The sequence below is a fragment of the Balaenoptera musculus genome, chromosome 3 (genome assembly GCF_009873245.2).
Source record: "Balaenoptera musculus isolate JJ_BM4_2016_0621 chromosome 3, mBalMus1.pri.v3, whole genome shotgun sequence".
Taxonomy (NCBI): domain Eukaryota; kingdom Metazoa; phylum Chordata; class Mammalia; order Artiodactyla; family Balaenopteridae; genus Balaenoptera; species Balaenoptera musculus.
Genome location: NC_045787.1, coordinates 49,878,856 through 49,998,243, shown reverse-complemented (window position 1 = coordinate 49,998,243; position 119,388 = coordinate 49,878,856). Strand labels below are relative to the sequence as shown.

General features: G+C 39.5%; 1 protein-coding gene across 2 annotated transcripts; it reads right to left on the bottom strand.

Annotated features, from left to right (window-relative positions):
- Window positions 1–1,297: 1,297 nt before the first annotated feature.
- Window positions 1,298–119,001, bottom strand: LOC118893298 (regulator of G protein signaling 7 binding protein). 2 transcript variants are annotated; one of them, XM_036848675.1, is made up of 6 exons: window positions 118,145–119,001; window positions 117,065–117,231; window positions 42,691–42,821; window positions 22,933–23,080; window positions 20,878–20,948; window positions 1,298–2,318 (listed from the first exon to the last, which is right to left on the bottom strand). In XM_036848675.1, exons 1-6 carry the CDS (start codon window positions 118,307–118,309, stop codon window positions 2,227–2,229), a joined length of 774 nt encoding a protein of 257 aa, XP_036704570.1. In that variant the 5' UTR covers window positions 118,310–119,001; the 3' UTR covers window positions 1,298–2,226. The 2 variants fall into 2 exon arrangements, with proteins under 2 accessions (XP_036704570.1, XP_036704571.1); XM_036848676.1 differs by lacking the exon at window positions 1,298–2,318 and having other exon boundaries at window positions 20,874–20,946; window positions 118,145–118,919.
- Between the last annotated feature and the right edge of the window lie 387 nt (window positions 119,002–119,388).

The window sequence follows — 119,388 nt, the reverse complement described above, 5'->3', positions numbered from 1 at the left end:
TGAGCACAAATTAACCAAGCAGACGTGATTTAGGTCACGCATTTAGAAGAAGGTGCTGAACACCAAGGCTGGGCTTATCTGTTAATAACTCTGCATGTACTTTTTTTAGTAGGAACTAGATTGAAGCTAAGGGTTCAGTATAGTGGAAGGTGGGAGAGGGCAGAGATGGGAGCTGAGAGCGTGCCAGATTGGGCTCCTTCATAATTTCTAAAACAATGGACCTGAAGTGAATTAAACTTCACGGGATGAAAATGAACGGCATTCAGGAAGATATTAAACTTGAATCAAACCTGATTTATGAAAATCAGGGTTTGAGGACCAGGTAAATTTGGGAGTGGTTACCTGCTTTGCAAAGGAGCAGTCACCGTAGGAGTTTTTAAATAGCATATTCCCACACTGTACTACAAGTATTTGATTTAGAAAATTGTGATTTTTCTCGTATAACTTTCAAGGGTACGTCTTGATATGAAGCTAGTCATACCTATAGCCATGCATCAATTGCCAACTCACTGGAATACATCTCTGGACTCCAAGAATAAGGCCAACGACCAGCTGGTGTGATCTAAATAGAGGTATGCATTGCCTTTTGAGATCTCTTCCAACTCTTTAATCCTTTCACTTTCAATCAAAACAACTAGAAGACAATTTCAAGGATAATTTCCACAACATCAGATATTAGGTTGAACTATAGGAAGCTGCCATTTTTTAGGTCAAAAACAGTCAAATATCAGCAATTTCATATAATTCAACCTAATATGATAATTATTCCAGTAGTTTGTCTGTACCTCTCTTGCCCTTCACTAAAGCTAAAAGCTTGAGTATATTTACTTTTCAGGTCAAAATACTGGTGGACTTATAAATGCCTGTGCACATAAATACTGAGAAATTATAGGGTTGTGATTAAAGATGCATCTTGGATAAACCATGTATATAGCTCATCCTTTTATTGTGCTGGTCTCTGGTGCCTCTTGTCTGACTTGAGGAATTTCAGACTATGGAAAACAAGAAAAGAAGTCCAAAGGCTTGATCTTTCAACCCATGGGAAATTCTGTCTGGGACATGGGCCAAAGGAAGAACAAGGGAAAATATAACAAAATCTGTATCATGTTACAAGTTTAGTGGAGGAAGAGCACAGCAGAGCTGTGAGCAGAAAAACAAAGCGTGTGGCTTCCTCCTTTCTAAAATAGAGTATTGCTTAATGTGTCCTGCTTTTAAGATTCCAAGCATAAGACAAGACACCAAGTACACGTTGGAAAAGTCCTATCTGCATAGTCATCTAAAATGAGACAAGCTTAGCTTAACTAAAAACATTTTATTAACAATGTAAAATGTTAAGTATTTTTACGATCTGAGCTAATTCCAGCATGCCCTATAAGATTTAACACTATGCTGATGTGCAGACATCATGCTTCAGATTTCAATTAGAACAAAATATGATAATACTCAATTTTACATTTGAGGGTAATTGTATATGTTACTACACCATTTCCTAACTGGATTACTTCATTCTCCAAGAAGCTGAAAAAGACACCATTGGATCGAAAGGAAATTAGTTGCCCATATGCATTGTAGGCAGTTATTAGGATTATTGTGTATTTACAAAATTTAAATACTTTTCATATATGGTTTTTGTTGCATTATAAATTAAGATATTTTTACGTTGAAGCTCTTAGGTTCTGACAGAGTGGAAGACTAAACGTAAATGAGTGCAGAGAAAGCAATAGGTTGAGGTGGTGTACGTTTGATTATAATATTATTCCTAATATTGGTTGGATTTTGAACAGTTTTGCAGTTTTAAATAGATTTCTATATTTAAAGACTCTCATATGTGATCATTTGTTGACATGAGATCAGCAAGAGCTATAGATATACTATTATACACGAAATAATTTTTCTCTGTGTAATACTTAAAAAACCTTTAAATAATTTAAAAATCATAATTCTTGCATCTGTCATGGTGTGGTTTGGAGCAGACATGCACAATGTCAGCTTTAAAAATCCTTTTAAAAACAGCCTGCTTTTCGAATCTGTCTTTTTTTTTTCTTCTTGACAGCAGCTGCTTTCAAATGTAAAATCATTTCAAAGGGCAGCGGGAGGTGGATAAAAGTAATAAGGAAGCATAGAAAACATAGTCAAAAACCAATAACTGTGGTTCAGCTGTCTGGAGGTCCTCGGGTTCAGTGATATTTTCAGGTCTTCCTAGTGGTGGTTTCCAGGAGGAATCACCTAGCTTGAGACGAGACAGCACAGCCCAAAGAACCTTCTCTTCCGTCTTCTAACCAGGGGGTAGGGAGTTAGATTTAGAAGGCTGCTGTCATCTGTGATGGGATAGAATGTACATATGAGTGAGGTACAGACAAAACAACGTGTTTTTTATGAATTGGCCTTAAAAATCCACCATCCTTCGAATCCAACTTTCTCAGCCTCGGCACCATTGACATTTTGGACCAGATCATTCTTTACTGTTGGGGGCTGTCCTGAGCATTGCAGGATGTTTAGCAGCGTCCCTGGCCTCTACTCACTAGATGCCAGTAGCACTCCCCTACCAGTTGTGACAACCGAAAATGTCCCCAGATATGGCCAAATGTTCCTGGGGTGGCGGTGAGGGTGAAGCAAAGAGCCCACAGTTGAGAACCACTGCTTAGAGTTAAATCTAAACTGCTTAGAGGCAGTTTTTCACTTGGGAGATGTATACTTCTTTGAAAAAGCCCATGCTTTGGAGTAAAGCTGGCTTCTTTCCTACACTTTACCACTTACTAGTCCTGTGACTTTGAAAGTGTCACTTAAGCTCGTTAGGCTTCATTTTCCCCATATGTAAAATAAGGCTCAGTAATACATACCCTAGGTGAGAATTAAATGAAATAATCTATTAAAAACATTTAGCTTGGGTGGGGACATTGGTGCCTAGCATGGAGGAAACGCTCAGTAAATATAGCTATTATTAACTATTTTCCTTTACATAGGACCTTGTCTTACCTCCATTCACCTACTTTATGCCTCGGGAAGAAGCTTCAACTATTTCTTATTGAGTCTTTCCCTAGCACTTTCTATAGATATCTGCACACAAGGGCATTCAGAGAAGATTGTCAGCTGTTGAATTCACAAGTGGTGGTTTGAAAATTTTAATATGATGACAAGTAGAGAAAGAAATAAACCAGTAAACCAAATACAGTTTAATGAGCTGGGTTTTTGGGAAATAGTGCAGTTCGACAGAGACTGTGGGTAGAAACAGCCTGTTGGAGCGGAACTGGCCAATGTGGGTTGCAGAGGCTGGAGAAGGACCACAGGGAAATAATCTGGAAATTGCTAGCTGGGGCAGCGCTAAGATATGGTCAGAATGGAACTAGGGGCAACAAAATGGCTGGTTGGCTGGTAACTCTTATATACCTAAGCTTTGCCGGGATTAGTTGCACTGCCCTCCCAGAGCAGAGCTAAAATGTTCCCTCCTTTCCCCATCCTAACGTTGAAGATGCAGGACCTTGAAAAAGAGCCCAGAATCAGGAGTTAGATGAAGTGATTGATATAGTGAAGAATTGTGCCCCACTTCAATAAAACTGGCTTGTAGATGAGGGTTGGTTTTCTTGATTACTGAGAGCCTAGACGCTCAGGAAACTATCAGGAACAAATGAGTCCTGGCTTTCTGGTCCTCTTACATAAATTGTCATCCAAGTGCCCTGGCTTTCCCTCCCCATCCCCCAAGGCTCCCATGTGTCATATTTATTTGTAAATTAGCATCACCCACTGAGTTGACAGTGTTCCTTGGAATGCTGCACTATGTTACACACGTAGATGAAACTAGAGTAGCAAGTCAGAGCCAGGGAAGAAAACAGGTGCCCCAGCTGGGCACATCAGATTAATCAAACACAGCCTCCCCCCGCAGGCTCCCCAGATTAAAATCCTCTCTTAATACTCACACTCTGCTGATGTGGAGAAAAACAGGACTCTGTCTTTTTCACAGTGAAAAATAATTCACTATAATCTGGATGTCAACATTTTGAGGCAAAAAAATAGGACATCTCTCTTTTACAGTTAAACTTGCCCCAAATAGTTAAGATGCTGAAAGCAATGTCAAATCCTATATATAAGCCTGATTTCTCAGAAGAATAACTGAGATGAATCATAATATATTTGGAGCAGATAGAAATGATAACCATACTCTCTCATCATTTTTAGGACTCTTACTTCTTTAACCACCAAATGACCAGTGAACTTAACCTAATTGGATATGGCCAAGATACAGCAGACCCTGAAGGGTAAAGAATTTTATTTTTTGGTATCTCTTTGAATACTGACTACACTTCCCAAAACTCAGGTTCAACTGGAATTAATGCTTCCTTGGAACAGAATCACCAAAACTATGAAGATACTAATAGGAAAGAAAAATCTTATTTCTATTTCTATGAGACTTGGAGATCTATTTCCTGAATTCCCATTTATTTCCTGAATTCCGTATATGCTTGCCTTTCTTCAGTCATTTAAGAGACTTGGGAGTGACCTCACTGGTATTTATATATTATACAATAAAATGCAATTCTGATGTGTATTGTTCCCACTACATGAGGAAATGTCTACATACGTTGGTATGTTGTATTTACAAAGAAAGTGTGCACGTGTGTGCTGTGGTGGTATATTTGCTCTCATTCTCTCTTTTTTAGATATTAAAAGCACACAGGTATTATGAGATTTGTATCAAGACTGACCCTTGTATCTGTGCATTCATTACAGTGAATCAAAAAACCTTTGTGCTATTGAAATTCTCCTCATTCAGTCTTCTTTTCATATATATATAAAACATTCACTTGTGAGTGCTATATACACACATGCACACACACATACGTATATAGCATTCATAAGTGAATAGGAAGTGTTAGGATTGAGGAGAAAGTGTTCAGATGTTAAGCGAAGGACAGACTGCCTATTAAGGACGACTGCTGGTTTGGGGCACCTTAGTTGAGCATTGGTGACACCTTTGCCTAGCCTGGAGCTTGTCTGATCATCACCTAGGGCTGAGGTGACACAAAAGCTCAAAAATTCTTGGCAGAAATTCAGAGCAGCTTTCTACACTCTAGGAGGCTGACACCTGCAATAAATGCTGAAATTCACTGAGCAGTAAGTCTGCCTGGAATGGCTTGAAGTCAATTCAAAGCTAAGGAAAGATGTCTTCCCACATACTGAAATCCTGCCTCTGAAGTGAGGGGCTGTCAACAGAATGTGAGCAAAATGGGATGTTTCCCCACTCATTCTAAACTTTCTGCGCTAATCCATCTGAACTTGCTGGGAAATCTTTGATTTTTATTGGAAATGTTTGAGACTTTTATGGTATCTTTTCTCCAAAGTGCATACCCTCAGAGAACTGTAACTTAGGAGAGTTTTAAATGTGAAAATAAAAAGTGAGAAAGGGAAGAGGAGGCAGGAAATCATAGCAGAAAGTGAAAGAAAAGGAGAGTAGGGTATTCAGCCATCAGTAAATTCAAACCCCAGTCATTTAATGTTTAATTCTTGGATGTTCAATGTTTAATCCCTACTAAACCCAGGGATGCTGGAGTCCCCCAAGGTACAGTAATACCATTTCTCTATTGCTCAAATTTCTTTTGCCAATAAAAGATTTTTTACATAAATGATACGTTAAGAAACAGAAGGACATGAACATGAGAAGTTTTCAAATAATAAACTGAGTGTTTGAGTTTAAAGCTATGTTCTCTAAGTCAAGAGGAGTGTTTATAATGGAACTGCAGTTGCACATTTCTAATCTGTTAAAAAAGGAGAACTTCAGCTAATCCCAGGGTTCCCAAGCATAAAATGCATCAGCTTCATCTGAGGGCTTATTAAAGCACAGATTGCTGGCCCTACCTCCAGAGTTTCTGAATCAGTAGGTCTGGGGTGGGCCAGGCAATCTGCATTTCTTACAAGTTCCTGGACCTGATGATACGGCTGGTCCTGAGACCACACTTTGAGAACCACTGAATTAATCAAAGCTCTGTGAAGTGTAGGGCTCTATGTCAGGTGCTGCGGGTAATACGAGATGGGTCCAAAGAGAAAGGTGAACCTTGGCCTCAGGGATCTTTGAGTAACTAGGAGGCTTCATTAGAAATGCCATTACAGAGATACAAATACAATGCTTTGAGAATTCCCAGAGGGGGAAATTACTCCCATCTGTAAAGAAGACATTTGTGGAAAATTCCTGGGGCCTCGGTGTTCATGCTGGGCTACAAGGTATGGGGAGAACTTGGACATTTGGTGAAGTAGGGGGACAGGCGTTCGGGATGGAGAAAGCAGTGTCAAAGGAGGAGGTCAGGGCAGGTCAAAGACAGGGAGGTCAAAGACAGCCTGAGTTTGGGTCCAAGTAAATGGTCCAGTCTGGCTGGAATGAAAGGCATATGAAGGAGGGGATGGTCTAAAATAGAACTACTTAGAATTCCCTAAATAAGACCATTCCTTCCCTTGCCTCCCTGCCTTTACACACACCATCTCTTTTTTCAGAAAAGTCTTTTCAGACTGCTCCGTGCTCCTACCTTCCTTCATGCTTCCAAACAATTGCTATAGCCCTTGGTACATTGTCTGCTTCCAACCCTGTTTAGCCACCATTCTATGAGCAACTCTTTATGAAAGACTTAATAAATTTACCCTTTCTGCCCAGCTCTTCAGCTCCCACTTACTCCTCAACCCTCCTTAATTAGGCTTCCGGGCCCCCAATTCCAAGTAAGCTACTTTGGCCAACCTCACCAGTGACTCCCTTGTTGCTAAATCCTATGGACACTTTCAGTTCTTATCTAGCTGAACTACCCCACACTATCAGCCATTCCTTCCGTGCAACTTTCTTATTATACTATGTTGAGTTTCTTCTCAGTTTTTTTTGTAAACTGCTCTTCTTTCCCCTCAAACCTTACATTTTGGTATTTCAGGGCTCTTCTCTATGTACTCTCCATGGGTGGTCTCAACCATTTTTAGGGCTTCGATTACCACTACGCTGCTGATGTTTACATCTGTATTTCCTGTCCTTCTAGCTCGCATGTCTCACCTCAGCATAAGACATGCACATCCATCACAACCACTGAGCATTGCTCTTGGAGTCCCCCCACATCCAGAACTTCAACTGTTCTGTCCTCTACCTCTACTGGTACCGCTCTGTTCTAATTTAGTGATTGACACCATCATCCACTCTGCTTTCCAAGTCTGAACCCAGGTTTCATCCTTGATTCTGCCTTGGCCTTATGTACATCAGCCAACTGGTCATATCCTCTTCTCCAAACCCCGGTCTTTAGGTCAGATTGTAAGCATTTCTCACCTGTCTTATTGTACTTGCCTACTATCTGAATCCCTCCAGTGACCTCAGGATAAAGTCCAAACCTCTTAACGTGAATTAGAGGGGCCTCCCCCAACCTCTCTAGTCTTTCTCTCTCTTTTCTTTTTACATATACTGCAATTTTATTTCAATCGCACAAACGAAGTTAGCATGTAGGAAATTTAAATGAACAGTACGGTAAAAATAGCAGAGAACCAAAAACTCTAATAAGGAAGTACACCTAAAGCATGAGAATTCAACATTCATTAGTGTTTCATCTTCAGTTTTGATTGACACTTGATGCTTGCAAAATTTTGAAACAAACTTTGAGATCATGATGACTATTCTGAAGAGATTTCAGCACCAGCACTAAGATTTGTACATTCAGTTGGTTTGCAATTGACTTGTTAGCCATTTACATAGTGTATAGTACAGATTTGTCACAGGTCAGATCACAGTGTTGAAGGAAAGAAGTACCTTCCCGTAATTAGAAAGGATCCCCTAAACTGCACTCAGCTTAAGACATCCGATGTACAAGAGCATGAAAACCATCATAATATTGTGCCTCCAAGGAACATAATTTTGATAAGGAAAATAACCTAAGCTTCTGTTTCCCATTTTAATTACTGAAATCTCTAACAATGACAAAACTGTCACATAGGACAGTAAATGTATACAGTAATTCAATCAAACTTCTTGGAAAGAAAACATTTAGGAATCTGGGATAATGCAGAACGACAGGAAATAAAACATGATTCAACACTGGTTCTTTTTGTCATTTTACACAGACATCATGTTAATATTAGACCAAGGCACAAAACATTTAGTGCATAAACCAGTTTCTTTTTTAAGATCTAGCATTTTTACTACAGTCTTTTATCTTACTTTGGACCGCTTGTACCCAGTACTCTATCCTACTATAGACTGTTTAACTTAATCAACAAAATCAAAAGTGATTTCTGAGCAGATTTATGGGGGACATAAACATTTGTATCATCAAAGTGTTTGCATAACCAAAAGTACAATAATAAAGATGAAAATGCCACCTATTTCTTTTAAAAAGTAGTACTTCATAAGCTCGCTGCATCTTTAATGTCTTCACTATTGGATGACAATGAATAGTTGATAGAAAAAAAGAACTGTATACTTGAATTATGAGAGCTCATCCATCACAGATCTAAAAATGAAGTTTCTACAGAAACAGGAACTATTTTAACAAGGGAAAAAAACTCCCTCATTCAAACCTCTTTGAAGTGGTAATGGCTGCAAACTTGCAGCACTTAGAAAACTATGCTATCAACAAGTTCTGTCTTTAAGAACTTAGATTAAGAAATCTAGATAACAGATGAAAGTGGATTATTTCTTCAAAATTTTAGTAAAACTACTGATAATCAAAAGTTTCAAAGCAAATATGGCACATAATAACTCAAGCATAAATCAAGATGGAGAGCCTGGAGAATTTTGATTTCCTAAAATTTCAAAAAATTCTATCATTGCAACATACAGGATTTCTCCCCTATTTTAATCTTAGAAGTTTCAAAGAAAAGGGAGTGGATAACATACACACACATGAGTGCCCACACAAACACGCACGCACGCACGCACACACGGTGATAAGTAGAGTATCTAGTTCCTTCTTCCCACCACCTAAATCTCACTTTATTTATTAAAAGAAAATTATGCAGGACCCCCCTCACTGTTTTCCCTTTATCTAATGATTTCTGTGACCTTAATTGCTGCCATCACTGTTACTTTTCTAGTATTTCAACATAAGATTCAAAAGCAGCTTTGTAGTCAGGAATGTGTACCTGAACACCTGTATAACTGCAGGGCGCCAAGGTAATAACTGCCAAATTCAGGGATGGAACTTTTGAGTTCCACAGTAAGATATAATTCATGTGAAGCTCAGAATCATGTTTCAGACCATTGAACTTACTCAAGTTAAAATACAAATAGCTGAAGACATGATGTAAAAGATTAAGTACTTGATGCTGTTAACATATTTACCAACTAAAGTCACAAAATATTCCATATTATTATTCATGCAGATAACTGAGAACGAAGATAGTGCAGAAATTAACTTTAAATAAAAAATTATTCCTTCCCTTCCTTCCACTCCCCTATACTCTACAAAATGTTTTCGCTGGGACTAGGCCTTGAAAAGTCCACTACATATTAGTTTGACATGCATTACTGTCTGCAATTTAAAAAAGCTAATTTTGTGGTGGTTTTTATATTTTATAATTTATAATTACATTATAAAAATGTCCACATGCATAAATCTAAAAAAGGTTGAAAACCTACAGTGAATCTACAATATATTGTTTTACATTTGACCACTGGTTTGTGTTATGTAGGAGTCACAGATTTGGTAAAGCATTGTGACAATTTAGGAAGGCATCTAAATCTTTAAATTATGGACAAATTTTATGTTTGAATCTACAAAATTGCGTGAAGGCTAAACTCGAGAGACTTCCTATCATTCTAAAATTCCTCACTCTGAACAAATCATTTTTAGGACACTTTCTTATAAATATCACCCTTTGAAAGCACATACAATTCTGTTTGTTCCACATTTTATGATCTTAACCTACATAGGGCTGAACTCAATTATTCATGGAATATCAAATATGATAGGAAGACAAACCTGAGAGAAACATTTACAATACAATAGCATAACTTGCTAAATTCCTCATCACCATTCTCTGAAAAAAAACTTCTCAAGCCTTTCTCCTCTTTATTTTAGCAATGGATTGTGGAAAATGTGCGATTTTCTCTTGACATGAAAATATTTCAATGCATGGTGATCTTGCCTGATAGATTCAGTATTTTCTGCATAACTGATGCAGGAACTCCTATACGACTCTCTTCCATCCTGTTGTAAAGGTCAGAAAAAAGCAGCAAACTGGGAGGGAAACAGCTTATCACCAGGGTAGTAATGTCTGAAGGCTTTCAAAGTATGTTGTTTTTTCCCTGCTTTGTCTCCATTTTCTTCTTACAGCTCACAAAATGTAAGGGTTTTGTTGTTGTTACTACAGTTGTTCTTTGTAGGTTTTTTTCCCCTCTCTCCAGATTGAAGTCCTATCTCTCCTTAGTTTGATTCTCTATGCAGTATTTGACTTGCTCAGTTCCTGCCTGACTGCATCAATGAGCTCTGCTTTTAGCTTAGTTAATTCTTTTCTCATTTCATCTAAAACGTCCTGCTTCAGCCTGTCATAGTACAGTCCCTCCGCCTGGACGCCGTTGGCACTGGGCTGTGACGAGGGTGCAGATTTTGGTCTGTGTAATGAATCATAGGACGTGTTGTCAAAAACAATCTGATTTTTCCTTGGAGAATCCCATCTGGAAATAACAGGTGACTTGCTGCCATTCATTGTATTTGTTCTTTCCCAAGGTTTTCTTGTCGGTTCAGGTGTACTTGTTGAAGAGGCCTTAGAAGTTACAGGCTCTGAATCTTCATTTTTGTCCTCTTTTTGTTCTGTTTCTGTTGTTGATCCCTTTTCAGCAATTCTTCTCCTCCTGGCCAGCAGGGCACTCATTTCTTCCACTAAACCACTAACCCCTAACGGAAGGGATCCATTTCCACGACCCGTATCTGTTTTAGATGAGGCCGAATTCACACCAGTGGTGTTCCCTCCGCTTGGGAAGGAGGCATCCTCCATCCGTGACACTCTCCTAAGTTTTGCTCCAGCAACCGCAGCTGTAGGTCCAGTTAAAGGGCGATTGTCTTCAGACATGGATCCCGAAAAATATCCAGATGCCGGGAGGGGAGGAGCAGGAGGTGGGGGGGGGGAGGGGGTACCTGATTAGGAAGAGGTGGTGGAGGAGGCGGAGGCGGGGGCCCTGAGGACGGAAGCAGAGGGGGAGGAGGGGATCCTGGGGGAGGAGGAAGCGCGGCTGATGCCTGGGCAGGACCTAGTGGGAGTGGAGGAGGGGGTGGAGGTGCAGGTGGTCCCAAGACAATGCCCTGTTGGGTTGGAGTCTCGGCCGGCTGAGAGGCTGCCTGCGAGCCTGGCTTAGAAGCAGAGGAGTCTCCCAGCACAGGGTTTAGAGGAGTCTCCACAGAGGCAGGGGCAGCGGCATTTGCCATTCTTCGCTCTCGCTCCCATTCCAGCTGCGCCCTTTCTAGCTGCCCTTGCCGCTCTCTTTCTGGCCTTTCCCGGTCCAGTCTCTCCAGCCTCTCCCGCTCCAGACGATCCTGACGTTCCCTTTCTTGTGTCTCTCTCTCCAGCTGCTCCTGTTCTAGTCGCTCCCTCTCCAGCCTTTCCCTTTCTAACCTCTACCTCTCCAATCTCTCCCTTTCCATCCTTTCTCTCTCCAGCCTTTCCCGCTCCAGCTCCTTTTGTCATTGCTGTTCTTGTAGTTGCCTTCTTTGAATTTCCAATTCTTCTTGTGATGGGCCATTCTGAACTTCAGCAGGTAGTTGTGAATTTTGTCTAGGCAATGTTGGCCTTGTTTCCTGTGAATGCAACACTTCTAAGACGTGCGTCATGGCACTTGCGAAGACATTGGCATCATCTTTGCTGCCAAAGTTGAGACCATACACCTGTCTAGCATCCCACCATTGGTGGAAGATCTGTGTAGCTTGATTGTACTTCAACCCTTTAGGAATGGCACAATATATCACGACCTGCTGGTCCTGAATCTTCCCGCCCACCACTCTGAATGTGTTGTTGCCTGTATGATGATATAGATGAACTCTGATGAACCCCGTTGAACCACCAGCTGGCACCCACTTTTTATTGGCATCATCATAAACCATCACAGCAGCTCTTGCCTGACAGATACTCTGTTCACTTATTATTTTAAATGTATCCTGCCACTCCCTTCTGGTCTGCAGAGTTTCTGCTGAAAAATCAGCTGATAACCTTATGGGAATTCCCTTGTATGTTATTTGTCGCTTTTCTCTTGCTGCTTTTAATATTTTCTCTTTACCTTTAATTTTTGTCGTTTTGATTGCAATGTGTCGTGGTATATTCCTCTGCGGGTTTATCCTGTATGGAACTCTCCATGCTTCGTGGACTTGGATGATTGTTTCCTTTCCCAGGTTAGGGAAGTTTCCAGCTATTATCTCTTCAAATATGTTCTCAGGCCCTTTCTCTCTCTCTTCTCCTTCTGGGACCCCTATAATGCGAGTGTTAGTGTGCTTAATGTTGTTCCAGAGGTCTCTTACACTGTCCTCATTTCCTTTCATTCTTTTTTCTTTTTTCTGCTCCACAGTAGTGATTTCCCCTACTCTGTCTTCCAGCTCACTGATCCATTCTGCTTCATTTACTCTACTATTGATTCCTTCCAGTGTGTTTTTCATTTCAGTTATTGTATTGTTCAACTCTGTTTGGTTGTTCTTTATATTTTCTAACTCTTTGTTAAAAAATCCTTCTAACTTATCCATTTGTCTCCCGAGTTCTTGGATCACCTTTACAATCGTTACTCTGAACTCTTTCTTGGGTAGATTGCCTGTCTCCACATCACTTAATTCTTCTGGAGTTTTATCTTGTTCCTTCATCTGAAACACATTCCTCTGCCACCTCATTTTGGGTTAATTACGTTTCTCAACTTTGGAGAAGTAGCCTTCTGTAGGAGACGTCCTATGGGTCCCAGCAGTGCACTCACCCAAGGGCCAGGGGCCAGTGGTCCCAGGGTAGTGTCTGGCCTGTGTTTGCAGACTGCAGTCTACTGGATCGTAGTTTTCTTCCTTCTGATTTCTGCCCCCTGGTGGGTGAGGCTGGTCTAGAAGCTTGTGTAGGCTTCCTGGCAGGAAGGGCTGATGCCTGCCCACTGGTGGGTGGAGCTGGGTCCTGGCCCTCTGGTGGGCAGGCTGTGTGATCAAGAAGTCTTTAGGCAACCTGTCTGCTTATGCATGGGGCTGTGGGGCTGTACTCCCACCCGTTAGTTGTTTGGCCTGAGGCATCCGGCACTGAAGCCTACAGGCTGTTGGGTGGGGCCAGGTCTTGGTGCTAAAGACCCAAGCAAGATGTCTGCCTCAAGGAGAGTTCATGCCGATGAATAATCCCCAATATATCTGCCACCAGCTTTTATGGCCCCAGCATGAACCACAGCCACCCCCACCCCCCCCCTGCCTCCCCAGGAGACCCTCCAGGACCAGCAGGTAGGTCTGGCCCAGGCTTCTATGAGGTTACTGCTTTTGCCCTTGGTCCTGGTGCACGTGAGATTTTGTGCAATCCCTTTAAGAGTTAAGTCTCTCTGGGCTTCCCTGGTGGCGCAGTGGTTGAGAATCTGCCTGCCAATGCAGGAGACACGGGTTCGAGCCCTGGTCTGGGAAGATCCCACATGCCGCGGAGCAACTGAGCCCGTGAGCCACAACTACTGAGTCTGCGCGTCTGGAGCCTGTGCTCAGCAACAGGAGAGGCCGCGACAGTGAGAGGCCCGTGCACCGCGATGAAGAATGGCCCCCACTCGTCGCAACTAGAGAAAGCCCTTGCACAGAAACGAAGACCCAACACAGCCATAAATAAATATAAATAAATAAATAAATTTATAAAAAAAAAAAAAAGAGTTAAGTCTCTGTTTCCCCCAGTCCTGTGGAGCTCCTGCAAATAAGCCCCACTGGCCTTCAAATCCAAATGCTCTGGGGGGCAACTCTTCCCAGTGCCAGACCCCCAGGCTGGGAAGCCTGATGTGGGCCTCAGAACTCTCACTCCTGTGGGAGAGCCTCTGCAAGGTCACCCAAGGTGGGGTGCGGTGGGTAGGAGGTTAAGGATTTGATTATATTTCAAGTGCACCCCTCCTACTGTCTCGTTGTGCTTTCTTCTTTATGCCTTTAGATGTAGAAGATCTTTTTCTGTAGGTTCCAGTCTTTTCTATCAATGGTTGCTCAGATGTTAGTTGTGATTTTGGTGTGTTCACGAGAGGAGGTAAGCTCAAGGTCCTTCCCCTCTGCCATCTTGAAAGACTCCCTCTAGTCGCTCTCTTAAGCCTCTTTTCTTTTTTTAAATTTATTTATTTTATTTTTGGCTGCATTGGGTCTTCGTTGCTGTGCGCAGGCTTTCTCTAGTTGCGGTGATTGGGGGCTACTCCTTGTTGTGGTGCGCGGGCTTCTCATTGCAGTGGCTTCTGTTGTTGCAGAGCACAGGTTATAAGTGTGTGGACTTCAGTAGTTGTGGCACATGGGCTCAGTAGTTGTGGCTTGTGGGCTCTAGAGCGCAGGCTCAGTAGTTGTGGCTCACGGGCCTAGTTGCTCCGCGGCATGTGAGATCTTCCCAGACCAGGGCTCGAACCCGTGTCCCATGCATTGGCAGGCAGATTCTTAACCACTGTGCCACCAGGGAAGCCCTTAAGCCTCTTTTCTAACCACTTTCCCAAATAATGAAGTGCTTGTAGTTCATCAAAATGCCCTATCTGTCATCTCCTCAGACACCTTCACACATTCAGAATCTTCTGCCTAGACTGTCTTCTTTACATCTTTTTCTTTAGCTAATTTCAATTTATCCTAAAAAATCTCAGCTCATATACTTTCCAAAAAGAAATTCTCCTTCCCCATTTACAACTAAAATATGACTAGGTGAGAATCCAATATGCCCTTGTAGCAACCTGTATCTAACTAATAGTTGCATTTTAAGCGCTATTTTTTTTTTGTCTTTCCAATAGTGTGTGTGTGTGTGTGTGTGTGTGTGTATCTGTGTGTGTGTTATCTCTGTGTGTGTGTGTTAGTTGTTTCCAGAGTTCATATGTCATACCCTGAAGGCTCCATCACAATCTGTGCAAGGGGAGGCTTATGTCATTTGAAATTCCCAGGTGATTCTCATCCCATTCTGTCCTGTTGAGATGGAGAGCCTCTAGGGAGAGTCATCCCCAGCACCTGACACAGAATCTGGCGTATTGTAAGTGACTATCACATGTTGGATGATGGTGGGGACAAGGAATGATGAGGTGAGAAGTCTGTTTTTCCTTCAATGGACAATGTGTAGACACATCAAATTTGTGAGTAGTGGCTCAACATAATTAGAGTAATGTATTTAGAAACTGACGTGTTATCAGTGATGAGTGGATTAGATTGGAGGAGAGGGGTGGGGGGATAGCATATGTCACGCTGAATCCTGGGCAAAATGTTGTAGAGATTGCAAAGGATCTGGGGTAACCAGTAAAACTGCCTAGAGTGGAATTCCCTGGTGGCGCAGTGGTTAAGAATCTGCCTGCCAATGCAGGGGACATGGGTTCGATCCCTGGTCTGGGAAGATCCCACATGCCGTGGAGCAACTAAGCCCATGCACCACAACTACTGAGCCTGTGCTCTAGAGCCCGCAAGCCACAGCTACTGAGCCTGAGTGCTGCAACTACTGAAGCCCGTGAGCCTAGAGCCCATGCTCCGCAACAAGAGAAGCCACCACAATGGGAAGCCCACACACTGCAACGAAGAGTAGCCCCCGCTCGTCACAACTAGAGAAAGCCCACGCGCAGCAATGAAGATGCAACGGAGCCAAAAATAAATAAATTAATTAAAAAACAAAACAAAAAACTGCCCAGAATGACATTCAGACACCAACTTGAGGCACAGAAAGTCTTTATACGAGGTGCTGGGCAAGGACCTAAAAAGTCATCTCCAGGCTAGCAGGTGGCATAACTGCTCAGTGTTCTTCAGCTGGATGCCAGAGAACTCTTCTGCCTGCTATGGCTAGGTTGGTTCTAGTTATGCACGTCCAGACTGGAGTGGATCAGGGGTGTAGAGAATGGGGGAACTGTTCCTAGACCCAGTTTAGTCTGGAGTAGGACTGTCTGTGGGAGGGGGCCCGTTCTAGAACAGCTGCAATTCCTGACTGATCCACTTCAGACAGACTCTAATGCCTGGTACCACCAACCGAATTCTAGGCAAGAGTAAATGTATTGACACACTGCACAGCATTCATGAAGTCAGAATTTTGGAAAAGGTGAAACTGTCTTTCAGGCTTAAATTATTTCTGCAGTGTTTTGTCTGATTACAGCCTGCATTTAGAAGGTGCTTGTCCTTCACTTTCCCATCTCCTTTTAGCCTTTGTCAGTAACTTTGCAGGGTCTACACAGGTGGTTCCATTTGTAATCCATTTGACACAGCAAGACTCTCATAATTAATGAAGCTCTCTACAGCACTGCCAGTGACCTGGAATGTAGGACAGGAGAGGTGCTGAAGCAGAGGAAAGGACAGCGGGCTGAGAGCCAGGAGACCTGGATGTTGCCGGGAGGCTGCCAGGAGCTGGAGCCTAGCAAGGGAGTTTTCTTCTGTGCACCTCTGTCTCCAGCCTTAAACTGGAAGCACGGAAGCAAAGGTCCCGTCTCAAATAGAGGCATAATCACTAACCATTACAATTCCTGCTCTTGGCCACCTTCCTTTATTTGTCACTGAAAATCAATTTAAAGCATATTGTTTTTGAGTCAAGTTTTGATTCTGGTGGGAAGGCGGGAAGATAGGATTCAACCTTGAAATGCTAAAATCAACATGGAAGAGTTTTTGAGTTGAGGGACAGGATGGAGTCTGGAGAACAGGGGATTCAGAACATTTCCAGGGTGGGTTCCCCACCCGCACCCCATACGTGCCCGGCAGGATTTCCACATGGTCAGGGCTTGAGTAGGAAAAAGGGGGACCAGGAGCAGTATCTTTTCCCTTTTTCTCTCTGCTTCAAACTCACGTGTAAATGGAATGAAAAGAGAAAGGAAAGAAGCAGCCAGGAGGAAAACAGATGGCTCTCTATAATGCTTTTCATCCAGTTAGAATTATGTTTTGACAATAAGGTCCTACAGAAAAAAACTGGAACACGTTTTCCCACATTTCACCCCACACCATTTTCTGCATAGATTAGACCTGTATAATAAATAAATCACCTGAAATGAATTCCAGGAAGGTCATGGGGCAGCCTCTATGCTCTATCTTGGTATACGCAGAGAGAGGGATCTGACTGATCTGCTTATTAAAATAGTGCCGCATGCATCTGCTAAAAAATGTTCCCATGGTGACTCCAACAGACCTGCCTTCCTTCAGGCCTTCTCAGACACCCCAGTGGAGACTCGCATTCCCCTTCCCCACCGCTCCGCTCCCAGTGACGTCATGCTGTGAGTACCCATTAAACATGCCCAGAACAGAGATGTATCTTCACGTGCTAAGGGTTCCCATTTCTCCCCCAAATGAAGAAATCTTAATTTCCCACAAGACTTCACCTGAATTTTAAAAATTATTTTAAAATCATACAGCATTACTCCCTCCTGAAGAAGTCCTTCTATCTCCTAGCTTTTTCCTTTTCATGGCCCAAATGGATTTAGGAGTCAAGTCCTGGGCATCACTTGTTTCGATTTTTCCCTTTTCACTTGTGTTTTTACTCATAGTATCAGTCATTCATTACTATTATTATATTTTTAAAATGTATTTAAAATTCTAATTATTTTTTCCATTTATAAAAGTAATACAAAGTTATACAAAATATTTCTACTATAATTCTGGATTTTTTTGGCCACACCACTTGACATGTGGGATCTTAGTTCCCTGACCAGGGATCGAACCCACAACCCCTGCAGTGGAAGTGCAGAGTCTTAACCACAGGACTGCCAGGGTAGTCCCAGTATTTCTATTATACTTTTTATGATTATAAAAAATGTCCTAAGTAAAGAAAATAAAATTTCTATTTTTCCAATAATGCCTGATTCAAAAACTGTTTGATGAACTTTCACTAAATATAGAGGGAATGTTTCAGATATTTAATTTAAAATATACGCTATGGCATCCATGAAACTCAGCCTGTGGGGCCCTGGGTTATCCTCCTAAGCAACTGGATGTGAAGTAAAAGAAGAGGCCCACGTGCTGTTGGTGGGGGGGACTTTCCCTACATAATAAGAAGGTGAGGATAGCTTCAGGCATGAGCCCCAAATCCAAAGTCTCAGGGATCAATATTCTGGAGAGCTGGCTCAGGATCAACCTTTCATGGACGCTACACATAGTCTGCTTCAGAGTGAAATGTAGCAGGTATTGTTCAATTTGATGATGATTTGGAGTTTTCCTGAACTAGGTTGGTGGGCCAGCTGGTAAATATCAATAATAACAATAATAACAACAATAATAATAATGCAACTGTTGAGCACTTGCTCTCTGTAAGGTTGGTAGTAGGCATTGACAAGTCTTTAATCATTTAATCCTTACAACAATCCTCTGAAGTAGGTGGTCTAATTTCTTTTTCAGGGATAAGGAAATGTACATTTCCAGAAGTTAAACTACTGGTTCCAGGAAAATGGCAGAGCAAGCATCAGAACCCAAGGCTAGCCTTAACCATGCTTATTTCTAGCAGCAAACTTGCATGTTGTGTCCAGAGGGCTCTCATCACTACAACACTCTGTAGTAAAACACTGTTTTCTTAAAACCCTACAAAGCCTCCCAAACACTGTACCCATGACTCAAGCCAGGAACCCTTGGTCAGCAGGCCCTTCAGGGGGTGCTTGCGGTTACCTGATGCACCATATTGCCGGTCTCTTCTTTTCTTTTCTTTTCTTTTTTTTCTTACTTTTCTTATTATTCAATTTTATTTTATTTTTTACTTGAATTTTATTTCTTTTATACAGCAGGTTCTTATTAGTTATCCACTTTATACCTATTAGTGTATATATGTCAATCGCCCGCCTCTTGTTTTCTGTTACCTGCCTCTGTCCCTTGCAGCTCAGGTCACACTACACTGTCTGGGGTTCTCACCTCCACCTCTCCACCTTCTGCCACGCTGCTCCTTGAGCCAAGCGGAGCTCCTGCTCTGCTGCCAAATCCTCTCCCTCCTCACCCAGAGGCAAGCAGCACCCTGCCCTCCCTCCTGCCTGGGCTTTGCTTGGTGGAAACGAGGTGTATCTTTCTTACTTCTAAAAACCCTTTCTCCACCCTCTATGGACCACTCTCTGAAGCTGATGCTTCCCTTAAGGTTGCTCTGGCCATATGTGCTTAGTGAAAGTGATTATTATTAGTCCATTGTACATATCTTCAGACTCTGGGGCTGCAAAGTTGGTTGCAGGTTGAACAAACATTTAATGTTTATGCTGGGTGTTATTCTACTACGTTCTGAGCATTTCTCTAGGTACTGAAGAGAAAACAGTTAACAAAAGCATACAGAGGCCCTTCCCTCACAGAACTTACATTCTAGTGAATATCCCCTTTCCCTTTCTGTGTTTCTGCTTCCTTTCCTGGTGTATACTCCCATAGGATAGTTCCAGAGACAGGCTACCTGGGATCACATCCCAGCCTTTCTACTTACAGTTTGTGTGACCTTGGCCAAGTTAGTTAACCTCTCTGTGACTCAGTTTCCTGTAAATTGGGAAACATGAATAGCATTTCCCTCAAAGCTGTTATTAGACTTAAATAAGTTAATGTAGATAATACATCTAAAGTATTTAGGATAGTGGCTGTGATATTGTAATTTATATATATTTGGTCTTTGACCTCATTCTTGGCACAGAGCTACCAAAACTCTGGGAACTTCCTTAGAGAGCAATAAAGATCTTTTGTTATGTTAATGATGTGACTTTTGGAAAACACCTGAGGATGGGGGCTGGTTGCTAGGGGAACCAACTACGTGATTGGAGGGTTAGAAATTTCAATCCCACCCCCTGACTTCCAGGGAGGGGAGAGGGGCTGGAGGTTGAATCAATTGCCAATGGCCAGTGATTTAATCAGTCATGCCTGTGTAAGAAGCCACTATAAAAACTCAGAAGGACAGGGTTTGGAGAGCTTCTGAGACTGGAGAGGGTGGTGCTCCTGGAGAGGGCATGGAATTTCCGCGCCCTTTCCCCATGCCTTGCCCTATGCATCTCTTCTATCTGGCTGTTCCTGAGTTATATCCTGTAATAGTAAACCGGTGGTCTGGTAAGTAAAATGTTTCTCTGAGTTCTGTGAGCTGCTCTAGTGAACTAACTGAACCTAAGAAGGAGTTCATTGGACCCTCTGATCTATAGCTGGATGTCAGAAGCTCAGGTGACAACCTGGACTTGGGATTGGTGTCTAAAGTTGGGGGTGAGGGTGGGCAGTCTTTTACGACTACTGAACCCTTAACTCGTGGAATCCGACGCTGTCCCCAGTTAGTGTCAGAATTCAGTTGAACTGCAGGACACTCAGCTGGTGTCCGATAATTGCTTGGTGGTATGGAAAAACCCCCATACATTGGAATTGGACGCAAAATCACAGTGGCAATATATGTTAATTACTATTATTACTTTGTTTAGGTAACACACAACACGTAGATGGCAGGGATCTTCCTTTGGAAGTGTTCTTATTCTCTTCCACTTGGCTGTAAACTTCTTAAAGGCAAGGGCCAAGTCGTCAGTCCTTTTGTGTTTGCCACACATGGTGTAGTGCTTTTCACAGAGTATACAATGAATAAATGCTCTTGACTGATAGGGCCCATGGAGGTGTGTGCTGTGGCATCAGAGAGTTTCTCAGCTCCCCCTCAGAGCAAAACTGCATTCACCTGATACACTATTCTCATTCTCTTGTCTTCTCGAGGAAAGACAACTGTAGGCTCAATGCCTTCTATTGCTTGTGTAAAAAAAAAAAAAAAAAACTTGCTTTAATTTCTGAAGAAACAAGACCCAAGGTTATCATGTTAAAAACATCCTCTGCCTCAAAGAGAAATGACAAGACTCACCTTGATTTTTCAATGGTAAAGGCATAGTTTCCCTGAGTTTGCTTAAAAGGTTTTTCATTTCTCGCATGTCTCTGTAAAATTGATAAAAAGAAAAAATATCAGCTGTAAATTTTTGAAATGTAATCTCAAACCGTCTGTTCTGTGAGACAACTGAAGGACAAAGTCTGTGCCTAATTGTACCAGCTCGAGCTTCCAGTAGGCAAATATTTCATTTATTTTGCTTTTATAAGAAAAAAGAAAATCTGAGTTGGGTTGGCTCTGGAAAGAATAAGAACTACTCTGACAAACGTGTCCGCAGGGCATTCTGCTATAGGAGCCCTCATATCTGCCTTCAGTTGGACCTGGCTGAGATCAGAGAAGAGCCTCTGGTAATGAGGACAGTACTTCACGTTTCCAAGGGCTCGTGAAGGGCACGCAACTAGAACAACAGGGGAACCCTGGGCAAAGCTGAGGCTGGGTGATGATTTTCTTATCTGGTCCGAGGGCTGTCCTGCCTGTGTGGGTTCACTCCCTGTCGTCTCTCATTATCGTGATTGGAATTCAGAGTAACACAGCTGTTAAGCATTCCCAAGGGTCAACACATTAAATTGACTTGGAATGTTTTTAATGTGCAGCCCAGTTTGAGACCCACAGATTTCTTAGGGCAAAGTGATAGGGAGAAACAAGGAAGCCCCTTCCCAGACCAGGTCTACTGTGCCTACTTCTCCCAGTCACTCCCACCTCCTTTGCAGAATCTGAACTTTCAGGCTGAACTGAAATACCTCCAACGCTGAGGGCTAGACTCTCCTATTATTATTATCAGCCATAGCTTGCTCTCTGACAAGCTTACAAGGATTGGATAGAGATTCTGTGCAAGGTTTCTGAAAAGGAAAATGGCTTTGCTGAAGGATTACACACTGACCATGGCACTCTGGCAGATATTTCTTCCTGGGAATAGAGCAAAGCATTTTCTACTTTATAAATTAAGAGAAATCACTCATCATTTGTCTATAGCTCTATCAAACTGTGCCAAACAGCTTTATTGTTTGAATTGTTGGATTTCCAAGCATAGACAAAATCCCAGTTTTATTAATAGCACGTAATTACCACATGCTTCAATTTTCTATAAACACAGAAATTTGGTAATTAGCTTTAGAATTATATTACAATCTGAAAGTAGAACTACAATGGCTCTAAATGTCACTGTGTGATACATTTCTAAAAATAAAAAAATAGTGTTCATTATCTTGTCAATGACTCAACCCCACACACACAGAGCCCTTGATGGAATTGCCTAGTATTCATTCAGCTGCTTCGTGCTGGCTCTGGGGACATCAGTAGCAAAGGACAAGATATCAGTGTGAAGGCCAATAAACAAGGGGCTTGTCCCTCTGCCTCACAGAATGGAATTTTTAGCATCTAGATGCATTTATGATTATATTATTGTTATTGCTTCCTTTTCCCAAATGAAATAGAATCACTGTAGAATCTCTTCTTCCCAAGAAAGAAACTCCCTCTCTAGCCGTGAGCTACTGCTTGTTAAGACAAATGCATTAACTCACTTTGACCACTAAGGGGCCATCATCTACATCCTGTGAGAGTAAGAGAAGACAGCTCTTCGGAAAGCTGTCTGTGAACTGGACAGAGCCCTCAGCCCCTGACTGGCAACTGAATAGGCCATTCCATACACCTGAAATCTGAGAATCTACTGGAGGCATCTTTGCACAATTTTGAATTCTTCTCCCTTAAACAAATGGAAATTTTGGGACCCAGCCTGGTGAGTGAGCTGTGATGGGTATATAGATCCACCATTCTCCCTTCCCAAGGAAGCACTCCATTTTCATCTCCATGGAGATGCAAGGCTGATGGAGTGGGCTAAGCAGAGGCCTGGGAGCCCACATGTCCTGGAGGTTCTGCTGTCATTCTGCAGATGGATTTGGACCCCTCACCGTCTCTCATCTCAGTTTCCTGAGAGCTCTGTTTCTGAATCTGAAAGAGAAAATCTCGACTCTCTCTAGCCACTGAGTATTAACTAGAGGAGGATTGGCAGTCTATTTAGGGTAACTTCCCACTTACCTTTCAGTGTTCTCAATGTCTGTGGAAACCTGCCAGGAATGTTGCTGAATATCTACAGGGGATGATGAGGAGTCCTCTAGAGCAGGTGTTTCAGCACACTCGTCAATTTTGCAATCCAAACTCTTGGTTCCCCCTCCAGGCTCCTTTCCTAAGGGGGTTGGTGTTGGTAAAGAGAAGGGGATAAGAAATCATAAATGCAAATTCTATACCCAAGATATCATTGCAAACGTTGGCTATGCTTTGAGTCAAATGCTCCATTAACCCTAGAAACTTCTTTGAATACTACAATAATGTGTGTGTGTGTGTATGTGTGTGTGTGTGTGTGTATAGCATATTTTCACAACATTCTGGGAAAGGTATCTGAGGTCAATGCAACCTGAAGGTCAAGATTAAAGTAAGCGCCCTGCCTTTGATGGAGTATTTGTGCTTTGTAACCCATTCTTCATGAGTTAGATCGGATTAGCTACGGAGAAGAGATTCAGCCTGTGAAATTGTGCTGCTTTTTTGGTCCTCAGATGCAGGGGCAGGTAAAAGGGCCAGGAGCAGGTGACACCCAGCAGGAGGAATAGGAACCCCGCTGTTCCCTCTGATTCTGACACTAGCCCTCTGGGCCTGTGAGAAGCAGCAGAGATTATGGACCTGCCTTCCATTTCCTTGGCTCTCCAACCTCCTTCAGCGTATCATTCTATGAGGAGAGAGCCCAGTCTCAAGATCCAGCCTCACTCTGCTGAGACCACAAAGTGCAGTCAACTAAAGCACCATGTACTGGGTAGCCGTCCACAGTAGTGAACTGCCAATGCACTAAGACTTGTATTTACCGGGACTGATCTCAAGGGAATAAATCAATACTTTCTGGAAACAAATCTCCGAATTGGTTAGGCCATAAATTCATGTGAAATTAAGTGGGAGTTATAGTCTGTGGCCCTGATATCCTCTGTTAATGTCTTTTATTCTGCCTTGAACTTCTGGGTATCTGCAAGGGTGTATCTTGCTATCATGGGAATGGCATACGAGGCCCAAGAACTGGGTTTTAATTTTTTATTTGTGTGTGTGTGTGTTTTTCTGCTGTGCCGCATGGCTTGCGGGATCTCAGTTCCCTGACCAGGGATCGAACCTGGGACCCCAACAGTGAGAGCGCCGAGTTCTAACCACTGGACTGCCAGGGAATTCTCAAGAACTGGGTTTTATTTTTATTTTTTTAATATACCTTTATTGTAGTATAATTGCTTTACAATGTTGTGTTAGTTTCTGCTGTACAACAAAGTGAATCAGCTATATGTATACATATATCCCCATATCCCCTCCCTCTTGAGCCTCCCTCCCACCCTCCCTATCCCACCCTTCTAGGTCATCACAAAGCATCGAGCTGATCTCCCTGTGCTATGCAGCAGCTTCCCACTAGCCATTTTACATTTGGTAGCATATATATGTAAATGCTACTCTCTTACTTCATCCCAGCTTCCCCTCCCCACTCTGTGTCCTCAAGTCTGTTTTCTACGTCTGCATCTTTATTCCTGCCCTGCCACTAGGTTCATCAGTACTGTTGTTTTAGATTCCATATATGTGCATTAGCATATGGTATTTATTTTTCTCTTTCTGACTTCACTCTGTATGACAGACTCTAGGTCCATCCACCTCATTACAAATAACTCAATTTCGAAGAACTGGGTTTTAAACCTGGCTTTTTCAGTTGTTCATTAACTCACTCATAATATTTCCTGAGTGTCAGCTAAGTATCGGGTACTGGGTTTGGTACTAGAGAGACAGAGGTGAAAGAAAGGATAGTCTTTGTCTCATGGAGCTTAAAGTGCTAGAGATAGACAATTTAAAAAATATACAAATAATTATAAAGCTGTTGTATAATATTATGTAGTCTGGTATAAATGGTAGCTATATTGTTGTTTTCACTCTTTCAACCAGTTTTATTTGTATTATGTAGTTACATCTCCAGACTGGTTGTTAAGAAATCGTTACAGCCGGTATCATTGAATATTCATGAGATAGCAGCTCCACGTGGTTACCTCATAGCTCAATTTCCCTAATCATGATATGATTGTTTTTGTATGTTTAAAAAAATAAAAAATAAAACAAAAACACTTATGAAAAGGGAGGCTGTTTATGGTAAAATCTAATGGGAAGCTTTTCCCTTGGATTCCTGATCTGAAGGCGACTAGCAAAAATCTCATCCCTGTCATTTGTAACCCATGTAGTAGCAACACAAGGAGAAAGAGACAAGCAATTAACTGGTAATTAACTGTACAGCATTCATCAGCCTGTAGTAGAGATGGACCTCTGAATATTCAGCCAAAGCACAAACACAAGTTTACTGATGAAAACTTTTGATCCTTTTGTGTATACTTTATGCACATTGATCCTGGGTGATGGAATTGCTTTTCCAATTTTATGGTATTGCTGTTGGGTAGAAATTAATTAAGTACATAGCATATTACCATTAAGTACATAGCATATTACCATTTCCCAGTTGGAGGGCATTGACCTCTTAAAAGCACTTGCATTGAATCTCCTGGTAGAGTGCACACATGCAGTCCATTTGGCATCTACCTCTGAGCAGTCAGCCTTGGGATGTGAGTCTGAGCAGGAGCGGCTAGGACTTGAGAGAGAGACAAAAGGGTGGTGTCCCCCCAAACAGCCCTCTGCTTTTCAAAGCTCTAAAGGAGAGGGCCACCTGAAAGCACACATGGCTCCTGTTCTGCTCTTTTGGGTTTGAAATGCCATGGAGATTGGAGTATGGTTTGGACAGCAAATGGTGGATGAAGAAGATTCACACAAAGAAATTCTCTGCTTTATGGGCTCTGCTTGGCTTGGGGCCACTGTAGCCCCTACCCTGTGGTCAGGACCTTAGAGCCCAAAACTTTCATTCATGGGAACAGGGAGGACTCAAGGTAGTAGCGTGATGTTCCTTCTTGGAGTCCTCTATCTCCTTCATATGTATGCCTCTTATACACGAGCACATACGTAAAGTCCAATCCACAACCACTTTGTGTACACTTACTGCCTGTACTAATTCTACTTACATAAGACAAAAACATTCTAAAAAAAAAGTAACATAACTATTCATGTATTCCTGAAACATGCCTATGAGCTTGCAATGCCAAGTACACCCTCCTTTCCCTCATTTTCAGAGACTAGATATAACTCTGCTAATGCGGATGCACAAGAATGAAAAATTTGGATGCTGGACTTGCAGTTTGGTGCTTTCTGTTAGCTTACAAAATCTCTGCAGAATTTTGATTATATTATATCTTCTCTGGCTGGCACATCTTGAAAGACAGGAGATTGATAGGAATTGTAGGGGTTTTCAATTCCAGAACATACGTGGGGAGATCATAGTTGCTCTCATTTACTGATAGCACTGACTTTACGCTGAGCATCCTTTGCCACTACAGTCCCTGTTTATTGCCTTCATAGAACACTTATCACTAATAGAAAATTATCTTATGTATTTGCTAACTGGTTTATTATTTGCTCACCCCAACCCCACTCTCATCTCCCATCTCCCCATCTCCAAACTGGATATGTAAAGTCTGTAAGGCTAGGAACCTTATCTGTTTTCTTCAGTTCTGTAAGTCCAGTACCGAGGACGACGGCTTACACATCAGATGATTTCAACAGATATATGGCATCAAAAAAAGTAATTATAGTATATATGTTATGCAACTTTCTTTGCCACATTATTATGGTTAGAGATACTTTCATGTTAATGCATTCTGATTTATTTTATGCTTTTAAATGGATGCACAGTATCCCCTAGTAAGGCACTTACATTGTAATTCTTCCCTTTCTCCAGAGTATGCCAGTATTTGTATGGGACAGATCCTTTAAAGTAGAAAACTTGGAAAAAGTATATGTATTCACATTTTGTACTTTAATATATATTGCCAAATTGGCCTCTGAAAAGGCTATGCTAATTTACATTTGCCTTCCACCAACTGTAAATGAGAGAGTCTATTTCCCTACACCTTTGCCAGAACTTCATATTATCAATATTTAATTTTTGCTTATTTGATGAGGGAAAATAGAATCTCTCATTGAAGTTTATTTTCACCTCTTTTATTACTACTGAGATTAAATTTATTTTTCATAAGTGAATTGGCTACCTGATTTCTTCTTTTCATTTTCTATTCATATCATTTGTCCATTTAAAAAATAGGGCTGTCTTCAGGACCAGATGGCTTCACAGTCGAATTCTAGCAAACATTTAGAGAAGAGCTAACACCTATCCTTCTCAAACTCTTCTAAATTATAGCAGAGGGAGGAACACTCCCAAACTCATTCTACGAGGCCACCATCACCCTGATACCAAAACCAGACAAAGATGTCACAAAGAAAGAAAACTACAGGCCAATATCACTGATGAACATAAATGCAAAAATCCTGAACAAAATACTAGCAAACAGAATCCAACAGCACATTAAAAGGATCATACACCATGATCAAGTGGGGTTTATCCCAGGAATGCAAGGATTCTTCAATATACGCAAATCAATCAATGTGATAAACCATATTAACAAATTGAAGGAGAAAAACCATATGATCATCTCAATTGATACAGAGAAAGCTGTCGACAAAATTCAACACCCATTTATGATAAAAACCCTGCAGAAAGTAGGCATAGAGGGAACTTTCCTCAACATAATAAAGGCCATATATGACAAACCCACAGCCAATGTTGTCCTCAATGGTGAAAAACTGAAACCATTTCCACTAAGATCAGGAACAAGACAAGGTTGCCCACTCTCACTGCTATTATTCAACAGTTTTGGGAGTTTTAGCCACAGCAATCAGAGAAGAAAAAGAAATAAAATGAATCCAAATTGGAAAAGAAGAAGTAAAGCTGTCACTGTTTGCAGATGACATGATACTATACATAGAGAATCCTAAAGATGCTACCAGAAAACTACTAGAGCTAATCAATGAATTTGGTAAAGTAGCAGGATACAAAATTAATGCACAGAAATCTCTTGCATTCCTATACACTAATGATGAAAAATCTGAAAGTAAAATTAAGAAAACACTCCCATTTACCACTGCAACAAAAAGAATAAAATATTTAGGAATAAACCTACCTAAGGAGACAAAAGACCTGTATGCAGAAAATTACAAGACACTGATGAAAGAAATGAAAGATGATACAAACAGATGGAGAGATACACCATGTTCTTGGATTGGAAGAATCAACATTGTGAAAATGACTCTACTACCCAAAGCAATCTACACATTCAATGTAATCCCTATCAAACTACCACTGGCATTTTTCACAGAACTAGAACAAAAAATTTCACAATTTGTATGGAAACGCAAAAGACGCCGAATAGCCAAAGCAATCTTGAGAAAGAAAAATGTAGCTGGAGGAATCAGGCTCCTGGACTTCAGACTATATTACAAAGCTACAGTAATCAAGACATTATGGTACTGGCACAAAAACAGAAATATAGATCATTGGAACAGGATAGAAAGCCCAGAGATAAACCCACACACATATGGTCACCTTATCTTTGATAAAGGAGGCAAGAATATACAGTGGAGAAAAGACAGCCTCTTCAATAAGTGGTGCTGGGAAAACTGGACACGTGCATGTAAAAGTATGAAATTAGAACACTCCCTGACACCATACACAAAAATAAACTCAAAATGGATTAAATACCTCAATGTAAGGCCAGACACTATCAAACTCTTAGAGGAAAACATAGGCAGAACACTCTATGACATAAATCACAGCAGGATCCTTTTTGACCCACCTCCTAGAGAAATGGAAATAAAAACAAAAATAAACAAATGGGACCTAATGAAACTTAAAAGCTTTTGCACAGCAAAGGAAACCATAAACAAGACCAAAAGACAACCCTCAGAATGGGAGAAAATATTTGCAAATGAAGCAACAGACAAAGGATTAATCTCCAAAATTTACAAGCAGCTCATGCAGATCAATATCAAAAAAACAAACAACCCAATCCAAAACTGGGCAGAAGACCTAAATAGACATTTCTCCAAAGAAGATATACAGATGGCCAACAAACACATGAAAGAATGCTCAACATCATTAATCATTAGAGAAATGCAAACTAAAACTACAATGAGATATCACCTCACACCAGTCAGAATGGCCATCATCAAAAAATCTACAAACAATAAATGCTGGAGAGGGTGCGGAGAAAAGGGAACCCTCTGGCACTGTTGGTGGGAATGTAAATTGATACAACCACTATGGAGAACAGTATGGAGGTTCCTTAAAAAACTAAAAATAGAACTACCATACGGTCCAGCAATCCCACTACTGGGCATATACCCTGAGAAAACCATAATTCAAAAAGAGTCATGTACCAAAATGTTCATTGCAGCTCTATTTACAATAGCCAGGACATGGAAGCAACCTAAGTGTCCATCAACAGATGAATGGATAAAGAAGATGTGACACATATATACAATGGAATATTACTCAGCCATAAAAAGAAACGAAATTGAGTTGTTTGTAGTGAGGTGGATGGACCTAGAGTCTGTCATACAGACTGAAGTAACTCAGAAAGAGAAAAACAAATACCGTATGCTAACACATATATATGGAATCTAAGGAAAAAAAAAAAAAAAAGGTCATGAAAACCTAGGGGCAAGACAGGAATAAAGACACAGACCTACTAGAGAATGGACTTGAGGATATGGGGGTGGGGGGAAGGGTAAGCTGTGACAAAGTGAGAGAGTGGCATGGACATATATACACTACCAAATGTAAAATAGATAGCTAGTGGGAAGCAGCCACATAGCACAGGGAGATCAGCTCGGTGCTTTGTGACCACCTAGAGGGGTGGGATAGGGAGGGTGGGAGGGAGGGAGACACAAGAGGGAAGAGATATGGGAACATATGTATATGTATAACTGATTCACTTTGTTATAAAGCAGAAAGTAACACACCATTGTAAAGCAGTTATATGCCAATAAAGATGTTAAAAAAATAAAAATAGGGCTGTCTTGTTGATTTGTAAGAATTCTCTCTATGTAATAGTTACTGATCATTTCCACTGCAGGTGAAACTATAAATTACTACCATCTGAGATTTGGAACTTTATTGAAGGATGACTCATTGATTACTTTTTCAGTACTGTCTAGGTTTAATGGATTATTAAAAGATTTTACTCTTCTTGAGTTAAATTTGATAACTCATTTGTCCTAGAAAATTATTCACTAAATACATTTTTAATAATATGGTTTTCTATTGTAACAGTTTCATATCTCTAATGCTGTGTATTTATGGCTTACAGTTTCTTTGTACACCACTGTTTCTTGGATTCCATATCTTCCTGTTTCTTGGATTCATTTTAATTTTGCTGGAACATATCTTTGGCTAATTATTTCAGAGGAGATCTCTGAATACAAAATTTCTTAGTCTTTATATTACTGAAAATACTTTTTCTTCTCTATCTCTCTCTTGCTGCACGCACACTTAAATTCTAATTGGCTGGATATAAAAATCTATGTTCTAACTAAGTTTCTCTCACAACTTGGATATTGTTCCCTTTCTTCTATCTATATCCAAGGATGCTATGTATGTAGCCTGTTTATGGCCCTCTGAAAATTTTTTATCTTTAAACATTTGAGTTATGAAATGGTTCCTAAATATGTCTAGCTATGGGTTCTTTATATATTACTCCTTTTTTTTGCATTTGATTGGCATTTGCAATCTACTTTCACCAATTTTTTATTTTGAAAATTTTCAAACCTATAGTAAACTTGCAAGAATAATACAATGAATATCCAAATATTCTAGTTTAACCAATTGTTAATATTCAGCCATATTTTTCTTTTATCTCTCTTGGTCTCTGTGGGTGTGTGTGTATTATATATATATAGGTTTCATATATATGGATTATGTGTATAACGTGTATATGTATAAATGTATAATATATATAATTTTTTGTTGAACCATTTAAGAGTTGCAGACATTAATGTTACTTTATCCCCAATACAACATATAACTCCTAAAGAACAAGAATGTTTTCCTACATAGCCTTAAAACAATTAGCACATGAAAAACTTTATTTAATTTTGATTTAAATGATTCAATTCAATTTGATACAATGTTATTGTTTAATATATATATATTCTATATTGAAATTTCCCCATTTGTTCCAGTAATGTCCTTTATAGCTTTTTTTTTTTACATTGAAGGATCCAAATAAGGATTATGTACCACATTTAATTGTCATGTTTCTTTATTCTCTTTTAATCTAGAATAGCATCCTTGTCTTTTTTCATTTTTCATGACATTGATATTTTTGAATAAAGAGACCAGGCCAGTTGTTTTAAAGAATGTCTTTAAATTTGGATTTGTCTGATTGTTTCCACAAGTCTAGGTTCAGAGTAAACATTTTTTGCAAGAATATTATAGAAGTGATATTGTGTCCTTTTTAGTGCATTGCATTAGAAAGCATACGTGTTTGTCCCATTATTAATGATGTTAGTTAAGTATTGACTACTTGGTTAAGGTGATTTCTTCCAGCTTTTACCATGGTAGAGGACTCTTTTTCCCTTTGTAATTATTAAGTAATCTATGGAGTGATTTATTAAGATGTTATAGCCTTTTCAATATAAATATTTCTTTAGGTTTGCAAAAAGTTTTTCTATTTTTCTTAATTATCTATTTCTCTCTGTTTTCTCTGCTCTTTCAGAATCCTATTTCATGTTAGAGTCTCTGGATCTTAATTAGCCCTATATTCTATATTCACTGTGGGGGGCTGAGTTCTGGGAGAATACCTAGACTTGACCTTTCAGGTCCCTATTTTAGGCTCTCAGTATTTCCATTATAATAATTGTTAAGAACTGTGAAGGGTCTGAGATTTTCCTCTACCTGTGAATTAACCTGCCACAATCTCATGGATCCTGGAAAGAGACACGAGACTCCTGGGTTAGAGACAAAGAAAATTTAGTACTCACAAAATAGTAGTAGAGTATCAGCATTTGTGTTAATTTCTTGAGTTTCAATTCCCACAGGGAGACACAAGAAGAGCCAGATCATTATACCTCCACACATACACACAGGAGACAGGAACCCTGAGATTAAGGATCCGAAGTCTTCTATAAGCATGTCTGCCCTTTGCGCCAGAGGGAAACATTTTCATTATACTGAATCGTAAGCATGCCTTGCTCTGGAGGGGAGGCACTGTCTCTATTTTTCAAGAACATTTACTAAATAAACATCCTTGAAAAGATAGTGTAAAAGAAAGGGCAGTCAATGCCTCACTTTGCAAGAAAAACTCTGTTCCCTGAAATGCAAGAGCCTGAAGGAGAATTGTCTCCCAACACTAATTAAGCCATCTATTAAAATTTTATTTGATGGGGCTTCCCTGGTGGCGCAGTGGTTGAGAATCTGCCTGACAATGCAGGGGACATGGGTTTGATCCCTGGTCCGGGAAGATCCCACATGCCACGGAGCAACTAAGCCCGTGTGACACAACTACTGAGCCTGTGCTCTAGAGCCTGCGAGCCATAACTACTGAGCCTGCGTGCCACAACTACTGAAGCCCTCACGCCTAGAGCCTGTGCTCCTCAACAAGAGAAGCCATCACAATGAGAAGCCCACACACCGCAATGAAGAGTAGCCCCCGCTCGCCGCAACTAGAGAAAGCCCGCACACAGCAACAAAGACCCAACGCAGCCAAAAATAAATGAATAAAAAAAAAAATTTTATTTGATGGATAACACTTTCATTTCCAACAAATCTGGTTGCTTCCTTTCTGTTACAGTTACTGCTTTTGAGGTATGACAGACCTAAAATAAATCTATTGATTACGTTTATATTTTAAATTCTTCATCTGTTTCTACTTTAAAATTTGTTCATCAAGTATTAGTTGTTTGCATGTTGCCATTTGGTACCTCCCTTTCAGGGTGTTGATTTTTCTTAAAAATCTGCTCATCCCTGGATGTCTGTTCAGCTTTGTCTTTGAGGATCTCTCTTTGCCCATCATTCTGATGAGTATCCTCCTTCTGGTGATTGGAAAAGGGGCAGGATGTGTGGCTGGACAATGTGTGTCTAAAGCTTGTCTTCTGGGTGTTTCTCATCTCCACTGATAAGTTTACCTGGGCACACAGCCTATTTTTTGGGTCCCGTGTTTGCTTTGAGTTTCCTGTTTACAACTCCTACTCCAAAGAGATATGTGGAACAATTTAGCCTGGGAAAAAACACTGGAGTCATGTGCTCACTTTCTTGTTCCTCTGCAGCAGTCCTTATGGAGGATTCGAGTTACTTCACCTTCTGTTCTGCTTTGCTGCCTGGTCCTGACACTCACAGCAGGTGTCCTCCTGGGGTAAGCAATGATGGTCTTGGTTACTCAGTGTGGGGCAGCCCAGCTTTTCCTGAATGCAATTTCAAACATTCATTTCCCTGACAGCAGTTCCAGAAATCCTTCCTGTGATTTGCATTTGTTGACTCCTACTTTGAAGTATCTCTGGAATTGATTTTATTTTTGTAGTATTTTTCTCCTGCATGAATTTCTTTTGTTTCTTCTTGAGTTTCTTACTGGCTGTGGCTTCATTTCTTCATTTATATCCACCAATCCAATCCCTGTTGCTTTCTAGCTTTGAGAAATTCCTCAATTTCTGGTTTGTTGAAATCATACTTCCTTGTTTTTCAGGACCATGGGAGACTGTTTTGTGTCTGCCGACCTCTTTTTTTTTTCCCTCTTACAATTAGTAGGGCCCATTTGACAGAGTTATGGCAAATGGATTCTGAGTAAGAGTGGTGTATGCCTCTTCCAGATTGGCTTCTAAAAATCTTCCCATGGGAACGCCCATGCTTTCTTTTCTCCCCAGACAATTGGATGGATGTGGGGAATGGAAAGAATAAAAGGGCCCACCCCCCCCCCCCACCCCCAGCTCTGGCATTGGACTATGACAGTGGTGAATAATGAACTCTCATTGTTCTCATCCATTGAGATTTGATGATGTTTCATGCAGCTGTTACCCTACCCTGATAAATACAAGAACGAATATGGATTTATTGTTTTCATTATATCTTTTGCTGTTATTTCGATGGATTTTTAGTAGGAGGGGAAATATACATATGAGTTCAGTCCAACACCTCTGGACAAGCTTCTTTTTCTCCAATTATACTCCCTCTCATTTGACAACAGATGCAGAATGAAAGCAAAGTCCTTTGCTTATTCAGTAATTATGAATTGAAACTTTATCTGCTCCAGGCACTGTACTAAATGCCAGAGATACAATGGTGAACACACTCAAGGTGATCAACTCTGGAGAGGACAACAGACAACAAATCAGGTGTCTACCCCTCAATGTAACACGTGCCTGGGGGACACATTGCATGGGCATAGGCCCCGCCTTGGAGAGCCAGGAAAAGCTTTCTGCAGGAAAGTCCCATCTAAGTTACAAACCAAAGAAAGCATAGGGTAGACCAAGTGAAAGGGATGGTTGTGGAGTGGGGCAGGGTGAACAATATGTTTCAGGCAGAGGGAGCAGCTGTAAAGAACTCCCAAGTTCAAGTTCCTCAAAGTAGTTCAAGATGCCGTGTGTGTGGCCGGCAGGGTATGGGGGGCAGATGAGATGGGGTTGCTGGTGAGAGATGAGGCTGGAGAGGCTAGCAGGGCCGGTCTATACATGTTCTTCTGAGCCACATTAAAAAGTTGGCAGGGGAGCGCCTCACAAACCTGGATGTTGGCCTATCTGAGCTCTGCATCCCCAGCTTCTCCCCTTTGACCAGTTATCCTTAGAAGGAGCACCTGTTTCTAACATCAGGTGGGCTCTCTGCTCTGCTCTCAGGAAAGGGTCAAGCTGCTTCTAGATGGTAACTTCAAGTCAAAGTTTTACTTTGCCCAAGAGTGACTATGCATTTAAAATCATTTTTTATTATGAAGTGAAAAACTCTGTCCCCTGAAACATCAGTTTCAGGCCTCAGTGAACAAGTATTTTCTCGGGGAGGGGATGGAGGGGGAGGGGAGAAGGAGAGTCTTTAGAGCGCCTTAAAATCTCACTAAGCTGGCTTCACCACTGTTGAGAACCAGGATGTCAAAAAGTTGGCCACTTTCCTCAGGGCCTTGCAAAGCTTTTGGCCTTCAGCTCCTTTGGGATTTCCATGTATTTTTAGCCTGTTTATGGATAATATAATAGGCATGTTTGAGGAAAAGTTAAGGGAAACCACACATGAAGCACATACCAGTTTGGAAGGCTGGTTATTCTTATATTTGTGAGAAACGGTCAGTTGTTTAGGAGGAACAAAAACACATCTGACTGTGGGGCAGCCTCAAGAGTCCCACAGATCTCTTTCACCTCAGAATTCCTAGGCATTGGCCTCAGAAGACTGGGGTCGTTTATTTAGAGTGGAGGCCCCTTTATCACACTCTACTCTGGAGACCTCTTTCCTCCTCTTGATCTCATTTCTCCCATCCTCTTTCTTTTCTATTCATATTTTCCTCTCTCCATTTCCCCTATCTCCTCTCCACTCCTTGCTTGCCTGCCTGTCTTCAGCCTATAGTGACAGGAGGAAGCATTGCCATAGTGTCTCCTTGCAGGCCCTGAGTTTGGACTCCGATGTCCAGCAGAGTCAATTTTATCCATTTGTGTAAATTTCCCTAGGAATCAAAACAAAACAAACTAATCTTCTCTGAGCTAATATTCTGTCACTGCACTATCATTTCCTTGATGGCAGGGGCAAATTTCCTATGTCCTTTGTGCTCCTGACACATTATCTGCTATGATACTATACACAGGGAAGGCTCTCGGGACAGTTTTCATACTGACTGTGAACAACTAAATGAACACAGTTTACATGAGATGCGTGGAAGCTTGTCCACATGGTTACTCTCACTCTCATGCATTTTCATAACGGGTAAGAGATTTATAACTCCATCCAGTGTGAAAAGGACTGGGGAAATGTAAGCTGTTTGTTAAGTAATCCACTTTTACTCTTGCATTTCCAAAAAGCATGTAATTTAAATAGAAATAAGTTATATTAGTTCAGTTAGTTGTTTGCCTGTATTAAAAAATAGTTTCAAAGGCTTTTCTACATTGTGGTAAGAAGATATTCATAGTGCCATAAAACACGTAGTGGAAAATAATACTTATACCATAAACAGAAATACATTCTTGTCCATACACTGGGAAATAAACATTTTCTGACACAGAGCTATTTCCCTCCCCTGCCCTGTGTCCTTCTCTGTGCTCCTTATGACACTGTGGTCCTATCATTGACCCCAGAGTAGTAGTCATCTTGGTGGTTCCATTAGCTGAGTGAGGAAGCAGAATCACAGGGCACAGGAGAAGAGCAGACAATGGAAACACATTTGAGAGAGGTCCCTATGAGGCTTTCACTGATCCATTTCCAACCCCTAAGGTAGAGCAGAACAATGTGCAGAAGGTATTGACTGTATAGTTAATTAATTTCAACTTTCCTTTAATGGGTATCATGGCTAAATCATGCTCCCTTTGGATCACAGCAAAATATCTTATAAATCATTAAATGATCTATGGAATTAACTTTCCCTCTCATCTTAAAAGTAACTCTCTGAACTTATTTTGGTAAGAAATTAAATATACAATAAAATTTAGCCATTAAACATGGTATTTTGGAATATGTGCACCAATAGTGTCAGATGTGTGGATAAAATTCAGCCCATGGTGCTAGTATCTTTCATTTCCCGATTTGATATGTTCTCTTGCCTTTCTCCAGTGTAGCTTAGTGGGAAATGGTCTGGTGTAGTGGAACAATCATGAACTTTGCAGTAGGATTAATGTGCTCTGTGACCTTGGACAACAAGTTACCTCTTTGAGCTTGAGCTTCTCCATCAGTAAAATGGGAAAAACGATACTTGAGGATGAAATAAGATGACAGGTATAAAGCACCTGGCAAGTAGAAAGTATACAATAAGTGGAAGCTATTATCATTGCTGTTATCCTAGTCCTCAGCTGACATCTACTTTGACAAAAGTTGATGAATATTGTGTCCTGTTCACTGTTTGGTATTGATGTATGAGGACACGGAGACAGAGTAATAGATGGTGTTAGATTGCCCTTAGATTCCAGAAGTTGGTTATATTTATGTTCTTCAGATAGTACAAGCTTGTTCTGGTCTTGGGTCCTTTGCATTAGATATGAATGTTTATGAAGTTGTGTCCTTCTTGTCATTAAATCTCAGATTAAGTTTTACCTCCTTGGAGAGCTTTGACCATCCCTTCTAAAGTAGCCACCCAGTCATGGTCACTTTCTATTACATTACCTATTCTAATTATTGACATTGTAATTTTAGTGTTTGGGATTTTTAGAAAAATTTCCCCTTATTTCTCTGCACGAGACTATATACTCCATAAGAACAGGGATCTCCTCAGCCCTGATCGTTTCAGTCTCCCAGTACCTTACATAGGTGCTCAACAAATATTTGTTCAAAGAACAAATGCATGTTTCCACTCATAATTTGAATCATAATCTATTTTAAGATTTATTCTGCTTCATTTCTTCTAACCTAATGTTCTATTTTAGTATCAATTGCCTCATTACATTGGAAAATAAGGGTTTACTTGTGGTTTTATTCTATTTCTGTCTTTGTGTTGCTTGTTTCTTTTATTGGTGTGGGTCATTTTTTTTACATTTCTTAATAGGAGGCTGGAATACCCTGGAGTCTTTACTGCTCATATTCTGTTCTTTGTCTTAAGTTTATCCTGTATTTTGCTGGATGGATGGCAGTTCATTAATTTCTTATGAGAGCATCTTGAGCTCTCAACTCCCACTAGATTTTGACATTTCTCTCTTCTTTCCCCCCCCTTTTTTTTTAAAATTTATTTATTTACTTATTTATTTTTGGCTGTGTTGGGTCTTCGTTTCTGTGCGAGGGCTTCCTCTAGTTGCGGCAAGTGGGGGCCGCTCTTCATCGCGGTGCGCGGGCCTCTCACCATCGCGGCCTCTCTTTTTGCGGGGCACAGGCTCCAGACGCGCAGGCTCAGTAGTTGTGGCTCACGGGCCCAGTTGCTCCACGGCATGTGGGATCTTCCCAGACCAGGGCTCGAACCCGTGTCCCCTGCATTGGCAGGAGGATTCTCAACCACTGCACGACCAGGGAAGCCCTTCTTTCCCCTTTTGTGACTACATTTCCTCCGCATTTTTTCTCTCTTTATATATCCTGGTGGCACATTGCAGGGGAAGAACCCATCTTATCTTAGGGGGAGGAAGGGAGAATGGTATACCTCAAAGGACCTGGGGACAATCTGGCTGTAAATGATGGCAGAAGAGTGGAGCAGAGTCAGAGAAGACCCTTGAGAAAGCAAGGAGAGATGAGACTAAAGATGAAGGAGCAAGTTCACATGTGAAGGGGGGCTGCACTGGAGTGCTCTCTCTTCTCTGCTCCTTTCAGAATGGTAAGATTGTCAAAACTGACTGACTGTGGGGAGAATGGGAGAGAGGAAAGCTGTGGCCAAAACGGCAGGATCATCCAATTCTCTTAGAAATCTGGCTTCACTTTCTGCCAACAGAGTGAATGAAACCTGCGGTCGCATTTTATCCGGTGTCAGGAAACAGGCATTAATGGTCAATATGATACATGGATTCAGTTGTGGGGAAAGACTTCCTACCTAATTAACTGTGAAGAAGTGAGAGAAACTATTTTTCACTATAAACATAGAAATTAGACTTTGTCAAGTAATGGCCCAATCTAAAACTTAAAGTGTTAAAATATGAGATTACACAATGCCTGAAATTATTCCCATCTGTCATCTTCTCCACAGTTTTTCAGAACCACACTCTGCATGGTATATTCCAATAGCCTTTATTAAATGTGGATTTTTACCTCATATTACCATAATTTACTTTAATTTTGTTGGCCATGAAATAAGACGATCATCTTAGTACTGTTTGTCTTCATTTTTTTGGGCAATAGCATGATCTTATAAAGTGTAAAAGATTTCCAAGTAGATTGTACCAATCAGACTTATGAGACAGCAAAAATTCAGAAACATGGTGCATGCAAAAAGCATGAAGGTCCACTGAAGATGTTGTTAAGGACAAAGGATACTTATAATTTGCTTAATTGGGAGAGAAGGACAATCTTCATTATTAAATTCAAGCTTTCTGCAGAAAATGAGATTTAAAATGATTTGAGGTTTATTTTTCCCAGAAACAAACCATACTCCTCACCCCTGCGGTAACTTTGTGTGACCTTTTTCTTCAAAGAGTAAACACATGACTACTCAATACAATAGTAAAACTAAATGTGATATTCAATACTTTCTGGACTTAAGGTGGCAGTCAGGGCGGTAATTAGAAATAAAAATAAATTCAGGGGCTTCCCAGGTGGCATAGTGGTTAAGAATCTGCCTGCCAATGCAGGGGACACAGGTTCAAGCCCTGGTTTGGGAAGATCCCACATGCCACGGAGCAAGTAAGCCCATGTGCCACAACTACTGAGCCTGCGCTCTAGAGCCTGCATGCCACAACTACTGAAGCCCGTGTGCCTAGAGCCCGTGCTCCGCAACAAGAGAAGCCACTGCAATGAGAAGCCCATGCATTGTAACGAAGAGTAGTGCCCGCTCACTGCATCTAGAGAAAGCCCACATGCAGCAACGAAGACCCAATGCTGCCAAAAATAAATAAATTAAATAAATAAATTAAAAAAATAAAAGTACAGATAATTGAGAAACAATTTGGCTTCAGAATCTAATCACAACAAAAAATTGACAAGAGACTCTCATATAGAGCCCAAATAATGGCTCAATTACAATTCCTTTTTTTCCTTGATAGAAGACAAAGAGTAAAGAAGAATTGGCCAAGCTGTAATAAGAAATTAGGAGGGAGAAAAAATTAGCTAACCTAAAAGTTATCAAAATACCAATTTTTACCATAGCATTAAAAGAAACATACCAGAAAGAGATTCTAAACAGAAAGATTTCGAGTGTTATAGACTAGAATGGGAATCACCATTCCCCTAAAACTCTGAGGACTATACTCATCCCTCAGTATCTGTATGTGTGTGTGGGGGAATGGGGGGTTGGTTCTAGGACTTGCCATGGACATCAAAATCCATGGATGTTCAAGTACCATAGTTGGCCCTCTGTATCCGTGGTTCCATATCTGTAGATTCAAACAGCAATAGATTGTAAGCATAGTATGTGATCTGTGGTTGGTTGAATCCATGAGGGCCAACTCTATTTGATTTCTTGAAGGGACTGAGTGAGCTCATCTAGACAGGACCCCTCCTAGCCCAAGGCCACACTAGAGATACCACTGTTTGGATAAAGAGTATATTATCTGGCATCTTAATTCTTGGTAGACAGACTTCTGTCTAGTGGTGATAAAGAATAAAGCATACAACAAAGTTGAAAGTATGTACTTAGGTGAGTAAGAATAGCCAGGTAAGGGCTTGAAAGTTTCCATTTTTATACATATGATGGGGTGATTTCCTTTTGTTTCAAAGGTAGCAAAACAGTTATCCATCTTCACTGTGTTTCAGAATCACCTGGAGTGCCCTCAGATTCTGATTCAGTGGGTCCTGGACAGGATTCATGAGTCTCCATGTTTATCCAGCACCCTGGATAATTTTGAAGCACATTTTCTAAGGATTTACACTTTAAGTAGTAATGATTTTAGAAGAATCAAATAGAAATCCAACTGGAGACTTAATCCTACAATGGGGAGAAATCAAAGATTCCATCAGGTATATTCTTTTTAGAGTCATACTTAGAGGGTTAGATGCTAGAGCAGGGAGCAGGGGTTTATTATTTTTAAAGGAAGAGGCAGGGAAGGATAGGGATCAGAGATGGACAATGAAGATAGGAGGCAGTGCAGACCACATGAGCTGATCAGTTAAGAGATGATGTGTTTTTTATTTGTGTGGTCAAGACCAAATACAATAAGGAAGAACCTGGATGAGGGAATACCTTTTACTTTTAAGCAGAGAGCTAGCAGAGAAGAGTCTTCCTTTCAAAACTCATTTGTGAGAAGACAGAAAGTAGGAGTGGATGGCAGGGAGACCAGGTGAAAAACCAAGGAGTTAGAGTGAGACAGGGAGTGGGGGTCATATGGTGTTATGGACAATCATCAAGGGAGATTTCAGGGGCAACACAGGCATGAAATACTGCAAGCACAGCCAATGCAGACCTGGGGAAAAAAATGACCCATACCCAATCTAGTCAACCATGATTAGAAAGAATGCAAATACTACTCTGTGTGTGTGTTCATGTGTGAATGCACGTGTGTGTGGGGGGGGGTGATGGTGGCGCTGTATGAGAACAGAGAGGACAAACAAAGACATTGGGCCAATGACAACTGTTTGGGTCATCAGTGTGTCTGAGTATTCAATTTTCTGATCAGGACTCCTGAGTGTCAAGGGGATAATCTCTCCAAACATGAAGTAAAGGTGGAAACCCGTGAAAATTCAGCCTTTAGAAGGAAAAAGAAAAAGATAATATTCATGTATCGAGAAAATAATCTCTCTTTGGAGCAGCGTAGCATAGTCTTATTTTTAGTTCTGCCTTGTGCATACACATGTGTGTATGCAAGTTTTGATTTTTACAGGTACTTTATCATGTCATCTAATTCCTCTCAAATTGCATGCTCATTTGATTTCATATCTCTTCTTCAGCTGCTTCTTCACCTGAAAGGTCTTTCTTTTTCCTTCCCTATCTGAACCCTATCCTCACAACCTAGCTCAAGTCCCATCCTTTCTAAAAGATTTTCCCTGATTATTACAGTTTACTGACCTTTTCTATCTCTGAATTTAAATCATAGACAAAGATTACCTTCTGTGCATCCCTCTATTTCTTGATCTCAAGCACAAAATGTTTGCATTCAGGAGGCTCCCAAAAATTATTGTTCAATGAATTAGCAAAGAAAATATAGATTGAATCCTGCAGTGACAGAAACTTCTGGCTTCCTCCCCAGCATCCATTCCATTCCACACTGTCCCTTTATGCAATAGCCACTGGTTGGGTGGGGTTGGCTCCTCTCCTAGCTCCAGGAATGGGCCTTGATTGCCTAAACCAATCAGTTTAATTCCATCCCCTTGGCTACCGTGATTGGTTCAAGTGTAGACATGTGGTCTGACCTGGTCCAGTTAGAACAAAGCTCAGGACATTTGCTAGTCTATAATGGGAGAAATTCTCTCTGTATGCATATGTGATGACTGAAACTGTTGGAATCAGTTTGCAAGTGTGGGGGAAGGGCAGCTTGAGGGTAAAGTCAACCCCCCACCTCCCCAAGAAGGCAGAACATCACTCAGAATGGGAATCAGAAGTCTGATCAAGCCATGCTGAAGCCACTGCTGCCTCTAGAGGTTTCATTCATTTAAGCCAATATAGTCTCTTTATAGTTTAAACCAGGGAATGAGATTTTGTTTGTTGAGTTCCCCCTATTTTTAAATCTTTGGGACACAACTTGTAATTTGTCGTCTTGCAACCAAATACATTTAGGGAAATAGCAGCAATCTTGGATAGCATTTACTACCCTAGTTAAGATCATTATATATTTTTGCTGCCCATGCTGATTCTAGCCAAAGTCATGTTCACATGTGGTAAAATAATAAATTTGAGAATTGTTTCTACCACAATTTCTATTCAAGATGATCAATGTTCTTATGTACTTTGATAGTACTGATATAGACTTCTTTTATTCATTTATATCAAACATTTCCTGAACATTTATATCCATTCCAATTGTGTGTAGATAGACAAATGGTACACATAGGCCTTTGCAAAAGATGAGGTTTTGTTTAACATTTCTCAGTGTTTATGGCAACATATTAAACGAAGATACCTTTTCGATGAAATTGAAGAGACCCCAGCAGACACATGGATTTTAGCATCTCTGTTGTGTACATTTCTAAGCAGCATTGCAGCTGGATGTAGAGCCGACAGATTTCTGGATGGATCTCACCATCTTCTGGGCTGCAACAGAATGAAAGAGAAAAGCTGTGGACAGTCTCAAGATTTCACTCATCAGCCATTTGTCTCAGCTCTGAGAGGAGAAAATGCCCACTAAAGATTTCTAAAGCCTTGGGTCTAAAATATAGGACTTCTTGCTTTCAAACCAATAACCAAGGTCACAGTTCTTACACAAGTGTCTTTCTGAATAACAGCTCGTAATATTTTTCCCCTTCAGCAGCAGATTTCTGCTAGGAGCTTAAAATCATAAATGTTTTAAGTAATTGAAAATATCAGACATTTTCAATTTAACTGTTGGAACAAACTTCCAAAATATATTTAAACCATAAGACTATCCTAACTTGCAAGAAGAGATTAAAAACTCCTATTTTTAGAGAAACTAACGAAGAGCTATTCAGTTACCAGTTAGAAGATAGCTCTTTAATATTAAGGCCCTAGCATAATATGGTTAGAGAGCCAAGATACAAATTATTTTTATCAGTCTTTTGTCTCAGTCTAAAGGACATCCTTTATTGTTTGCTATGGTTAATTTATCAAAGGCTAAGTGTTTTTAGTGAAAAAATGAAAAATTTATGAAAAAAGAAAAGTAATAAAATTCTAATAATTTTGCTTAACAATCTAAGCCTAAATAAATACTGAATTTATGCTCTAAAATTTATTATAAAGTACTTGAGCCTTTCTCTATTAACTGTGGTTAAGCAAACAAATGTGAATATGATAAAACATGGAGTGATCACTTTTTAAGAGGAGAGAAATTAGTTGTTGATAGAACACTTTATTTTAGATGCAGGTAAAATAGCATGTATTGAATAAAGCGAACTAAATAAAAGGGATACAGTTTAGAGATAGATTAGAAATGGAAGAAGTCTAAAAGGGAACTCTGTCTAATGTCCTAATGTGTTATCTTTATTTTTATCTCCATTCATTTAAAATGCAATGAAATCTGACTAAACAATGCAGCATTTGGATTTGATTCCTTTGTAAAGTGGTCAGTGGCAAAATGTCAGGGGCTATTATCAGAAAAAAAATGGTGGCTTCATTTTTATTTAAGTTCTGGAATCACACTATAAAGAATTTGTATTTACATAGCACTTTACAATGATAATAAGTTGACATTTTGAATACTTATTTAGTAGATGAGCCAGGATTATTCAACTATATGGCTTATATAACACAGGAAAATGCAGAATTCTTTGCCTGAGTATGAGTGATGCCTGCAAAGTTATTCTATGTCTTTCCTGTGTCAGAACAAAGGAACTCAAAAGAATTTATATGCAAAATTTGGCTTTATCTGAAAAATAAGAGCCTACATTACTTTCTCATTTGTGTCTCATGGGTCCAGCCCTAGGCCAACGCTGGAATCAAGTATATCTTTGGCGAAAGTCCCAGATTTTCTTGCAGAGCTTCTTCCCCCAGGTGCTTTCCACCTTCAAGCTCTCCTCCTGCTCCCTGGAGTTCTCCCCATCGCTCTGCCACACACACACAACGCCTCATTATTTCACATCATCTTCAGCCTTTCAAAATGTCTCTGCGTCTGTCCCCTCCCCTCTCCTCATGGTCCTGCTAGACTCTGAAGGAATAATGGGCATCAGTGGTTCATATAATAAAAAGTGATCCTGGTATATTACCTGCTAATACATTGATTTTGATAGAAAAATCTGAAGGTAATGTCTTATCCCAAAGACAGGCTAGCGGGAAAATATTTTAAAGCAGGCAGGTCTTTTCTGTGCTGCTTCATCATCTCTATCATAGCTGCTTATTTTCACCTACGTATAACATTGGCCCTAGTGGCTCATATGCAGATTAAAAAAAAACTATAAAGAGTCTGTGGTATGTATTGTACATTTGATGAATGGGACAATTAGCCAGTATAGTATCGTTCCAAACCATGGAGTATTCTTATTTTCAGAAGTACAAAATATGTGTTTTGTGGCTTAGTTCCAAAAATATGCAAACTTCATATATATATGACATTTTATGTAATTTAAACAAATGATTACTGTATTAACAAATCTTTAGAGCCAATATATTATTTTACAGCTGGACTGTGAGAGACAAAGCAATGTATTAAGTGCTTTTGAAAAAAGGCATGTCAGAACAGAGATTAAAATGCCTAACTCCTATCATTTCCTTGGGTGCCAGCTTCTTAATGCCTCTGTAACCAACAGAGATTCTCTAAACTGTGGAACCATTTTGCCCTTCTTACATGTTATGGGAGGAAACTGAATGGATGCCGCCAAATCAGCCTAACAAAAATTAATTGATGCTAAAGTTGCGTTATAAATTTTCTGGTTAAAAAATTCTTACATATGCTCATATATTATCCTTTAACATCTTGGAAAATTGAAGTATAGAGAAAGAAAGAAACTAGTCAAAGATGAGTGGACAAGTTATCTTTTGTGTTAGTGTTTCCCAAGGCCTTGACTAGGCTATATTAGCCTCAGGTCTTGTACAATTTATTTCTCCCACTTTAAGAGCTCTAAGCTGTATTACTGCTACTGATTACTAAAAGTTCATTCAAAGAAAAATTGCTGAATGGGTTATAATATGTCTAATATGATCAGTGGGCTGAAATACATTTTTGAGAAGAATTAAGAGGTTATTTTTGTAACAAGTGAGCAAGAGTCAGAGCCTGGAGAATGGAGGAAAAGTCAAGAAAACAGCAACGTGGAAGCTTGAAACTTCCTAGGGATAAGTTATAAGGCCTAGGGGAGATTTCACATTGAAACAAAATTAGGCCTACATACTTACTCCAGGAACTGAAGCAACTTAACTTAGAGGTAACTTTACCATGTGTGACTGATGCTTAGTCTAAAATGATTTACTCTTATTAATCCAGTTGAGGTCTATGAGAGTCACCCTGAGGTGATGCTCATTTAATTCAGTGAAAGAAATTTCATAAGTTAGTGACTTAGGTGTGATTATTTATTTATTTTTCTGTTAAGCAGAAGTCAGGAGCTAACCTGATCATTTTGATTAATTTGCAAGCCGAAGTATTAATAGAAAAACACCCTAAAAATTAACTTCGACAATATTTCAGTGATTTAGAGCTCAAGTTGAATCCAAAAACTTTTAAAAGTTATGAATGCCAAGTTATGAATCTTTCAATCAACTCTTTAAGGATGAGAAACAGGATTTAATGTCTTAATATTAGGACTTAAGAGACCTGCATTGGTGTAGTAATAGGGGGACATGAACACAGACATTGCCTAAGTCACTCCTTGATAATGGAAATGCTCTCTAATGTGAATATTCTTATTTTGTAATTCAAAAGTAATATGATGAACACCCACCAGAATGACTAAAATTAAAAAGACTGACAATGCCAAATGATGATGATATGGAACTACATCTCGTACATTGTTGGTAGGAGTTAAAATGGTACAACGCCTTTGAAAAAAGTTCTGGAAGTTTCTTATAAAACTAAACATATACCTCCCTATGACCTGGCAATTCCACTTCCAGGTATTTACCTAAGAGAAATGAAAATCTATTCATAAAAAGATCTTTTTAAGAGTGTTCATAGTAGTTTTATTTAGAATAACTAAAAACTAGAAATAGCCTGGGTGTCTGTCAAGAGGAAAGTGGATAAAGAAACTAGAATATCATACATCAACTATACTTCAGTTAAAAAGAAAAGAAACTAGAATATTCCTACAATAGGATAGTACTCAATAATTAAAAGGAGTAAACTTCTTATACACAAAACAATACTGATAAATCTCAAACACATAATCTTGAGTGAGAAGATCCTTATACAAAAGAGTAAATACTGTATGACTCCATTTATATGAAGTTCTAGAACAGATAAAACTAATCCATGGTGATAAGTATTAGAACAGTGGTGGAGAGAGTATTGACTGGGAAGGGGCATGAGAGGGAACTTTCTAGTGTGAGGGTAGTATTCCATATCTAGATAAAAGTTTGAGTTACCTGGGTGTACACATTTGGCAAAACTTATTGAATGATACACTTGAGATTTGTGCATTGGATTATATGCAAATTTCATTTTTTATAAAAGAACCATAGGCAGTGATATTTCATAAAGGAAAGTACAGATGAGTTCAAAGTTTGTCCCAAAGCTTTTGCAACATGTACCTGGAAAGTATTACTTAAGTGTAAAGAAAGAAAGAGAAAATTGTAGTCAGAGAGATTTTCAGTATATTACAAAACACTTATTCCTTAATTTTGTATTAAGATGTTTTAAAGCATGTTTCACACGGAAGTTGTTGTTAAGATGACTTTAAATTAAGTTATAAGCACTTTTCTTTTAAATATTGTATTTTCTCTCCTTTATCCTTTTCAACCCTTTCAACTGAGGCATAATAAATAAATGAAATTAAAAAAAAAGAACCATAAGCAAATATTGAACTCCACTTAAAGCTAAACATGCTGAACTGTTTAGGTGTAAAGTTTCCTGATGTCTGCAACTTCAGAAAAATAATACAGATTGCGGAGGGATAGAGGGATGAACATACAGCTAGATATGTGGTAAAGCAAGTATAACTTGGCATAAATTGAACAAAACAACTGGGAAGCTTTATGACTAGTAAGGTCAAGTTCAGGGGTTAGCCTACTGGGGATTTTGGTTATGAAATGCCTTGGCCCTGCATCTGTCCGCTCTTTTGCCAAGCTTGCCAGACTTGGTGTTTTGTGCAGCTGCTAATAGCTTCTTAAAAACCAGCAAAATGTTTTTTATTTTGAAAGTCTGTCCCTAATGCAGTGGTTTATATATTTAGATGAAGGCAGAAAGACATAATAAAAGGAAAATGGGTTCCGGAGTCAGAAAACTTAGCTCTAAATATAGACTTTGCTGTGTAGAATTGTGATTGTAGGAAAACCACTTTAAGTTCTCCAAGACTCAGTTTCCTCAGCTGTGAAATAGGCATAACAACTATTCAAGACCAAAGTATCTGAAGGTTGGTGCAAGAATCAAATGAGATCATGTATGGGAAAACAAGTAAAAACTGTGAAGGATTGTTAGAAGTTGGCTGCAATCCATCTAAATACATCAAAGTTGTGTATAATCTTATACACAAGCCTTATGGTTGTGTATAATCTTTAGTATTAAAACTTCTCTGCCATTCTAAAATATTATTTGTTTACAGCTACCATATATGGAGCTGAAGGAGACTTTGGTTAAATAAACATACCCTTAGGCTGAGAAAGAAAGGTGTGACCCCATTGACAACCACTCAGCATTTCACAGACTTTGGTGATGACAGATAAACACTTGGGAGTTGTCAGCTAGCAGAGATGGAAACCAGAACTCCTGTTGCAGCAAATATATCCAAGTCGTTCTTCTCAGAACCACCTCTGTTGTTGGCTGTTAAGCCAAATGGCAAGGAAAGACTCAGGGAACCAAATGGGATGAGGGAAAGGGATGATATTCTTTCCTTTATTTTTCAGAGCAAATAGCTAGGGAGGAAAGGGATTAACTGACCTACCCTAGGATGGTGATCTCCGGGATATCTCTTCAAATACCCCCAGTGGTTTCCTCTCAGATAGATTCCACTTATACCAGGATATATCCTAATTCTGTGCCAAATTCAGTGAAGGCTTCAGAGCCCAGCCTTCATATGCTTTCATGAAGGAGATTTCTCAAGGAGGCTCCATGAGTTTACATAATCAGTGAATAGTCAGAGGGCAGAGAGGGCACAAGTGTGTGTGTCTGTGTGTGCATGTGCACGTGTGAGACCCAGTTATTAGTTTAGGTTTCAAATTCTTAAATGTAATTACAGGGTCTATGCAAGTTCATAAACACAGAACAGATGGCAGGTACCTACTAAATGACTATACTCTTTCATACCAAAATAAGCCCTGCAATAGAAAGAGGAGCCCAGTTAAGCAGAAGAACAGAAACAAGATATTTTTCAAGGTATCTTTATATAATAATAGTTGACTCTCTCTTTTGTCTCCAATTTTCTCATAATCTTCCTTTTAGTGAATTTTTATGAAACTTGTGTTTTAAGTGGCAATCTCCTATATTTTCTTGATAGAGAGTCATAGCAAGTTTGGTTCCCCCAGGAGCCTTTGAAGAAGTAATGGCAGTAATCCCCTCACTTCACCGCATGTCAGTTTCATGGGAGCATATGGCTTGGTGACTTTCCTGGCCACTGAACACGAGTCTGGATCAAACTCTGCCCTGGTGCTCTTCAGGTTCAGTCAGAAATGAAACTTGACTTTTAACAGCAGAGTAAAACCTGTAGTGCAACAGAATTATCTTTTGGTAGCTACTTTGCATACCTTTTGCAAAGCAACAGGCCTCAGAGGGGCTGCACCTTTTATGATTTAGGGCTGTATTCTGGTCTTCATCTCCCTGTTGTTTTGGTTTGCCCTCTGGCAGGACCTTTGACATTTCCCCATGACCCAGTTGAGAGGTTGATAAATAATGGGTAGCATTACCAAGCACCTTGTTCATTTTTTTTTCCTATTTAAAGAGTAAAACCTATATTTAAACATATTCAAACACTTTCAAAAAATCAATAGCCATCAGTTTCCTGACATTGTGATACTTACAATGAAATAAGACTAAAAATATTACTATTGAATTGTAAATCATCTTTTATTCATCTTAAATGTTACTGTTTAAGGCATTACTGAGGAGAGCTGGGAGTAGGTGGTGACCTTTGTGATGCCTTTTTGGGCATATCCCAGGGCATCTGAGGTTGAAGGAGTTAATGGGCTGAACATCATAACTTTTTTTTCTTGATACCTGAAACTCATGCTTATTGATCAGGAGAAAACTAACATTTACAAGGCACTATTCCTTCCATTTCCAGAATAAAATATCTTATTCTGTCTTGGCTTCTTCTCCCACCCTTCCATTCTTTTTGGCTTGAGAGTCTTTTGGCCTTTCCATTTTTCCCTCTGATTTTCTCAATGTTTTTCTCTTTATGGTCTCTGGTTGGGACTTATGTGGGGTCTGCAAACAGCTCTTTAAGCCTTGACTCTCCAGGTCTTGTGATTCTTACAGCTAGCAGACGGAAGCCTGTGGCTGGTGGAATCTGAGTCTTAGATTCTTGAATCTTTGCTGAGATGACAATCAGCACCATGGGTTACATGGCGACAACCAGCCCTATCCCACTGTAGCTAGGATCAGTTTATTTTTAAATATATATGTATATACATACTTACATTTATATTTAAATTAAAGAAGTATATATATGTTTCCACATTTTAATTAGAAAATATCTTTTGCATCAAAAATCAAGATTTTCAACCTCTAATGCTTATTGTTTTCACCTGGTAGCAATGATCTTCAAAGATCAGTTATCATTCAGTGATCATGTGTTACACTGGAAAGAACTCAGCTCATTAATTTTCACTATATTAAAAGTCTGGGTCATTAATTGCAGCAACTGGTTAATTCCTGCTTTTATCCACTGGAATTTTAAGGTTCAACATATTAAACTGTTGGTTTATCTAAATGGCATTTAGCTCCTCGTTCTTAATTATGTCATTAAGCTAGGCGATGCTGTATTTTTCTTTAGCTAAAGCTACAGGCTTCATCAATATTGCCAGAACAATGACATGACTTTAAAACAACCTGAGGTAACTGGGCTGACCAAATTTAACTCATTCAATTAATCCAAAAGAGAATTTTTGATTAAAAGAAAAAGAAATTTCCTCATCTCATTTAACTGGACAGCACAAAATGTTGATCAATACTTTAATATCTAATGATGACAATTCAGTATAGTTACATATACTAATATGTATAGTTATAGAGTAACTAATTGTCAAATCCATTGTGGTTGTGGCTTCCTCTTATATGTGAGAGACTGTTTATCTAGAGTGATGGCCTGAGGGGTGACAAAACGTCATGAGAGTCCAAAATATAGCTCACACAGGCCTGAAATTCTTTCTTTTTTTTTTTTTTAGCCTCAAAAAACGATTAAACCAGGAAGGCTCTTTGGGGAGCGTTTAGGAAAAGGGTAGAAAGATGACATCTGTTTATCATATAAATAACAATGGCAAATACATATAGCTCCTCCTATGTGCCAGAGCTTCAGTGCTGCCAGTTTAGCTCTCTGGCTCATTTTTCAGTTTACATGAAGGATTTTGAGAAGACTTAGAACTTTTTTAGCATTTTGAGTCTACTTTTCCAACTTCAGACTCCTACCCAATGCTAGAAGTTCTTCAAACATTATACCTAATGGGATTCTCTCGTGTTATTCTGTCTTTCTATTGGCATGCAATGATAATTTGTATTTTTTGTGTAACTCTCAAAAGATGACACTTCATGCCAATATGTTAATGTGCGTTTCTAAGACAGATGTAACAGCTATTTTCTACAAAAAGGCAAAAGCTTTATGCAAACAGAAGAGACCAGTATCTATACACATGGAAAATATCATATACTACCATGAGTTTTTTTCACTGGACTATAAATTCCTTAAGGCCAGAAAGTTTATCTTATTTATCTCCATAACCTCCAACCCTTAACAGATTGTCTGGTACATAGTACGTTCTCAATTAAACAGTTCCCCAAGGCAGCCTTAAAAAGTAGCGCCTACATGATATGAAGAAGCTGAAGGCTGGAATTACAGTGCTTGGTTCTGCCATCACCAGGTCCATTTCACAATTAGAGATTGGTTTCTTAAGAATTTCCTTTCTTGCAGCCTTATTTTTTCTTTAAGCTGTTTTATAAAAATAATTCATATTAACAGACATTTTATGTAGATAAGTAAAAAAAAAAAGGAAAGGATGACTTATACTAATACCAGAGGTATCCATTTTTAATGTTTTGGTATATTTCCTTCCAGATTAATATCCCCAAGAGCATGAAGTTTTATTCATTACTTCTGTTCCCCAAGCACCTAGCAGAGTGCCTGGCTCACTGAAGGTTCTCAATCCATGTTTGTTTAAATGAATCAAACTGAACGCTCAAGGCTGACCATGTATGAATCCAAGTGTTACATGTAGTGTTCTCAACGGGGCAAGGCTAATACATTCAGAGTGGTCAAGTCAGTGAAGGAAGCAACGGTAATCTGACTGCCTGAGGGGGAGAGTCCATTTTACAGCAGTAGCTCACGTTTTCTCAAAGAAAGAAAAAATATTAACATAAAGGCCACCTTCCAACCTCCATATAAAGCATAAGTGGTCCTGCATCAAACAGTTCTGGGTTTAGATCTTGATTTCATTACTTATAACTGTGTGATCTCAGGCAACTTTCTGAACCTCTCAGTGCCTCAAAAACTGAATTAGGATAGTAATACCTGATTCATAGCATTATTGAAGAGATTTAAGTGAAATAATAGATGGGAATTATATGGTCATAACAAATACAAATGAATGGGGGAAGTATTCCAGGGAGGCAATTCTGCATGTAATGCCTAGACACCTTTATGACTTTGTTACAGGCTTTTTTCCTATTTAATTATTAATTCAAATAATGTTTATTGATTTCCTGCTATTAACAAAGGGAGAATCTGGAAAAAAAAAAAGGAAAGCGTTACTTTTTCTGGAGTCCTTTTTTAAGAGTTCTGGAAACTCCCATTATTATCCTATGGTGTTTTTATTTGATGATAACATATTGTAAAGTCTCCCCTAAGACATTAATTTTTCTGAACAGTGACAGAAAACTTGCAGTCTTTTGTTTCTTCTTTGATGTGGTATCATTTTACTGCCATCGGGTTTTCACCTTAATGGCTCCATCATGGAGATCTGCATATAATTTTTTTTTTCTCTCTTAATGGTAAAGTATAATGTGCCATTAGGTGAAACAGAATGAAAGGACTCTGCACCCCTGACAATAGTTAGCTCAAGAACAGAAATAGCTCTTCCAAGCAGACAGACATATGGGCAGGAGAGAGTGATTAACAAATCTTTAGGTCAGTCTCTCCAATAGAGGCATTACTTCTGATTTTCAAAATAGTATGAGTTATGTAAGATCATTAGCCTTTAGCTAGGAAAAAAACAAAAAGGGTCGTGGGCTTCACTGTCACAGGACTTGAGGGTGGGAACTCGCTTTATTATTTCTTGGCATTTGATTCAGCATTAGCAAAGTGCAATAAAAAGGAACATTTCATGGGAGTTTACTAGGTGCCAGATACCATGCCAAGCACTTATATCTCATTTAATTCTCCCAGTGAATCTGAGAAGTAGTTACTGTCCTTATCCTTAATTTACCGATTGAAGGAAATGAAGTTTAAGGGAGGTTAAAAAACTTGCTCAAGGTCAAACAAATTGTAAACAGAGTGATAAGACTCAAACCTAAATTTATGCTTTTAAGTAGTCTGTAATATTACCAGAACTGAGTGCTCAGGAACCGAACTGTATTTATATCTTTGTCACTCATCTCATGCATAGTTATTGAGAGCATACCTTATGCAAAATATTGTGCTAGGAATGAAATAATTTTTTTTCTACTTTTTCTTTGTTGAGGCCCTTAATTATTGTAGCTTAAGTTGGCCCTACTCCTAGTTCTTCAATTTTTCCATTTATAATAAGTGCACAGTGATATTTTCTGCCTGGCTCAGGGAAATGCATAACACTAAGGGAGCATAAGTGTATAACACAGGATGCACGCCAGGCTAGTGCAAGCTGGTGTATGTGGGGGGAGCGGGGAAGACTGCCAATGAGGACAGTGTGTCCCCTAAGCCCCCAGGGGTTCCTCCATCTAAGCAGAGCAATGAGAGTTGGGAAAGGGTGTGTTAAATATTGGGTATGGAGTTCTCTTTCTGGCTTTTTGTGCTCTTTTCTGATGCACAAACATGAATGGACTGAGTGGGGAGTGGGGAGGTGCCCTTGATGCTGTTCATGGGCCGTCACTATTCTCTCTTTTGCCTACTGAGAGGGAGAAGTCTCCAGCATGCAATGCAGAGGGCTCTTTTTACCACTTTATTATAAATGTGAGAGTTCTGTGCCCAAGAGGAGGAATAAACACTATAGATTATTTGCAAAGCATTTTAGAAGTGAGCAGTGAGATAAATATATTAATGCAAATATATGACATTGTTGGTGGCTAATGGCTCAGCCGACTTAGACCATAAGAGTTTTAAAATGTTATACCTAGACAAGTAGTCTTCACACTTTGTATATCATGCATCCCTATCCATAAAAAAATTAAGTGTACACTCCTACTATACATGTATTTGTTGATAAATCATACATATATAATGATATTAACATATTGGGCATATTAAAATGTAAAAAAAAAGAAATTAGAAAAAGAGACCAGGGCTTCCCTGGTGGCGCAGTGGTTGAGAATCTGCCTGCCAGTGCAGGGGACACGGGTTCGAGCCCTCGTCTGGGAAGATCCCACATGTCGTGGAGCATCTGGGCCCGTGAGCCGCAATTACTGAGCCTGCGCGTCTGGAGCCTGTGCTCCGCAACAAGAGAGGCCGTGATAGTGAGAGGCCCGCGCACCGCGATGAAGAGTGGCCCCCGCTTGCCACAACTAGAGAAAGCCCTCTCACAGAAACGAAGACCCAACACAGCCAAAAATAAATAAATTAATTAAAAAAACAAAAAAGAAAAAAAGAAAAAGAGACCATAAAATATAAAGTTATAATATTTTCTTTCAGATCATCTTGCACACACTTTGAAGCCCACAGGCTAAGATCAGAGGTTCTCAAACTTTAATGTGCATTAGAATCACTTGAAAGGCTTGTTAAACCATAGTATGCTGGGCTCCATCCCTAGAGTCTGGGCTGTGGCCTGATCACTTGATTTCTAATAAGTTCCCAGCTGATCTAGGAAACACACTTTGAGATGCAACAGGTTAGCCTAATACAAGCTTACCCCTTAGGGAAGGTATGCAGCATCCAATGGAAAGAAGCAATAATGATGGCCAGTAGAAAGGCTGATATTTAAAGCAGACAACCCTATGGAGAACCCCCAGATCATAACACACAGCCACAGAGCTGATTTCATTAAGCAAAAGCGTCTCTTAATGGAATCCAAGTATGTTCCAGGCACATAGAAAAATGTTTTCAGATAACATTCCAGATACACATTAAGGAAATTTTAGTAAGTAGATCCAAACCCACACCTTAGCTCAGACTTAAGCAGACGGAAGACCATGGGAGGTTCCAGGACTGCAGTGATACAGCGTCCCACATGGCAGGCACCCCTGAGAAGCCAAGCATGGCTTGGCAGATTCTCCTGAGAGGCCTCCTGGAGGGTGAGCATTCAAGTTGCAAATCCTATTTGGTTTGCTCTCCAGGTTTTCCTGGGCAAGGCTTTATCCTAATTTTAAAAACGCCTTGTTTTAAAACTTTTGCTTCATGTTGGCCTTCTTTCCTTTCTTGTCTTTGAACTCACATCGCAACACTCTTAATGCAAACTGACATCTTATTGCAAACCAAAGGAAATGCAGTAACACCGACTTTACAGATTAGTATATGAGTTAATGAAGAGCCCCCAAATGCTGAGATGGCTGGAAAGTGACGCTGTTCGGGCAAGGGCAGGGATGATAACCTCTACCTCCTGCTCTGAACACATCCCTTACAGGGGTGCTCATTTGGAAGCCAGGGGGAAAGGCAGGGAATGCACAAAAGTATGTTCCAGCTCACACTACTAATATTCCAGAGACTCATAACAGAAACCAAATGTGCCTACAGCTGATGAAAACTGCTTGAAGGTTGTGAGGCTGCAGCATGGACTGGGGCCTGTAGTCTCAGTGCAAAGTAAAGACAACTCCTCTCTGTCTTTGTAAAAGGTAAAAATCCTGCTTGTGTTCTCTGGACCTGCTGCAAAGAGCACTTGCACAAGGGTGGGAAACATCCTTCAGCGGAGTGTAACAGGGAAACTGGAAAAGTTGATCCAGGCAGGAAATGGAAGAATAATAGAAGCCTGGCTGACACGAAGACAGAGGGAAAGGACCAATGGGGACAATTCTGTGTGGGGACTTAACTACATTTCATGGTGGAAGGTTATGCATGCTGGCTGCTAAAGCTGCAGTGAAACATGGAATATAGCCAATTCTTTCCCAGGGGTTTGGGTGGACAGGAATTAATTTCTATTGAATTTTTACACTACCATTTCTCTGTCTTGTTTTTATTTTTTATAAACAGTGCAGCTACTCTGTGTGAAGAATGTCATTCCTCTTCCAAGTTGATTACTTTGTCTAGTGTGTGCTTAAGTTACATTTCCCAACATGAATATGTGAAGTCTCTGAGTGATATACACACATTCATTTCCCTCGACTGTGAATTATGAAAGGCAATTTCTGTTGCAATTTAAACATGTCGTCTAATTAAAGATGCAAATCTGGGCTTCCCTGGTGGCGCAGTGGTTGAGAATCTGCCTGCCGGTGCAGGGGACACGGGTTCGAGCCCTGGTCTGGGAGGATCCCACATGCCGCGGAGCAACTAGGCCCGTGAGCCACAATTGCTGAGCCTGCGCGTCTGGAGCCTGTGCTCCGCAACAGGAGAGGCCGCGATAGTGAGAGGGCCGCGCACCGCGATGAAGAGTGGCCCCCGCTTGCCGCAACTGGAGGAAGCACTTGCACAGAGAGGAAGACCCAACATAGCCCAAATAAATAAATAAATAAATAATAATTAAAGGTGCTAATAATTAAAAAAAAAAAAAGAGACTTTAGCCCATATCAATTTCATTCAAAAATCTCCCACTAAATTAAAAAAAAAAAAAAGATGCAAATCTTGAAATGTTTATCTTTTTTCACCATTCTATCCTTGCTTTTACATACACACACACACACAGAGGCACACACAGATATTCTTATGTCAAGCATGCAGTGTTCTACCAGAAAGGAACAATGTCAAAAATAATAGCAAGGATAAAGAAAAATAATCACCCAGTCTACATGGAGCCAAGAGAAAGACTTAGAAAACAGAGTCAGAAGTTGTAAGGCAATTTTCCCAAGCATCAAGCAATATTATATTTGTTTGCTCTCTGAAAATGAGAAAATAGTATTATGACAAAGTTAAAATCATTTTTAGATGAAAAACAAATTATGCCCAAATCCCACATCTTAATGTATCTAAGTTAACTTTTGTGACAAATTTTCTAAACTTTGACTATCTGGGTATTTGCTTTTGCTCAGTTAGAATAATTGTAGGCCAATTTTGTATTTATTGTTTTTTTTAAACTTATCACCCTATCGTAAACATTTTCCCATTTTAAATAATTTCAACATGGTAATGAGGGTTAAAAAAACCAAATGTCTGTCCTCCAGAGCAGCATTGTTCAGCAGACCTTCCTGAAATGATGGAAATAGTCTTCTGCGCTGAGCAGTGTGGTAGCCACTCGCTTCATGTGGCTGCTGAGCCCCTGAAACAGGCTAATGTGACTGAGGAACTGAATTTTTAACTTTTAAAAAATTTTATTGATGTATAATTGATTTACAATGTTGTGTTAATTTCTGCTGTACAGCAAAGTGAGTCAGTTATACATATATATACATTCTTTTTCGTATTCTTTTCCATTATGGTTTATCACAGGATTTTGAATACAGTTCCCTGTGCTATACAGTAGGACCTTGTTGTTTATCCATCCTATATATAATAGTTTACAACTGCTATTCCCAAACTCCCAGTCCTTCCTGAATTTTTAATTTTATGTAAATCTAAATTTCAATGCCTCCAGCGTTATATAAGTATACCAGTTTCACTGCAGAACTACCAAACCTGGATGTAATTATTTTTTGACATTTTGCTAATTTACACTGTGTAAGATTCTCTATATTATTTTACCATGTGCTTTATCACCTATTAGCAGAGTTGAATCTTTTCCTTCATGTTTGCTTACTCCAATTGTGTGTTTATGCCCTTTGTCTATTTTAGGCTGAAGTCTTTGCTATAAATCCCATGCAATGTATTTCTTTATTTCTGGCAATAGTTCCTACTAATTTTATATGCTCCTTTTTTTTTCTAATTTGTATCCCCTAGAATTTCAGTACAATTTTTCCATTGTATTTTTTAAATAAACATTAAAATATTTCTGCATTTTTACTTACAGTTTCTTGTTCGAGGGTTTAAAACAATTTTAGTAAGATTAACAGGTTCGCCTGTATAAAAACTAAACTAGTATTAAAACAAGAGAAAGATGCAACCAGTGATTGCACTGAGTAAAATGGACAAAGATATTTGTATAATATATGAAGCTCATTCAGTTCATAAGAAAACAATCCACTGAGAGGCGTAGCAAGGTTTTTTGCTCTTTTTTTTGTGTGTGTGTGCCTATTAACTGCTACACATTTTATTCTATTGGCATCTGGTCTCAATTTTTGTTGTGGAGAAACCTGCTTTCAGTTTAATTGTAGTTCCTCTGTAGGTAATGTCTTTTCTTGCTGGTTGCTCTTAAGGTCTTCCTTTTTCCTTGGGTCCTGTTGTATCATTCCATTCTATTTTCTCTTTCTTATACTCTTATTAGAAATATGTTGGACTGTCTCATTCTAGTCTTCATGTCTTCTTAACCCTTCTTTAGTTCTTCTTTTGTGCCTTTATTATGATTTAAGACATGCATACTCTAAGTCATTATCAGGTAATGCTATTAACTAAAGTTCTTGGAGAGTTAAAATCCTACTGTTTATTTTGCATGTTATTCTTACCTTTTGCTGGGTTCTTTGTGTTTTACAATTTAAGCTTGTTCTCATTTTCAGCAGGACTTTATCTGTAGATTCCTGAGAAGTATTGCTTTTACACTACAATAGCAGAGTAAAGCCTGGTTATAATTTCTTAGAAGGCCAAGTCAAGTAAACATCGTGATTACTTGTGCTGGTGGTACATTATGCATGGACTACCTTTTCCACAGAATGAAGGAAGGAAGGGAGGAAGGGGAGGAAGGAAGGGAGGAAGGGGAGGAAGGAAGGAAGAAAGGAAGGTCTACAAATTCAAGTAATACTAGGTCATCTGTAAGATTAACTGGGAAACTCCAAAAAGAGAAGATAAAAAGGCTAAAAAACAAAAGCACCAGAGATTCATTAATGTAAGAACTAGCATTAAAGTGTTATGTTTGCAGGTTTGAATTTGACATTGATTCTTCCATGGAAGCCATCATTAGGAGAGGAAAAAAAGTGAATCCTGATCATTTATTTTTCTCTGAACAATATGAGACTTGAAACAAAAATACCCTGATTTAAGATTATCTGAGCATTTACCACTATACCATGACCATGTTACTTCAAAACAGAATCAAAAGCCTCCAGATAGATAAAACCATCAACAGACACCTTAGAAAGAAAAAAACAACATTTAAAAGTCCATAAAAATCTTCAATTTAAATTCAGACCCAGGTGTAAGAATTTGATGTAGACCACAAAGAAGAAATTCTGATTCCTGATTATGTTGAATCAGATCACATAATTGCTTCATGTGTAGAAGAAATTAAAAATGAAGATGTGTTAGGCATATTAGGCCAGTTATATTTTAAAACTTTTGTTTTACAAAAGCAAAGAAAAATTCTGCATTGTTGAGAAATTAGTGCAAAGGCAAAAAAAAAAAAAAAAAAAAAAAAAAAAAAAAAGGGTGGGGGAGTAGAAAAGAAAAGAAAAAGAAAAAGGAAAAAACCCTGGAACGCAGTAATATACATTCTACTTGAAAGGCCAAATAATCAAAAAAATGTCAGAAGTAGCTAATATAGGCTGAAAACTGAATGAATTTTGGAAGGCTATTTAGAAAATATTGCTTAGGAAAAATAATCAGAATTGATAGAAGAAAAAGGAGTTAAAAATAAAAAAAGATAATTTTCCTAATATGTATATTTTAAAATATCATTTGGGGAACTGTTATTCAGGGGATATACTTTTTACATTAGATCACATTATCAACATTTTGTGATCATCAAAAGCATAGTTTATTGAGTGTGGAGGTAATTTGCTTTAAGATATACCTTAAAAATAAGGAAAATGAATTCTGTAGATAAGAGATGAAGAGATGCATTGATTTTTCAAAAATATTTGACAAAGGTGCATATCCAGATTCTGATTAAGGAGAAAAGGTCAAGTTTGTAAGATATCAGACATGGAGATGGTATGCTAACCTGATACTGTTTGGGTACACTGGTAAACTTAATATGAGGATGTCAGGTTAACAAATACATTTTAAAAAGAAACTATTTGTGAACCAGATGATACTTAATTGGAAGACTTGAAAAATTGGCCTAAAATTTAAAAAGTGAAGGATTTTAGATTAACTACAAAGAATAGTGTGCTAATATGTAATGGACTAATTAATTCAATATTAACTGCTTAATATATAACGAAAGAAAAGAAAGATGCAATGTTTCACAAAAAATTGCAGCAAAACACACTGTATGATGCTGATTTAAAAAAGATCAGAAGCTGCATGGAAAAAAATCCCTTTGGTCTTATTAGCCAAGTGCTGATCTGAAATACTTTTTCTGAATACTTGATGTCTGAAAATGAATTGAAGCACACTCCTTTGTTCTGATATAGGCTGACTCCCATAAATATCCTTAAGACAAAGTATGTTTCTGTAGAGAGTAATCTTTGTCTATTTTAGTACTGTGTTGGCAAAAGGGGTCACATTCTAGAACGATGGTAACAAATAAATGGAAATCCCGATACAGATACAAGGTGGTAATGACTGGGGTTTCAACAAAATAAAATATCATTTCAGTGAGCATTTGGTTTGAGAAATTGCTGATATGATTTTATTCTGGTTTAATTGCTTTAGAAAATACTATTTTGATAGGTTTAGGCTGCTTCATGTTTAATATATTTAAAAGTGTGTTTGTTTTACAAAATGAGGAATGTTCTATTTATGGTCTGAATGTTTATGTACCCTCAAAATTCATATGTTGAAGCCCTGACCCACAAGGTTTTGGTATTTGGAGATGAGGTCTTTGGAAGATAATTTGGGTTAGATGAGGTCATGAGGGTGGTACCCTGGTCTGATGAGATTAGTGCCCTTATCAGTAGAGTCACTAGAGAGAGTTTGTTCTGTCTCTCTGCCATGTAAGGACACAGTGAGAAGGGAGCCATATGCAAGCCAGGAAGAGGGTTCTCACCAAAACCCAACCATGCCAGCACCCTGATCTTGGACTTCCAGCCTCCAGAACTGTGAGAAATAAATTTCTGTTGTTTCAGCAGTCTGCCTATGGTAGTTGTTGGGTGGCAGCCTGAGCAGGCTAAGACATTCTACTAAAAAGGGAGGGCTATATTCTTCAAAAATGGAAATGTCATAAAAGACCCAAAATAGTTTATAGAAATATCCCAGATTAATGGAAGCTAAAGAGACATGGCAACTAAATGCAATACCTGACCTAGAGTGGAGCTTGCACTGGAAAAGGAGAAAATGCTGTAAAAGACAGTATTAAGTCAACTGACAAAAATGGACTATGGATGGTAGATTAGATGATTCTTGTTTCACTGTACATTTATGAAGTTGGTAACTATACTGTGGTTATGTGTAGTAGCCCTATTCTTAGGAAATATACACTGAAATATTTACGCATAAAGGGCCATGATGTGTGCAACTTACCCTCAAATGGTTCAGAAAATAATCATATATATAATGACATGTACATATATAATGATAAAGCAAATAGGGTAAAATATTTACGAGTGAATAAAATATTTACAATGGGTATGCAGGTATTCTTTGCACTATATTTTTGCAACTTTTTTTATAAGTCTGAAATTATTTCTAAACAACAAAAATTATCTCATTTTGAAATTCAGGCAGAAAGGAATATTTAGGTTCTTTTCAAGGTGATGTTCAGTAAACGGTATAGTCATACTGGTTTCATGAGTCAGTCCCTGAAAATAACAAACCAGTCACAATCGGCTTTGTTAGCAAGATGCATTTCTTAGATAACTGCTTAAAAAAACAACTCCTGAGGATCCGCGGAAAAGTCAGGAGTCCTGATCCCCCACTCCCCACCCCTCTCCTCTGACACAAGGAAAGAAGGCAGTTTATCCCTATGACCTTCTCTTTGTTTAATTATAAAAGTATGAGATCAGACTTATTTCAAATGCCTTCATAGGGTTTTGTGGAGATAATGTGTGAGAAAGTACTTCACACTTACTGATACATAGTTAGATCAGACAGAAATACAGCAGGAGCTACAATCAAGTAGGGTTTGAACACTTTTCTGTGTAGCAAAAGGAAGTAGAAAACACTTTTCTCAAAAGACTGGCAAAGCTACCCAATAGGTCACTCTTTTAAGGGTAACATTTTTTCCTTAATAAGAAATTAACACATACTCATCCTAGAATCTTAGATAATTAACTTTAAGGAAGACAAAAGAGTCACCCATGATTCCACACAGTAATTTACTGTATTTTTCATATGTTTTCCTTAGTGAATATATAAATATAAAATTCATAAGTTTAGAATGAATGGGATCATATCATAACTAGTATTTTGTAAGCTGCTTTAAGAATAATGTTACATTGTGAACACTTTTCCATGTTAATATACCCACAGAATTCCTTTTTAAGGAAAACATCCACAAATCTTTGAAAAAATACATGACTGTTTCCTTGGGATAAGTCACTACAATTGGAATTTCTGAATGAAAGGTGGGAATTGTTTTTACAGCTTTATTGAGGCATAATTGACCAAAATTATATATATTTAAGGTGTACAATGTGATGTTTTGATATATGTATACATTTATGAAATGGTTACCACAGTCAACCTAATTAATATATCCATCATCTCACATAGTTACCATTTGTGTGCCTGTGTGGTGGGAATATTTAAGATCTACTCTCTTAGCAAATTTCAAGGTCACAAATACAGTATTGTTAACTGTAGTCGTCATGCTGTACAATGGATTTTCAGAATTTATTCATCCTGCATAAATTAAACTCTGTAGCCATTAGCCAACATCTTCCCATTTCCCTCACTCCACGGCCGCTGGCAACTACCATCCTACTATCTCCTTTTATAAGTTCAATTTGTTTAGATTCCACATATAAGCGAGATCATGCAGTATTTGTCTTTCTGTGTCTGGCTGATTCTACTTAACGTAATGTCCTCTAGGTTCATCAGTGTTGTGGTAAATAGCAGAATTTCCTTCTTTTTTAATGCTGAATGATATTCCATTATATATATGTATATATGGCATATGTGTGATAAATAAAATTGTTTTAAAGATTATTTATTTTATTTATTTTTGGCTGCATCGGGTCTTAGCTGCAGCCCAAGGATCTTCATTGAGGCGTGCGGGATTTTTCGTTATGGCCTGCAGGTTCTTCGTTGCAGCGCTTGGGCTTCTCTCTAGTTGTGGTGTGCAGGTTTTCTCTTCTCTAGTTGTGGCGTGCAGGTTCCAGAGCGTGTGGGCTCTGTAGTTTGTGGCACGTAGGCTCTTTAGTTGAGGTGCACGAGCTTAGTAGTTGTGGGGTGCGGGCTTAGTTGCCCTGCAGCATGTGGGATCTTAGTTCCCTGACCAGGGATCAAACCTGAGTCCCCTGCATTGTAAGGCAGATTCTTTACCACTGGACCACCAGGGAAGTCCCTAAATAAATGTCATATGTCACATTTTCTTTATTTGTTCATCTATCCATGGACAATTAGGTTATTTCCATGTCATGGCTATTATAAATAATGCTGCAGTGAACATGGATGGCAAATATTTCTTTGAGATACTGGATCTCATTTCTCTTAGATATATATATACCCAGAAGTGGGATTGCTGGATCATATGGTAGTTCTTTGTTTAATTTTTCGAGGAACCTCCATACTGTTTTCCATAATTGCTGTACCAATTTACTTTCTCACTAATAGTGTTCAAGGGTTCCCTTTTTCCCCACCTTCATCAATAGTTGGTATATTTTGTCATTTAATAATAGTCATAGTAACAGATGTAAGGTGATATCTCATTGTGGTTTTGATTTGCATTTCCCTATGACAAGTAATGCTGAGATATTTCTCAAAAGGAGACATACAAATGGCCAACAGGCACTATATGAAAGGTAGGAATATTTTCAAGGCTTTTACGTTGCTAAATAGACATCCATCAAGATTAAACTAATTTATGTTCTCTACCAGCCACTTATGATAATATTTAGATTTCAGAATTTTTTCAATATTTGGCGATCTAATTTGCATTTCTTTGATTACCAAGAAACTTAGAAATGTTTCCACAAATTTTCTGATCATTTTATTTCTTCTTTCATGATTTGGGATTTCATGTCCTTTGCCTATTTTATTCACAAAGTGTTTATCTTTTTTACTGATTTGTAAAAGCCATAAAGGTAAGTTATAAACTTATTTCAAAAACATTTCTTGAAACTATTTTTCTTAGTATGTTTATCCTTTAATTGCTAAATAAACAAATAGCTACAGAAATTGATTCATAAAGAAATTAACTTTATAATTAATACAGAAAGCATTCTTAATACTATCTAATATGCTTCCAAATTTTATCAATGGTCCCTAAATAACTTAAAAAAAATTTTAAACCAGGAATCAATCAAGGCTCATCACACAAGGTTAAGTCTCTTTCATCTCCTTTTAATCTACAACAGTCCCTTGTCTTTTTTTTAAAATTTAATTTAATTTATTTTTTTATACAGCAGATTCTTATTAGTCAACAATTTTATACACATCAGCGTATACATGTCAATCCCAATCGTCCAATTCATCACACCACCACCCCCACCCCCCACCACTTTCCCCCCTTGGTGTCCATATGTTTATTCTCTACATCTATGTCTCTATTTCTGCCCTGCAAACCGGTTCATCTGTACCATTTTTCTAGGTTCCACATATATGCATTAATATACGATATTTGTTTTTCTCTTTCTGACTTACTTCACTCTGTATGACAGTCTCTAGATCCATACACGTCTCAACAAATCACCCAATATCGTTCCTTTTTATGGTTGAGTAATATTCCATTCTATATATGTACCACATCTTCTTTATCCATTTGTCTGTCGATGGGCATTTAGGTTGCTTCCATGACCTGGTTATTGTAAACGGTGCTGCAATGAATATTGAGGTGCATGTGTCTTTTTGAATTCTGGTTTTCTCAGGGTATATGCCCAGTAGTGGAATTGCTGGATCATATGGTAATTCTACTTTTAGTTTTTTAAGGAACCTCCATACTGTTCTCCATAGTGGCTGTATCAACTTACATTCCCACCAACAGTGCAAGAGGGTTCCCTTTTCTCCATACCCTCTCCAGCATTTGTTGTTTGTAGATTTTCTGATGATGCCCATTCTAACTGGTGTGAGGTGATACCTCATTGCAGTTTTGATTTGCATTTCTCTAATAATTAGTGATGTTGAGCAGCTTTTCATGTGCTTCTTGGCCATCTGTATGTCTTCTTTGGAGAAATGTATATTTAGGTCTTCTGCCCATTTTTGGATTGGGTTGTTTGTTTTTTAATATTGAGCTGCACGAGCTGTTTATATATTTTGGAGATTAATCCTTTGTCCGTTGATTCGTTTGCAAATAATTTCTCCCATTCTGAGGGTTGTCTTTTCATCTTGTTTATGGTTCCTTTGCTGTGCAAAAGCTTTGAAGTTTCATTAGGTCCCATTTGTTTAGTTTTGTTTTTATTTCCATTACTCTAGGAGATGGATCAAAAAAGATCTTGCTGTGATTGATGTCAAAGAGTGTTCTTCCTATGTTTTCCTCTAAGAGTTTTATAGTGTCTGGTCTTACATTTAGGTCTCGAATCCATTTTGAGTTTATCTTTTGTATGGTGTTAGGGAGTGTTCCAATTTCATTCTTTTACATGTAGCTGTCCAGTTTTCACAGCACCACTTATTGAAAACAGTGTCTTTTCTCCATTGTATATCCTTGCCTCCTTTGTCATAGATTAGTTGACCATAGGTGTGTGGGTTTATCTCTGGGCTTTCTATCTTGTTCCATTGATCTATGTTTCTGTTTTTGTGCCAGTACCATATTGTCTTAATTACTGTAGCTTTGTAGTATAGTCTGAAGTCAGGGAGTCTGATTCCTCCAGCTCCGTTTTCTTCCCTCAAGACTGCTTTGGCTATTCGGGGTCTTTTGTGTCTCCATACAAATTTTAAGATTTGTTGTTCTAGTTCCACAAAAAATACCATTGGTAATTTGATAGGGATTGCATTGAATCTGTAGATTGCTTTGGGTAGTATAGTCATTTTCACAATATTGATTCTTCCAATACAAGAACATGGTATATCTCTCCATCTGTTGGTATCATCTTTAACTTCTTTCATCAGTGTCTTATAGTTTTCTGCATACAGGTCTTTTGTCTCCCTAGGTAAGTTTATTCCTAGATATTTTACTCTTTTTGTTGCAGTGGTAAATCGGAGTGTTTCCTTAATTTCTCTTTCAGATTTTTCGTCATATAGTGTATAGGAATGCAAGAGATTTCTGTGCATTAATTTTGTATCCTGCAACTTTACCAAATTCATTGATTAGCTCTAGTAGTTTTCTGGTGGAATCTTTAGGATTCTCTATGTATAGTATCATGTCATCTGCAAACAGTGACAGTTTTATTTCTTCTTTTCCAATTTGTATTACTTTTATTTCTTTTTCTTCTCTGATTGCTGTGGCTAGGACTTCCAAAACTATGTTGAATAATAGTGGTGAGAGTGGACATCCTTGTCTTGTTCCTGATCTTAGAGGAAACGGTTTCAGTTTTTCACCATTGAGAATGATGTTTGCTGTGGGTTTGTCATATATGGCCTTTATTATGTTGAGGTGGGTTCCCTCTATGCCCACTTTCTGGAGACTCTTTATCATAAACGGGTGTTGAATTTTGTCAAAAGCTTTTTCTGCATCTATTGAGATGATCATATGGTTTTTCTTCTTCAATTTGTTAATATGGTGTATCACATTGATTGATTTGCATATATTGAAGAAGCCTTGCATCCCTGGGATAAGTCCCACGTGATCATGGTGTATGATCCTTATAATGTGTTGTTGGATTATGTTTGCTAGTATTTTGTTGAGGATGTTTGCATCTATATTCATCAGTGATATTGGTCTGTAATTTTCTTTTTTTGTAGTATCTTTGTCTGGTTTTGGTATCAGGGTGATGGTGGCCTCATAGAATGAGTTTGGGAGTGTTCCTTCCTCTGCAATATTTTGGAAGAGTTTGAGAAGGATAGGTGTTAGCTCTTCTTGAAATGTTTGACAGAATTCACCTGTGAAGCCATCTGGTCCTGGGCTTTTGTTTGTTGGAAGATTTTTAATCACAGTTTCAATTTCATTACTTGTGATTGGTCTGTTCATATTTTCTATTTCTTCCTGGTTCAGTCTTGGAAGGTTATACCTTTCTAAGAATTTGTCCACTTCTTCCAGGTTGTCCATTTTATTGGTATACAGTTGTTTGTAGTAAGTAGTCTCTTAGGATGCTTTGTGTTTCTGTGGTGTCTGTTGTAACTTCTCCTTTTTCATTTCTAATTTTATTGATTTGAGTCCTCTCCCTCTTTTTCTTGATGAGTCTGGCTAATGGTTTATCAATTTTGTTTATCTTCTCAAAGAACCAGCTTTTAGTTTTATTGATCTTTGCTATTGTTTTCTTTGTTTCTATTTCATTTATTTCTCCTCTGATCTTTATGATTTCTTTCCTTCTGCCAACTTTGGGTTTTGTTTGTTCTTCTTTCTCTAGGTCCTTTAGGTGTAGGGTTAGATTGTTTATTTGAGATTTTTCTTGTTACTTGAGGTAGGCTTGTATAGCTATAAACTTCCCTCTTAGAACTGCTTTTGCTGCATCCCATAGGTTTTGGATCGTCGTGTTTTCATTGTCACTTGTCTCTAGGTATTTTTTGATTTCTTCTTTGATTTCTTCATTGATCTCTTGGTTATTTAGTAACCTATTGTTTAGCCTCCGTGTGTTTGTGTATTTTACGTTTTTTCCATGTAATTGATTTGTAATCTTATAGCGTTGTGGTCAGAAAAGATGCTTGATATGATTTCAATTTTCTTAAATTTACTGAGGCTTGATTTGTGACCCAAGATGTGATCTATCCTGGAGAATGTTCCATGCGCACTTGAGAAGAAAGTGTAATCTGCTGTTTTTGGATGGAAAGTCCTATAAATATCAATTAAATCTATCTGGTCTATTGTGTCACTTCAACCTTCTGTTTCCTTATTTATTTTCATTTTGGATGATCTGTCCATTGGTGTAAGTGAGGTGTTAAAGTCCCCCACTATTATTGTGTTACTGTCAATTTCCTCTTTTATAGCTGTTAGCAGTTGCCTTATGTATTGAGGTGCTCCTATGTTGGGTGCATATATATTTATAATTGTTATATTTTCTTCTTGGATTGATCCCCTGATCATTATGTAGTGTCCTTCCTTGTCTCTTGTAACATTCTTTATTTTAAAGTCTATTTTATCTGATATGAGTATTGCTACTCCAGCTTTCTTTTGATTTCCATTTGCATGGAATATCTTTTTCCATCCCCTCACTTACAGTCTGAATGTGTCCGTAGGTCTGAAGTGGGTCTCTTGTAGACAGCATATATATGGGTCTTGGTTTTGTATCCATTCAGCAAGCCTGTGTCTTTTGGTTGGATCATTTAATCCATTCACGTTTAAGGTAATTATCGATATGTATGTTCCTATTACCATTTTCTTAATTGTTTTGGGTTTGTTTTTGTAGGTCCTTTTCTTCTCTTGTGTTTCCCACTTAGAGAAGTTCCTTGAGCATTTGTTGTAGAGCTGGTTTGGTGGTGCTGAATTCTCTTAGCTTTTGCTTGTCTGTAAAGCTTTTGATTTCTCCATGAAATCTGATTGAGATACTTGCCAGGTAGAGTGATCTTGGTTGTAGGTTCTTCCCTTTCATCACTTTAAGTATATCATGCCACTCCCTTCTGGCTTGTAGAGTTTCTGCTGAGAAATCAGCTGTTAACCTTATGGGAGTTCCCTTGTATGTTATTTGTCATTTTTCCCTTGCTGCTTTCAATAATTTTTCTTTGTCTTTAATTTTTGCCGGTTTGATTACTATGTGTCTCGACGTGTTTCTCCTTGGGTTTACCCAGTATGGGACTCTCTGTGCTTCCTGGACTTGGGTGGCTATTTCCTTTCCCATGTTAGGGAAGTTTTCAATTATAATCTCTTCAAATATTTTCTCTCGTCCTTTCTTTCTCTCTTCTCCTTCTGGGACCCCTATAATGCGAATGTTGTTGCATTTAATGTTGTCCCAGAGGTCTCTTAGGTTGTCTTCATTTCTTTTCATTCTTTTTTCTTTATTCTGTTCCACAACAGTGAATTCCACCATCCTGTCTTCCAGGTCACTTATACGTTCTTCTGTCTCAGTTATTCTGCTATTGATTCCTTCTAGTGTAGTTTTCATTTCAGTTATTGTAGTGTTCATCTCTGTTTGTTCTTTAATTCTTCTAGGTCTTCGTGAAACATTTCTTGCATCCTCTTGATCTTTGCCTCCATTGTTTTTCCGAGGTCCTGGATCATCTTCACTATCATTATTCTGAATTCTTTTTCTGAGAGGTTGCCTATCTCCACTTCATTTAGTTGATTTTCTGGGGTTTTATCTTGTTCCTTCATCTGGTACATAGCCCTCTGCCTTTTCATCTTGTCTTTCTTTCTGTGAATGTGGTTTTTGTTCCCCAGGCTGCAGGATTGTAGCTCTCCTTGTTTCTGCTGTCTGCCCTCTGGTGGATGAGGCTATCTAAGAGGCTTGTGCAAGTTTCTTGATGGAAGGGACTGGTGGTGGGTAGAGCTGACTGTTGCTCTGGTGGGCAGAGCTCAGTAAAACTTTAATCCGTTTGAGTGCTGATGGGTGGGCCTGGGTACCCTCCCTGTTGGTTGTTTGGCCTGAGGCAACCCAACACTGGAGCCTACCTGGGCTCTTTGGTGGGGCTAATGGCAGACTCTGGGGGGGCTCACGCCAAGGAGTACTTCCCAGAACTTCTGCTGCCAGTGTCCTTGTCCCCACAGTGAGCCACAGCCACCCCCGCCTCTGCAGGAGACCCTCCAACACTAGCAGGTAGGTTTGGTTCAGTCTCCTCTGGGGTCACTGCTCCTTCCCCTGGGTCCCGATATGCACACTACTTTGTGTGTGCCCTCCAAGTGTGGAGTCTGTTTACCCCAGTCCTGTCGAAGTCCTGCAATCAAATCCCACTAGCCTTCAAAGTGTGATTCTCTAGGAATTCCTCCTCCCATTGCCGGACTCCCAGGTTGGGAAGCCTGATGTGGGGCTCAGAACCTTCACTCCTTTGGGTGGACTTCTGTGGTATAAGTGTTCTCCAGTCTGTGATTCACCCACCCAGCAGTTATGGGATTTGAATTTACTGTGATTGCACCCCTTCTACCCTCATTGTGGCTTCTCCTTTGTCTTTGGATATGGAGTATCTTTTTGGTGAGTTCCAGTGTCTTCCTGTCGATGATTGTCCAGCAGCTAGTTGTGGTTCTGGTGTTCTCGCAAGAGGGAGTGAGAGCACGTCCTTCTGCTCCGCTATGTTGGTTCCGATTTTTCAGTCCCTTGTCTTTTTTCCCCTGTGACATTGACTTTTTTTAAGAGACCAGGTCAGTTGTCCGGTAAATTGTTTCACATTCTGAATCTGTTTTTATGTGGCATTATTTTACTCAAATACACAAATTTAAAACTTTTAAATAGTTAAACGTGTCAAACATTTTATTACTTATGGTCCTGGCTTTGGTGTCATTTCTAGAAAGGCCTTTCCCATTACAATTATATAAATGTGTATCTCTATTATTTTCCAGTACTTTTATCACTTCAGGTTTTACACTTAAATCTGTAACCCATCTTATTTTGGTAAAATTGTGAACAGATTTCTTAATAGATTTACCATGACACTTGTGAGAATTAAGTAAATTATTAGGTGATGACATCGACAACCAATTTTGTGTGTAATAGTAACATGAATAAACATTTATTTAATGCAACAATAAATCATACAGGTAATGTTATTTGAGTGTCATATATTCATTTTCTTTGTCAGGTTTCAGATATTGCATCAAACAGAAACTGCATCAAACAGAGGGAAAGATTGTGAGTCAGATTACAAAATAATCAGTATTTAATTTTGTGTCCACAGTTTATTCTATTTCATTATTTTCCCCCAGAAGACTCACTAGTATTCTTCAAAGTAGTGGAGTCTATAATTCCGATCATAGTGAGTGATGATTTCAAATACAGTTCATTTAAATGAAAATGAGAAGAGGAAACAGAGCCATTATCTCCAAACTCACTACTTACACAGAATGTAAATTGGAATTATATACCAATGAAGAATTTCTATCATCATATAAACCACTCCATTCTTACTAGTACATTGGATGGTAATATTTCCAACATCTTCATAATTAGGACTGAGATTCTTTCTGAAAGGATTTTCCTGATCATTATGTTATAATTTAGCTAACTTTAAAGGAGAATTAAATTATCTCTTTCTTATGAAGCATACTGACTTATGTTTACATGTTTTTAATATTAGATTTGGTTTACTGAAGGGCAGTAGCCAATGCTGGGAAATACTTAAGGTAAAATGCTTTGTAATTTTTATAAGTACCAGATGAGAAGCTGTGGTTTGTAATCTCAGAAAACCTGACTTTCAAAATATCTGCTCACCAGAAAGGTATAATTAAAAAGACAGACAGTACCAAGCTTTGGTGAGAGGAATTTCTATATCTTGGGGGTATAATTGGTACTTCAAAAACACATGGCTTTATTTATTCAAGCTAAATATACGCCTATCCTATGATCCAGCATTTACCCCTAGGCATTTCCCCAAGAGAACGGAAAACCTATGTCTACCAAAACATAATATACGAGAGTATTCATAGCAGCTTTATTCATAACAGCCCCAAACTGGAAACAACTCAAAGTCATTCAACAGGAAAATGGATAAATTGTAGTACATTCATACAATGAAATATTTTACAGCAATTTAAAAAATTACTGCTGCACACAACACATGGATGCATATCACAGATATGCTGTATGATTTCATTTACATGAACTTGAAGAACTGGTAAAGCTAATCTATGGTGATAGAAAGCAGAATAGTGGTTATTTACCTCTTGGGGATGAGGATGAGTGAGAAGAGTCATGAGGGAACCTTTTGGGGAGCTGGGAATGTTCTACATCTTGATCTAGGTGGTGTTTATTCACATGTAGGAATTAAATAAACTGTACACTTAAGACTAGTGCATTAACTCACTATTCTGCCTCATATGAGAAAAAAAATTCTGTTGTTGATGGTTTTAACTGTATGAAGGTTAGAATAAATATATTCAAGTTTCTTCCAGCTTAGAAGAAATCCTTAATCCTGTGTCCCCTCCTAGTACCTTCCTATCTCTGTCCTTCCCTTTACAGTCAAAGTTCTTTCAAAGATGTCTATATTCACTTTTTTATTTCTAATCTCCCAACCACTTGCTTCAACCACTGTCCTCTTATCTCTCCTGAAACCCTTTCCAAGTCCCTATTATACTTGCTATCAAATCTAATGGACAACTTTTTATTATTTTATGACCTCTCTGGAGCATTCCACACTCTTGACTTCTTCCTCCACTTTGAAATTCTTTCTTGTTTCTGTTATGCTGCCTTACTTATTTTCATTCCTACCTCTGAGGGTGCTGCTTCTTAGTCTCCTGTGCTGACTCTCTTATCTGTCTGTCCTTAATTTTGGTGTTCCTCAAGGTTCTGCCCTGGCCCACCTTACACATTCCCATTACTTCCATTAATACTTGTAACATTTACTTCCAGTCCAGGCCACTTTACTGAAGTCCAGGTCCATTTATCCAACAGCCTATTAGGCATTTCCATTTTGATTTCCCACAGGTGCCCCAAGTTCAGTGTTATTACCCTGCCCTCAAATCTTTTCCTCCTGTATTCCCTACCTCAATGAATGATACCCCCAATAAATCATATGACCAAGCCAGAATTTCATGGGTTATTCTTAATATAGTCCCCTCTTTCTTTCCTCAGATGCAATTAACCACTTTGATTCCACCTTCTGAATAATGCTCAATTTCCTCTGCTTCTTTCCATTTTCACTACATTAACAGAGTTCAGATTAACAATCACACTAACATCCTCCTAAGTTTAGACCCCTTCCAAGTCATTCTCCATAGTAGAGCCCAAGTAAACTTTCTACAGGTATTCCATGAAAATTGTTCCACACGTAGATGTATTTTTGACAGATTCGCGGGAGGGTGTGAGCTCCACATCCTTCTACACCTTGATCTGCTCCCCGCCCCCGCAGAGTAAACTTTCTAAAATACAAACTTGATCATATTATTCCTTTGCTTAAAACTCTTCAATGGCTCCCCATTGCCCTTAGGATAAAACCCAACTGCTTAATATGGCTTACAACATGGCTCTTGATTACCTCTCCCGCCTAATCGCTCTCTTCTGCTCATTGATTACTACACTACAGCCTTATATTAAAACTACTTTCAGTTCTAAGATGTGCCATCATTTCTGGCATCTCAGGGCCTTTGCACATGCTTTTCCACTGGCTGTCACACTTTTCTCAACTCCTTTATCCTCTCCAACTACTATACATTCTTAAAGTCTCAGATGTCAACATCATTTTCTTTGGGAAATTCTCCCGAAAATCTCTAACCTGCATTAAGTGCCATCCCTGTGAGATACTTATCCCTCGGATGACCTGTGTCATGCTGTATTATCGTTGCTTGTTTGCTCCTCTCCATCTCCCACTTCAGTGTAAGCTTGATGGGTGCAGGGGCTGTGACTTGTTCACTTTCGTGCCCCAGTGCCTGATACAGTGCCTGACACATTGGCTTAGTATTTGTTAAGTGAAGAATAAGCCAACCATTTTTAAAGTACTATATTTTAAACATCATTAGTGTATTTATATGCATAATTGTGCTACTAACAGGAAGTAGTGAATCAGAGGTGTCTAAAGCATCATCTTTTTGGCATTTCTGGAAAGGGAACTCGATTCAATTTTTTTTTTTTTTAAATACTCAAAGTCCACTGGTTGTACAGAGATACCAAAGACTTTATTTTGGCCACAGAAACTAAAACTCGGAACTTAAAGTTTGTGATTGAAGACCATGGTTTAAAGGCCTCTGCCCTTCCCCCTTCTCTGTTCTTTACAGGAAGGATAGAGCGGGTACCCTTTTCTCTGCCCTTCACACTCTCCACGTTTGTCTGAGCACTGATCCCCTGGGAACAACTCCTCTCCCTGCTCCACTCATGCAGCTCCTATATATCTGTCATTTTCTTTCATGACCCTGCTTTCCTAGACACAGTAATTGATAGAGGTGGCCAGCAGACTTAAGCTGTTTCATCACAGTACCCATTCCTTGCCCCCAGCTGATTAGCCTAGAGGTGGGAGTGAATCTGTTCGTCTCCAGGATTTTTTTTTTTCAACTTTCTCTCCAGGTGGAAGGAGTTAGTCTTGAGTGAGGGGATGAACTGTCACAGAGATGACAGAGACTCCTCATGGTGTTTAAGTTCTGGATTCAGTTATTATGCAAGTTATTCCTGAAAGGACAGGGACCTCCCTATCCTTCCTACGTCTGATTTCAACACTTTCATAGAGTTCTTGTGCCAATTAATTCTCTCTTTTTTTTTTTAACATCTTTATTGGAGTATAATTGCTTTACAGTGGTGTGTTAGTTTCTGCTGTATAACAAAGTGAATCAGCTATACGTACACATATATCCCCATATCCCCTCCCTCTTGCGTCTCCCTCCCACCCTCCCTATCCCACCCCTTTAGGTGGTCACAAAGCACCAAGCTGATCTCCCTGTGCTATGCAGCTGCCTCCCACTAGCTATCTATTTTACATTTGGTAGTGTATATATGTCAATGTTACTCTCTCACTTCGTCCCAGCTTACCCTTCCCCCTCTCTGTGTCCTCAAGTCCATTCTCTACATCTGCATCTTTATTCCTGTCCTGCCCCTAGGTTCTTCAGAACCAGTATTTTTTTTTTTTTTTTTAGATTCCATATATATGTGTTAACATAAGATATTTGTTTTTCTCTTTCTGAGTTACTTCAGTCTGTATGACAGACTCTAGGTCCATGCACCTCACTACGAATAACTCAATTTCATTTCTTTTTATGGCTGAGTAATATTCCATTGTATATATGTGCCACATCTTCTTTATCCATTCATCTGTTGATGATATTTAGGTTGCTTCCATGTCCTGGCTATTGTAAATAGAGCAGCAATGAACATTGTGGTACATGATTCTTTTTGAATTATGGTGTTCTCAGGGTATATGCCCAGTAGTGGGATTGCTGGGTCATATGGTAGTTCTATTTTTAGTTTTTTAAGGACCCTCCATACTGTTCTCCATAGTGGCTGGATCAATTTACATTCCCACCAACAGTGCAAGAGGGTTCCCTTTTCTCCACACCTTCTCCAGCATTTATTTGTAGATTTTTTGATGATGGCCATTCTGGCTGGTATGAGGTGATACCTCATTGTAGTTTTGATTTGTATTTATCTAATGATTAGTGATGTTGAGCATCTTTTCATGTGTTTGTTGGCAATCTGTATATCTTCTTTGGAGAAATGTCTATTTAGGTCTTCTGCCCATTTCTGGATTAGGTTTTTTTTTTTTTTGATATTGAGCTACATGAGCTGCTTGTGAATTTTGGAGATTAATCCTTTGTCAGTTGCTTCATTTACAAATATTTTCTCCCATTCTGAGGGTTGTCTTTTTGTCTTGTTTATGGTTTCCTTTGCTGTGCAAAAGCTTTTAAGTTTCATTAGGTCCCATTTGTTTATTTTTGTTTTTATTTCCATTTCTTTAGGAGGTGGGTCAAAAAGGATCTTGCTGTGATTTATGTCATAGAGTGTTCTGCCTGTGTTTTCCTCTAAGAATTTTATAGTGTCTGTCCTTACATTTAGGTCTTTAATCCGTTTTGAGTTTATTTTTGTGTATGGTGTTAGGGACTGTTCTAATTTCATTCTTTTACATGTAGCTGTCCAGTTTTCCCAGCACCACTTATTGAAGCGCTGTCTTTTCTCCATTGTATATTCTTGCCTCCTTTATCCTAAGTTAGTTCAGTGTTGGCTTCTGTCCCTCATAATTGAAAGAATTTTATCTAATTTACAGTGAAATGTTTCTGTCTTTGCTGATACTACTACAAGAAAGCTCCACAGACATCTCATAATCTGGCCAAGTAATCAATACACAAACTATGGATAATATGGTCCTATTCTACCAGCAGATGTCATTCCTAGCATAAACCTTGTGTGTGTATCCACAGAGTGATTCCTCCTCCATTTTACTTGTTCAGAGGGTGACTCTTTGTGAAAAATTCTTGTCATTACCCTATTTCTGGCTCTAAAATGTTGATTATTTTCAATGTGTTTTTCTGATATATGTTAACTCTCCTCAGTTTTCTAATACTTTTATACTGATGTTTCTTGTGCAAAGTAAAAAGGACTTTGCTTAGAGTTATAAAGGTTTTTGTGTATTTGGCCACACTTAAGTAGACTTTTTATGTTTAAGACATGTTCTATTGAAAGAGTTATATATTTTCCTGCATATATCATATGTATTCAAAGCATTTTCCATTTAACTATTATGAAATTCCAATGTAGTACCACTTATAAAATGGGAATATGCCTCCTGTTATGGATCAGAATTAGGACATTACTTCCACATGGAAGGAAATGTCTGGAATGAGTTAAAGGGCTTTTCCCCCAACACTGACTTCAGAGCCATATGGGACCAAACAGGAATGATGCATGTACAGGAGACAAGTATCATATGCTTAGTAACTTTGTATTTATTTATTTTTTGTTCTTTTTTTTTTATATTGGAGTATAGTTGATTAACAATGTTGTGCTAGTTTCAGGTGTACAGCAAAGTGATTCAGTTATACATATACATATATCTATTCTTTTTCAAATTTTTTCCCATTTAAGTTATCACACGTTATTGAGCAAGAGTCCCCTGTGCTATACAGTAGGTCCCTGTTGGTTATCTATTTTAAATATAGCAGTGTGTACATGTCAATCCCAAACTCCCAATCTGTCCCTTCCCCCCACCCTCCCCTCCAGTAACCATAAGTTCATTCTCTAAGTCTGTGAATCTGTTTCTGTTTTGTAAATTAGTTCACTTGTATCATTTTATTTTTTAGATTCTGCATATAAACGATATCATTTGATATTTTTCTTTCTCTTTCTGACTTGCTTCACTTAGTATGATAATCTCCAGGTCCATCCATGTTGCTGCATATGGCATTATTTCATTCTTTTTAATGGCTAAGTAATATTCCATTGTATATATTATATGTACCACATCTTCTTTATACATTCATCTGTGGATGGACATTTAGGTTACTTCCATGTCTTGGCTATTGTAAACAGCACTTCAATGAACACTGGGGCATGTGTATCCTTTCAAAGCATGTTTTTCTCCAGATATATGCCCAGGAGTGGGATTGCTGGATCATATGGTAGCTTTATTTTTAGTTTCTTAAAGAACCTCCAACAGTGTAGGAGGGTTCCCTTTCCTCCACACCCTCTGCAGAACTTATTGTTTGTAGACTTTTTGATGATGGCTATTCTGACTGGCGTGAGGTGATATCTCATTGTATTATAGTTTTGATTTGCATTATTCATTCATTTTTGTGATGAAAATGTGGTACCATAAAATGCTGATGAATTCTAGGCACAGAATTCAGATTATTCAATTCATGGTGCTGGAAGGGACATGGAAATTGGATACAAAAGAAATTGTGTATGTTACCTTTTATTGGTAAATCAAGTGATACTCACATGGGAAGTAAAGAGTTAACAGCAGGCCTGGGACTCCCGACCTCCTTACTAGGGGAATAGGATTGACCACAGCCAGAGCTACTTATAAACATGCTGATGGTACTTGTTAGTGGAAAGATACCCGAGAGTCCCTATCTGAAATACTAATGCTTTTTGGCAGCATAGACCTGGTCTGTCTAGAATGTGTATTATAAATAAGCCAGCGGTTTATGGCTTGATGTGGCAAGGCTGGCTGGAGATTGAGAGGGAGTCATGTAAGCATTTTCTGTCCAACTAAAGGACTATAAAACTGGGAACCCCAAAATCAAAATGATGGGTTTTGTTTTGTGTGTGTGAGAACAACATGTTCACATAAATTGTTCAGAACTCAGTTGTCAATCTGAAACCAAAACATATCCTAATGCAGGAAAAAAGGACAGTTTTGGGAAGCTGTGTCTGATGGACTCAGGCTTCTCCAGAAAGGAATAGGTATCGTCTGTGATGGATTCTTGTCAGTATCCTTTGTGTCACTTGTAAAGCTTGGTGTTGGGTAAGATGTATGATACTCAGGAGTCTACTCTGATCTTTCAACTCTTTGGCTAACATATCATGTATACACAAGAGACAAGAAGCTGATGAATGTGGCGTAACAGAACAGAGAAAAAGTATAGATTATTTATAAAAATAGTGCTGTGAAAATTGGTTAATATTTAGAAATAAATGGATTACTACTCTGGATAATATACTAGAACAAAAAATAAAAAAGGAAAAATCATTAAAAAATAGAATGAAATAGAAAATGTATGAAAATATTTCTGATTTTGACTTAAGGAAGCTCTTTCTAAGCCAAAAAAACACAAAAGATGAACTAGCAGAGAAAAGATTGATAGACAAAGAATACACTGAGGAAATGTATTTGCACTGCGTTTAACAAAGGTAGATTTAGTATATTAAGAGTTAAAAAGCACTGAAAAAAATTAATACCACTGTAGGAAAAGGGCAAAAGTGATGAACAGTAATGGCTAAATGCAAAAATATAAATTATCAATGAACATAAGTACAACTATATTACTTATCAAGAAAACTCAAAATAAGTTTAAAAAATAGATATTATTTTCTACTACATTGGCCATGCTTAAGAGTAATGTTAACATCCTTATGGTTGGAACTGAATGTGGCAGCCACAGGAGAGAGAACATGCTGTGAGGAGTGCAGCGAGCTCAGGGCCTCTGGCTGCTGTACCTCTGGGATCCGCCCAGGTGTGCATGCCAATGCCACATTCTGCAGAGCTCCTAGCAAGTGAGTGAGGACGGTGGGCCACTAGAACTGGGCCACGCCTGCCCAATGCAAGATTCCTCTAAAAGGTCATCTTTGCTCAAGGGCTGCTCATTGGCCTGGCTGAGAATTTTTCAGTGCTGCACTGCAGTTTGAGGCTCTGCTCACCCATTCCTCCTTTCCTCCCACTCTTCTTTCACAGGTGTCAGTCCTGCTGAAAGCTTTCTCTTTGTACTGCTGTTCCTGCTCCCCTTAATCTTTCACAAATGTTTCCCCCAATAAGTATCTTGCATTTCTAACTTCATCCTGAAGAAAATCAATTAGTACAATCTTTCTGGAAGTCACAATAGTAATACTCTTTGACCCACATTACACTTCTAGAAATTGACACTAAGGAAATTAACAGATATATTTATAAATTTTATGCAGGATTATCTCACAGTATTATTTATAATTGAAAAAAGTGAAAAGAAACTAATAAAGGATTGGATAAATTATAATATCCTATAAAATAAAACAGTATATATGGTCTTAATTTTAAAGATATGGGATGTTACTTATTATATTTATTAATGTAAAAAAGTTTACAAGGGGTACAATTTTATTAAAATATATATGTAGACAAAAGAACAAAGTATATATTCAAGGACGTAATTTTAATTTTCTTCTTTGTACTTTTCCCTATAATATCTAAATTCTGCAATGAACACATTGCCTTATGGTAAAAATACATGTTATTTAAATTATACCTATATAGGGATTTAAAAAACAGGAAAAATACCAAAATATAATTAGCAGTTATTCTTTGAGTGATGATATTATGAGTAATATTATTTCTTCTTTACTCTCCTGAATTTTAAAAATTTTCTAATATTAAAAATAATCTTCATTAAAATTAGATTTTACTGATTTTTTAAAACAATGCAAATCAACTTAAAATGGTGCTTGAACAATTGGACATATGTATTCAAAAATATAAACTCAGCCTATGCATCATACTTTATACAAAACTTAGCTGAACATGGATCACAGACCCAAATATAAAACATAAAACTATAGAAATTTTAAAGGAAAACATAGGAGATACTCCTTGATGTTTTACATGAGACAAAGAGGTCTTAAACAAGACACCAAAAACATGATTCATAAAAGAAAAATTGATAAATTGAAGTTCATCAAAAAATTTTAAAATTGTTCTGTGAAAGACACTGTTAAGAAATTGAAGAGAGGGCAGACAGCAGAAGCAAGAAGAACTACAATCCTGCAGCCTGTGGAACAAAAACCACATTCACAGTAAGATAGACAAGATGAAAAGGCAGAGGGTTATGTACCAGATGAAGGAACAAGATAAAACCCCAGAAAAACAACTAAATGAAGTGGAGATAGGCAACCTCTCAGAAAAAGAATTCAGAATAATGTAGTGAAGATGATCCACAACCTCGGAAAAAGAATGGAGGCAAAGATCGAGAAGATGCAAGAAATGTTTCACAAAGACCTGGAAGAATTAAAAAACAAACAAAGAGAGATGAACAATACAATAACTGAAATGAACACTACATTAGAAGGAATCAATAGCAGAATAACTGAGACAGAAGAACGTATAAGTGACCTGGAAGACAGAATGGTGGAATTCACTGCTGTGGAACAGAATAAAGAAAAAAGAGTGAAAAGAAATGAAGACAGCCTAAGAGACCTCTGGGACAACATTAAATGCAAAAACATTCACATTATAGGGGTCCCAGAAGAAGAAGAGAGAGAGAAAATATTTGAAGAGAGTATAGCCGAGAATTTCCCTAACATGGGAAAGGAAATAGTCACCCAAGTCCGGGAAGTGCAGAGAGCCCCATACAGGAAAAACTCAAGGAGAAACACGCCGAGACACATAGTAATCAAATTGGCAAAAATTAAACAAAAAGAAAAATTATTGAAAGCAGCAAGGGAAAAACGACAAATAACATACAAGGGAACTCCCATAAGGTTAACAGCTGATTTCTCAGCAGAAACTCTACAAGCCAGAAGGAAGTGGCATGATATACTTAAAGTGATGAAAGGGAAGAACCTACAACCAAGATTACTCTACCTGGCAAGGATCTCATTTAGATTCGATGGAGAAATCAAAAGCTTTACAGACAAGCAAAAGCTAAGAGAATTCAGCACCACCAAACCAGCTCTACAACAAATGCTCAAGGAACTTCTCTAAGTGGAAAACACAAGAGAAGAAAAGGACCTACAAAAACAAGCCGAAAACAATTAAGAAAATGGTCATAGGAACATACATATCGATAATTACCTTAAACGTGAATGGATTAAATGCTCCAACCAAAAGACACAGGCTTGCTGAATGGATACAAAAACAAAACACATTGGGCTTCCCTAGTGGCGCAGTGGTTGAGAATCTGCCTGCCAATGCAGGGGACGTGGGTTCGAGCCCTGGTCTGGGAAGATTCCACATGCCGCGGAGCAACTAGGCCCATGAGCCATAACTACTGAGCCTGAGCGACTGGAGCCTGTGCTCCACAACAAGAGAGGCTGCAATAGTGAGAGGCCCATGCACCGTGATGAAGAGTGGCCCCCACTTGCTGCAACTAGAGAAAGCCCTCGCACAGAAACGAAGACCCAACACAGCCAAAAATAAATAAATAAATCAATAAATAAATTAAAAAAACAAACAAAAAAACAAGACCCATATATATGCTGTCTACAAGAGACCCACTTTAGACCTAGGGACACATACAGACTGAAAGTGAGGGGATGGAAAAAGATATTCCATGCAAATGGAAATCAAAAGAAAGCTGGAGTAGCAATACTCATATCAGATAAAATAGACTTTAAAATAAAGAATGTTACAAGAGACAAGGAAGGACACTACATAATGATCAGGGGATCAATCCAAGAAGAAAATATAACAATTACAAATATATATGCACCCAACATAGGAGCACCTCAATACATAAGGCAACTGCTAACAGCTATAAAAGAGGAAATCAACAGTAACACAATAATAGTGGGGGACTTTAACACCTCACTTACACCAGTGGACAGATCATCCAAAATGAAAATAAATAAGGAAACAGAAGGTTGAAGTGACACAATAGACCAGATAGATTTAATTGATATTTATAGGACATTCCATCCAAAAACAGCAGATTACACTTTCTTCTCAAGTGCGCATGGAACATTCTCCAGGATAGATCACATCTTGGGTCACAAATCAAGCCTCAGTAAATTTAAGAAAATTGAAATCATATCAAGCATCTTTTCTGACCACAATGCTATGAGATTACAAATCAATTACAGGGAAAAAAACATAAAATACACAAACACATGGAGGCTAAACAACAGGTTACTAAATAACCAAGAGATCAATGAAGAAATCAAAGAGGAAATCAAAAAATACCTAGAGAGAAATGACAATGAAAACAAGACAATCCAAAACCTATGGGATGCAGCAAAAGCAGTTCTAGGAGGGAAGTTTATAGCTATACAAGCCTACCTCAAGTAACAAGAAAAATCTCAAATAAACAATCTAATCCTACACCTAAAGGACCTAGAGAAAGAAGAACAAACAAAACGCAAAGTTTGCAGAAGGAAAGAAATCATAAAGATCAGAGGAGAAATAAATGAAATAGAAACAAAGAAAACAATAGCAAAGATCAATAAAACTAAAAGCTGGTTCTTTGAGAAGATAAACAAAATTGATAAACCATTAGCCAGACTCATCAAGAAAAAGAGGGAGAGGACTCAAATCAATAAAATTAGAAATGAAAAAGGAGAAGTTACGACAGACACCACAGAAATACAGAGCATCCTAAGAGACTACTACAAGCAACTGTATGCCAACAAAATGGACAACCTGGAAGAAGTGGACAAGTTCTTAGAAAGGTATAACCTTCCAAGACTGAACCAGGAAGAAATAGAAAATATGAACAGACCAATCACAAGTAATGAAATTGAAACTGTGATTAAAAATCTTCCAACAAACAAAAGTCCAGGACCAGAAGGCTTCACAGGTGAATTCTATCAAACATTTAGAGAAGAGCTAACACCCATCCTTCTCAAACTCTTCCAAAAAATTGCAGAGGAAGGAACACTCCCAAACTCATTCTATGAGGCCACTATCACCCTGATACCAAAACTAGACAAAGACACTACAAAAAAAGAAAATTACAGACCAATATCACTGATGAATAGAGATGCAAACATCCTCAACAAAATACTAGCAAACATAATCCAACAACACATTAAAAGGATCATACACCACGATCAAGTGGGATTTATCCCAGGGATGCAAGGATTCTCCAATATACGCAAATCAATCAATGTGATACAGCATATTAACAAACTGAAGAAGAAAAACCATATGATCATCTCAATAGATGCAGAAAAAGCTTTTGACAAAATTCAACACCCATTTATGATAAAAACTCTCCAGAAAGTGGGCATAGAGGGAACCTATCTCAACATATTAAAGGCCATATACGACAAACCCACAGCAAACATCATTCTCAATGGTGAAAAGCTGAAAGCATTTCCTTTAAGATCAGGAACAAGACAAGGATGTCCACTCTCGCCACTATTATTCAACATAGTTTTGGAAGTCTTAGCCACGACAATCAGAGAAGAAAAATAAATAAAAGAATACACATTGGAAAAGAAGAAATAAAACTGTCACTGTTTGCAGATGACAAGATACTATACATAGAGGATCCTAAAAATGCCACCAGAAAACTACTAGAGCTAATCAATGAATTTGGTAAAGTTGCAGGATACAAAATTAATGCACAGAAATCTCTTGCATTCCTATACACTATATGACGAAAAATCTGAAAGAGAAATTAAGGAAACACTCCCATTTACCACTGCAACAAAAAGAATAAAAAACCTAGGAATAAACCGACCTAGGGAGACAAAAGACCTGTATGCAGAAAACTATAAGACACTGATGAAAGAAATTAAAGATGATACCAACAGATGGAGAGATATACCATGTTCTTGGATTGGAAGAATCAATATTGTGAAAATGACTATACTACTCAAAGCAATCTACAGATTCAATGTAATCCCTATCAAATTACCAATGGCATTTTTTATGGAACTAGAACAACAAATCTTAAAATTTGTATGGAGACACAAAAGACCCCAAATAGCCAAAACAGTCTTGAGGGAAAAATTCTGAGCTGGAGGAATCAGACTCCCTGACTTCAGACTATACTACAAAGCTACAGTAATCAAGACAATATGGTACTGGCACAAAAACTGAAACATAGATCAAAGGAACAAGATAGAAAGCCCAGAGATAAACCCACACACCTATGGTCAACTAATCTATGACAAAGGAGGCAAAGATATACAACGGAGAGAAGACAGTCTCTTCAATAAGTGGTGCTGTGAAAGCTGGACAGCTACATGTAAAAGAATGAAATTAGAACACTCCCTAACACCATACAGAAAAATAAACTCAAAATGGATTCGAGACCTAAATGTAAGACTGGACACTATAAAACTCTTAGAGGAAAACATAGGAAGAACACTCTTTGACATCAATCACAGCAAGATCTTTTTTGATCCACCTCCTAGAGTAATGGAAATAAAAACAAAACTAAACAAATGGGACCTAATGAAACTTCAAAGCTTTTGCACAGCAAAAGAAGCCATAAACAGGACGAAAAGACAGCCCTCAGAATGGGAGAAAATATTTGCAAATGAAGCAACGGACAAGCGATTAATCTCCAAAATTTACAAGCAGCTCATGCAGCTCAATATCAAAAAAACAAACAACCCAATCCAAAAATGGGCAGAAGACCTAAATATACATTTCTTCAAAGAAGACATACAGATGGCCAAGAAGCACATGAAAAGCTGCTCAACATCACTAATCATTAGAGAAATGCAAATCAAAACTACAGTGAGGTATTATCTCACAGCAGTTAGAATGGGCATCATCAGAAAATCTACAAACAATAAATGCTGGAGAGGGTGTGGAGAAGAGGGAACTCTCTTGCACTGTTGGTGGGAATGTAAATTGATCCAGCCACAATGGAGAACAGTATGGAGGTTCCTTAAAAAATAAAAATAGAATTACCATATGATCCAACAGTTCCACTACTGGACATATACCCAGAGAAAACCATAATTCAAAAAGACACATGCACCCCAATGTTCACTGCAGCACTATTTACAATAGCCAGGTCATGGAAGTAACCTAAATGCCCATCGACAGACTAATGGATAAAGAAGATGTGGTACATATATAGAATGGAATATTACTCAACCATAAAAAGGAACGATATTGGGTGATTTGTTGAGACGTGTATGGATCTAGAGACTGTCATACAGAGTGAAGTAAGTCAGAAAGAGAAAAACAAATATCGTATATTAACGCATATATGTGAAACCTAGGGAATGGTACAGATGAACTGGTTTGCAGGGCAGAAATAGCTACACAGATGTAGAGAACAAACGTATGGACACGAAGGGGGGAAAGTGGCAGGGGGTGGGTGTGGTGGTGTGATGAATTGGGAGACTGGGATTGACATGTATATACTGATGTGTATAAAATTGATGACTAATAAGAACCTGCTGTATAAAAAATAAATAAAATAAAATTCAAAAATTAAACTAACTAACTAAATAAATAAAAGTGAAAATACAAACCTCAGACTGGAAAAAATATTTGCAACTTACATATTTGACAAAGGAGGTTTATTCAGAAAATACAAAGCACTCTCAAAACTCAACAGTTAGAAAACAACCCACTAAAAAATAAGCAAAACACTTAACCAGACACTTCACAGAAGAATATATGTGGATGGCAAATAAGGACATAAAAATTGCTCAGGGACTTCCCTGGTGGCGCAGTGGTTAAGAATCCACCTGCCAATGCAGAGGACATGGGTTCAAGCCCTGGTCCCAGAACATCCCACATGCCGCGGAGAAACTAAGCCCGTGCGCCACAACTACTGTGCCTGAGCTCTAGAGCTCGCGTGCATAGAGCCCGTGCTCTGCAACAAAGAGAAGCCACCGCAATGAGAAGCCCGAGCACAGCAACAAAGAGTACCCCTGCTCGCCGCACTAGAGAAAGCCTGCACGCAGCAACAAAGACCCAACGCAGCCAAAGATAAATAAATTAATCAATTAATGGGAAAAAAAAGATGCTCAACATCATTGGTCATTAGGGAAATTCCAATTAAAAACACGAACTACCTTTATAAGCTTTTAGAATGCGTAAAACGAACAAAAGCTAACAATACTAAGTGCTGGCAAGGATGCAGGGACACTTTAATTCTTATACATGCTGGCTGGAGTGCAAAATGTTACAATCACTTGGGAAAACAGTTTGGCAGCTTCTTATAAAGTTAAATACATAGTACATAATTGCCACGTGACCCAGACATTCTACTCCTCTGTATTTACCCAGAATAAGTGAAAATTATGTTCACCCAAGAACCTGTATGTCAATGCTTGCAGCAGGTTTATTCATAATCACCCAAACTGGAAATAACCCAGATATCCTTCATTTGGTGGATGGATAAACAAATGGTGGTGTATCTGTATGATGGAACGCTACTGAGCAATAAAAAGGAATGACCATTCAACAACATGGAGCAAGCTCAAGTAGAATCAAGTAGAACCTCAGGGGAGTGAAAGAAGTGAAAGAAGCCACAGTTAAAAGGCCACATGCTATATGATTCCATTTACATGACATTTGACAAAGACAAAATTAGAGTAACGGGCTGGGGATTCCCGGAGGGACTGACTATGAAAGGGAGCATGAGAGAATGTTTTGGGGTAATTGAACTCTTCTGCATCTTGATGGTGGTGGTGCTTAAATAACTGTATGCGTTTGTCAAAACTTATAGAAATGTGCAACGAAAAAGTAAATTTTACTCTATACAAGTTAAATAAATTTTTAAAAGATTAAAAATAAAGTAGGGGCACTAAAATGGAAAAGCTTGGAAAAAGTTAATTGTTGAAGCTGAAAAAATTGTTTTCTATCAAAACAGATCTAACATGAATTATATTAGCTATATGTATGGTTTAGGTTAAGTGGATACAATAATGCATATTTATTAGGTTTATCAACTTCTAAAATTCACAAATCCACAAGAAAACATGTTAAAGCAGAGGGAAAGAGGAGCTTTATAATTAATTGGTTGAGACAGTTACGTCAAAGGCTGTGATCTTTCTCCTCTTCCTTTCCTGTCTCTCCTACTCTTCCCATGTGGCTGCCTTCAGGCATTTAACGCTGCGTGAAGTTTTCCTGTGGGTCTTCACGTACTTTGAAGAGTGTATCAGAAAGCTTAGAATAGCAGTTTGACAGACCAGGCAGAGATAGTCTTCATATGATCATCTCTTTTATGGATTCTTGATAAAAGTCAAGAGTCTAACACTAAAACATTTCTCTGAAGGAATATCCAGCATAATCTAGATCAAAATGGTCTGTGATGTAGCTTTCTGGGGATCTGACTTGATCCAGGGATAGAACTGAGAGAAACTCATGGCTAACCTATTTCTAGGATATATCTCTTGAATATAAATGATTTAGCCAAGCTTCTAGTGAGAAGTAAAGCTCAGAGACTCCAAAATGAACAACCCTAGCAGGTACAGTAGAAACTCTCTTATCCAGTATCACTGAGACTGGTAATTGTGTGGTTAGTAAGTCAGCTCTAACTCTATATCTTAAACTGTTATTTTAAGCTGAGACATAATTTTACAATCTTCCACCAGTTTTCTGATGAAAGGCTAAGGTCTTCCCTTTGAATGTGGATTCATTGATTGGGGTTCTCCGTCTGACAACAAAACCCTACACCCATAACAATCATCTCCAATTTCCAGTTTCAATTTCTTCAAAGTTCAGCAAGAACTTAAAGATACTTGTGATGCACACCAAGTGCGGAATCCTCCTAAAATTTTATGATTATTGTTCATAGCGTTTTACAGTTATCTTGTCCATACCTAATTTGATAGTAATTTTCTCTTACCAGCTCACATTTATGGTCACTTTCTAAGGTGTTCAACTACTTAGTTTGTATGTTAACAGCTCTCTTTTTGCCCCTCCTATCTCATCAGTTTACCTAATCAAAATTACAGTGTAAAAATAAACATGTTTGGAAACCAACATAACTGACTTTTGATAAGCATACAACTCAACTGGGGTGGGGTGGGGATGTGCAGAAGTCCATGGCATGTATTAGATGCTTGCTAACGTGGGCATTTGGAGTTTCTACAGAGGAAATGGAGAGCTTCCCTTAATCCAGTGGCTCAAGTAAGTGAAGGTCAGTTAAAAGGATACCTATGGAGAACAGTATGGAGGTTCCTTAAAAATCTAAAAATAGAACTATCATATGACAAAGCAATCCCACTACTGGGCCTATACCCTGAGAAAACCATAATTCAAAAAGAGTCATGTACCACAGTGTTCATTGCAGCACTATTTACAATAGCCAGGACATGGAAGCAACCTAAGTGTCCATCGACAGATGAATGGATAAGGAAGATGTGGCACATATATACAATGGAATATTACTCAGCCATAAAAAGAAACGAAATTGAGTTATTTGTAGTGAAGTGGATGGACCTAGAGTCTGTCATACAGACTGAAGTAACTCACAAAGAGAAAAACAAATACCTTATGCTAACACATATATATGGAATCTAAAAAAAAAAAAAGGTTCTGATGAACTTAGGGGCAGGACAGGAATAAAGACGCAGACATAGAGAATGGACTTGAGGATACAGGGAGGGGGAAGAGTAAGCTGGGATGAAGTGAGAGAGTGGCATGGACATATGGACATATATACACGACCAAATGTAAAATAGATAGCTAGTGGGAAGCAGCTGCATAGCACAGGGAGATCAGCTGGGTGCTTTGTGACCACCTAGAGGGGTGGAATAGGGAGGGTGGGAGAGAGATGCAAGAGGGAGGGGATATGGGGATATATGTGTACGTATAGCTGATTCACTTTTTTATACAGCAGCAACTAACACAACAATGTAAAGCAATTATACCTCAATAAAGATGTTTTTAAAAAAAAGGATACCTTAGTAGCTAAAATGTAGATATTCTGTGCTGTTGGTTGACAGATGACATGACATGTATGCTTTATACACATTTTGTTTTGAAAAGTGTGTGATATGTATTCCTTGCCTTGATGAGAAATCAACCTCTCGAACAAAGATAAATTGCAGGAATAAGTGCAAACAGGATTAAGATTTTCATACTACTACTACTACACATATTTGGATTTTTTAAAATTGTGAGTGTACATGGCAATGAACACCAGAAGGAACATAATCATCGTGGTTAACATAATTTCTTTTTCTTCATGATGTCCTCTCCCAGGATATCTGATGCTTAAAAGGTCCCTCTCAGAATTTTCTTATTTCTCCACTTCCTTACCGTGATCATCACTTCCTGCTCCCACTTGAGGTTTGCCCACAGAAGTCAGAAATATCTTGTTTTTACTGCTACAACTAAAGGCTTCTGTCTTTAAACGTGGCCCTGTTCCAAGATTATGATCCACTTTTTGGCTGTTCCTTGATATTTAATGAGGATATTACCTACCTGAAGAGACTTCTGGACTCAAGTTCTGAAAGCCCTGCTATACAGGGCAAGGCTATTTTGACTTTGAGAGTTACAAATTATCCTTTTCTGCAAAATAGAGAAAAGGATAAATTGGTACCTCCATAGCATTTTTTTTCAATCATGACTGCACCCCAAAGGCTTGTCTATATGGACACTCTAGACAACTAAGTCTCTGAATCTTTTTTGTGTTTTACATTTTGATTCCCAAGACTCTTTTCCAAAAGACTAGATTTTGGGGCTTCCTTGGTTGTACAGTGGTTAAGAATCCGCCTGCCGATGCAGGAGACATGGGTTCCAGGCCTGGTCCAGGAAGATCCCACATGCCATGGAGCAACTAAGCCTGTGTGCCACAACTACTGAAGCCCACGTGCCTAGAGCCTGTGCTCCACAACAAGAGAAGCCACTGCAATGAGAAGCCCGTGCAACGCAATGAAGAGTAGCCCCTGCTGGCCGCAACTAGAGAAAGCCCACACGCAGCAATGAAGACCCAACACAGCCAAAAATAAAATAAATTCAAAAGACTAGATTTTTTCCTTTTTAAAAACTGATATTAAGCTGTTCCACTGTCAGTAACTAGTCAAGCACATTCAATTGCTTCTTGAGGCCACCACCTAAAAGGTGTTGGCAGGACAATTTAATCTCCATAACGGAAGACATGCATCTTTTTGCTAGAGAAGGAGGGTGAAAAATCTAGTTCAGCTAAAAGTTTTAAATGGAAATGAATAGGAATTTGAGGAAGTCTTACTTTATGCTATTTAATATCTAAGCTATGCTAGATAGCCTTTTTGTCATTTAATAATCAACTTTTACTTATAGCTTTTAAGCTGACCATACATTTTGCTCTTTGATTATGATGGTTAGCTGGAGAGGTGAGCCTGGTAGGAAGCATCTTTCCAGAAGTTATTCACGCTTGGGGTGAGAGCAGAACCAATCCTATCCCAAGCATTCATTCAAGTTTCTCGCAGCCATTATGCCAACCAGGGGATGCCTTGAATATATGACATTCAAACTGGGATCAGGCATCTGATGTATTCACCTGCCTTGACAAGAGAAATGTGTACACTGTAATGGGTTTCTTCAGTGATCTAGATCAGGACAGAGATAAATACATGCTTCTAAGGTACAGCAAAACTTCTGTCTCCACTTCCTCACCTCCCATTGTCTCTTCAACCCTCCAGTCTGGACTTCTGTCCCCATTGCTCTGCTGGCTGCTCACATCAAGGTCACCAAGAACCTCCCTCTCACAAACTGCCCTGGTCCCTCTGTCCTCTTACTTGACATTTCAGCAGCATTTGACACGACAGTCACACCTTCCATCTTGAGACACTTTCTCTCTTGACTCCCAGGGCCCTCCAACCCAAAATTCTTGGCTCCTCCTCCGTCTTCTTGACTAGATCTCTCCTTTCTTCCTAAACTGGCTCAGCCCTGAGCTCTATCCTGTTGTCTATCTACATTATCTCCCTAAGTCAACTCATCCAGTCCCAAAGTTTTAAATACCACCCCCATGCCAATGACTTCCAAATTTAAATGTATAGTCCCGACCTTTCCTCTGAGCTCCAGACTTGTCCTAATGGACATTAGCTTCTAATGGATAATAACAGATGCCTAAAGGAATCTCACAGTTATTATGTTCAAACAGAGCTTTTGATTTTTGCTCTCTTATCCCCTGAAATGCGCCTCACCTAGACCTCCTTGTTTCATGACAAGGCGCTACCATCCGGTCAGCTGCTCAGGCCAAAAATGAAGGACTCATTTTTGATTCTTCCCTTCCACTCATCCCCTTCCCCCAACTCACCCCCTCCAGCTTTCAGTCCATCTGGAAGTCCTTCTGGCCTCACCTCTAAAATAAGCCACTCCCACCCACGGAACTGATTCCTCTCTTGTCCTCTACAGTCTTCTCCCGTATATTGAAAAAACATAAATCTCATACTCCCATGGCTTTTCACTGCATTTTGAATCACATCCACCCTGTGACCTCGCAAGGCCCTGCTGGTCTAGCTTCTAACTCCCTCCTTGACCTTGTCTTGCCCTGCTCTCCCACCCTCTCACCACTCCCCAGTCTGTCAGGTTCTGGAGCTCGCCAAGCTTGTTCCTGCCTCAGGGTCTTGGCACTTGCTTCCCCTTCTGCCTGGAATGCTCTGCCCCAGATCTTCACAGAGCTAGTTCCTCTTACCATTCAGGTCTCATCTCAAATGTCACCCCTTCAGAGAGGACTTCCCTGTCCACCCAAACCAGCTGCCTTTCCCTTGCCCTGGATATGACACACCTGTCATGTTGTCCTTTTATATTATACTCTTTGTACACATACCACTTTTGTAATTATCTTGTTTGTTTTCTTATTTATCATGTCTCCTCTAGCAGGTATAAATTCCATGAGGGTGTATCACATCTGCTTTATTTCCTGGGATATCCCCAATGCCTGGTACATAGTAGATGCTCAATAAATCTTTGTTGAAAGAGTAACTGTAGTTCAGAAATAAGCATGAGAAAAAGATTGGAGTAACCTCCAACTTTTACTTGGGACACAGTTTTACTGCATTGTGTTGAATTACAAAGAGGCATAAAGTTTTGAATGGGTGTGAAATTGTTCTTAAAATCCAGGTTTCTTGAAGGAATATAAGTTCATTTATGAAAGAAAAAATATCAGGTGATGATCTCCATATTTAATTCCTTACCCTGCCACTTTCAAGGGCAGTGGTTCTCAACTTTGGCTGCCTCCTGGAATCACCTGGCTGGCTTGTCTGACTCGTAGAGATGCTGCTATAACTGATGTGGGTTGTAGCCTGAGCATCAGTGGTTATTAAAAACTTTTCAGGTGATTCTAGTATGCAGCCAAAGTTGAGAATCTTTGTTCTAGGGGTTATTTTTCGACCTCATGAAATATGGTTTCCAAAGTCCATGAAATGTGGAAAATAGAGCCATTCGTCTTAGAACCTAGTATTTGAGGTTTCCACAGCTTCTTATTCATTAATACAACCAGGGTTGGAAAGGCCTACTTTATCCTGGCTGAGTTTCAGTATCACCAACCGCGTCAGTCTCTCTAAAGCTGGGAAGGCAACAAAAATGCTGATGACATCTCAGAAGCAATAAGAAGAGAATTGAATGCAGGTAAGGGACGATGTTCCACTCAAGAGGCAAGAAAGTAAGGGGCTACGTGTGCGGTTCAGTGGAGAAATTGGAATGATTCTCTCCTGGACCATATCAATAGATGGAAGAGTTCTCAGGGGTAACATCCGGGGGATGCTTGGGCAGGAGGAGAGATTAACTGGTAACAGCAGCCTCATGTTAGCGGTGGCTTGGGAAATGAAGACACAGAGCAGTAGTCTCGATTTCAATCAGTATGTGTATAGGCTGAAGCTGTGAGGAAAGAGATTCAGAGACACAAGAGCCAAGAGCAATCCTGGAGTGGGGTAGTCTGGTAACATCAGTGACTCAGGCTGCAGCATGGGCTGACTCAGCAGCGCACATAGGACAAGCCCCCTGTTAGCCAAATGTACCAGAGCAGAATGGCTTGGAAAGGGAGTCTGGGAAGCACCAGACTCCCCAAAGAAGGTCAGATGTGGACTAAAGGTAAGAGTAGTCCCCCAGGGGCTGAAAAACAGAGAAACATAGTTTCATTATTTATAGAGGTATTTGAGCAGCTGATGCTTTTACTTTCTCTGTGAAGTAGGAGACTAGATCATCATTCTTTTTACTCATTGTTTTTAAATGGAAATGGCCTTCCAAATACTTAGAAAAGCAAACATAGATGCTCTAACAATTCAACTTCCTGAAACAAAAGGTTATTATTTTGACACTTGAAAAGGTATTTACACAATTTCTCCTAAAAGTAAATGCTCTTTATAAAGCCCATTCTGCCTCTCTCTGCTTTACAGATGAAGCCCCTTTGTTCTAGGAAGCTCTTTCTGTTTTGGTTTATGAAAACAGACACGGAGCTGATACAACCCAGGTTCGGCTTCAGGAAAAAAGGATATTACAACAAACTGTGGTGGTGCTTGCACTGTTTAGAAAAAGATTTAAACAATGATAATATTAAGTCATTGTACAGCTCTTCCCATTTACGGTTCCAGCTCCATTTTTATCATCTAAATTAGTCTGACTTTCAGTATAAACTTGTCTTTGGTGAGGTCCCTCCTTTGAATTTTTCTGAAAGGCAGTAAGCATGTCAAAATATTTTATGGAACAAAATCTTTCAAGACCTAAGATTCTCTCTAAAAACAGCACTTACCAGTAAGGAATTTTTACACTTCAGTTGTGCGTGTATGCACATAGCGGAAAAGGGGGAAAAAGCTAGCAAGTAGGAAACTAGAAGATAGAACAGGAGGTGAATTTCCAAGACGATGAACATTTTTAACACTGTTTAAACACATTAGTCTCTCTACCACTCCAGTGTTATCACTACGGGGTTCTCTAAATTACCTACGTCCACTATGTGGTTTGAAAAATGAGATTATCTCTAATTCTTACATCGCAGCATACTTAAGACCGGAGGACTCAAATTCATACATGCAAGGACAAGCCCCCCCCACACATGAACAAACAAGATACTGTTTGTGAGGATCTATGAATTTTTAACTTTGAAATCCCAGAACGAGGTACTGGAAGCCTCAGTGCCTAGCACACAGAGAATTGCATGATGACTATAGGAAGAATAAATGAACAAACAAGGAGGGCGTTTCCAGAGTCTGGCTTGGAGCAGGCATGACCCAGTTGCGTGGGGTGACTCTTCATGCACTGGAGCTGGATTAGAACCCTCAGGAGAGTGTGACCCTCACACACCTACGAACTTGGGAGATGGCAGATAACAAACTCTCCAAGTGCGGAGTTTTATTTTCTTCTTGTTATGCAAATTGATGTCTCCAATGACTCTGAGGCATGAACCACAGACTTTTCAAAGGAAAAGAATGAATATAAAAAAAAAAAAAAAGGTCATGAAGAACCTAATGGCAAGACGGGAATAAAGACACAGACCTACTAGAGAATGGACTTGAGGATATGGGGAGGGGAAAGGGTAAGATGTGACAGGGTAAGAGAGTGTCATGGACATATATACACTACCAAATGTAAAATAGATAGCTAGTGGGAAGCAGCCGCATAGCACAGGGAGATCAGCTCAGTGCTTTGTGACCATCTAGAGGGGTGGGATAGGGAGGGGGGTTGGGAGGGAGACTCAAGAGGGAAGAGATATGGGAACATATGTATATGTATAACTGATTCACTTTGTTATAAAGCAGAAACTAACACACCATTGTAAAGCAATTATACTCCAATAAAGATGTTAAAAAAAAAAAGAATGAATATAGATATTTTTCTTTTTGTAATAGCTTGTAATTTTCCTTAGAAACCTCTCTTGTGAGGTTTTTTTTCCTAACACTGCAGGAAAATAGAAAAATGCAGATATATCTTTTAAACCATTGTTTTACAGAAGACATTTGTCCTTTCTTGGGCCGTCCAGCCTTCGACCCTTCTTCCTGTTGGGACATTCCCCATTATCAGTGGTACTGAGGGGTCACAGTGTCCTGCTTCCCATTATGGAAGCTGAAAGGAGGTCAGCCATTCTCTCCTTACTCCCTGCAGCCAGGATGTTGCACATGACCAGCTGGGCAATCTTACCAGGGCTCTGAAGCTGCATGTGTGACCCGCGAGGAAAGGGTGGTTAGGACTCAGCTGGGGCAGCGATGTCCATCAGTGGCACTGGCCAGGTCAACACCCTGGCCAGCCTGTTGCTGCTGTGCAGCCTGTACAGTCTCCTTGGTTCATGTCCATTTTCCAAGCCCTCCCTCACACTCCCCCATTGGATTGTATGATCCCCACATAACCTTCCAAAATATCCTCCTATTTGCTTAAGATATCTAGAGCAAGCTGCCCTTACTTGCAACGAAAACCCAAATTGATATTACAATTACTGATCAATAACAAAACAGTTCCTGGCAGTTATTTAAAAATGGAGAGGAAAGCAAAAAATTATAAATTATCAAATGTCATTCAGACATTATTTATGTTCTTCCAGTGGTGGCACAGGGGAACATCTAGTGGCCCTTGAATCAAGAGGTCATGAGTTCAAGTACTGACCTTACCATTTATTGACTATGTGACCTTGGGCAAGACACTTAATCTCTATGAGCCTCCATTTCCTCACTTGTAGCACAAGAGTAAAAATATCACACAGGTATGTTCTAAGGACAATAGGAGATTATTTTTATCATTAAAGCAGTTTTAAATCTTAAAGCTATTTTATCACTCCAGGCCAACCAGTCTCTTCTATAGAATCTCGTCTTGTCCATGGTCCACATCTGTTATGTATTTCCTAGTTTCTTCTTTGGGTATAGCCTGAAAGGTGAAATACTTATGGCTTCAAATTCTTGTTTAAAAAAGTACCTTATATTATTACTTCCAATGTAAGCAATAAAACTTAAACTCTGTTGAAAATATGAGTAGACGACTTCCTTCCTTCTCAATTCAACAGCTGAGTTTATATTTGACCCAACTTATGTCACTCCCCTACAGACAGACAGACAGAGCAGAGCTCAAACCATAGCTTGTTTACCTATTGATCACCAGATCCTTCAAAGCTACCATTTGAACTTTGGCTTCTACCTAAAATTTGTGATTGAAACATGTTTTCCCAGTTTATTGTTGTCATTTAGTATAGAATTAAAGGCCTGCCCGTGGAGGCTCTTAAGTGGGACATAAATGGAAGTTTTCTGGTCATGTGATGCAGGCACAGCTAAAGGAAGACTGTGAAAACTGAGGCAGAGAAAGGGAGGTGGCATGATGCTGGCCCAGCAAGGATTACAGTCTGAAGTCTGGTCATTGGTCTTAGATGACGTAACATAAATTGTTTACGGGCAGTTGATATAACTCTTCCAGCAGAGGGCAGGAAAAAGAGGGGGAAGGAAAGAGGGTCCCATGTGGGGCTGCCCTCCATTGCCACAGCCTGGGAACATCCCCTTGAGGCAAAAGGAAGGGAGACGTCTGGGAGCCATGTTTGCTTGGTGGATCCTTTGTCTGTGCCAGTGGTTCTCAAACTTGTCTACGCATCTGAATCACCTGGGGATATTTAATAAATTCTGGAGCCCAGGCCATGCCCCCTACCCTTAAATCAGAACCTCTGAGGGTGGGACCCAAGCCCTAATATTTTTTGAAGCTTCCCAGGTGATTCTAGTGGGCAACACAAGTTTGGGAACCTCTGGTCTATGTTGTGCTCAGATCCTGTTTATGTTAATAAAGCTTGTGAATTGCAACCATCAACGTCAGAGTTTCTTTTCCCCCATTCCCCTCGTAGTCCTCTTGAACTTCGAGTCTGACAACAAAAAGCCAAGACGCACTCATTATATTATATGCATATAGTGTGTTGTTTTGAAAACATTTCTAAAGGCCTAACCACTTTTATAAAAGAAAGAGACTTGCCTTAAACCCAAAGTCATTTTCTAGTGTAACTGCCTTTATCGGTGGCTCATTATTTCTCTAAGGCATATTTTCTGAAATGAAATATTCTATTCTTGATGTCAAACCACAGAGGGATTATTCTTGAGCACTTGAAATAATACTCTTTTTTTAGTACTGAAATGGTAGGAAAAATACATTTTTCTAATCAAAATATAATCTTCCAAACTATTTTTATCATTTCCCTCCCAAATTGTTAAAGCTATAAGCGTGTACAATTCTCTTTTTCTGGATTACAACGAAAGTCGTACCGAAAGGTGTTTTTGGTTAAGGAATACTGGAAAAAGGTGTAATAATAATAATAATAGCTGGCACTTATGAGGTGTTCGATGTTTTGCTTAAGTGCTTTACCTACATCACATCATTTAATTTTCACAGGAACCCAGTGAGGTTGGTGCTATTATTACTCTTACTTTTTCAGGGGTGGAACCTGAGGCTTGCAGGGCATGAGGACGCTGTGAGGTCACACTCTTGGTAAGTAGCTAAGTTATTCCCTTCACAGAGGCATGCGTGAATGAATGGAAGTTTAGGTGAGCAATTGTGTACAGAAAGGTGTGCTAAGTCCTTGCTCTGATGTCTCTCATTTTATCTTCATAACCACCGACACACAGGCAAAAAATATGACAGGATGCTCTAGGGAAGAAGAACAGATCAAAAGCTTCCTGGCTCTCTGTCCTCCCGACTTTCTCGATCCTGCTTCCTCTCTAATTATTCTCTCCAGTGAAATGGGGGCAGCCCCGCCAGGACCCAGAACAAATACTGCAGGAGAAATTCTTTCTCCCATTTTTTTTTCTCTAGATCAGTAGTTCCAAATCAGGAAAACGAATGCATCTAAAGCTAGTACAGTTTTGAAGGTAACGTAGAGGACAAGCAAAGCCATCAGGTTTTTGCATATATCTGCCCAATAAATAGAAGAGCTAGAATTCCATATAGACGAATATAATTATTTTTGAGATTTTCTACAGCTATGTTCAAAACGGATATTCAAGGCTTGACATGTGAGTTGATTTTCCCCCTTAATGTTTAATATGGAATATTTAGAAAACACAGGTATATAAAAAAGAAAATGAAAATAATTTATCCAGAAAGGAAAAACTGTAAAGGTTTTGGTGCATATCTTTGCAATTATATCTAGCTGTATAATTTTCATTTCTTTTTTCAAAAATGGGGTCATACTGTAAAACTGTTTTATAATCTGCTTTTTCCACTTACTGTCATTTTCAGTGTTTGCACAGTATTCCAGCACCTGGGTGTATTGTTTTTCATTTAATTAATCCTCTATTGGATATTTAGATCATTCCTCATTTTTGACCATGACAAGTGATTCTGTAACGTACAGACACATGTTTTTGCAGCTTGAAGGAAACTTAGAAATGATATGAAAACTACAGCTCAGAGTAGGGAAGGGATTGATCAAAATTACTCAGTTGAAAGCTTGGCTGAAATTCTAAACTGACTACCAGTCTGGGCCTCATTCCTCTACACCAGTGGTTCTGAACCTTGCAGAAATTTTAAAAAATATTCTGTCCAGACCTCACGCTGAGACATTCTGATGTAATTGATCTGGGGTGTGGAATCCAGGTATCAGTATCTTCAAAAACTCCTCCAGGAAGTCTAATGTGCAGCAGAGTTAGAACCACTGCTTGACACTGTGGGGCTTCTAGAATCAAGAGCACAGAGAGACGTGTTCTGGGATCCTCTCAGCATTCACTTGTGCAAGTTAAAGGGGGAACGCGAAACATCCTACAATTAACTTTTTCTTTCTTGAGCTAATAGCACTCGAGTATGTTACTCTGGTGACTTCTTAGTCAATTTTCATGGGGCATTTGGTCCTGAAAGCTGAAAGACAAGTGCATATTCTTGTAACTGCTCAGGTTTTAGACAGCTTTGAATGTTTGCTTTAGAGCCGGTACAGGGGGAGGGCTGGAGGGCAAATGAGGAGCTGCAGCCTGAGGGAACTGTGAGTGTCTTCATGTACTCACAGTTACAAAGCCCTTTCGAATTAGCCCTGAGATCTCAGAGGCTCTGATTCTGCCAGCTGTGTGGCTGCAGCCAGCCTCCCGAGGCAACTCCAGGAACCCCAGGGTTGTGTTTCTGGAAAATACTGGTAGGTGTCTAAACAGTCACATTAGTTGCTCACTGGCATAGTAAGCTGGCCTGAGGCTTTGTTGCCCCAGGTCCCAACTATCCCACAAAGGCGCCAATCGAACTAAAACTGGCCATCACTGCCATGGCCTCTTTCTGGCTGCAGTGGAGTTGGAAATTGATTGTATCCTGAGGCTGGGGAAAGTGAAGCTCACCCATCATTCCAGCAGGTCAGAGATTGAAAGTTAGAGAAAGACTGTTTGCTATGTCTTCTATTTATTTGGAGAAACATCTGGAAGCAAAGTTAGTTGGACTGCAAAACTCTAGCATTTAATGATTTAGCTTTCAGTTCAAAGCCACAGGTTCTATCCCAGGGCCTGGGTTGGAAAGAGTTTAGGGACCACGCTATATCAAGAATACTACTCTCTTAGAAATTACAGAAAAGTGCCAGATTCTTCCTTCCTTATCGTGGATTTGTCCCTGGGGACTCCCTGCTGTCCTGCCTATGATCTGGATTCCTCAGATCTGTATAATACATCCGAACGCCAGCTGAAGGGAAATAAGGAAACATTTACAAATGGAGGTGATGCATGTCCATTTACAAGAGAGAGAAGAATCTCCATGGTCTCAGCTCTGATTCTCCAGAAATTCCTTAGAGACAAATAACAGGATGATTGGAGAGTGGTACCTGGGGGGCGGTGGACAGGATCATGGACTCGAGGGCAGGAGACCTGGCTTCTCATTCCAGCTCTGCCACTTGCATGCTCTCTGGCCAAAGACAAGTCACTTCACCTCTCAGAGCTTCAGTTTCCTCATACATAAAATAGGGATAATAATTCCAGCTCAGAGAAGTATAAAAAAGATTAAATGACTTAATATTTGTGGAAGCATTTTGCATCCTGTAAAGCAGTGGATATCCATCATGACAGGGGTTCTGTTTATTTAGTAAAGGGTAAGTGCACCTCTCAGGGGCCTCTAAGGCTCCAAGAAATCAGGAAATACTAGAATATTAGACAGCACCCACTTTAGCTCTAAAGGTGTAGGCACAAAGAACCCCTGCAATGATAGGCAGGGGAACAGTCTTCATAAGACCACCTGGGATGGATTATGAGCCCCAGTAATTGTTCTTCCAACTGCTTGAGGGAGGGAGGGGTGGGCAGGGGGAAGGGCAAGAGAAGAATGGATGATCCACTGGGCTACATTAAATCTTGAGTCTGGAAGGGACACATTGAGTTAAAGGAAATGTTTGATGTAGGTTCCACACTCATAAGCAGAGAAAACTGATCAGAGAATGATACTCTTTGCTGGGAATTCAGAAATAGCTATCTAGAAATGGCCTAAACTCTTTTGTGCAAATTGACATTTGTCACTATTTCGTATACCACATCCTCTTTCAGTTAAATCCTACTAGATACTAAATCATATAAATAATACAAAATCAGGTTAAGAGAGTATTTTCCCCCCTTAGGATCTCATTTAGATAAAGTAAAATATGTATGTCCTATATTTAATTTTCATGTAGAACTCAGACTCTGTTATATGTCTGACAGGCTATTTGTCTTGATCTTGATCCTAATAAGATCAATGGGTCCTGTGTGATATGAAAGAGTAATGTGTAATATGATAATTTAAATAACTGTCTTAGCAAAAGAGAGGATCTTTCAAGCAATTTGACTTCAGGACACATGTACAAATATTGTAATTTCTTAGGTTCAAGTCCAAAAATGTTTAACATGTTCCTAAGGCTAATTAAATATGTTTAACCTTCATTAACTAACAATTCAAGGCCAAAATATATATCTCTGTTTTTTTTCTATATTTGGTAGGGTGTTTTTTTTGCAGGGGGGTTTGTTTTTGTTTATTGAGGTGACAGGTATTGACAAGTTTTAATACTCCACAATGTGCTATTCGGAAAGCAACAAAGAAATTAAGAAGGGGATACAGTTACTAACATAAACAGAAAATGGTAAGACATCCTGGCATCTCTCTAATTGTTCACATCCACTGATCTGCAAATATTCTGAGCAAGCAAGTGCGTGCTAATTAACAGAGGTAGACACTAATGGCTGAGGGCCACTTTCAGTCGGCAGACTTTTTTCTGTTGGCCAACTTTTAAAAATCATATTTCACACACAAACATGAATTCATGGATGCTCTTAAGAAAAAAAAAGCCACAAGTATGGCACATTTGGCCCATCTTTCCGCATGGGAATCAGTAATCGGTGGAGCTTGTGTGGCAGCCTGCTTCAGACCCACAGGCATGGGCTTCCCAGACCACCAGCACCCCACCTGACCCGCTTCACTTTTTCACATCGCCTCTCTGGCCTCTGATGGATCTGGGTTTGGAGACCTTGAATTGCACACTGCCTCCAATCCTACAACTGCATTTTCCCTTTTCTTTCCCCTTTAGCTTCATTCCTTTATCCCCTGGCAGTGCCAACTCCTTAATCAGCATAGTTCCCAAAGAACTAATTACTTCCTCCTTCCCTATTTTCTTTCCTCTTTTCCAGCTGAATCATTCCCCTTTTCTGCCTCTTCCCCCCTCACATCCCACAGCATTTCTTTCTCAGAAGTTGGAGATTGTCTTTATAAAGGTGAACCATGAAGCAAGATTTTCCCCAAATGAACTGTGACGACATGTCTTTTGGAAAGATTACACCTAAATAGATATTTTAACTCGCTTCACATTTTCACATCAGGTCTACCATGGTGCCTGTACAGTAACCTAATACGAAAATTTCGAGAATAATTTCAAGCTACTCTGAGTCTGAACAGACTTGGTAGCTTAAAACATATTTCCTCCTCAGAAAACAAAAGATTGAATGCATGAATATAAAAATAGTTGATAGGGCTTGTTTTCTGGAGGGAACATTTGCTGAGTGATTTTGCATTATGGTACATGCTGTGGCCTAAAATAATCTGAGCATGTTTCCTCATTATTCAATGATGGTACAGTACGCAAACAGATGCAGCCATTTGAGCTCAAACTTCAGATAGTAAGAGAACATGGTGTATGGCAAAAAATGTTCATGGAAGTCACCCAGCTTGGAAGATACAGCCGTCTCCTTTAAACACTGTGTACTCTCAGGTGAGGGCCGATTGAGTCCTGATTCCTGACTATGTGCTGACGGACAGGAGCCACCTCAACTCTCTCCTCTCCCTGTGCACAGAGAGAAGTCTTCTCAAATGTCCACAGGTGATCTCCTCACAGCTACTCTCAGAGAATTATGAATTCTGGGGCTTTCAGCCATCTCCCATGGTCAAGGCAACTGACCCAGTGTAATGATTAATTTTATGTGTCAACTTGACTGGACCACAGGATGCCCAGATATGTGTTTAAACACTGTTTCTGGGTGTGTTTGTGAGGGCGTTTCTGGAAGAGATTAGCATTTCAATTGGCAGACCAAGTGAAGCAGGTGGTCCTCTCCAGTGTGGGTGGGCACCATTCAATCCCTTGAGGGCTCAAATAGAACAAAACGGTGCAAGAAGGTTGAATTCTCTCTCTCTCTCTGCCTGATTGTTGAGCTAGGACATCAGTCCCCTCCTGCTCTCAGATTGGGACTCACAGCATTGGTTACCCTGGTTCTCAGGTCTTTGGACTCTGAGTGAATTATACCACTGGCTTTCCTGGGTCTCCAGCTTGCAGATGGCAAATCGTGGGACTGCTCCGCCTCCAGACATAATTGTGTGAGCCAATTCCTCATTTTATATTACAGCCCCCAGCCCCTGCTCACACACTCCTGCTTGTTGCTGTTTCTCTGGAGAATCCTAATACGCCCAGTTTGGGAAAGATTTTCCACTCACCTCTCAGTCGTGTTTCTCTCTTCCATGGTGAGGACGGCTGTTCTCATCCAAACTGTACATCCCCAAATCACAAGCACAGACAGATTCTGATCATTTACATTCGCCTCATATAGCTCATTTGGGAGTGAAAACTCTGCTGTGGTCCTCAGAGAGAAGGTCTTTCTACATCTGCCACTATTTTTGAGCAGGACCCAGATGCGGATTATCACAAAACCAAAACAAATAGATCTTTATAAAAGTTAATAAAGTGCTAGTAAGAACAAGAACAAGACTCTTCAGGTGATGTATCCTTGCTCACTTTCCCAATACTCATTTCTTACCACATCTGCTTCTTCTTACAGCAGAACAGGACAGACAGGAGTGGATTTTTTTTTTTTTTCAAATAATTCCCCTTTAAACAGAAATAATGACACAAACCCCCCAAATGTTTGACGTGTATAATTCAAGAAGCATGAATTATACATGATTATACACCAGAGGTAATTTTAGGAATTAATTTCTATTTTCTACCTAAATTTTTCCTACATCAGAAATATTTTGGTGAGGGTGAGGGGGAATGGTTTATTCTTTAATTCTAAGACAAATAGGAATTTTCATAGTAATGGACTAATAGGAATATGAAGATAAAAAATCGAAAATTATCTGTATACTGATAATGAATATCTGAGAGAGAAAAAACCATCAGCTTCGCAAAATTCCTCAGCTCAGGGAGTGGATGGCAAGAATGGAAATAAGAATTCCAAGCCAAATTTGAATGCTTCAAAATTAGACCCACTAAGGGAATAAAAGGGCCTGAAACTCAGAGCCTGAAGCTCTAACAAGCCATCATTCTGGCTGAAAACTAGAAATCCCACAAAGAGGGCAATTTAGATAATTACTATGTATTATGATTTTAAACTCCATTTGCGGGAAAGCAGGACCTCTTGTGGGTTTATTGACAAGATTTGGGTATTTAAAGAAGTGATGTTTTGAGACTAGTCTGGAAATCTCTTTCCATTCTTGTCACCGATGAGTCCTTCCCAACTTTTCACCCAGCCTCAATGTTACTTTCTTGAGTGTTCCCATCAGCCAGTGGGAAGCTCTCTCTCCTCTGAGCCCCTCTAGCCCTGGATACCACTCCTCACCCTCCCCTCCATTTCTCTTTTCACCCCTGTGCTCACTGATGTCTTGGAGTGGAGCTGGGCGGTCAGTGTCACTGTGGTAATGGAGTGTCCTCCTCCTCCTCAAATGTCTTCTGCTGGGAAGAAGCAGGTCGGTTCTTGAAACCCAGAATTCAGCCTACCTTGACCTGGGTCCAACATTTCTAGGACTTATGTAGGCAAACAAACAAGAAAGTAGGTGCTCAAGGATGGAGCAATTTGAGATAGACACAGTACTGAGAGAGGAAGTCTGAAAAATTGAGGGCCCGGAGAGAAGTGCTGAGGCCCCGAGAATGCAGAGCCGAGATCCATTCACATTCCACTGGCAGCTTCAGCAAGGCCATAATTGTGTTATTTTTTTCCTGCCTGCCTGTTTTCCTCTCCTTACTAGCTGAGGAAACCTTAAAAACCCTCAAATCAGCTGTGTGCCGGCTGAAGAGGCCCTCGTGCTGAAGTGAGTCCAGGGAAGGAGAGAGACTCGGAGTGGAAATAATACTTTGTGACAGTGGAAGGGAAGGAAAGCAGGTCGGCCAGTCCTGGGGCCTCTCCAAGAAAGGAAGGGGCCGTCTGGGGAAACAAAACAGCCCAGTGTAGTGTCAAGAATAAAGACTCTGGCAACAGAGAGACCGGTGTTCAAACCCCAGCCCCACCCAATATCTTGACCAAAGGCCTCAACTTTCTGAACTAAATGTACTAAAAAATGGAAATTTAAAAAATATTTAGCAGTATGGGTGCTTTGGAAAACTTCCAGGTGAGGCATGCTTCATCTAGAATCAAGAGTCAGCCCTGGTGTTTTATTGGCTCTGGATGGGGCCACTATCTTGGAACCACAAGGGACAAGTCACTAGGACCACAAGAATCCCTAGGACCACTGTCCTGACATGCTCCAACTTGTGAAATAATCCCAGCTCCCACCTACCTACAGAGTGGCCTCTGATTAGGCCACTAGGGGCTAGTTTCTGTTACTTGTAGGTAAATGCATTTCTTAGCCAACATATCTCACTTTAAAACATTATCTCACTGGGTTCTAAGTAAATATTATTTCAGATGAACTCATTTAATCATGAAGGAATGTATGCAAAGGGTATAGCACACAGTTGGTTCTCAGCACATTTAAACTCCTATTTCTGCTTCCCCTTGGCTCAAGACAGACAAATAGCATCCCTTAAAGTTTGCTCATGGCAGGAAGCCCAAGGCTACACAAATAAAAGCGAAAGTACACTGCTCGTTGCTCTCAAAGCTCAGTCCAAGTGGCGTCCTGTCCTTTATGAAGTTGTCTTTCCTGGCTACACCCACCCAGGCAGAGCTGATTGCCGCCTCCTTTATGCCTCTCCTATATCATCCACATATTTCTATTGTAGCAGTGATCGCACTGTTTTGCAATGATTTGTTTACATGTCTGTCTTACACAGATGCTAGGTGATGAGCTCCTCAAAGGGCAGGAGCTGTGTTGTATTTATCTTTATACTTCCAGAGCCTAGCACAGTGGCTGGCCCATAGTAGGTGTTCAATGTTTAATGAAGAAATGGATGGACCGATAAACCAAGAAGGAAATGGGCAGGAAGGAGAGGTGGATGCTAGGGCATCTCCTCTCACTACTTTCTCCCCCTCTAGCACCCCTTTGCTCACTTCTCACATCCAAGCTCCCTACCCTTCCTGTCTCCCCAGCCTTGCTAAAGTTCCCCTATCCGAGGCCTCAGGAAGCATCACTTTGGCTTACAGATTGGGAAATTTTTGTCCTCACTAGACAGCTAGTATGGAGAGAGATATATGTAAATCAGATCATGAAACTTGTAGCCAAGAAAGCCACAAGACACGGTCCTGGTCAACAAGATGTTCATGGAAGTTGCCGTGCGAGCCTTCTGAGAAAGCTCTTTTAAAAGGGACACAATTGTCTTATGTTTTTGCCTTTTGCTATCTGTCCTTCCTACTTGCTGGGAGCATGGACAGAATTTCTGGAGGTGAAGCAGCAATCTTGGGACCTAGAGGAAAAGGCCTGATTATAGAAATCTCAGGCCTGATATCTTTAAACCATGAAGCAATGTGTGCTATCCCCTATCCCTGGGTTTATAATTATGTGAGAAAATAAACCTTTATGTATGGATGTCACTAAAATCTGGTCTATGTTACTTGCAGCTGAAGACAATTCCAAACTGAAAATCTAGTCTCCTTTCTTTTCTTCAGACCTGCCAAGGTCACTTCATTTTAGGACCTTTACACTTGCTATTCCTTCTGCCTGAAATGTTTTTCTCTTAGATGATCACATGACTGTCCCTTCTCAAAGTCAGATATCAACTTAGAACGCCACCTTCTCAGATGTCACCACATTGCATCCATCATTCTTTAATAATACTATCCAATTTTATTTTCTTCATTGCTTTTATCACTCTCTGAAATGCTCTATCCTTTGCATGTTTCTTTTTGTCTTTGTCCATTCAGGCTGCTATAACAAAATACCACAGACTGGGTGGCTTAAAAACAACAGAAATTTATTTCTCACAGTTTTGGAGGCTAGGAAGTCTGAGATCAAGGCACAAGCTTGGTCATGTTTGGTGAGAGCCTTCTGCCTGGTTCATAGCTAGTGTCCTCTTTCTGTGTCCACACATGGTGGAAGGGGTGAGGGATATTTCTGGAACCTTTTTTTATTAGCACACTAATCCCATTCATGAGGGCTCCACCCTCATGGCTTCAGTACCTCCCAAAGGCCCACCTACCAGTATCATCACACTGGGCATTAGGATTTCAACATACACATTTTGTGGGGACACAAATCTTCAGACCATAGCACTTCTTGATTATCCTCACCATGAATGCAGGGCCCTTCTCTATTTCAGAACTGCTATGTCTCCAGCACCTAGAAAAGCATGTGGCATATGGTGGGTGCTCTATGAATAGGTTCCCAGAAAGGAAGATGACTTCCAGAGTTGGAAATGAATATATTTCCCCATCGAATATACTGTCATATGTGTTGAATAGGTTTATAATTTAGGAAATTATGGATTAAATACCATTTATGTCCTGACTACTGGATATAACATTGTTTACATGAGATAATGAATTTCAAGTTCCATTTCTTTTAATAAACTCATAATCTTGATCACAGATCGTCTTATCCCCATATCCAGAAAACCTTGCCTCCCTCCCTTTTATTCCTGTTATGACAGATTTTAACTCGTTGATGGGATTTTTTTCTTTGATTTAAAAGAAAGCTTAAATTTATTTTTTAAAAGAAGAGTCCCACTCAATCTCTGGTAGATTTTTAGAAATTGATTTCTTGAGTGCCACTACTTATCCTCCTAACAGGCCCCTATCCTATTTCACATCCTGCTTTGTGAAAATTATACTCAAGCCCTTTCAAAGGCACCTTGCCTGACTTCCTGTCCTCCCAAGTGGTTCCTGAACCTCTAATCTTTTCCATGGGTCCATTTAAAAACAGCAAAATTTTCTTAATCCCTTTGGGACCCTTCCATCTGCTCTGAATTTCAGTGTGAGGAGCATGGCAGGCAATGAGACTGCAAGTAAGACCTTGACATTTAGGAGAGTAAATTATTTCTTTTAATAGCTAGAATCTGCTTTTTCATATAAAAACCATAGATGTAGACTCATAGACTAGGGCCATCCTGTTACACACCCTTAAGGAATAAAAAGCAGACTAGTTTGAGTAAGTAAAGCGTTTACAAGTTAAATAGTAAAAGTTAAGTCTGGGAATACAGGCTGGGGACAGAGTTCGTTAGTTGTTTCCCGATATCTGCTCTCTCTCTTTTCCTTAGTAATAAAGTCCTCCTTTTATTTAAGGTGGCAGTGATAAAAGAATACATTTCCTAGTCTCCCTTGTAGTTAGATGTGACCATATGATGCAGTTCTGGAAGAAGTTTTGTTTGGGTCTGCTCAAAAAGAGCACACCCAGCTGGGAAGCGTGGCTTTCCCCCTTCATCCTTTCTTCCAGTCTGGAACTGGGACTCATGGCTGTAGCTCCTATAGTAATCTCACATCATAAAGTCAGATTGAGGATGGAAGACATAAACAAAGAGTGGGTGACAGAAATGCTGATTTCCTGGAGCCAGCACACCGGTTCCGAATTGGCCGTTCTAGGGCTTCTTTTCTGTGAGAGAATAAAACACTGGTGTCTTTGAATTTTTTGTTCAGTGTAGCTAAATGTAATCCATTTTTATACAAACGCTCACTTGGGGAGCTTTAAAAAATATCCCAATGCCCAGGCTGCCTCCCAGATCATTTAAATCAGAAACTCTAGGGATAGAATTCAAACATCGACAATGTTTTAAAGTTTCCTGGGTGATTGCAGTGTGCAGCCCAGGTTGAGAATCACTGCTTCAGGCTGACAGGCCTCATATTTAGCAAGTTCAAGAATCTCCTGGGGGATGGGGTGGTGCTTGTTAAAAAAATTGGATTTTCAGGGCTCATTCCCCAGAATTTTGGTTCTTTCGGTCCGAGGGCACCCCAGGTGATTCTGAGACGGGCAACGCAGGGAACACATGTGAAGAAACACTGCTTTAGGCAATGGGACATCTTTGGAAGTTTTAAAGCAAAGAAGTGACAAGATCAGATGAGAGTGTTAGGAGGATTAGTCTGGATCTAGTGAATAAGTTGAAAAGAAGAGGTGAGAGACTGGTGGTGAGGAGAACAACTGGGAGATACTACAATAGTTGGTGGCCTGAGGGGACATGATTCTGAACTAAGTGGGCGGCCACAGAAATGGGGGAAAAAGGGGAAGATACAATAGACATTGAAAAAGATAAAATACTACAGGACTTACTAACTGACAGAATAAGACTGAGGGGGACTTTAAGATACTTATTTTTAGTGACTGAATAATACACTAGGGGTTTGATGACTTCTGGGTTGGCATGCACTTCCCCCTTTTGCTCGAACTCAGTTAAATTGCTGTAGATTATTAGTTTACTGTTTATCTACACCTGCAAATGTAATTTTTGTTAACCTGATTGTATCTAGAGTTTTCCATTAGATTGGAAACATTTGCTAAATCAACACTTCTGTTTAAAAGCTTAGACACATTATCCTAGCAAGAGTCTATTTCACAAATTTTAGTATTTGCTTATAAATATATCTAAATACGTGTATATGAACAAGCAATATACATATGTGTAAATATGTATATAGACAAGCAATTAAATGTTTTTCATGAGATTTTTCCTTTTTAAAAAAAGTCATGTCTTCTAGAGCAGAGGAAATAAATGAACTGACTGGTGGTTTAGTTACTGCTCTGGAGCTTGCTTTATGTAGATATCTTTTTGGATGAGGCACATCTAAACTTTCAAGTCTTAAAGTTTAAAGAATGGTTTTTAAAAAATGACCTCAGTAGAAAATGGTTATTTAGCTATTCAATATAAAGCCACCTAGCAGATGTTAGGGTGATATTTTATCAAATAACCTCAAACATGATTACCTTCTGAGTAATTCTAAAATACACATTGCCCACTAATTTCTTATAATAAGGAACACGTATGCCTCAGAAAACAATCTTAAGTGTGCTCTTCAAGTCCTCTCATTTAAAAACCAACCTATTGGTTTTATAGTTACAAACCAGAAAGAAATAACAGTCAAATGTAATAGAAATATAAAATGTAAGCTAATGTATTTGCTCCTTTTTTACTAAAGTGTGTGTCTGTGTCAAGACACAGTTTCTTTTTTTCCTCGTCAACATTTTCTGTTTTATTGTTCTTTTAAAATTTTAATTTATTTATTTGTTGGCTGTGTTGTGTCTTCGTTGGTGCGCACGGGCTTTCTCTAGTTGCAACGAATGGGGGCTACTCTTTGTTCCGGTGCGCAGGCTTCTCATTGCGGTGGCTTCTCTTGTTGCAGAGCATAGGCTCTAGGCACGCGGGCTCAGTAGTTGTGGTGCACGGGCTTAGTTGCTCCGTGGCATGTGGGATCTTCCTGGACCAGGGCTTGAACCCATGTCCCCTGCATTGGCAGGCAGATTCTTAACCACTGCACCACCAGGGAAGTATAGTTGATTTTTAAATTGAAGTATATAACACAGTGTCTTTTAAGAATAGATTTAAAAATACCAAGTAAACTTAATGAACAAACAAGATGCACATTTCCTCACGAGCTTGGCACTTGGTGCAAACATGAATGAAACACAGCCTTGCTCTCTTGTACTTCATGGTATAAATAATAAAGTGATGATGAGTTTCCTAGAGTTTGTTTTAGGTTTAATTTTCCCTCTAATTGGAACATCTATTAGAAAGCTCTAACAAGGTGAAAGTCATTAGATCTGTTCAAAACATAAAAAGGCTAAACTTCAACTGGCAGTGGGAGACCATGTATCTAGATTCCCTATCACATTTAGTTTGTTTGATAAGAATAGCACGCTTCTTTAATTTGGTGTAAGACAGTCCTTTGTCACTTGCTCCTGAGTATGCTACGGCCCTGAAGCAACAGAATCAGCACCACGGAGGGACCACCACCTAATCACTTCTGGCCACGCAGACCAGAGAAAGTGAACGTCCTACGTGTGGATTGTAGGTGCATCTATTCCTCCTCCTAACATTCTCTTTGGCAGTTGGATTTTGCTCCACCTTCAGACACCAGTAATTAAACTGTTTATAGCAAAGTGCTAACCATATTGGGAATTCTTTGTGAACACATCCATTTCACACAGAAAGCATTCTATTCCATGGTCACAAACCCCACCCCTAATATGAGCTACAGTCTTGCAAATGATAAAACACTGGGTGTTGGGAAGTCTGTGTGCAAAAGTGTTGAGAAAGTATGTAGATAGTGTTGGGCAAAACTCCATCCCCACTGGGCGAAACAAACAACCTGAAGTGTGTTTTCTACTGCAGATGGGTGAAGGGAATTTGCTATGGGTGGAACTTTCTTCTCCCCACCCTCCAAATTCATATGTTGAAATTCTGACACTCAGCATTTCAGAATGTGACCTTATTTGGAAATAGGTTGGTGCAGATGTAATTAGTTAAGTTAGCGTGAGGTCATACTGGTACAGTAGAGTGGGCCCCTAATTCAGTAAGACTGCTGTCCTTATAAAAGGGAAAATTTGGACACACACTCACACAGAAGAACATGTGAAGATGGAGGCAGAGATACTTCAACAAGCCAAGAAACACCAAGATTGCTAGCAAACCACTAGAAGCTAGAGACAGGAACAGATTCTTCCTCCCAGCCCTCAGAAGGAACCAACCCTGCCTTACCTTGATCTTGGACTTCTAGCCTCGAGAACTGTGAGACGAGAACTTTCTGCTGTTTAAGCTACTCAGTTTGTGGTACTCTGTTACTATAGCCCTAGAAAACTAACACAGAATTGTTCTCCCATCATTATCTCAGATGGATAGCATATTCTTTTGGTGCAGATATAACTCACCTTTCACTATTTGACCAGGGAGAGTTAAAATTTAAAAACCCAAACACCTGCAATAGGAAGGAAACATAAAGGACAGTGTAGGTGGCTTGGCATGCTTGCCAACCAGGCTTATTTTACTATACCTCAGGCCTCCTCCATCATGTGGATTAAAGAAAGCTGAGTGAGCTGCCTCGACGGTCAACAAATACTCCTTCCGCTCTCTACCACCCCACGTAATTGCTGCAGTCTCAGCCAAAGTGCTGAGAGGAAGCATCACTGACTAAGCTGCAGTTCTGTATTCTCTCTCTCCCATTTCAACATCCTAGCAAACACGACAGGGAATGGACAAAAAGGGGGACTGGAAAAATACAGAGCAGAAAAGTCAAATAAGAATCAAACAAAACTAAAATAGACCAAAAAAATAGAAGAAAAAACACAAGGAGAGATGCAAGGAGAAAGGAGAAAAACACAGACATGGCTGGCCAGGAAAATAATTGCTGAAAGGAAAAACCTAAAATCTGTGGGTATGGATCCCTAGGATAATCATTATATTGTTCCCGGAAGCCATTAGGAGATTAAGATTCTCCTTGTGATGATAGTATGTTCACATCCTGACAAATTATTTCTGGACTTCAATCATCAAACTTCCTGCACGTGCTGATTTTTTCATAGCTCAGTTCTGTAAACAAAATCTATGTGATTCTACACGAATTAACATAGAACACTAGAATGATGAAGCCGGACAACTCAGAAATCATTCAATTCAATTATTGAGGTGTACAGAGAATTTAACAGTCTTGTCCAATGGCATAAGCTTGTCCACATAGCTTATACCAGAGCTAGGCCAAAAGGTTTTGTAAACATTATGATTTATGAAGAATCTAGGTTGATTTATACCAAGAAAGTATTTCTAAACTTAACTAGTTTTGAACCTTCACATCTCCATATTGCTTTTAAGATATTAAAGAAGAGGCCTTTTGGTAGCCATCTGGGAAGTTTCAACCGAGAAAATTCCTCAGAACATAATGTAAGAAACCAAAGTAAACAAAAATGTATTTCAGCTAAAATATTTATTTGTAAAATATTTGAGGGGCAGATTTTTTTTTATATAAATGTATCTTGACCACCTGAATTTTAAATGTCTTATTAGTAATTACAGTAACACTAATCTGAACTTAATAATAGCATTTGCTGTATGCTAGGCAGTCTTCTAAGCGCTTCCTGTATGTTACTTTACTCAATCCTCAGAATACTGTATGATTTGGTCCCATTATGTATTAGCCCTATTTTGCTGATTAAGAAATTGAGGCAGAGAGAGGCAGCATCTTTGCCCAAGGTCACACTATTTATGAGTGGTAAGGCTGAGATTTGAACACTGGCAGTCTAGCGCCAAAGTCTATATACTTAACCACTGTGCCACACTGCCGTTTACCACCCTGTGAAGCAATTTGCAATATCAGTACACATGTATCCCTAGTAAGTGGTAAAACCAGGATTTTATCCAGGTCTAATCTGATTTAGAGTCAATGCTCTTTGCCACGACAGCTATATTGCCTCTCACATTAGCATACTCAAACCTCACTTTCACTCTAATCAGCAGCCACTAACAGAAGGTCATGGTGTGAATATCCAGTGCAACAAAGGTACCACATCAGCAAAGGAAAAGGACTCCTAATAACCAGCCCACCAGCCATAGCATAAACTCCTGGGGTTTGCTGGAGGATATTGGTTCTTCTGGGCCCTCCTAGCTTATATTGCTGTACTTTTCTCTCTTCACTCTCAGGAGATGGTGCGGTTGATAGAACAGGCACTAGACCAGAGAGCATGAAACCTGGGTTCCAGTCTTAGAGCAGCCTGGGACTGGCAGAGTACCCCTGTCAGGGTAGGCTTCACCCACCTGGCTCCCTAAATCCTCTCAACTACCCCAGGAGTGAGCATGACAACTAGTTTACAGATAAGGGAATTGAGATTTAGAGAGTAAGTAATTCCATCAAGGTCAGCAACGATGGTATTCAGCCCCGGTTTGCCTGACTGTAAAATCCTCATGTACACTCGACCAAGTTGTCACTTTAAATCCTCCAAATCTCAGATTCCTCAAACATAAAACAAGGATATTTTGCTAAATCAGTACTCTCTGTATCATGGAGCCTTAGGGATTCTTCAAAGGGGTCTCAGAAGTCATTTTTGGAGGGAAGTCCAAGGAGACAGGGTCCAGACAACTTCCTACCCCTGATGTGTGTGCATGTGCACACACATAGGTGCATGTGTGTGCACACACACATACACAGAAACATTGAGCAGTGCCCCTCTTAGCTTTAATGCCTAGGAGAGGATCAGCATGGTGAAGGTACAATAACTGTGGTAAATCAAGCCATTCAGAGGAGACTTTGGATTCAGCTGGCTGGCTCTGACCAGAAAACATCCAATGCCTTTGAAAGAAAAGGCTGTACCTGAACTTCTGCTGATCTAAACACAATTTGATAAATTGTTTCGATTGTATCTGTGAAGATGGTCTTCTTACCCAGGGTCAGCTAGTGAGAAACACAGTCCGAGTTTTCTTCTTTTGTGGTCACCATTCCTTCAGAGTTTCAACTGGTCAGGGATGAAAGGGATGTAGCATTTCTGGCTTAATTCTTTTTTTTTTACTTTTAACCCAAACTGTATTTTATTAAATTTAGACATCATCCATTGTAAGAAACACCACTGTTTTATGTACCATTAGGAAAGAAAAGATGCTGCCACTCAATATGATGCATCATCCATTGTAAAATGAACTGTAAATTCAGAGACATTAAAATGTTAAAGACCTTAGGGATGATGAAGTTGTGGGTCTCAATAGAGAGGTCTCACAATGCCATGCGCTACCTGTGTGGTTTAATCCTAACTCTGTTTTTTCTCTTCCTCTCTGTTTATCTTGCCTCATTTTCTTTTTACCCTGTCCACTTTCAACCCTGCCTTCTTCCTCTGGCCCCAGAGCCAGGTGGTAGAGAAGAAAGCAGTGGTCTGTGTTGGTAAGAAATGAGAGAATTCATTTACTCCTTCAAGTCCTGCCTTTCCCCCCACCTGTATTCCTACAAAGAACAACGCATTGGTGCTTAGATGATCACTATCAGGCAGGCATCTTGATGAATGCATGGAGAGCCAAGATTTACTTTATCCCATCCCTGTAGCTCGTATCCCTTTCACTAAAAGCTACATATGTAGAAAAGAATAAAGCCAATGAAAGTCAAGTGTTCATCATACCTTTTTGATGGTGATCATACCTTTTTAAAAACATTTATTGAGGTATCCTTTACATACCATAAAATTCACTCATTTTAAGTGAATTTGATTGATTTCAATCATTGATTGAATGATTCATTGATTTTCAGAAAACATACAGTTGTACAAGCATCACCACAATTCAAATTTGAATCATTTCCATCACCCCAAAAAGATACCTCAAGCTCATTTGCACTCACACCCTGTTCCCACCCCAAGCCCTACTCAACCACTAAACTTTCTGTTTCTTATAGATTTGCTTTCTCTGAGCATTTCATATAAATGGAATCATATAATACTTGGTATTTTGTGACTGGCTTCTTCCATTTTGTGTACTCTTTTGGAGGTTCATCTATACATTAGCACGTCTCAGTACTTTGTTTTTTTACGTGACACCTTTTTGAATGGCAGCATTATATGGAGGAAAGTTCACAGATTTCAGACGCATGTAAACCTGGGGCCAAATCAAAGTTGTACCACTTCTTAGTTGTGTGTCTTTGGGCAATTTCCTTAACCTCTCTAAGACCCATTTGTAGAATAAGGATACTAATCCCTCCCTCAGAGGATTATTCTATCAACTAAATGGATTTTGCCAGCAAACAATGGGCAGTCAAGAAATTTAGTCTTTCTGTCTACATTCCCCAGGAATCATTGTTTTCTTACCCCTGCATCAAATTGTAAAGTGAATCCTACAGCCTCCCTACCAGCCTTCACATGAAGCTTGAAATGAGAGCCCACATAACTAGTAATATCAGGAATGGAATTCCGCCAAGGGCAATCACATCCATCATTAATGGAGCCCAGATGGTGAGGAGCTAAAGGGATTTCCTTCAATATTGCTGTCATTTTTTAGAAAGAAGGTTAAGCTGTATTTCATTGTTATTTTAAGGAGGAAAATGTTTCAAATTCTACTCTAGAACATTCTACAGAGTTGGCCTTACTTTTGCAAGGCTCTAAGAACAACCTATTTTCCCACTAATTCTTATAAAACTGCCCCCAATAACATCAACCCTCAGATAACATGTAAGTAAGTAGTAAAGGGCTATAACCCCCTGAATTCATAAAGTTCACCTCAAATCCTCAAAACTCAACTTTTAGCCAATAGTTTCAGACTCTTTCTTTCCTAAACCTTTAGAAGAACCTGAATTTCATGTGTGTAGCAGAATAGACTAAATTGAACTCCTTGTTCATTTCTCCAGTGCATCTTCTCTGATTAGAACATATCAAATTGAGTTCCAAGTTAAAGGAACTCTGGATATAACCACACCATACACTCTTAGACACAGAGTTTACATAGATGCAGTTCCTTAGCCCTGAGCCCTCTTTTTCCTTCTGAATCATTGTTTCTCCACAGTTTTCAGTCCACCACGATTCCCTTTTGTGTTCCTGATTGTTTTTCTCTCTTCTTCTCTGAGATTTATCACAGCTGCATTTCTTCCCCAAATTCCTTAAACACTTAATTCCTTTCCACCTCCTAGGTTCACTCCCAGATTTACTTCCTGTTAAGTATAGTATAACAGTTAAAACAGAAAAGGATAATACTTTTCAGTATTTCTACTAAATTAAATAGGTTTGCAATGTATTTTATGTATCTCTCACTTCCAGGAGGTTAGCACAGCGAATCATTTTTCATCATGTAAAATGCCTGTTGTCAAATGTAGGCTAGTTATTAAGAGAGGCAACATATGGTTTTCTAATCTTTATATACTAATAATTGTCACTATACATATTAATGGCGTTAAAGATAACAAAGAGTGATTCTTTCAAAAAAGTAAATTAGATATAATTCCTACAAGTGATCAATCTGCAACATTATCAGGAGAGTCTGACTAACTAGAACTTCTACTGTGATAAAACCATACTCATGAAGACAAATAGATAAAAGCTATATCCAGACCGAATCAAACACTTAAATCAATGTATCTGCATAAGGATTCCTGTGTTTCCTTGCTCTCTGTACTTATCTGAAAATAGGAACTGTTAACAAAATCCAGGACTAACTTTTCTCCCACTATTGAGAGATCGGGAAGGAGTGAGTGCGGTCTCAGGAGAGAAGTTTTCACTCACTGTCTTATCACCTAAAATAGGCATGAGAATCCATAAATGTGATAAAAAGAAATAAAAATAATTTGGGGGGGCACAAAAAGCTTAAATTTAGTTAGATTTGTGAATTTCCCCAATCTTTAAAAAGCTTTTCTCATGTTAAAACTTCCCTTTCATACACTACAGTAAAGAGAGTAATTTATATCCAAGACTTTATTTTAGGGATTTTATTTTAAATGATGTCATAGGAATTTATCTCATGGTGTAAAAAGTTTAGTAAATCTGGGATTTAGCAAAGATTTTCCCCCTACTGCACAGGACTTTTGTGCAGTAGATGTTTAGCAGCAGATGACAAAATAATCTTGAGGCATGATGATTTAACTTCAGTTTGGTGCCCAAACATTCTGCAAAAACATTTTAAGCCCCAAATTCCAACATGTGGCCAGCATATTGAAAGTTAATTTTTTAAAAAAATCACTTAATAACCCAAATATTCAATACATATATAAGAATCACACAGCTTTTGGATTATAATTTTGTCTATAGTCTGTTCATAGCTCTCTAGAAAATCCTGATCTTGGGGTGATTGGTTAAAACCTCACATTTGCAGAGAACATCTCTCAGGCCTTGGTCACCATAAATATCTGCCAGCATGCACACATCATGTATATGAATTACCAAATAATGCCAAGAGTCTCCTACCCTGAGATGGCAGCAAGTTTTTGGTGTGCCTGGCGGGCCATTTCACAGCCTTTGGTTCTTGTCTTGTGCATTTCCGCCCTGAGTGAGGGGCAGCTGACAGAGACGTCCCCGATAGAAATGACCAGTTCTCGGTACAGGGCCACTTGCGTGTTGAACTCTTGGACAAGCTGGAAAAGAGAGCGAGTTTCTTTCATAAGACACTGATCAGGAAGTTTCCTATTTTGAGTACCTAAACAGAGGCTTTCGCTGACCCCTGAGCCACCTCCCCAAATCTCCTGCTAAAGAGCCTACAGATTGTTTAAAGATTGGGGCACAAAGATGTAAATTCTCTTCATCCAAAGCAAGTGTTTATTTTTCATCGGTACGTCTCGTCATGGAAGCTCTGTTTCCAGACCTACTTGCCGCCACCCGTTCAGACTCAGTTTCTGAAGAGCCAGAGCATATTTGGAGAGCTACCATGCCACTCCCAGGTAACTAGAGAGTGATGCTGGGAACTCTCCCATAGAAGTCTCCCCTCTACCACAGCTGGGATGTGGATTTGAACTGGCCTGGGGACAAAGGCCGAAGGTGGGTTATATTAGGCAAACCATTCACCTCCTGCCGGACCACTGAACCGCTCCGGCTGGGCTCCGAGCTTGACGGGAAGACCGGCTACAGCGTCTGAGCTGGAACCTTCGTCCCCTCCGCAGAGCCCCGTGCACTCTATTTGGGTTTGTTTGCTACTGTGTCCCCACAAAGCAGCACTCTTACCTACTCAACCCCTCCCTCCCTGGTGAGCCAGCCAGTTTACCGTGTCTTTCGTATCTGCCATTCTCCGAGGGGGTAGAGGCACGACCTACAGCCGCTGACCCCAAGACCCTTTCCGCGGCACTTCTTGGCGGGGCCATTACGACCCGGGTGTCACCGCGAATCTGGGGGACTGCAGATTTAAAAATAGTGCATGTGCACGTGACCGGCATGGAGGAGCTGAGGGTGGCGGAGTTCCTGGCACTCAGGCGAAAGATTAACGTACACGATTCCCCCACCTCTCCAAAAAAAAAAAAAAAAAAAAAAAAAAAAGGAGGCGCATTTTCCACCTACCATCTTGCAATCGTCCAGGGCTCGTTGGGTCTTGTGGGCGCTCTCGGAGCCGCTGCCCCTGCGCTCCCAATCCCGGCTCTGCAGCGGGGGCTTGCTGATCTGGAAGATTGAGGAGCGGGTGGACCGGCTGGGGCGCTTTTTGCGCCCATTCGGTGCAGAACTCATGCATACACATCCACCAAGCCGAAGCCGCTGGTGCAGTGCGCCCCGGCGCGGGCGGCCAGGTAGTTGCCCTGCGCGCCGCCGCCAAGCAGCCGGAGCCGGGACCCGAGGCGCGGCGCTCACAGGCTTGGGACTGGCTGCGCGGGTGGGTAACCTTCAGCTTGAAGGAGAGCCGGGGAAGCGCTGGCTGTGCCGTGCAGCATCGCTTCCACTAGCAGCGAGGAAGGAGCTCGGTCAAGTTCCGCTCAGCAGCACTGCCGGCCCTGTCCCGGGAGCTGGACGCTGGCGCGGGCTCGCACTGCCTTCCCCTCGGCATGGATCGCGAGGCTGGGCAAGAAGGAACACGCCGCCCGGCGGTTCCTAGTTTCCATTCAGATGGGTGAGCAGCTTTCAAAGCCTGCGCTGCCAGGTGGAGGGGAGGGCGGTCAGGGGGAGATTGTCGCTCTAGCTTCGGGTGTCTTCCCGCAGCGGCGCTCCGTTCGTCTATCTCCTCCCTCCCCCGTCACCAGGCCTGGAAAGGCTGGCAGTCCCCGAAGCAGGCAATTGGCTCTAATCCGTTGTCTTGATTCCTCGTCTCCACGGGGCTCATCTGTTTGAGGATCCCTAATGAATCCGTGGCGGGACCGGCAGACGCAGGGAATCGGTCCGGCTGACGTTGTTCGCGGCCCCGCACATTGATAGGACAGGAATACTAATGTGATCCGTCCATACAACCCCCTTCCCCCTCCAGGGTTTATGCACTTATCCAATCAAATCCCCGGGAACATCAATTGCAATATTACTTCATCTGCTCTATTATTAGAAACGAAAAGTGTCATCAGAGTGGAGCACATTGCCACATGCTGGGACATAAACACGGATTTCAGATCAACCAGTGTGGCCTTGAGGCCCTCACCTTCCAACACATTCCGGGGCCACAGATTAGTAAAGCCCAACGAGGAGGGAGTAAGGTTCTTGCCTCAGAAGGAAGATCTCTTGATAACAGTTTTTAAAAATAGCTTTGTTTCCGGGAGTTTTGTTGTGGTGGTGGTGTTTTTGTTTTTGTCTATGTTCACCATGTGCCGGGAGAGAAACCTGCAGCA

Bases quoted from the DNA above. Each gene is read 5' to 3' on its own strand.
- LOC118893298 (XM_036848675.1), bottom strand. From the start codon at position 118,309: ATGAGTTCTGCACCGAATGGGCGCAAAAAGCGCCCCAGCCGGTCCACC. The intron at 117,232-118,144 runs GTAGGTGGAAAA...TCTCTTTTCCAG, and splicing joins CCCTGGACGATTGCAAGATG to CTTGTCCAAGAGTTCAACAC. The intron at 2,319-20,877 runs GTGAGTCTTGTC...ATCCCATCACAG, and splicing joins TTTACCATTGAAAAATCAAG to ATGACAGCAGCCTTCTAAAT.